This window comes from Salmo salar, chromosome 25, assembly GCF_965601325.2.
Source record: "Salmo salar chromosome 25, fSalSal1, whole genome shotgun sequence".
Classification (NCBI taxonomy): Eukaryota; Metazoa; Chordata; class Actinopteri; order Salmoniformes; family Salmonidae; genus Salmo; species Salmo salar.
The window spans coordinates 11067684-11181100 of record NC_138315.1 but is presented as its reverse complement, the minus strand read 5'-3'; the positions used below and the strand labels follow the sequence as shown (position 1 = coordinate 11181100).

Sequence of the window (113417 nt, the reverse complement as noted above, 5' to 3'; positions counted from 1 at the left end):
AACAGTCAGTATCTGGTGTGGCCACCAGCTGCATTAACTACTGCAGTGCATCTCCCCATGGACTACACCATATTTGCCTGTTCTTGCTGTGAGATGTTACCCCACTCTTCCACCAAGGTACCTGCAAGTTCCCGGACATTTCTGGGGGGAATGGCCCTAGCCCTCACCCTCCGATCCAACAGGTCCCAGGCGTGCTCAATGGGATTGAGATCCGGGCTCTTCACTGGCCATGGCAGAACACTGACATTCCTGTCTTGCAGGAAATCACACACAGAACGAGCAGTATGGCTGGTGGCATTGTCATGCTGGAGGGTCATGTCAGGATGAGCCTGCAGGAAGGATACCACATGAGGGAGGAGGATGTCTTCCCTGTAACGCACAGCGTTGAGAGTGCCTGCAAGGACAACAAGCTCAGTCCGATGATGCTGTGACACACCGCCCCAGACCATGTCGGACCCTCCACCTCCAAATCGATCCCGCACCCGAGTACAGGCCTTGGTGTAACGCTCATTCCTTCGATGATAAACGCGAATCTGACCATCACCCCTGGTGAGACAAAACCACGACTCGTCAGTGAAGAGCACTTTTGCCAGTCCTGTCTGGTCCAGCGATGGTGGGTTTGTGCCCATAGGCGACATTGTTGCTGGTAATGTCTGGTGAGGACCTGCCTTACAACAGGCCTACAAGGCCTCTGTCCAGCCTCTCTCAGCCTATTGCGGACAGTCTGAGCACTGATGGAGGGATTGTGCGTTCCTGGTGTAACTCGGGCAGTTGCTATTGCCATCCTGTGCCTTTTTTAAATTTATTTCAGCTTTGTTTAACCAGGTAGGCAAGTTGAGAACAAGTTCCCATTTACAACTGTGACCTGGCCAAGATAAAGCACAGCTGTTCGACACATACAACACAGAGTTACACATGGAATAAACAAATATACAGTCAATAATACAGTAGAGAAAACAAAGTCTATACAGTGAGTGCAAATGAGGTAAGATAAGGGAGGTAAGGCAATAAATAGGCCATGGTGGCGAACTAATTACAATATAGCAATTAAACACTGGAATGGTAGATGTGCAGAAGATGAATGTGCAAGTAGAGATACTGGGGTGCAAAGGAGCAAGATAAATACAGTATGGGAATGAGGTAGTTGGATGGGCTGTTTACAGATGGGCTATGTATGTCCCGCAGGTGTGATGTTCGGATGTCCCAATCCTGTGCAGGTGTTGTTACACGTGGTCTGCCACTGCGAGGACAATCCGTTGTCCGTCCTGTCTCCCTGTAGCGCTGTCTTAAGCGTCTCACAGTACGGACAATGCAATTTATTTCCCTGGCCACATCTGCAGTCCTCATGCCTCCTTGCAGCATGCCTAAGGCATGTTCACACAGATGAGCAGGGACCCTGGGCATCTTTCTTTTGGTGTTTTTCAGAGTCAGTAGAAAGGCCTCTTTAGTGTCCTAAGTTTTCATAACTGTGACCTTAATTGCCTACTGTCTGTAAGCTGTTAGTGTCTTAACGACCGTTCCAGAGGTGCATATTCATTGGTCACTGAACAAGCATGGGAAACCGCGTTTAAACCCTTTACAATGAAGATCTGTGAAGTTATTTGGATTTTTATGAATTATCTTTGAAAGACAGGGTCCTGAAAAAGGGACATTCTTTTTTTGTTGAGTTTACATTTGCCCATACTCAGCTGTGGGGCAAACAGCCTAACAGCGCAGAAGACAAATGAAACAGCCAGGTAGCCTACTACACACTGAGTGTAAAAAACATTAAGGACACCTTCCTTATATTGAGATGCCCCCCCTCCCCCCAACTTTTGCCCTTGAAACAGCCCCAATTCGTCGGGGCATGGACTCTACAAGGTGTTGAAAGTGTTCCATGTTGGCCCATGTTGACTCCAATGCTTCCCACATTTGTGTCAAGTTGGCTGGATATCCTTTGGGTGTTGGACCATTCTTGAGACACACGGGAAACTATTAAGTGTGAAAAACCCAGCAGCATTGTAGTTCTTGACACAAACCGGTGCTCCTGGCACCTACTACCATACCCCATTCAAAGGCCATTCTCTGAATGGCACACATACACAGTCCATGTATCAATTGTCTCCAGGTTTAAAAATCCTTCTTTAACCGGTCTCCTCCATTTCATTTACACTGATTGAAGTGGATTTAACAAGTGACATTAATATGGTCTCATAGTTTTTACCTGAATACACTCAGTACAATGGTACTAAAATGGACAGCGCTCTCCAAGGTGCTGATTAATTCCAAGCATTTTAGACGTCACTGCAGAACACTCACCATACGCATATGCCCACATACACAGCTCTGAGCTTTACATGCCCGAACTTCATATATAATTAAGCAATAAGGCCCAAGGGTGTGCGGTATATTATATACAATGCTACGAGGAGTGCCTGGATACAGTCCTTAGCCGTGGTATATTGTCCATATACCACAAACTCCTGAGGTGCCTTATTGCTATTAAAAACTAGTTACCAACGTAATAAGTGCAGTAAAAAAAATTATAATCATACCCGTGTTATACGGTTTGATATACCGTGGCTGTCAGTCAATTAGCATTTAGGGAACAAACCACTCAGTTTACAATTTCTAATAAAATATGTCAATGTAGAATACAGCAGAACACACATATCAAAATATATAGGTCTGCCGCTTGCCTATGTGATGATATGAAGCGCATATTCAGATTAACTTCACAGTACAGAACAAGTTTGTCAAAAACAACATATGTGCCATCCTTAGTTTTCCAAAACCTCCCACAAGACAGCCATTCACTCGTGTTTCTTCTCCCAGTTTTTTTGCCGGTGTTTCTGCCACATCTTTGTCCTTTAGCAATCCATGACCTCACATAAGGGGTTGAATTTGGTCAGGGGTAGGCCAACAAGGTTCAGAAAAAGTTGTCCTGATATGGTCAAATTCTAATTTATTGGTCACATACACGTGTTTAGCAGATGTTATTGTGGGTGTAGTGAAATGCTTGTGCTTCTAGCTCCAACAGTGCAGTAATATCTAACAAGTAATATCTAACAGTTTTACAACATACACCCAAAATACACGTAAATCTAAGTAAGGAATGGATTAAGAGTGTATATATACACATATGTCAGAGCGACATTGGACTAAGATACAGTGGCATAGTATACAATACACTATATACATATGAGATGGGTGACGCAATATGTAAACACAATTTAAAAGTGAGTAAGATACCGTAGAATAGTGTGGAGTGCAGTTTATACATATGAGATGAGTAATGCTAGATATGGAACATTTATTAAAGTGGCTAGTGATCCATTTCTAAAAGTGGCCAGTGATTCCTAATCTATGTCTATAGGCAGCAGCCTCTGATGTGCTAGTGATGGCTGATTAGCAGTCTGATGGCCTTGAAATAGAAGCTGATTTTCAGTCTCTCGGTCCCAGCTTTGATGCACCTGTACTGACCTTGCCTTCTGGATGATAGCGAGTGAACAGGGAGTGGCTCGGGTGGTTGATGTCCTTGATGATCTTTTTGGCCTTCCTATGGCATCGGGTGCTGTAGGTGTCCAGGAGGGCGGGAAGTTTGCCCCCGGTAATGCGTTGGGCAGACTGCACCACTTTCTGGAGAGCTTTGCGGTTGTGGGCGGTGCAGTTGCCGTACCAGGCGGTGATACAGCCTGACAGGGTGCTCTCAATTGTGCATCTGTAAAAGTTTGTGAGGGTTTTAGGTGTTAAGCCAACATTTTTTTGCCTCCTGAGGTTAAAGAGGCGCTGTTGCACCTTCATCACACTGTCTGTGTGGGTGGACCATTTCAGTTTGTCGGTGATGTGTACGCCGAGGAACTTGAAGCTTTCTACCTTCTCCACTGCGGTCCCATCAATGTGGAGGGGGGGCGGGGGTGCTCCCTCTGCTGTTTCCTGAAGTCCACGATCATCTCCTTTGTTTTGTTGATGAGTGAGAGGTTGTGTGGGGGGGGGGGGGGGGGGGGGGGGGGGGCTGAGCACACACCCTTGTGGGGCCCCAGTGTTGAGGAGCAGCAAAGAGGTGTTGTTTCCTACCTTCACCACCTGGGGGCAACCCGTCAGGAAGTCCAGGATCCAGTTGCACAGGGCGGGGTTCAGACCCAGGGCCTCAAGCTTGATGATGAGCTTGCAGGGTACTATGGTGTTGAATGCTGAGCTATAGTCAATCAACAGCATTCTTACATAAGTATGCCTCTTGTCCAGATGGGACAAGGAAGTGTGGTGGCGATTGCATTGCCTGTGGATCTGTTGGGGCGGTAAGCAAATTGAAGTGGGTCTAGGGTGACAGGTAAGGTGAAGGTGATATGATCCTTGACAAGTCTCTCAAAGCACTTCATGATGACAGAGGTGAGTGCTACGGGACGATAGTCATTTAGTTAAATTACCTTTGCTTTCTTAGGTACAGGGACAATGGTGGCCATCTTGAAGCATGTGGGGACAGCAGTATGTAATGGGGAGAGATTGAATATGTCCGTAAACACACCAGCCAGCTGGCCTGCGCATGCTCTGAGGACGCGGCTAGGGATGCCATCTGGGCCGGCAGCCTTGCGAGGGCGAACACGCTTAAATGTCTTACTCACGTCGGCCACAGAGAAGGAGAGCCTACAGTCCTTGATAGCGGGCCGCGTCGGTAGCACTGTATTATTCTCAAAGCGAGTAGGTGTTCAGCCTGTCCTGAAGCAAGATGTCGGTGTCTGTGATGTGGCTGGTTTTCCTTTTGTAATCCGTGATTGTCTGTAGACCCTACTACATACGTCTGGTGTCTGAGCCGTTGAACTGGGAATCAACTTTGTCCCTATACCGACGTTTAACCTGCTTGATTGCTTTGCGGAGGGAATAACTACACTGTTTGTATTCTCCATCTATCCACGGTTTCTGGTGGTGTACAGTGAGGTGCATATCAGGTTAATTTGAGAAAATCCCATCTTGCATTCTGCACTGGGGATGGTGCTAACTGTCACAAACCGCTCTTTCAATCCATCTGGAATGTCTCCTTTACCTTTGGTGTCCCTGTACTGTCTGTAGGCCCACTTGGAGTGTCAATTCCAAACCGCTGGCAGAGAGATTCTCTCTCTGTTTCCCTGTACAAAGTACCTTCAGCTCCTCGATGAACTGGCATTGTCCTGTATTGTTCACTGCCTGTCCTTGAGAGAACATTCTAGCCTCCAAGTTCCTCGCCAAGCTCTCAAAAAACTCCCTTTGATTAAGGACTCTTTTGCTGGGTCTTCCGCCATTCAGTTTGACGCCTTGGAAAGAGTTCTCCTGAGTTCCTGTCTGGCTGAGTTGTGTGTCAGCCTGGCTGCTGTGCCGTTGCACTGACCACCCTTTTTTCTCTGAAGACAGCCCTGTGTGCATTAATAATTGTGCGGTTTCTCTTTTGCAGCTCGAGTGACAACTCAGTTATTGAAGTACATTACACAAGGCCTAGATTGTTAACGCATGCGAGGATATGAGCATAGCAAGGCCACTATAGCTCTGACGAGTCACGCCGTCGCGGGAGGCATCCTCAGCTGCTGTGTTGAAATGCTTCCAAACAGTATCTACAGTTCTAAAACTGGATGCCACCCATCTAGTGTCCAGGATCCTGCCAAGTTGCACAGCTGAATGTCTAAACTATCTACGCACTGCCTCAGCTACATTTGGTTTTTGTTAGATACGCAATAAAGTGCATATAGTTTGTCCATCACTATTTTAAAATGATTGATAGCTCCCATCTCTTTTACCACATTGCCTGGAGCCTGGTTGCTACTTCACTCTTGCGTCCCAGCATGACAGGCACACCATCATACATTATTCCAATGAGCGTTTTGGATCGAAAGTTCTCAGTCAACTTCACACCCTCTAATGCAGATAACAGATTACGGACTAATCCCTCTGCAGATAAATCATCCAGTTCTACAAGGTCAAAACATTTTTTTGCAGGTATGTCCGTATTTGCCAGCTGAAGTCTGATATATACAATCAAGGCACTTTTCTTATTCAAACTAGTAGCCTCATCCAGCATTAAGCTGATTTTGGGAGCGCCCTGTACTATTCTTTCAAATAGTTTTCGCTTCATTTCGGATTAAATATGTTGCTGTGTGTTGCAGCCAGCGTTATTGGAATGGAGAATTCTCCCCATGTCAAGTCCATTTAACTCCTGACAGTTGATTTCTTGCTTAAAGTCATGAGCGGGCCTGTGACGTTTAGCCTCCTTTGTAAGCTGTTCGGAAAACTCTTGTAGTGCCAATTTTTTTTTTGAGTGTTAAGTATGACATCTGTTAAAGGGCAGCTCCACCACTTTTCAACCTCATTTTAATTATCTCCAGTACAATACCAGTGTCTGCATGCATTTCTGCATTTTGTAGAAAAAAAATAGTACGGTAAAATGATGGCTACCTTGTCCCGGACCTGCTGTTTTTTGACACTCTCTCCCTTTACCGCACCTGCTGTCTCTAACTCTGAATGCTCGGCTATGAAAAGCCAACTGACATTTACTCCTGAGGTGCTGACCTGTTGCACCTTCTACAACCACTGTGATTATTATTATTTGACCCTGCTGGTCATCTATGAACGTTTGAACATCTTGGCCATGTACTGTTATAATCTCCTCCTGGCACAGCCAGAAGAGGACTGGCCACCCTTAGAGCCTGGTTGGATGTCTAGGTTTCTTCCTAGGTTCCGGCCTTTCTAGGGAGTTTTTCCTAGCCATTGCTTGCTGTTTGGGGTTTTATGCTGGGTTACTGTACAGCACTTTGACATCGGCTGATGTAGAAAAGGGCCTGACGAGATCATCAAAAGTTTAAACATTTTAAAAACAGTGATATTCAAACATTATGAGATTCTCAGTGATGTGGGGAGCAAGAAAATACCCTCCCTCTGGCAAGAAAATCATTGCAGGTTTTGAAAATCACTGTTTTTTTCTTACTTTTAATCCTACCCTGTGATGTCACAGAGAAGTGTTTTTCTAGAAACGCGCAGTTTTCACATTTGTGACCCGTTTCAGGAAACTAGGCATATGTCGCGGGTCACTACTTCACAGGAGAGCCGTTTGAACATAACCTTTTTTTTTTTATCCAAAATGTATTTTTTGGCAGAAATGTCTTCTCGAACATGTGAACTTTCATGTGCCTTAATAACAAACTTGTATGCCATCTGTAAATACGAATACAATTGTTAAATCAAGAGCCTAGTTGGTTTAGCCACAGAAAATTTAAGCAACCTTCCCACTGGCCATGATTGGCTGAGATAATGAGTGGGCTGGACATGCCGAGAGATGAGTTTGAATTGGTCTGCCATATAGCACGCTTCTGTCTATTTGAGCTGGTCTGTATTTCTAGGTAAACCTGTCTAACGGGGCTTTTTTTAAAATGTATCGCGTAGCAAAACTGCATAAGCCTAATGTCAAGTTAAAGTGTACTGTTAGCTAGCTAACGTTACATGTATGCTCTCCACTTTCTGGAGGCCCGAGTTTTGAAATCAGTGGAATTCGAGTATGATAGCAAAGTAGATGGAGAAAACACCTGTCTCCGGATTATATCTTCAAACTAAGGGCAACCATGGCATCTGACAGGAGACCCATCCATCCATGATGTATACGGGTAAGATAGTCCAGCTAGCTACACGTTTCTAATTTTGACAGAAAGTGGTTTTATTTCAAGTTAGTGTTCTGTTAGCTAGCTAACGTTACGTGTATGACATGTCTTAACAAAGGACTCCACTATGTAAGTATCCATTTCAATAGAATATCACCAACAACTGTTGATAGGTGTACTAGCTGGTAAATTTGCTCTGGCTATCTACTCTGATTTCAGACCACGGGTAAGATATTCTAGCTAGCTACATTTTCAGATATTACATGTTTCTAATTTTGACATACACTTTAACTTGAAATTAAAAGACTATTGTTAGCGAGCTAGCTAATGTTAGCTGGCTGGCTTGCTAGCTAACGTTACGTGTATGATCTTATTATTCGTATCTCAGAGCCATTTGCTTGACTAGTTATAGCCTTATGTTAGCTAGCTAACATTGAACTTGGTTGGTTAGCTACCTGCAGATTCATGCAGGGTAGTAATGTCATGAGTTGGGATTGTGGTTCATTGTTTACCTAGCTAGCTAGCTACATATCTATTAAAAGTCTGTCTTGTTTGAGTGTGCCAGAGCGCAGAATAACTGATGAATATACGAACGCTCAACACCCGTTGAATATTGCCGTGTCAGTAAGCGTCGACAAAAAAAAAGTAATTCAATTGTTACCAGCAACACAGTTAGTCACCAACGCTCTGGATAACATGAAAACAGCCTAACCAGCTCTGCTAGGGCGAGGAAAATGCTCAGTGGGGTGTTCTCTCATTTGTGTCTGGAAGTAGCTAGCAAGCTAGCCAATGTTAGCCAGTTAGCTTGGGTGCTTGACTGCCGTTATGAGGTCAGACCGTTCGGATCAACCCTACTCATTGGCCAGTGTGCGCTCTGGCGAAACGCTCTGAATTTACGAATGGACAATCTGACAGCACAGTTGTAGTCACCAACGCTCTGGGTAACATAACAGCCTAACCAGCTCTGCTTGGACGAGTAATGTTCAGTGAGCCGTTCTCTCATTTGTGTCTGGAAGTTGCTAACAGGTTAGCTTGGGTGCTTGACTGCTGCTGTTAGTACAGAACGCTCAGATCAACCCTTAAATAGATGGGTGGGGCTAAAGCTTAAGAGGGTGTGAATGATGCTGAATGGGTGTCGACAAAGAACGGCTCTCCAGTAGTAGTACCAAAACATTCAAAGGCAATTTTCTAATAAGTTTATGAACTTTCAAAGCAATATTACTTTCCCTTTGTTCCTCAACTGTAGTGTGTGATATACCATGTTGTAGCTCTGGATAAAAGCAGAGACTCAATGTAAAAAAAAAAGCTTTAAATTTGACATAAGACCGATTTGAGCCAGTTGGTCACATATGTAGACCCTGCTTTGGTGCTGGAGATAATGAATATGCGGTTGAAAAGAAGGTGAATTGCCCTTTTAAGGTGTCCTCTTTAGCTTTGTACAATGCTTGCTGCCGCTAAATGGGCCTTGGTTTGGGCATGTTCAGCTTTCTTTCTGAGGGCTCTTTGTTTTCTTGTAATATTGGAGGTTACTGTACATTCCACCCACTCTGTTGCGAGTTTCATCCCTCCAGTCTTTTCCGGACCCAAGCTCCCTACCTTTTTGCATGTTGTACAGCCCAGCCTCGAATTTTGCATGACAGGCCAAGGGTTATAGTTTTGCTTGTTCTCGAACAGAGCCTCCATCCAAATTGAACCGGGTCCGGGGACTTCATTGGTGGATGCACTATCCTTCCTGTTTCCCGTTCCCGCGAAGTCGGACTCGCTAGTAGGCCTAATAGCAAGTGGAGGTGCCGTGGTGATACTGAACTGGCAGCATTAGAAGCGCTGTTAGCTAAGGCATCTCCATCAGGGGCAGCTTGCCTCTCACTCCTTTCCTCTGGATCTGGCAGTTCTTTGGCTTGATTCGGGTTAGATGTTTCATCTTTCTGTGGATTTTTGTTATTGAAAAAGGTCATTCAACTAGATTGCCTTTTCATATCAATTGTTAAAGGAGGCTATCTCACTTTTCAAATTCAGAATTAACAGTAGACTAGGGAGACTGCTAGCTACCCTAGGCTACATGACGTGATTGCGTAGGGACCTCTTCACTAGGGCTTTAATCAGCTTTTTGATATGCCACACCTGTTAAGTGGATGGATTATCTTGGAAAAGGAGAAATGCTCACTAACAGGGATGTAAACAAATTTGTGCACAACATTTGAGAAGCTTTTTGTACATATGGGACATTTCTGGGATTGTTACTTCAGCTCATGAAACATGGGACCAACTTTACATGTTGCCTTTTATATTTTTGTTCAGTGTAAATCATGCCATGAGAGGTCAAATCTGAGGGGTGCCTGATCCTATTCCAGCAGATTCCAATTCAAATAAACCACTGGTTTTAGCGTTTTTCATATGACGTCTGCACATTTTATCTGTACTGTAATGTGTATATTTGTAAAATTGTGTTTGTGTTTGTATAGAATAGTCTCAAATGCTGTGAATGCCTGCGAAAGCTCAGCCTACTCCCCTCCCCTTGTCCTTGTCTGACCTTATTTCGCCTTGCGGTTGAAAAGTGCACACAAGGCCTTCTCCAAATTCAAATCCTGGTTGTGTTGGTGCCTGTATGGGTCACCTCAGTTGACGTTGGCATTATGCCAGGCACTGTGCCCTCACAGTGGGTTTGTACCACAGTGTGCAGGTGAACAGAATGGCTGCCCTTTAGAGAGGGAAGAATTTCTGCCAATCCCAGCAGGTGGGTGTGAATGTTAGTTGAGGTAGCCAGGGTGTAGAGTGCCAACGGTAGCTATATCAGATAGATATATTCTGGAAAGAGTAATGTAATATTGCTTGCATGTTTGGCCATAGGAAAAGATGAAAACTGGTTTTATAATGACCATAGTGACCATGACCATGTTCCATCTTACAAAATTGCTGAGTGGTGACTTGTTGCTTGTTGACTCAAATTTGATCTCTTGCCAGTGCGGCCCCTATTACATTTGCTTTCCTTTGGCCATGTTTTTCCTCATTGTTGAGTGATTAACACTTAAAATCATGCAGTGCACAGACCTTTCAGGGGGCAGGTGCACAAAATGGAAAAAAATAGCCAAAGAGCTCTATTGTCATGTCATCCAACGAATGTAAATGCCTGGAGTTTGCTAAACATAATTGGCACTTGGATTGGAACCGATGCAATGGTCAGATGATATGAAAATATAGTTCTTTGGCCACGCACACCAGTGGTGTTTTTGTCGAAGTAAGGATGCATAAGCAGAAAAGAACCCCATACCAACTGAAAAATATAGTGGTGGATCTTTGATGTTACAGTGTGTTCTAAAATTTTGTTATGATACATCCTTATTCTAAAATTGAATAAATCGTTTTTTTTTCTTTTCTTCTCATCAATCTATAAACAAAAACCTAATAATAATGTTGGTGCATTGGGGGGTTCTTGGGGGTGGGGAATGGAATTCATTGTATTTTTCTTCCTGGGGGGGGGGGGGACTGTGGGAGGGGTCTAGAATGGTTGAGGGACAGCTATTGGGGAACTGTGGGGGGGATCTTGGAGGGTTCGGGTTCACGTTTTTTCGCCTGGTGGTAGATCGGTCAACATGCCCTTGAGCAGGGCATTGACCCTGGATGCTTCTGTGTGTCGCTCTGAATGGAAATCTGTTGGATCACTGGTATGATGTAGTTGTTGAGTGGCTTCACTGCAAGTATATTGTATGTTTCGTATATTCAATAAATAAAAAATACAAAAAATTAAAAGACAATGACGAGCAAAAACAGGTTTTTATAACATTTATAAAAACCTGTTTTTTGCTTCATCATTATGGGGTTTGTTTATAGATTGATGAGAAGGGGGGAAAACAATTTAATCAACAACAACAAAAACAGAACTATCACATTTACAAACAGTACCAGTCAAAAGTTTGGACACCTACTCATTCAAGTGTTTTTCTTTATTTTTACAATTTTTTACATTGTAGAATAATAGTGGACACATCAAAACCATGAAATAACACATATGGAATCATGTAGTAACCAAAAAAGTAGCCACCCTTTGCCTTGTTGACAGCTTTGCACACTTGGCATTCTCTCAACCAGCTTCACCTGGAATGCTTTTCCAACAGTCTTGAAGGAGTTACCAGTTATGCTGAGCACTTGTTGGCTGCTTTTCCTTCACTCTGCGGTCTAAAATCATCCCAAACCATCTCGATTGGGTTGAGGTCGGGTGATTGTGGAGGCCAGGTCATCTGATGCAGCACTCCATCACTCTCCTTCTTGATCAAGTAGCCATTACATATCCTGGAGGTGTGTTGGGTCATTGTCCTGTTGAAAAACAAATGATAGTCCCGCTAAGCTCAAACCAGATGTGATGCCGCATCACTGCAGAATGCTGTGGTGGCCATGCTGGTTAAGTGTGCCTTGAATTCTAAATAAATCACTGACAGTGTCACCAGCAAAGCACCATCACACCACCTCCATGCTTCACGGTGGGAACCACACATGCAGAGATCATCCATTCACCTACTCTGCATCTCACAAAGACACAGCGGTTGGAGCCCCAAATTTCTAATTTGGACTCTCCAAATACTACCGCTGCACCATTGAGGGTGTCCTGACTGGTTGCATCATGGCCTGGTGTGGGAATTGCTCCGTCCACGACCGCAAGGCAATCCAGCGGGAAGTGAAGATGGCCCAGTACATCACTGGGACCGTGCTCCCACCCATCCAGGACATCTTCTCGAAACGGTGCCTGAAGAAAGGCCCTCAGAATCATCAAGGACCCCACAAACCCCAGCCACAAGCTGTTTGCTCCCTTATCGTTGGGCAGACCATATTGGAGCATGAGGTCTGATACCAACAGGCTCAGAGAGTTTCAATCTACAAGCCATCAGACTTCTGAACAGTTGAACTGGACTGACCACCTGCTTTGATTCTCCGCATCTTAGCACAGATGCACTCATTCACGCAGGCAGATACAGACATACACATTCATGCTACACACACACTGCTACCAGACTCTTATTATGATTGCTAAATACTGCAAAATTTAAACACTTGTCACTTCCCCAAAACACGTTGAAATATTGGGAGTATAAATTGTGCCTTCCTGTATTATACTTCTGCTAAAATGTTTATTCTATTCTAATGAGACATGTACTTTATGTTTGTGGTCTTCTATTTTATTGTCTTATTGTTGTCTTACTGTCGAGAAGGAACCTGCAAGTAAGCATTTCATTGGACGGTGTATACCGTGTTTATCCGCAAATCCGACAAATAAAACATGAAACCTGAAACTACACTGAACAATAAATAAAATTATATATACAGTACATTCGGAAAGTATTCAGTGCCCTTGACTTTTTCCCCATTTTACGTTACAGCCTTATTCTAAAATTGATTAAATCGTTTTTTTCCCCCTCATCAATCAACACACAATACCCCACAATGACAAAGCAAAAACAGTTTTTTTTACATTTTTGCAAATTATTTTGAAAATAGAAAACTGATATCACATTTACATAAGTATTCAGACCCTTTACTCAGTACTTATTGAAGCACCTTTAGGAGCGATTACCACCTTGTGTCTTCTTGGCTATGACGCTACAAGCTTGGCACAACTGTACAGTGGCTTGCGAAGGTATTCACCCCCTTAGCATTTTTCCAATTTTTTTGCCTTACAACCTGGAATTATAATTTTTTTTGCGGGGGGGGGGGTTGTATCATTCGATTTACACAACATGCCTACCACTTTAAAAATGCAACAACAATTCACCCCCCCCTCCCCCAACTCAATACTTTGTAGAGCCACCTTTTGCAGGAATTACAGCTGCAAGTCTCTTGGGGTATGTCTCTATAAGCTTGGCACATCTAGCCACTGGGATTTTTGCCCATTCTTCAAGGCAAAACTGCTCCAGCTCCTTCAAGTTGGATAGGTTCCGCTGGTGTACTGCAATCATTAAGTCATACCACAGATTCTCAATTGGATTGAGGTCTGGGCATTGACTAGGCCATTCCAAGACATTTAAATGTTTCCCCTTAAATTACTCAAGTGTTGTTTTAGAAGTACGCTTAGGGTCATTGCCCTGCTGGAAGGTGAACCTCCGTCCCAGTCTCTAGTCTCTGGGAGACTGAAACAGGTTTCCCTCAAGAATTTCCCAGTATTTAGCGCCATCCATCATTCCGTTAAATTCTGACCAGTTTCCCAGTCCCTGCCGATGGAAAAACATCCCCCACAGCATGATGCTGCCACCACCATGCTTCACTTTGGTGTTCTCGGGGTGATGGGAGGGGTTGGGTTTGCGCCAGACATAGTGTTTTCCTTGATGGCCAAAAAGCTCAATTTTAGTCTCATCTGACCAGAGTACCTTCTTCCATATGATTGGGGAGTCTCCCACATGCCTTTTGGCGAACACCAAACGTATTTGCTTATTTTTTCTTTAAGCAATGGCGTTTTTCTGGCCACTCTTCCGTAAAGCCCAGCTCTGTGGAGTGTACGGCTTAAATTGGTCCTATGGACAGATACTCCGATCTCCGCTGTGGAGCTTTGCAGCTCCTTTCAGGGTTTTATTTGGTCTCTTTGTTGCCTCTCCGATTAATGCCCTCCTTGCCTGGTCCGTGAGTTTCGGTGGGCGGCCCTCTCTTGGCAGGTTTGTTGAGGTGCCATATTCTTTCAATTTTTTAATAATGGATTTAATGGTGCTCCGTGGGATGTTCAAAGTTTCAGTAATTATTTTATAACCCAACCCTGATCTGTACTTCTCCACAACTTTGTCCCTGACCTGTTTGGAGAGCTCCTTGGTCTTCATGGTGCCGCTTGCTTGGTGGTGTTGCAGACTCTGGGGCCTTTCAGAACAGGTGTGTGTATGTGTGTGTGTATATGTATGTATGTGTGTATGTATATATATACATATATATATATCAACTAGTACTGTGACTTCTGAAGTAGGTGGTTGCCCCAGATATATTTAGGGGCTTCATAGCAAAGGAGGTGAATACATATGCACGTGAATACTTTATGGCCACCCTACCATAAAGGCCTGATTGGTGGAGTGCTGCAGAAATGGTTGTCCTTCTGGAAGGTTCTCCAATCTCCATATAGGAACTGTGGAGCTCTGTCGGAGTGACCAACGGGTTCTTGTTCACCTCAGCCGGGCAGCCAGCTCTAGGAAGAGTCTTGGTGGTTCCAAACTTCTTAATTTAAGAATGATGGAGGCCACTGTGTGTTATTGGAAAGTTCAGGAAAACATAAAGGGAAGATCATCAGGCAATAATTGTGTGTGTAGAAAAAATATCTGCATTGCTTTCAACTGCAGTTTTGTCACAGTCCCTCTTCTAACATGGCTTGTGCGTCTTAGAGGGAAACAGAATACACATACATGTTCCTGAGAGTCTTAGCTTCAAGGAAGGGGGTTATTTAGCTCGAGCCAAAACCGTATGAAGAAAACAAAAACCACTCAGTTTGCCCCAACTGCTATTTGCAGATATCAAAGCTAACTCACGTAACTACGGTTCTATGAGCTAAGCAGCACATTGTTGACTACAGAACACTCAGTTTGTCTCCGCTGCTAATAGGAGAGATATTTCAGTTCCCAACATCAGCTTTTGTTTCCACATCGGACTGATGCCGATATAATATTTTTCATTTCTTATCAGGCGACTAAGGATGAATTGTGCATCCTTAGTCCAAACCTTTTTAAAATGTATTTTAACCTTTTAACTAGGCAAGCCAGTCAAGAACAAATTCTTATTTACAATGACGGCATACCCCAGCTAAACCCTAACCCGCCCTATGGGACTCCCAATCCCCACCGGTTGTGATACAGCCTGGAATCTAATCAGGGTCTGTAGTGACGCTTCTAGCACTGAGATGCAGTGTCTTAGACCGCTGTGCCACTCGGGAGCCCACAAGAGATCGTTAGGTGTTGTACTATGTTCGCGACAATACTCAGGAACGTATTAGTCTCAGCTCTGTAGAAAACACTTCGTTTATTGTGCTGAAAATAATGTATTCTAAAATGGACCTTAGCATATTTGTTATATTTTGTAATGTATTTCTCTATTTGTTTCTTACAGTGAGTGACAATTACTGATAAACATGGGATGTGATCATCCAGTATTTTAGTTGTGATGGTATTTTTGAACTCATTAAACAATGGGCTGTAAAAGAGCTTAATATTAGTGAGATGCTTACTATTCAGAGATACTCACTGAGTTAGACTTTAGATTTAAAAATACCGTTTTTACTATTGGCCTTGTTGACATATATAATTTAAAAATCAAAAACAGAAGAATCATTGACCCCACTGAAGATGCCATTGACCCATGAAATTGATGTGGTGTGTCTAAAAATTCTCCCACTCCTGCAAACTAGTGCCTTTTAATGCCATCACAGTGTGTACTTGATGCCCATAAAATGAAAGTAGTTGCTTCTCTGTGGTTGGCCCAAAAGTGCAGTCACAGCGAGACACCTCCAATTACCTTGCTGAAAATAAAGCTCAGATGCAGTAAGAATTTAACAGTTGGTGCCCTGTGGACATATGGTTCGTGGCTTTAAAATGTTTTGATCAACTCCACATGAGCAAGGTGGTGGTGGTTATCATGGGGTTTAGCACCGGAAACCTTAGGGTTATCTCTCCACACTTACTTAATATAGAACATTGTGTTACTATTTCCATTTACAACAATTTACCCACTTCTTTCTTATGTGTAGCAATGCTTAATATTTGTATTCCTGCAGTACTTTTCAATAGATTATTATTTTCTTGGGGATACTATTTAATAGCCCTGTTACCCATCAGTCATGGCGCCAAGTGGTGAGTTTATGAGAGAAGTGGAGCAAGAAGTAACTGACAGATCCACAGTGGAATAGATGTAGCCCTCTAATGCAATGTTTCCAAGTAGACTAAATCCTGATGGATCCTCACCTCTACACTTTGATGCCCCAAAGACATGTGCTCTGTGTTTGTCATTGGTGTGAAAACATGTTTGACTTTTATTTCATTTAGCTTTCTGAAGCTTTTAAAGCCAATCTTCATTCGTGAAAGGAAATTGAAGGGGGTGTTGAGTAGCTGAAAACCTTGTCTTGAGAGCATTACATTTTTCTACATGAAGTGTTGCGGAAAGCCTCTCAAATGCGGCCCTCCAAAACCACAGCAAATTGAGGGTTAACGTGTTGATTTGGCAAAATAAAGAAAATGTATCTTGAAGATGGCAAAGGACTTGGCGCCTGTTGGCAGTTGTCTCATGAGTATTTAAGAGCATTTTCAACTATACTGAACAAAAATATCAATGCAACATGTAAGGTGTTTGATGCTCTCAATTGTGCATCTGAAAAAGTTTGAGGGTTTTAGGTGACAAGCCAAATTTCTTTAGCCTACTGAGGTTGAAGAGGCGTTGTTGCGCCTTCTTCATCACACTGTCTGTGTGTGTGGACCATTTCAGTTTGTCTGTGATGTGTACACCAAGGAACTTAGAACTTTCCACCTTCTCCACTGCTGTCCTGTGGATGGAGGGGGGGGGGTGCTCCCTCTGCTGTTTCCTGAAGTCCACAATCATCTCCTTTGTTTTGTTGACGTTGAGTGAGAGGTTGTTTTCCTGACACCACACTCCAAGTGCCCTTACTTCCTCCCTGTAGGCTGTCGCGTCGTTGTTGGTAATCAAGCCTACTACTGTTGTCGTCTGCAAACTTGATGATTGAGTTGGAGGCGTGTATGGCCACGCAGTCATGGGTGAACAAGGGAGTAGGCTGAGCACGCACCCTTGTGGGGCCCCAGTGTTGAGGATCAGCGAAGTGGAGATTATGTTTTCTACCTTCACCACCTGGGGGCGGCCCGTCAAAGTCCAGGACCCAAATGCACAGGGCAAGGTTGAGACCCAGAACCCTGAGCTTAATGATGAGCTTGGAGGGTACTATGGTGATGAATCATTAGCTGTAGTCCATGAACAGCATTCTTACATAGGTATTCCTCTTGTCCAGATGGGATAGGGCAGTGTGCAGTGTGATGGCGATTGCATCGTCTGTGGACCTATTGGGGCGGTACGCAAATTGAAGTGCGTCTAGGGTGACAGGTAAGGTGGAGGTGATATGATCCTTGACTAGTCTCTCAAAGCACTTCATGAAGACAGAAGTGCGTGCTACGGGGCGATAGTCATTTAGTTCAATTACCTTTGCCTTCTTGGGTAAGGAACAATGGTGGCCATCTTGAAGCATGTGGGGACAGCAGACTGGGATCGGGAGAGATTGAATATGTCCGTAAACACACCAGCCAGCTGGTCTGCACATGCTCTGAGGACGCAGCTAGGGATGCCATCTGGGCCTGCAGCCTTGCGAGGGCTAACACGTTTAAATGTCTTACTCACTTCGGCCATAGAGAAGGAGAGCCCACAGTCTTTGTTAGCGGGCAGCGTCGGTGGCACTGTGTTATCCTCAAAGAGGGCAAAGAAGGTGTTTAGTTTGTCTGGAAGCAAGACGTCGGGGTCCGTGATGTGGCTGGTTTTCTTTTTGTAGTCTGTGATTGTCTGTAGACCCTGCCACATATGTCTTGTGTCTGAGCCGTTGAATTGTGACTCCACTTTATCTCTATACTGACATTTTGCTTGTTTGATTGCCTTGCGGAGGGAATAACTACACTGTTTGTATTCTTCCATATTCCCAGTTACCTTTCCATGGTTAAATGCGGTGGTTCGCGCTTTCAGTTTTGCGTGAATGCCGCCTTCTATCCACGGTTTCTGGTTAGGGTAGGTTTTGATAGTCACAGTTGGTACATCTCCTGTGCACTTCCTTATAAACTCACTCACCGAGTCAGCGTTTAAATCGATATTTATTCTCTGAGGCAACCCGGAACATGTTCCAGTCCGCATGATCAAAACAATCTTGCTGCTATGTATGAATTTCTCATTGACATTCTAAACATAGAGTGGGAAGGATGGTAAATATAGCACATCATTTATTTTGGATTGGATGACTTTGTTAAAGGAGTTAGGTTACCGTTCTGCAAAATAGGTGTACAGTTGCCCCAGTTTCCAAATACAACCTGAGAAGTAGAGGCCTTGCACATTGGCACAGTGATGTGAGATTATATAACTTGTGATAATGTTCCATCTGGACAGTCCACTGTGTATAATGAGGAGCTAGTTTGCTGTTTGCTGTAAACGCAACATATAAAGTGTTTGTCCCATGTTTCATGAGCTGAAATCAAAGATCCCCGAAATGTTCCATATGCACACAAAAAAAACGTATTTCTCAAATTTTGGGCACACATTTGTTTACATCCTTGTTAGTGAGCATTTCTCCTTTGCCAAGATAATCCATCCACCTGACAGGTGTGGCACATCAAGAAGCTGATTAAACAGCATGATCATTACACAGGTGCACAATAAAAGGCCACTCTAAAATGTGCAGTTCTGTAACACAACACAGTGCCAGAGATGTTTCAAGTTCAGAGGGAACGTGCAATTGGCATGCTGACTGCAGGAATGTCCACCAGAGCTGTTGCCAGATAATTGAATGTACATTTTTCTACCATAAGCCGCCTCTAACGTCGTTTTAGAGAATTTGGCAGTACATCCAACCGGCCTCACAACCGCAGACCACATGTATGGCATTGTGTGTGCGAGCGGTTTGCTGATGTCCATTTTGTGAAGAGAGTGCCCCATTATGGTGGTGGGGTGGTATAGGCAGGCATAATCTTTTGACAACGAACACAATTGCGTCGATGGCACTGTGAATGCACAGAGATACCGTGACGAGAGGCCCATTGTCGTGCCATTCATCTGCCGCCATCACCTCATTTTTCAGCATTATAATGCATGGCCCCATGTCGCAAGGATCTGTACACAATTCCTGTAAGCTGAAAATGTCCCAGTTCTTACATGGCCTGCATACTCATCAGACATTGAGCATGTTTGGGATGTTCTGGATCGACGTGTACGACAGCCCTGTTCCAGTTCCCGCCAATATCCATTTTATTTATTTCAATCTTTGAAATTGTTTCTTGTTTTGTTTATATTTTTGTTTAGTATAATGCATTATTGGCTGTCTGTGACTGCGCTATGATAATTACTGCACTAACTATTAGTAATAAACTATAGGCTCAGGAAAACAACACGCAACAACATGTCAGGTGGTTTGAATGACAGCTGGTAAAATAAATCATGACTGACCTTTTTAACTGACTGGTCAGGTTCAAAAGATGATCATTTAATCCCCAGTAATCAGCCTGATACGCCCCCCCATGTGCCAAAGGCAGCACATATGGGGCAGATTCTGCTGCTGCAGCAGTTCTGGAAACGAGCGCCTCAGCATACCCACGGCTCTAATCGAAGTTTCAAACAAGGGTAAGGCAGGGTCCAGAGCCAAGATGATGGCACCTTGGGAAGGCTGTCAGCCCTCCTCCTGCACCCCATAGGCTCTTAAGAGAATCTTTGCCCTGCAGCAATGCTGAAGCCATCTGTGGAGTCACAGCAGAGGCCATGAAAACTAACATGTGTGCTGCGGTTTGACCTTTCCCTGTGGCAATAATAATATTATCATAGGATAAGCTATTGGGTGGCACTCCCCCCCGTGTTTGTATTGAGCATCAAATCAAAATCTAATTTTATAAATCACATGCGCCGAATACAACAGGTGTGGACTTTACCGGGAAATGCTTGCTTACGAGTCTTCCCTTCCCTAAAAAATAAAATATGAAAAATAGATATGAATGGGGGTGTCTCCCCCCTCCCCCCAGACATTCATGTGTCCATAAGCATGTTTCTTAGTTTAGTGTAATCCGGTTCCTTAATTGTATTTTGATTATTGATTCAGACTCAGATAAGCAAGCATGAGAGCAGGGATGCAGTGTCAGATTTAGCACATTGTAGTGTGGCACGTGCTTACACAACTATTTCACTGGTGCATCCTGGGATATTTGTAAGCATATCTGGAAGTAGTACTAGACAGCCATATTCGTAGTAATCAATATATTATAAGTTATGGTCCCAGCATTGGGGCCGATCAATGACAGATAGGTAACTGCAGAAATAAAGGAAACACCAACATAGTGTCTTAATAGGGTGTTGGTGCACCATGAGCCAGAACAGCTTCACTGTGCCTTGGCATAGATTCTACAATGGTGTGGAACTCTGGGGTCGCATCTGGTGTCGCAATAGTCTTCCACAAGAAATTCCATCATTTGGTGTTGAAAAACGCTCACAGCCACTGCTTCAGAATCTCCCATAAGAGTTCAGTTGGGTTGAGATCTGGTGACTGAGACACACACACTCCCTTTAAACCCCCTATCCTACTTTTGAGACACCTTTTTCCAAGTCACTGAGATCTCTTCAAACCATGGTAGCCAAAATAATGGGCAACTGGGTATTTTTATACACGACCCTAAGCATGATAGAATGTTAATTGCTTAATGAACTCAGGAACTCCACATGTGTGGAAGCACCTGTTTTCAATATACTCTGTATCCCTAATTTTCCTTTATTTTGGCAGTTACCTGTCAGCGCAGTTACCAAATGTTATTTGTCACATGCGCTGAGTCCAACAGGTGTAGACCTTACAGTGAAATGCTTACTTACAAGCCCTAAACCAACAAAGCAGTTTGAAGAAAATACCAACAAAAAAAAGTAAGAGATAAGAATAACAAATAATTAAAGAGCAGTAGTAAATAACAATAGCGGGGCTATATACAGGGGGTACCGGTGTCGAGGTAATTGAGGTAATATGTACAGTTGAAGTTGGAAGTTTACATACACCTTAGCCAAATTCCCTGTCTTAGGTCAGTTAGGATCACCACTTTAAGAATGTGACATGTCAGAATAATAGTAGAGAGAATGATTTATTTCAGCTTTTATTTCTTTCATCACATTCCCAGTGGGGCAGAAGTTTACATACACTCAATTAGTATTTGGTAGCATTGGCTTTAACCTGTTGAGGACAGACGTTCCGCTAGCGGAACCCCTAGCCAACAGCCAATGGCATCGCACGGCGCGAAATACAAAACCAACTAAAATACCACAATTCAATTTTCTCAAACAATCAACTATTTTACACCATTTTAAAGATAAGACTCTCGTTAACCTAACCACATTGTCCGATTTTCAAAAAGGCTTTACAGCGAAAACAAAACATTAGATTATGTTAGGAGAGTACACAGACACAAATAATCACACAGCCATTTTCCAAGCAAGCATATATGTCACATAAACCCAAACCACAGCTAAATGCAGCACTAACCTTTGATGATCTTCATCAGATGACACTCCTAGGACATTATGTTATACAATACATGCATGTTTTGTTCAATCAAGTTCATATTTATATCAAAAACCAGCCTTTTACATTAGCATGTGATGTTCAGAACTAGCATACCCACCGAAAACTTCCGGTGAATTTACTAAATTACTCATGATAAACGTTGACAAAATACATAACAATTATTTTAAGAATTATAGATACAGAACTCCTTTATGCAATCGCGGTGTCAGATTTTAAAATAGCTTTTCGGCGAAAGCTCATTTTGCAATATTCTGAGTACATAGCTCGGCCATCACGGCTAGCTATTTTGACACCCACCAAGTTTGGGGCTCACTAAACTCAGAATTACTATTAGAAAAATGTGATTACCTTTGCTGTTCTTCGTCAGAATGCACTCCCAGGACTTCTACTTCAACAACAAATGTTGTTTTGGTTCCAAATAATCCATAGTTATGTTCAAATAGCTCCGTTTTGTTAGTGCGTTCAGGTCACTATCCGAAGTGTTATGCGCAAGCGCATTTCGTGACAAAACATTTCTAACTATTCCATTACCGTACTTAGAAGCATGTCAGATGCTGTTTAAAATCAATTTTTATGCAATTTTTCTCGTAAAATAGCGATAATATTCAAACCGGGCAACGTTGTATTCATTCAAAGGCTGAAAGAAAACAATTGAGTAGTCTCGTGACTGCGCATCTCAGTCTCACTGTCCCCAGGCTGACCACTTACAAATTCTGCTGCTGTTCTTTGCCCAGAGACAGCAGACACCCCATTCCACTGTCTGGCGGCTTTAGAGAGCCAATGGAAGCCTTAGAAAATGTCACGTTACAGCACAGATGCTGTATTTTCGATAGAGATGCAACAGAAGGACAACAAATTGTCACACAGGGCACTTCCTGTATGGAATCTTCTCAGGTTTTGGCCTGCCATATGAGTTCTGTTATACTCACAGACACCATTCAAACAGTTTTAGAAACTTTAGAGTGTTTTCTATCCAAATCTACTAATTATATGCATATTCTAGTTTCTGGGCAGGAGTAGTAACCAGATTAAATTGGGTACGTTTTTTATCCGGCCGTGAAAATACTGCCCCCTATCCCAAAGAAGTTCAATTGTTTAACTTGGGTCAAACATTTCGGGTAGCCTTCCACAAGCTTCCCACAATACGTTGGGTGAATTTTGGCCCATTCCTCCTGACAGAGCTGGTGTAACTGAGTCAGGTTTGTAGGCCTCCTTGCTCGCACACGTGTTTTCAGTTCTGGCCATAAGTTTTCTATGGGATTGTGGTCAGGGCTTTGTGATGGCCACTCCAATACCTTGACTTTGTTGTCCTTAAGCCATTTTGCCACAACTTTGTAAGTATGCTTGGGGTCATTGTCCATTTGGATGACCCATTTGCGACCAAGGTTTAACTTCCTGACTGATGTCTTGAGATGTTGCTTCAATATATCCACAATCGGCCACTCTGATTAATTGGTCGACTTCTAGTACGCAGGCAGTGATGCAACCCATCAGGTTGCTCTCGATGGTGCAGCTGTAAATCATTTTGAGGATCTGAGGACCAATGCCAAATCTTTTCAGTCTCCTGAGGGGAATAGGTTTTGTTGTGCCCTCTTCACGACTGTCTTGGTGTGCTTGGACCATGTTAGTTTGTTGATGTGGACGCCAAGGAACTTGAAGCTCTCAACCTGCTCCACTACAGCCCCGTTGATGAGAATGGGGGCACGCTCGGTCCTCCTTTTCCTGTAGTCCACAATCATCTCCTTTGTCTTGGTCAAGTTGAGGGAGAGGTTGTTGTCCTTGCACCACACGGTCAGGTCTCTGACCTCCCGATAGGCTGTCTCATCGTTGTCGGTGATCAGGCCTACCACTGTTGTGTAATCAGCAAACTTAATGATGGTGTTGGAGTCGTGCCTGGCCGTGCAGTCATGAGTGAAGAGGGAGTACAGGAGGGGACTGAGCACGCACCCCTGAGGGGCCCCCGTGTTGAGGATCAGCATGGCGGATGTGTTGTTACCTACCCTTAACACCTGGGGGTGGACCGTCAGGAAGTCCAGGATCCAGTTGCAGAGGGAGGTGATTAGCCCCAGGGTCCTTAGCTTAGTGATGAGCTTTGAGGGCAATATGGTGTTGAACGCTGAGCTGTAGTCAATGAATAGCATTTTCACATAGGTGTTCCGTTTGTCCAGGTGTGAAAGGGTAGTGTGGAGTGCAATAGAGATTGCATCATCTGTTGGTGCTGTATACAAATTGGAGTGGGTCAAGGGTTTCTGGGATAATGGTGTTGCGAGTGCTACGAGTCGGTAGTCATTTAGGCAGGTTACCTTAGTGTTCTTGGGCAACGGGACTATTGTGGTCTGATTGAAACATGTTGGTATTGTAGACTCAGACAGGGAGAGGTTTAAAATGTCAGTGAAGACACTTGCCAGTTGGTCAGTGCATGCTCAGAGTACACGTCCTTGTAATCTGTCTGGCCCTGCGACCTTGTGAATGTTGACCTGTTTAAAGGTCCTACTCACATCGGCTGTGGAGAGCGTGATCACACAGTCGTCCGGAACAGCTGATGCTCTCATGCATTTTTCAGTGTTACTTGCCTCAAAGCGAGCATAGAAGTTATTTAGCTCCTCTGGTAGGCATGTGTCACTGAGCAGCTCTCGGCTGTGCTTCCCTTGAAGTCTGTAATAGTTTGCAAGTCCTGCCACATCCGACGAGCATCGGAGCCTGTATAGTACGATTTGATCTTGGCCCTGTATTGGCACTTTGCCTGTTTGATGGTTCGTTGGAGGCATTGCCGGATTTCTTATAAACTTCCGGGCTAGAGTCCCGCTCCTTGAAAGTGGCAGCTCTACCCTTTAGCTCAGTACGAATGTTGCCTGTAATCCATGGCTTCTGGTTGGGATATGTACGTACAGTCAATGTGGGGATGACGTCCTCGATTCACTTATTGATAAAGCCAGTGACTGATGTGGTGTACTCCTCAATGCCATCGGAAGAATCAAAGAACATATTCCAGTCTGTGCTAGCAAAACAGTCCTGTAGTTTAGCATTTGCTTCATCTGACAACTTTTTTATTGACTGAGTCACTGGTGCTTCCTGCTTTAATTTTAGCTTGTAAGCAGGAATCAGGAGGATAGAATTATGGTCAGATTTGCCAAATGGAGGGTGAGGGAGAGCTTTGTACGCGTCTCTGTGTGTGGAGTAAAGGTGGTCTAGCATTTTTTTCCCCCTCTGGTTGCACATTTAACATGCTGATAGAAATGAGGTCAAACTGATTTAAGTTTCCCTGCATTAAAGTCTCTGGCCACTAGGCGTGCCACCTCTGGATGACCCTTTTCCTGTTTGCTTATGGCGGTATACAGCTCATTTAGTGCAGTTTTAGTGCCAGCATCGGTCTTTGGTGATATGTAGACAGCTACGACAAATACAGATGAAAACTCTCTAGGTAGGTAGTGTGGTCTACAGCTTATCATAAGATACTCTACCTCAGGTGAGCAAAACCTTGAGACTTTCTTAGATATAATGCACCAGCTGTTGTTTACATAAATGCATAGGCCCCACCCCCTGTCTTACCAGAGGCTGCTGTTCTGTCCTGCCGATAGAGTGTATAACCTGCCCAGCTGTATGTTCTTAATATCTTTGTTCAGCCACGACTCGTGAAACATAAGTTATTACAATTTTTAATGTCCCGTTGGTAGGATATACATGCTTTCAGTTCGTCCCATTTTGTTCCCAGCGATTGAACGTTAGCTAGCAGGATGGAAGGCAAAGGCAGATTAGCCCCTCGTCGCCTGATCCTCACAAGGCACCCTGATCTTTTTTTCGCGAAATCTCCGTTTCCTTCTCCAGCGAATGACGGGGATCTGGGCCTGGTTGGGTGTCCTGTATTATTTCCCTCCCGTCCGACTCATGGATGCAAAAGGTGTTAATACTGTACTGTCATTTTAGCCAGCGCTAATTTGTAGTGTTGGTTCTTTATTATAAAATCAGTTTTACCAAGCAGGTCATACTATTAATATAAATAGCCTAGTTCCTACTTTAACTCATTTTACATCTATGTTGAATTGCAGTGTTAAAAGTGCATAGCTATTCTGTGTCCACAGCAGATAGCAACACTAGAAGTGTCAAGGCTTTGCTAAACCTAACTTTGCGGTCACAATCACAGTGTGCAAATCTCTGAGCCATCTTGTGCATCCAGGGACTATATACAAGTATCTGTCATTAATAAAGATCCCAGCAGCTGTCACTAATTGAGGGAAGGGGATTGTGGGAGAAGCTGGCATACAGTGGGCCACTGCACGTCCGAGTGGAGAAGCTTGCCAAATAAGACCTATTCCAACAGTGCCACAATGAGGCTCAGGGGTGGCAAGCTTCTGGAGCTTCGGATGTGTCAGGAGTCAGACTGTGTGTCAGGTGATGCTCTCTGTTACTCAGAGACGCAAGAGTATTTCAAAGAACAGCATTGGTGGAAGAATCCAATTATGTTCATTGTACTCCAATGACTTCCTAACGTTTAACGTAGGTAGGCGCAGTGACCATTTAAAGATGACATTTTAAGAAATACATTGACAATATCAGAGACCACCTGTGGAAAAAAGGCCCATATTTAATGATTTTGTTTGGCTATGGGATACATTTTTATTTTGCTTTTTTTTTTAATTACAACTTAGACATAGTGTATAATTTCCAGACCCAGATAGATTCAGAGCCACATCAACTCAGAGGTTATTTGTCTCCACCAGTATTAAATAACTCGAGCAGATTACCAATGCCCTGTGTTGTTATTCATCTATTGCTTGCTACAGTAGTATGATAAGATGCAAAGGAGATCCAGTGGCACAGACTAAACCCTTAAGCTTGTCCAAATGTTCTCCAATGGGGATACAATACAGGCTAATAAATTAAGAGGTTGTATCCATTACTGAACAAAGCTGACTTAACAGGGCCTCATTCATTTAACATATCATTTTTGGAAAACGCTCCGTTGTTCCAAGTACAATCAGAGGGGTGTGTATCATCCTAGAAAGTAGGGTCAGCAGTGCCCCCCGGCAGATGTAATAAAGTGGAGACAGAGCCAAAGTTAACTCCTTCATATGCACTCCTCAGCAACTTTGTCCAACTCACTGAATTTGACCCTCACCCTTAGGGGGCCTGTGGAACTTGGCAGCTTCCCCTACATATACATTTACTTTGGCCCTCACACTTTCTTCATTAACTTCATTAGCCTAAAATGTATGTGTTAGGACAACGGTAATCTTTTCCCAAGCACAATAAATGAAACATATTGAATGTAACTACTACAGAACCTGACAGCTTAGCTCTTGAGAGGTTCGGTTCAAACACCCTCTTTCTTGGCCACTGGAGGGAAGGAGCAAAATGTTTCTATGTAATTTTTTTATTTTACATTTATTTCATTAGCAAGTCAGTTAAGAACAAATTCTTATTTTCAATGACGGCCTAGGAACAGTGGGTTAACTGCCTTGTTCAGGGGCAGAACGACAGATTTTTACCTTGTCAGCTCAGGTATTCGATCTAGCAACCTTTTGGTTACTAGTCCAACTCTCTAACCACTAGGCTACCTGCCACCCCATGTGATGGTCTCCCTGTGAGGAGCCTGTCAGTCTTTTGGCCTTGACTTCAGCATTGCAGATATCAATTGTGTGTACATAATTTATAGATCTGAGGTAGACAACTGCTTAATTTTGAATACTAAATAAATATACTGCTCAAAAAAATAAAGGGAACACTTAAACAACACAATGTAACTCCAAGTCAATCACACTTCTGTGAAATCAAACTGTCCACTTAGGAAGCAACACTGATTGACAATACATATATATATGTGTATGTGTGTATATATATATGTGTATGTGTGTATATATATATGTGTATGTGTGTGTGTATATATATATATATATATATATATATATATATATATATATATATATATATATATATACATACACACACATACGTATATATATATATATATATATATATATATATATATACACACACATATACGTATATATGTGTGTATGTATATATATATATATATATATGTATATGTGTGTTCCTGGCCTACACACAAGCTGGTTGTTGATCATTAACACCATTTTCAGGTCTTGCCATAGATTTAACCCCTTTATGGTGGTTGGGCACACACAGCTGTCGTTGCTGGTCATCCAGGTATTTCTCGCACTACCCAATCCATCGCTGAGAAGTAATGGTGGCCCACCTTGGCGCAGGACGTCACTTGTTACGTCAAGTCCTGTTCCATATGTGTCCAAACCAAATCCCCCCGGAAAGCTCCAGCAGGGAAACTTCTTCCCCTTCCCATGCCTCAGTGTCCCTGGTCCCATCTATCCATTGACTTTGTTACTGATCTCCCCTCCTCCACCATTTTGGTGGTTGTGGATAGATTTTTTAAATCCTGTCGTTTAATCCCTATTTCTGGTCTCCCTACTGCTCTCCAGGTCGCTGAGGCACTATTCCAGCAGGTATTATGGCATTCCGGAGGACATCGTCTCCAACCGTGACCCCCAATTCACATCACGGGTATGGAGAGCCTTTATGGAAAAGCTCGGGGTCACGGTCAGCCTCACTTCCAGGTATAGGCCTCAGTCCAATGGGCAGGTGGAGAGGATGAACCAGGAGCTGGGGAGGTTCCTGAGGAGTCACTGTCAGGACCGGCAGGGAGAGTGGGCTCGATTCCTTGAATGGGCGGAGTACGCCCAGAACTCGCTACGTCACTCCTCCGGTGTGTTCTGCCTTTTCAGCCGGCCCTGGCTCTGTGGACCCCAGGGCAGACCGAAGTGCCTGCGGTTCATGAGTGGTTCAGGTGCGCAGAAGAAGTGTGGAGCGACGCTCACGTGAGACTCCAGCGCGCCGTCCACCGTCAAAAGGAGCAGGCAGACCGCCACCGCAGTGAGACCCCCGTGTACCACCCTGGGTATTGTGTCTGGCTTTCTACCAGGAACCTCCCATTCCGTCTGCCCTGCAAGAAGCTAAGCCCCCGGTTTGTGGGGCCTTTCAAGGTTCTCCGGAGGGTCAATGAGGTGACATAGGTTGCAGCTTCCCAGTGACTACTGTATCTCACCTTCTTTTCATGTCTCCCTTCTCAGGCAGGTGGTTCCTGGCCCCCCTAGCTGATGCTGACCCCCATGCCGTCAGATCTCTACTGGACTCCCGGCGTCGTGGGGGTCGGCTCCAGTATCTGGTGGACTAGGAGGGGAATGGCCCAGAGGAGCGGTAATGAGTTCCGTTGGAGGACATTCTGGATCCCAACATCATCCGTGATTTCCACCTTCGCCGTCCAGCTCGGCCCGCTCCTCTGGTTGGTGTCGTCCTGCGGCTAGTGCCGCGCGTCTGGCATTCGACATCACCGGTATACTATCCACCGGTCCTGGGATCCATCATTACGCACACCTGGCATCAATCATTACGCGCACCTGCACGTCATCATTATTACTTCCCCTATATCTGGCACTCCCTTAGGTTCTTTCCCAGTCACTATTGTTTGTGTTTCATGTCTATACTCTATTCGTGTTTGTTATATTGTTTGATGTTCCGTTTAATATTAAACTCACCACCTGCACTTGCGTTCTGACTCCCAGCGTATACATTACAACAGGCTTTCTTCTTTTCACTCGATAAGGTTAGTATTGTGGAGTAACTACAATGTTGTTGATGAATCCTATGTTTTCTCCTATCACAGACATTCAACTCTGTAACTGTTTTAAAGTCACCATTGGCCTCATGGTGAAATGAGCAGTTTCCTTCCTCTCCGGCAACTGAGTTAGGAAGGATGCCTGTATCTTTGTAGTGACTGGGTGTATTGATACACCATCCAAAGTGTAATTAACTTCACAATTTTTATTGTATTTATTTATTTAACCTTTATTTAACTAAACAAGTCAGTTAAGAACAAATTCTTATTTACAATGACGGCCCACCAAAAGGCAAAAGGCCTCCTGCGGGGACAGGGGCTGGGACTAAAAATAAATGAAATACACAATTAGGACAAAACACACATCACGACAAGAGAGACAACACAACACTACATAGAGACCTACGACGACAACACAGCATGGCAGCAACACATGACAACACAGCATGGTAGCAACACAACACGGCAGCACAACATGGTAGCAGCGCAAAACCGGGTACAAACATTCTTGGGCACAGACAACAGCACAAAGGGCAAGAAAGTAGAGACAACAATACATCACGCAAAGCAGCCTCAACTGTCAGTAAGAGTGTCCATGATTGAGTCTTTGAATGAAGCGATTGAGATAAAACTGTCCACTTTGAGTGTTTGTTGCAGCTCGTTGCAGCTCGTTCCAGTCGCTTGCTGCAGCGAACTGAAAAGACGAATGACCCAGGGATGTGTGTGCTTTGGGGACCTTTAACAGAATGTGACAGGCAGAATGGGTGTTGTATGTGTAGGATGAGGGCTGCAGTAGATATCTCAGATAGGGGGGAGTGAGGCCTAAGAGGGTTTTATAAATAATCATCAACCAGTGCGACAGGTATACGGAGATGACCAGTTTACAGAAGAGTATAGAGTGCAGTGATGTGTCCTATAAGGAGCATTGGTGGCAAATCTGATGGCCGAATGGTAAAGAACATCTAGCCACTCGAGAGCACCCTTACCTGCCGATCTATAAATTACATCGCCGTAATCTAGCATGGGTAGGATGGTCATCTGAATCAGGGTTAGTTTGGCAGCTGGGGTGAAAGAGGAGTGATTAAGATAGATGAAACCAAGTCTAGATTTAACTTTAGCCTGCAGCTTTGATATGTGCTGAAAGGGATATTCAATGTCTGTTTTATTTTTATTTTTACCCATCTACCAATGGGTGCACTTCTTTGCGAGGGATTGGAAAACCTCCCTGGTCTTTGTGGTTGAATCTGTGTTTGAAACTCACTGCACGACTGAGGGACCTTACAGATAATTGTATGTGTGTGGTACAGAGATGAGGTAATCCGGTTAAACACTATTATTGCACACAGAGGGAGTCCAAGCTAATTTTTACTCCTGAACTTATTTATTCTTGCAATAACAAAGGGGTTGAATACTTATTGACGCAAGACATTTAATTCATTTTTAAAACATCATTCCACTGACATTATGGGGTACTGTGTGTAAGCCAGTGACACAAAATCTAAATTTAATCCATTTTAAATTCAAGCTGTAAAAATGTTGAAAAAGTCAAGGGGTGTGAATACTTTCTGAAAGCACTGTCAAGGGGTGTGAATCCTTTCTGAAGGCACTGTCAAAGGGTGTGAATACTTTCTGAAGGCACTGTAGGTGACATTCCTCTTCATCCATTGGAATGACGGTGGGAGACATTCAGTTTCCGTGAGCCAGACTTTTCCTTGTCACCTTAGAGGAACATCTATCCTTCATCATTGTCAGTCCACAGCCCCCTGAGAACACATGCTTAATTGCCTTGGACTTTGGCTGTCTTTAAGATGAATTTATGTTAGTCACTGTCCTCTTCATAAACCAAGATAGATATTTAGACGTTTTGTGAACACGATTGTTGCAGATGATGGAGCTCTGTGATATCAGAGAAATGACAAAACATTTGCAATTTAAATTTTTCTTGAATGGATACCAACAATATCCCATCTGCCAACTTCCAGTAGCTTTACAATGCCATTAATCATGTGATGGTTTCACAGAGGTCAGTATATTTTGGTATGGGAGCGCTGATTCTTCCGCTAAGTGAAAAAGCAAGCAGCAGTATGGACGGGAAGGATAAATCATTGCAGCCTGATGACAGGCAGCTTCACATCTGGCTCCCATTGTTCCAGACTGGCTCCTTTTATTGCATTTCATTGGTTTCTTTGGACCCAGAGAGACTTTAACAGACAACCTTTCAGCTGGCCCCTGATTCTCGTCCTCTCCTGGTTATTTTAGTGATTACTACGTATCTGCAGGTATCTGGATTCCAAGCAGTGTGAGGATTGAGAGGCTTTCCAGGATTAAGAAGCTTTCCCAGTCTTCTCTGTGGTTGATTGGCCCATCTCTTGCTGCAATTTTATGCCAGTGTCTAACCTATCTACGTTGATTCAATTCATTACTCACACTTGCGTAATGAGTAACCTTGAGACCTGAATACTTGCTGGTTTGTAGGAGACCCAGGTTTGAACCCCACTGTCACATTGGTGCTGTGACCTGGACGGGTCTCTGCATGAAATGAAGTGTAGGTGGTTGAGTGGTTCACTTGTGTGATGAGTAACCTTCCTGAGACCTGAGGACTTGCATTAGCTCCCCGAGTCGCATTAGCACAGGTCTTAGCTCCTTTGAATCTGTGTCTGATCAATGAAGTGCAAAGTTGACACTTTGGCCCCTGAGAACTGGAGCTGACGCCCCTGTTTTAAACCATCTCATGTGCCACTTAGGAATTAGACAATGGGCAGTCAAGATTTCCCATACATAGTCACGAGATAAATAGACAGAGGATAAAATCCACACCAGTTACCAAAGAGCCAGAACAAAGTGCTTGTCCCTCTAGTATGGCTGCCCAAAAGTCTCCTTCACACCTGAAATAGTAGTGATTAGCCATTGACGACAACTCAGCCATTAGACATTCTCCAATCAGTTAGAGAACACATGCGAAGACTCGCAACACGGAAGGGTTTTGTCAAGTGCGACAGCTTCATCCTCCCTATCAACCTATGTACCTAACAAGGGTGTCCTTCCATCCCACAGAGGTGCCTGCCAGAGTGTTCCACAGATGTTTATTTTAGCAGATTCCGTATGTCTTGCACGTCTGCCGAAGGCTCCAGATGTTGGATTGTTCGTGGCCCTCTGCCCCATCTGGGACTGGTAGGAGGTGGACCAGACGAAGGGGAATCCTGAGCTGTCTCCCTAGCCACCTCTGGGGTTCCCCCCACCTCCCTTCCTTCCACTTTTCTCACTGTCACTTCCTCACCTGTCAAGCACGGAATGTTGTTGACAGCATCACTTCTCTGGAAAAACTAGCAGTGACAGATGTAGGAATGATTAGTCAAAACATTTCACGGCTGCTGTTCACCCCTGTTTGACACTGCTAATAATCACTCAAATGAAAGCTAGACAATCAGGGAGCATTAAAAGATCCTAAAACGATGGATAGAGAAAAAAAAACATTCTGACAGCAAGGAAATTGTTGAAGACCGAATGCAGCCCCCAGGGCAAAATAAGTTTGACACCCCTGATTAAGCAGCAGACCAGGAAAACAATCCAACACGTGCAGTATTATTGCTAACGCGACAGAGCAGTCGTGGAAAGTACTTAAGTAAAAATACTTAAGTTGTTTCTTGGGGTATCTGTACTTTACTTTTTTATAACTTTTACTTTTACTTCACTACATTCCTAAAGAAAGTAATGTACGGTTTACTTTTTCCTGAAACCGAAAAGTGTTACATTTCAATGATTTTTATTTAACTAGACAAGTCAGTTAAGAACAAATTCCTATTTACAATGACGGCATACCCCGGACGACACTGGGCCAATTGTGCGCTGCCCTATGGGACTCCCAACCACGGCCGGTTCTGATACAGCCTGGAATCGAACCTGGGTCTGTAGTGACACCTCTAGCACTAAGATGCAATGCCTTAGACCGCTGCGCCACTCAGGAGCCCCAAATGCTTAGGATAAAAAATGGTCCAATTCACACACATCAAGAGAACATCCCTGGTCTTCCCTATAGCCTGTGATCTGGCAACTCAAAAAACACAAATGCTTCGTTTGGAAATGATGTCTGAGTGTTAGTGTGACCCTGGTTATCCGTACATTTAAAAACAAGAAAATCGTGGTGTCTGGTTTGCTTAATATAAGGAATGTGAAATGATTCTGACTTTTACTCAAGTAATATTTTACGGGGTGACTTTTCACTTTTACTGGAGTCATTTTCTATGAAGTTATCTTTACTTTTACTGAAGTATGACAATTGAGTATTTTTTCCACCACTGCGACAAAGCAAAGTGTTTTTTGGAGATTCTATAGAAGGGTGCTGTTTGGAGTAGAGGTCGACCGATTAATTGGAATGGCCGATTAATTAGGGCCGATTTCAAGTTTTCATAACAATCGGTATTTTTTAAAATATTTTTTAACTAGGCAAGTCAGTTAAGACCACATTCTTATTTTCAATGACGGCCTAGGAACGGTGGGTTAACTGCCTTGTTCAGGGGCAGAACGACAGATTTTTACCATGTCAGCTTGGGGATTCAATCTTGCAAGTTTACGGTTAACTAGTCCAACGCTCTAACCACCTGCTTTACATTGCACTCCATGAGGAGCCTGCCTGTTACGCGAATGCAGTAAGAAGCCAAGGTAAGTTGCTAGCTAACATTAAACTTATCTTATAAAAATCAATCAATCATAATCACTAGTTAACTACACATGGTTGATGATATTACTAGTTTATCTAGCCTGTCCTGCGTTGCATATAATCGATGCGGTGCGCATTCGCGAAAAAGGACTGTCGTTGCTCCAACGTGTACCTAAGCATAAACAACAATGTCTTTCTTAAAATCAATACACAAGTATATATTTTTAAACCTGCATATTTAGTTAATATTGCCTGCTAACATTAATTTCTTTTACCTAGGGAAAATGTGTCACCTCTGCAACAGAATCAGGGTATATGCAGCAGTTTGGGCCGCCTGGCTCGTTGCGAACTGTGTGAATACTATTTCTTCCTAACAAAGACAGCCGACTTTGCCAAACGGGGGATGATTTAACAAAAGCGCATTTGCGAAAAAAGCACAATCGTTGCACGACTGTACCTAACCATAAACATCAATGCCTTTCTTAAAATCAATACACAGAAGTATATAATTTTTAAACCTGCATATTTAGCTAAAAGAAATCCAGGTTAGCAGGCAATATTAACCAGGTCAAATTGTGTCACTTCTCTTGTGTTCATTGCACGCTTTTGCCAGTGCAGACAGTTTAGATATGGGACGATAGTTATCCAACTGGGACGGATCTCCACCCTTATGTAAAGGCGTGACATAGGCTGTTTTCCAGACTTTTGGAATGGTATTACTCGCCAATGAAAGATTTAATATATGAGTGAGTGGGGCAGCATTGATCTCTGCACCAATTTTTTTTAAATAATGGTTTAATTCATCCGGGCCAGCTGCTTTCTTAATATCAATAGATTTGAGTTCCTTTACAACTTCTGAAAGCTCAATCTCGGTAAAATGAAATAGATGAACCTGGTGGAAAATATGTGATGTTGGCATAAAGAATACTCAATGCTTTGTAACATAATTAATAATGTATTTGTGCTAACTACAGGATTCATTTGTGTTCATGAATCTCTTAGTCTATTTTGTAAAGTGTTACATCAGGTATTACATTGAACTAGATGTTATTTTTCGACAATCGTAAACATTGTGGAAAATCGCCATATATAATGTTGCCATTTTATTCCTAACTTTCAATGGGGTGTTATTTGTGTGAATGTCATTTTATTACATGTTTTAATTGAATTGATCACATCTACCTCTGAGAATGATTTGGATGTGGCAGGATTTCTTAAATATTCTACCTTCCTACTACTATTTGTGGTCTTTCCTAGAACTTCCTTGCATTGCTATGTAGCCTATATGCACACTATTACAGTATAGGGCCCATGTAATGTGTAGAACTTGCTTCCTTAGATCTTTCCTTCCTGGAAATGCACCTGTTACGTGTCCGTATGCGTGAGTATGGGTGGCAGTGGGCAAGGGAAAGCTTTTGAAAAACAGATTGACTCTCAAGGAAAGCTGTTCTGTGAATCCACTGCACCCTTCTGTTAGAGTCCCACCTGACTGTCATGGCAGGCCTCCAACTCACAGCAGGAAAGGAAGTCACTCTGGGCCATTGCTCAGTTCGCCCTCTGCTGGGCGGAAGTGAAGCCTCCATGAAGCCATCAGTCCAATAAGTCATGCTGACAGAATGCAAGAGTTCACATCCTCTCATTAGACCGCAATGCCTTCTGACCACAAACTCAAGAACACACAAACTCACACACCTCCTGTTGCTTATCCATCAGTAGAAGACATCTGTTGAAAGAATAAGGGTGGATAAACTCAACTGAATGAGACATCCAGTGGGGTCTGAAATTATTGATACGCTTGATAAAATTGACAAACATTTCTGTATAAAATAAATTATTAAAATACTGAGCTATATTTTATGCTAAACATTTTGGAGAAATTATATTTTATTCTAATACAATTGCTCAGAAAAATAGTAATATCAAGTAATAATCATTTTTCTTCAAAATTATTGACACCGTTTTCAATACCTCACCTTGCGAGGATAACGGCACTGAGCCTTTTTCTCAAATGTTTTATGAGATTGGAGAACATGTTGGGAGGGATCTTAGACCATTCCTCCAAACATAATACTTCCAGATCCTTTTCTATCCTTTGTCTTCGCTTCTGGACTTCCCTCTTCAATTCAAACCACGTTTTCAATGTGTTTCAAATCCAGAGACTGAGATGGACATAACAAAATGTTGATTTTGTGGTCAATTAAGCATTTCTTTGTTGATTTTGATGTGTGCTTGTGGTTATTGTGCTGGAAGATCCACCTGCGGCCAAGTTTCTAGTGTAAAATTGTACTAGTATAAAATATTTTTTGGGTGCTTACAATATAGCTCAATCTTTTAACTACTTATTTATATGGTACTTTTTGCTCATCTTTATCAAGGCTGTAAATAATTTCGGATCCCACTGTACGTTATCCAGACTACTCTGATTATTTTATGTTGTTTTGATGATGAAACGAAATGGTAACACCAGGTGTGGCTGGGTCTGTGTGATTGGTCAGCTGAAAAGCACCATGTTGTTCCAATCATTTGAAAGGGTATGGTAAGAGCCATGCTGTTCCTTAGCCTGGGCACACTCATTGGGACCATGGATGGGATGGTTTTGTGGCTTGCGCTCTTTGACTAAATTGTCTGTGTAGTGGATGAGAAACTTGACTGTAGCATGTTGGCCAGAGTGTATCGGTGATGTCCCCGTCCATGAGATCTAAAGCCAATTGTCACTCATGGAATGACAGACCTGTCTCTTGCTCTGATGGCTAAGACAGTTGGCTATAAGTTGTGCTGTGCAGAACATTGTAAGTTTGAGCCCTATTTGGGGCAGAAAATAATGAACTATATTGCTGTCTATAATGTACCATGTTTATTGTATGCGAATTGGAACCGTATGGATAAATTAGTCTTCATGTGTTTATCACGAGAACCTTCCTCTTATGATTAGATTTACATGACTGAGGCTTGTGACCAAATGCACATGGACAAGAATGTTATAAATGACCTCTATATGATTCCACATGTCACTTGTGTCAGTCAGTACACATTGCTGAAAGAGCACATTGTTTAGAATGCATTCACATCCCCTAGTATTCCTTGTGCATTGAAATACCATTACCAAGCTATTGTATGAAATAACTGAACTTAACATATAAGCAAGCACCTTTATTTGTTTAACAGGTATACAGTCGCTATTGTAAAGTTTTCTTGCTAGTTTGTGATCTTATACATTTACTAACAGTGGTTTAGAAAGGCAACTGCTAATGGAAAAAATGGCATATACAATACAAATTAGCAAACGTATCAAAATCAGTTTTTACAACTTTTGTAGCAACCAATTCTTTCTATTGGTTTGCCATAGTGCAAACTGTGTTATTTGTAAGACAGAGTTTAAACGTGGTTTTAACATTCAAAATATATTTCTCTGTCTTAAACACATCTCAATGTGTAGACTGCACTCATTGTGCTTCCGATTCAAGTCCTCCTGTCCAGTAATGTTGATTTACAATAAGAATAATTCAAGTGAGTAGGGCAGTTCAGGCAGTTGAATGGTGGTAAAGCTATGATTAAAAGTTGAATAAGAATGCACTGTTGCTGTGTGTGTATATGGTGTTTATGGCATTGTGCATGAAGGCCAGTTCAGACTGAGTCCTCAGCTATAGTTTTCCAAGCCCTTTCAAAAGTCCTTGAGGATTCCCGGTTTCACTCTCAAACATTGCTTATATGATTATCACACCGATAGTTAAGCGTACGCTGTAAAAGCTTGGGGGGGGATTAGTCTATGTGTGTCAGACCTGGGTTTAAATATGATTTGTTTTATTTCCAATACTTAAGCTGCACTTGATTGAGCTTGCCTGGTTCAATGGAACCAATGGATTATTCCCCAAAGTGCAAACCCCACCCTTCTCCATTAAACGTTAAAGTATTTGCAGAAAAAAAAAAATACTATTTGAACCTAGGTCTGGTGTGTGTCCATGTCAAGTCCAACAGGCATTGTGTTCCTACATCCTTCTGACTTTAGGCCATTGTGGCGCGAACATGTGATTGGAGGAGAGAAGAAAATGAAAATGAAAAAAACTAACGAGACATGTCCGTGGTTGAAGCCTGCTCAGCGAATGGACAGGCATTTCTTTAGCCGCTAGTGTGGCTCTATTGCACTGTGTTCTGCAGAAAGCACTGGTAGTGATGGATGGATCTGTCCCAAAGTCCAGGGTGGAGACCCTGGCTAAGCCCCTCCCCTTGCCCAGCAGAACTCTCGCTCACGAGCAGCCGCAGCGGTCCACCACCATGGAGGGGATCTTGCCGTAGATGATCTGCTCTTTGCGGTTGAAGTAGAGCATGTTGATGGGGGACATCTTGGTGGGGGTGCAGCAGGGCCCCGCGGTGCCGCGAGGGTTAGCCTTGTTCACCAGGTGGGTGTGGGGGTACTTCTGCAGGTGCATGTACTCGCACTCACCAGAGCAGTAGTTGGCCTTGTAGCGCTTGGGGGCAATAATCCAGTCCCAGCCAAAGTCTTCAAAGTCCACCGTGAGGGGGTACCGGCAGCAGCGGGACTCGGGGGAGTTCTCATCACAGTCCAGGCCCGAATCTCTCCTGGAGCGCTTCGGGCCCTCCGAAATCTTCACCTCCATGAAGGGTTGCTGTGAGGACACAATACAGAAACATGACACATTGGGAAACATATTGGAGTTTGTTACTCCAATCTAATATTGCTGATCCTTTACATCAAGGTTTCAAACTTGGGTGTTGTGATACTTTGTGCCACTGAAATTATTGCATTTTTAAACACTACTTTAATGCTTGGTTTGGTAAAAAGTATTCTAATTGCACCAGAATGTAGTGTGTGTGTGTGTGTGTGTGTGTGTGTGTGTGTGTGTGTGTGTGTGTGTGTGTGTGTGTGTGTGTGTGTGTGTGTGTGTGTGTGTGTGACGTGTGTGTGTGTGTACACGTGTGTGTGTGTGTGTACGTGTGTGTGTGTACATGTGTGGATGTGTTTAACTATACTTGTATAGAAGTCCAGAAGTCCCCACAAGAATAGTAAACAAACAAATATTTGACCAACTGGGGACATTTTTGTTGGTTCCCACAAGGTCAAATGCTATTTGTAGGGGGTTTAGGGTTAATGTCAGAATTAGGGTTAGAATTAGGTTTAGGGTTAGGGGCTAGGGTTAGTTTTAGGGTTAGGAGCTAGGTTCAGGGTTATGCTTAAGGTTTGGTTTTCAGGTTAAGGTCAGGGTTAGGCTTAAGGTTAGGGTTAGGTTTAAGGTTAGGGAAAATACGATTTTTAATGGGACTGAATTGTGTCCCCACACGGTTAGTTGTACAAGACTGTGTGTGTGCGTGTGTGTGTGATAACAGAGGCTGTAGGCAATTACTCTGATTAGCACAGTCACACAGAAGACTTCTGGAAGTTCTGGCCATGTGAACAATGTGAATTTTTATGTAATCAGGTGATAGGACATGAGATTATTGGTGGCAAGGGCAAATATTCTGTCACAGATGAACTCCTTAAATTAGGTATGTGTGTTTATATTAAAGCTTCTAAGATATTTTAAAATATGAGCACATGAGAGCAAATCCACAGAGTGCCAAAACCCCTCTGATCAGTAGGTATCTATAAACAACTGGTATTTGAAGCCCTGGTTCTAAATTAGTCTGGTTACACAATTTGACACAAACATGAATTTGCCCTCTTGCCAAGGGTGTTAAATGTTGATATTGCATTATTATGCATTAATAAATTGGTTATGGATTACGTCCCATAGATCCCACGAGGATAAACTACAAACCTATTTGTAAATTGCTTCGATGGGAGATAAATCTAAACTCACCAGTCCTTCTCCGGCTTCAGTTGAGGTAACCGCCAGATCATTTCCCTTTGAGTCCAACGCATTAATCTCGATCCCCCAATTCGTGTCCGGTTGCCGCAGCCACACCGACAACACTTGTTTCACGTCGATACTCTGCCAAGAGCTGACTCCTGCATTCACGTCGATCTTTAGAGACCGGATCTGTATGTTCCTGCCCCCGTCCGTGACAGGGATCAGGCGGGAGATTTGCAGCAACACCGTGGTGACTTCGTCAGCTGGCTGAAGGTGCACCCATAGCTGTGCCCGAAGTATGCGGTTCGCCTGAATCTTCGAACTGAAGGAGAAAAAGCAACACTTGGGTTTCCCATCGATTTGGACGATGGATTCGGCTGGAGGAGAGAAATTAGAACTTGAATTATAATATGCAAATGTCTTATCTATTTTCTCAATTAAACTACATTTCTAAACTAAATTAAATGACTGCTTTTTTTTTGCGGTTGTATGTAACACAATTCACAATTGTGTTTTCGTTACCGAAACCCCTTGGAAAACCACTTTCAAAATATATATTTAAAGTTACAATGTCATGACACATTGACACAGCCTATATAGTTTTAAGAACCGCCACACAACAACAGAGCCACTAGCACCTCGTAAGATGGAACTCGGCTCGTACGTCAAGTTATATATTTGTTTCAAGTCAACATGAAATGACAGATAAGCAAATCATTAATAATTCCTATGAAGTGTCAACCTATTTCCAACATAGTGGTGCAAGTAGCCTAATACGGGATCAGACATGAAGGTGCGCTCTGTGCCCCATGCGTAAAAAAAACCCAGCTGAGCTCTGTTGCCTTTTCAAAGTTATTAAATTGAGACATATAGTGTTGCATTGAATAATAGCATATACAACTTACGTTCAGTGGCCATTGTCATGATTGTTTCTGTGATGGCATGTTCATCATCATCTTCCATAACTCCATCCTTATTGTCATCTCCAAGTACATCATACTGGTCAAGAAGTTTCTGCAAAGGTGGTGCCTTAGGCAAGAGCTGCTTGACAACATCTCGGCTAATATTGGGCGCGTGCTTGAGTCGCAGTTTGCTAAGAATTTGTGACTTGATGGCGTGTAATCTCATGTTTTTGATCTGCTGTCGGACCTCGCAGGTTGAGCACTGCTCACCGTCATCCGTGGCCGGGGATTGGTGGTGCGCCGTTTGATCACCAAGACCCATTGAACCGAAAGCAACCATAAAACTCAGAGAAATTAGAACCTGCATCACATGCATTATCTAAGGTGCGGAGTTTGCTATTTAAAAAAAAAAAATCCCAAAGTGAATATGTATTTGCGTGAAGGCGGACTACAGAGTTGCCTGTGTTTAAAATCAGGCTCTACACTGATAGGTGGCATACTTTAATTCGTCAGCCCTTTTTATACTGCAATTTTGGCCTCTCTTTTGTGTCGTCAAAATCGATGATTGGTTGGGCTGGCAACAATGAGTTTAACGGACAGACATCAACTGTATTTTTCTGTCAAACCTTAAAAGAGGTATGGCAAGGTTCGGAATAGTTTTGAGACAACTACACTATCAATCAAAGACAAGACTGTTCTGCAAATGGTCAAATAAAATTACGGATGCGGTTATATTGATTAATTGCATAAACTTAAATCCGCAGCCTGTCACCATAGGAACGCCACTGAGGAAATGCGTTTATTCCGCTCATCCCATCAACGCGACAGGGTTAAAATTAATCGGTGTTATGACTTCCCTTCATTACGATCAGTTAGTTATATGACCAGTCTGCCTAACTCTCTAAATCTGGTTCTCTCGAAAATGTAAGGTATATTAATTTACAAATATGACAAGGACCACTCTTTAGCCTATCTTGATATAGGCTACATGGAGTAGACCTACTTCTTTCTAAACTTGTTTCCAAATGCTAAGTTATTTTATCAATTGGCTATAGGATAGATACTATTGCATTGAACATTTATGGCGAAATGGGTTCTTCTGTAGGCCTACGATACTGTATTAAACTATAGGCTACTGGATATTGTTGTCTTGAGGTGTGTTTGTGCTTACTATTTACGAAAGCTTTTTAGTCCAGACATTTAGTGCCATCGTGCGGTTTATCAACAACAGTTGCAAAATTACGCACAAGTTATGAGATATTACTTTCCTTCACAAATAAACAGTAACATATGGATTCAAATTTAGATCAATGCAACCGACATTTAGAATATGTGTATGGCTCACAAGAGTCAATCAAATCGCCCACGTTATGCACATGTTACGCAGCAATATGAATGTCATGGCACTATGTTAGGTCAATGAATGGTTTAATTATAGCCTATTATCGTTATCGAATTTGAGACTGGAACCCTTATGTGAAAGAAAATATACCATACTGTATTTACAAAAACATAAACGAATGTAACTAATGTACATTATACCGTTTTACGCACACTCGTCCAACGAGTTTTACAGTTTTACGAATTCGTCATATATATATTTTTTTTAAATGACACTAATTGGTTTTGAACATATCCGATAACTCATAACTGAAAATCTGACACAGTGCGACTGCAGTGGCTATTGGGAAAGCTCGCTAATATACCTCGTGCCATAATGGTCCAGACCTCTCGGCAGACGCATTGGTAGCCTTAGAAAGGTTTGATACAAGGAAGCTAAACGTGGGTACACTTCCATCAAAGGCAAGAGACAGGAATATAATCTATAGATAGATAGCATTATAGAAACAACTGACTATATTCCTTACTATAAACATTTCAATAGTCACTGAGGAGTCAAGCATGGAGCCACCATGCTCCACAAGAGGGTGATATTCTACAAGTAACAGTAGCCTGTGTGAACGCGCACAATTTATCTCCACAACCCGTTCTGCACTTTACTAACTGCTGTTTAATACATATAAGAAAATATGTCCTACAACTGCCTTCAGAACGTTGAGTCAAACAGGCAACACTTTCAACGATGATGTATGTAAAATCTCCAGCAGAATGATGGCAAGAAGAAGGTATAGTCCTCCATGTCCGACTATTCCAGGATTTAAGAGTTTAATTAAATCGATGTTTGTATTTAGTGGGATTACTGCACAATGTGGTATGGTGGAACATTGAATGCCCAGTTTGGTAACTTCGTGGAAATGTCGTGCTGAGAGAGAAACCTGACCAATGTGTTCGCTGCCTTGACAAGTTTCACGTTCAAGCCTTGGACGCATATTCGGCGGTTTGAGACGGAGTAGATACAGTCCGAGAGGCGGCACGTTTGGTGATTTCGGTTCACAAACCGTGTGGATGTATGACACTTCTTTATTGAAACGTGTCGTTCAAGAGAAAACGATGTGTTTTCCTACTGGATGAATTTGATATTCATGGAGGGAAACGCATCCGGTCCTACTTTTCCAAGAGTCTTCTTGAAGGTAGGCTCCCTATCCCACGCTTCAGCAATATTATATGTACCTATTTTTCTGGTAACTGTGTATGAAATGGACTAGACGCTACCTCTAAACATATGGTATATTGAACAGAAATACGCTCATGTAGGAATTCTCAGAAGCCTATTTCCAACGCTGACAACCATTTCGCCCTTCCTCCACCCGGGCTAGTATTTCTCCTGGACCTTTTATGTTCACATTTGAATAGTGACATTCTTCCATATATGCCTTTATTAATTCAATAAAGGTGGGTTATAGTTAAAGGTGGGGAGAGGGTTTCAAGGGTCGCTTCCCATGATATCAGGGCTAGAGTGACGTGCTTGAGATATATGTAACAGACAATATCCTATTTTCCCACAATGTGAAATGATGTGTACATGTAACAAAAATCTGGTTGACGTTTTATGGCTCAGCACTGTATTTAGGTAAGCAGTAGCCTCTGTCAAAAAGCACAAGCTACAATGGCATCATTTTTGCAGCTTCGGTAAAAAGCTCCTCCTATGTAAGAGATGAACAGGATGATATAATAGTGTGCTGCTCTGTCTAATATAAATAATCACACGCCCGCCGCTGTGAGTCTGGATCAGGAAGGACTGAGGCAACACACCAGGACAGATGGAGACTACAGCAAATAACATCAGTGTTTTGTGCGTTAAACCTAGAGTCACGTGGTCTATTTATGAAGACTGAAAAGACTTGAGGATACAAACAACAAGATCATGGGTAATACATACAAGTGATGTTCAAAATAACTACTGTAAGCCCAAATAGCAGCTGTCATAGACTCACCTTTTCCCCAAAGGTCACTACAACTGCCTAGTCTAGGCTTTGTGTGCTAGGTGATACAGGTAACTGCCATGGAAACACTTAAGTAAATTAGGGATACAAAGTGCATTGAAAGCAAGTGCTGCCACAAAGGTGTGGTTCCTGAGTTAATTAAGAAATTCACATCCCATAATGCTTAGGGTCAAGTATACCAATTCTAGGCAGGCCATTATTTTGGCTACTGTGGTTATGCCCCCATAGGATAACAATGCCCCCATCCACAGGGAACAAGTGATCACTGAATGGTTTGATGAGCATAAAATCTATGTAAGCCAAGGTGCATCAAAGTTGTTCTGACTCGTGGTGGCTTCATGTTAGTGTTTTCCTTTATTTTAGCAGTTACCTGTAGCTACTGCTGCTGTGTGGTAATAGGGGTAATGATGCTAAGTCACTGTCTAAATAGTAGGCCTCTCAATTCTTTCCTCTGCCATTTGGTAATTTTAGGCAGATTCTGATGGAAAATAAATCACTGAAATCCTTTCCCTCTTCTCTCTCCTTACAGCACAGGGGAAGATATAAGTAGGGCAGCATAGGAGCATGGCTGACTGTCTGGACTATTTCAGCGCAGCTCAGTTCAGACAAGAATCGGCTTCCTAGCCGTCGCTTCTTAACCAGGGGCCAAGCCCCCCTCCGACACATTCCTCCTTCACCACCTTCTCTCTCCCCTCCTCTCTGAGATCAATGCTCCATTATTTATATAATGGGATGCGTCAAATCCAAGAAGAGTGATCCGATCCAGTACGCCAACTCGGTGAAGGCGGACGGCAATCCTGGGAAGTGGCAGGGCGAGAACACACTGCTGGTCCACTATGAGACGGGGTCCGCGGTCGACTCTGCCCGGGTGGACCCCATCCTGCTGGAGTATGCCCAGCGGCTGTCGGAGGAGATAGTGGCCCGGGCCGTGCAGCAGTGGTTGGAGGTGGACAGCCGCTACATTGACATCCCCTACATTGAGTGTGATGTGCCATGAGGGGGGGAGGTGGGGGGGGGGGCGGCATCGGCCAACTGGAAAGGCATTGCCAGAGAGTGGTATTTCTGTTATGGGATTTACCTTGAACCTCTGGGGGAAAAGAGGACTACTGGATGCCAGACAGACAGACAGACAGACAGACAGACATCACTCTCATTCAGGTTGAAACAATACACTACGAAGATCTACTAACTGATGCAAGATGTTGATGCCATTCTATGGTCCAAAGCCATTTTTCTGTTTAATTCATACTTGGACAAAGACCTTGGTTAATCCTCTCATTTTCAATCCAGACCATGTGCTTGTCTCCATCGTTAGCTAGATGAGAGTTCCGAGCTGGGGTGTGTGATAGCTTTGTCTTGGGAGCCGATAAAGAAGAAGAGTATCATTGAATCCTGCTTTGAAAATGACCGGTTCTGCCTTTCAGTGAATATCTATCGTTTCCGCTTGACGCGTGCCATCCTGTGGCCAAATAGCAGGTCCGATGTAGGAAGTTATTTATTAGCACCTCAAATGGCCAATGTTTTTCACTTGAGATTTTTTGCTGGAGTCAGCAGGTACATGCCTCCCTCTCCATCTGTCTGCCCAGACAGAAGCTCCCAGTTCAGGGTTCTTGGATAATGGCATCCCAGGGGGCCTGTGGTCAACCAACAAAGGAGAGCTCATTATTCATCCTGCCCACCTACCCATTAAGCATGTCCGATGACGAGCTGCAGCAACCAAGGACCTGACAACGGTCACTTTGACGAAATGATGCTCTACGAACATGGCCGTGGGAAGATGTTTTGTGTTGGGGGTGCTGATGAGTATTTTTCTCCACTCATACAGGAGTAATAAAGGCCAAGTTCACTAATTATGTTTTTTCGATTTATCAGGGGGTGCTGCAGCACCCTCAGCACCCCTACTTCCTGCGGCTATGTTTAGGAATGTTTTACAGAGGTTCAGCACCCTCCCATTCTATGAATTTGAATGCCATTGACAATAGGACATCCCTGAGGGCTGGCTAAGTCCCCCATGCCTTGAGGAAATCAGGGCACTAGGATGGATTGACACACTTTTACTGGGACTTGGCTTTTGTACACAAAACGAGCTCCGGGTTCACAAATACATTTTGCTTTCGCCAAAATGTCTTGGGCCAAGCACCCTGGTTTTAACATACTGTATTCTACATAATGAGGAACTACTGCCATCAGCCCCATAGAATTTACAGCACAAATATGCAACTCTCAAAGGCCATGGTATTTTTATTGAGAGCAAATGGCTTCTCAAAAAAGTATGATGCTATTTTAACAGGCCATAGACACACATACGCACAATGGAGAGTGGAGTTGTTTGGAAAAGGAGAACAACTGTCAAAGTCCTTAATGAATGGTAATACAAGCACAATACGTTTGATGGGCTTTCCTATGGCATTTATAAGATAGAAGGTCATATCAGTGGGTTTTAGTCAGTCATGGCAGGTCAGTTCCTACCATACCACAACTGATGTTCAAGAAGCTTTAAATGGCGGTTTAGTCAAGGCTGGGCAACGTACACAGAGCATTAAATCAGGGTGCTATTGTATACACACCACAAAGAACAAGTAGACATTATTTCACTGGAAAAGGACATTTGACGTGTGTATCTCAAGTAAGATTCGGCTGCTAATCCATTAGGTATGCTCAGTAAAGAAAATGGTAGTGGTGTGCTTCAAATGCTACCCCCGAAAATCCGTTACAGTTAAAAGCTTGAACCCATTCAATTATGTAAACAAATTGAAAAGCTTAGCGGTGACAATTTTCTTTCCCATACTGTACTCCTAAATCTAAGAACTGGAAGGTGGAGAGTTTAGACCTGGGGTGTCAAACTCATTCCATGGAGGGCCTAATGTCTGCTGGTTTTAGTTTTTTTCCTTTCAGTTAAGACCCAGGCAACCAGGTGAGGGGAGTTCTTTACTAATTAGTGAAATTAATTCATCAATCAAGTACAAGGGAGGAGCGAAAACCTGCAGGGAATGAGTTTGACACGTGGCTTAGAAACAGAACACTTATCACTGCTTCAGCTAATGTTTTAAACAATTTACATATAACACTGCAAAAAACATAATGAATAAAAAAAAAAAAATCCAAGCTTGCTTTTCACTCGGATGAATTGGTTGATAACAAGTTATGTTTTACTATGCAGGAGACAGCTAGCACTGCATGCCATATATCAAGCCCCTATCATCATAATAAAACTGTGATAGCCGTCTATGGTAGTGGTGTTATCTCTGCCTTTGAAGCTATGTCAAACACAGAATTGAAATGCTTTGTATAATATGGTCAATGTTGCAGTTCACAATGCTTACAGCTTGAAAGAAACACAAAGGTATACCAACGCATGTACAAAATTAGGTATACCTGGATTCCTTCCTTCTAAATATTTCAATATCGGGAACAGTAACATCTTGTAACATCAGTCTTCCAGTCAAGCCTTTAGTTTGATTATGGGCAAAAAAAAAGTATGTTGGGAGATCCTAATGCTTCTTTTTCCCCAGCATCTAAGGACTCATCTATATTTATATCATATACATTTAACCTGCAGCACTGTACAGGTCTGTAAATAAATCAATGACAAAAATGTGATGACAATAAAGCTGAAATCTATGCCTTCTACCATTAATAAAGTGACTTCATCTCTTTTTTTGAGAAAGGGTATTGGCGAAAGGGGGGGGGAATCATTTTTGGGTAACAATTTAAGTACCTTACTGTAATAGATTTCCATTAAAATAAAATTTCTCAAGCACCACGCATCCCACTGTTGGCCTGCCTCTGAAGCTAAGCAGAGTCTGTCCCTGGATAGGAGACCAGATGCTGCTGGAAATGGCGTTGGAGGGCCAGTAGGAGGTACTCTTTCCTCTGGTGTAAGGAGATCCCAATGCCCCAGGGCAGTGATGGGGGGGACATTGCCCTGTGTAGGGTGCCGTCTTTTGGATGAGACTTATTGTAAGAGTAGGAGTGTTAACCCCGGTGTCCTTGCTAAATTTCCAATCTGGCCCTCATAACATCATCGCCAACTAATCATCCCGAGCTTCCTATTGGCTCATTCTTTCCCAATCCTCCCCCGTGTAACAATTCCCCAGGTCGTTGCTGTAAATGAGAATGTGTTCAGTCAACTTACCTGATAAAATAAAAGTGAGAATGTTACTAGGACTGTCTGGGAGTGGTCTGAGTGGGGAGGGGAAACTGATAACTTGCTGTTATGGGCAGAGAGGTTTGGACCAATTTACCGCATGGTGATGTCACCATGGAAAGCCAAAACTCCCACCCATGCAAATCTGCTGATTAGAAGGTCCTGTGTAGATTGTATTTTCAACTAGCAACTATCAAGAAATGACACTGATTTTAAAAAAAGCACACTTTTACAACGTTAGCTTCATTAGCACAATATGATATAAAACACAGGAAAACCTCATTTTGAATGCACTGTGCCTTTAATATATTATACAGTGCCTTCAGAAAGTATTCACCACACCCCTCGACTTTTTCAAAAAAAATTGTGTTACAGCTTGAATTTAAAATTGATTAAATTTAGATTTTGTGTCACTGGCCTACACACAGCACCCCATAATATCAAAGTGGAATCATGTTTAGCTAAATGAACGAAAATGTCTTGTGTCAATAAGTATTCAACCCCTTTGTTATGGCAAACCTAAATACATTTAGGAGTAAAAATGTGCTTAACAAGTTCCATAATAAGTTGCCTATACTCACTGTGTGCAATAATAGTGTTTAACATGATTTTTGAATGACTGCCTCCTCTGTACCCCACACATACAGATCATTTGTAAGGTCTCTCAGTCGAACAGTGAATTTCAAACACAGATTCAACTACAAAGACCAGGGAGGTTTTCCAATCCCTCACAAAGAAGTGCACTTATTGGTAGATGGGTAAAAATAAAAAAAAACTGACTTTAAATATCCCTTTGAGCAAGTTATTAATTACACTTTGGATGGTGTATCAATACACCCAGTCACTACAAAGATCCAGACGTCCTTAATTGAGTTGCCAGAGAGGAAGGAAACCACTCAGGGATTTCACCATGAGACCAATGGTGACTTTAAAACAGTTAGAGTTTAATGGCTGTGATAGGAAAGAACTGAGGAAGGATCAACAACACTATAGTTACTCCACAATACTAACCTAATTGACAGAGTGAAAAGAAGGAAGCCTGTACAGAATACAAATATTCCAAAACATGCACCATGTTTGCAACAAGGCACTATAGTAAAATGGCAAAGCAATTCACTTTGTTTGTCCTGAAATACAAAGTATTATGTTTGGGGCAAATCCAATACAACACATTACCACTCTCCATATTTTCAAGCATAGTGGTGGCTGCATCATGTTATAGGTATGCTTGTAATCGTTAAGGACAGGGGAGTTTTTCAGGATACAAAATAAAAGGAATGGAGCTAAGCACAGGAAAAATCCTAGAGGAAAACCTGGTTCAGTCTGTGTTCCACCAGACAGTGGGAGATGAATTCACCTTTCAGCAGGACAATAACCTAAAACCTGGAGTTGCTTACCAAGAAGACAGTTAATGTTCCTGAGTGGCTAAGTTACAGTTTTGACTTCAATCTGCTTAGAAATATGGCAAGACTTGAAAATGGTTGACTAGCAATGATCAACAACTAATTTGACAGAGTTTGAAGAATTTTGAAAATAATGGGCAAATATTGTACAATACATGTGTGCAAGTTCTTAGAGACTTACCCAGAAAGACTCACAGCTGTAATCACCGCCAATGCTGATTCTAACATGTATTGACTCAGGGTTGAGAATACTTATGTAAATGTGATATTTCTGTATTTCATTTTCCCCCCAAAAATCTAAAATATCTAACAACACATTTTCACTGTCATTATGGGGTATTATGTGTAGATGGGTGAGAGAAAAAAATCTATTTAATCCATCGAACCAATCAATTCATCCCGACTACTTCCGAAATGGTCAGGAAGACCTGATCAATTTCAGCTATTTTAATCATCTACACCTTTTTAAAGATGTGGGCACAATCAGAATGTGGGCAAGATCAGGACACAGGATGCCAGTTAGCACCCTGTATAAATGGGGCCATTGATCCAGAGCATCATCCAAGGTTATTATCCAATAATGATCCTAACCCTTACCCTAGTCTCTTTTTTACCAGATCTCAACACTGCAGAGGAGGCGGTGGGAGGAGCTATAGGAGGACGAGCTCATTCCATTACAATGAGCTCGTCCTCTTTTAGCTTCTCCCACCAGCCTCCTCTGCAACACTGTATTCGCATTTGAGAATGGCTTGACACACTTAGGGCGGCTGGAATCAAGGCTACCTTTACACTAACCTAAACCAATTTCCATATAGCTATTGCCTAACCTTAACCTTTGGATCTGCCGTCTGAATATCCACTACCTACGGTTTGAACTCAGATTTTATCATGTGGTCAACCCTTGCCTATGCAGATCCAACAGCTCCCTCTGCACCTGTATTATGTCCCTGTAACATTTATTTCATCATTAGATTAGCTGATAGACGGTCAGGTCCAGGAGATGTCTAAATGACTTAATGGAATTAATGGATCACACCAACTAGCTTTGATATAATGGTTCAGAAGCTTTAGGACAGGTTTCGTCAACTAGGTTTGGCCTCGGGCCAAATTTTGTCTGGGCTCATAGTCGGCAAGCCAGAACATAATTAACATATAATATTAGCACAATTAATAGGCCTACACTACAAATTGAACAGAACAACATTAACACGTCGTATTAGTACATCATTAATTCAGTGAAAATAACAATAATTTAGATTTGATTAAGCTCATAAAATCACCAATGTCTCTATTAAATTATTATTTTTAGTCCATTTCTCTGTGCGTTGATTGGTGGGGAAAAACAGGTCTGCTGTACGTAGCCTTGATGTTCTCCACCAACATCAAGGCGGTGACCCGATCCTGTAGGTTCATGCTCTACAACATTCGCAGAGTACGACCCTGCCTCACACAGGAAGCGGCGCAGGTCCTAATCCAGGCACTTGTCATCTCCCGTCTGGATTATTGCAACTCGCTGTTGGCTGGGCTCCCTGCCTGTGCCATTAAACCCCTACAACTCATCCAGAACGCCGCAGCCCGTCTGGTGTTCAACCTTCCCAAGTTCTCTCACGTCACCCCGCTCCTCCGCTCTCTCCACTGGCTTCCAGTCGAAGCTCGCATCCGCTACAAGACCATGGTGCTTGCCTACGGAGCTGTGAGGGGAACGGCACCTCCGTACCTTCAGGCTCTGATCAGGCCCTACACCCAAACAAGGGCACTCCGTTCATCCACCTCTGGCCTGCTCGCCTCCCTACCTCTGAGGAAGCACAGTTCCCGCTCAGCCCAGTCAAAACTGTTCGCTGCTCTGGCACCCCAATGGTGGAACAAGCTCCCTCACGACGCCAGGACAGCGGAGTCAATCACCACCTTCCAGAGACACCTGAAACCCCACCTCTTCAAGGAATACCTGGGATAGGATAAAGTAATCCTTCTAACCCCCCCCTTAAAAGATTTAGATGCACTATTGTAAAGTGGTTGTTCCACTGGATATTATAAGGTAAATGCACCAATTTGTAAGTCGCTCTGGATAAGAGCGTCTGCTAAATGACTTAAATGTAAATGTAAATGTAGTCCACAACTTTTTTTTTATGCCAACATTTTTAACCTCATTGAGCGTTCTGCACTGTGCTCTTGCAGTCATCTTTGCAGGACAGCCACTCCTAGGGAGAGTAGCAACAGTGCTGAACTTTCTCCATTTATAGACAATTTGTTTTACCGTGGACTGATGAACATCAAGGCTTTTAGAGATACTTTTGTAACCCTTTCCAGCTTTATGCAAGTCAACAATTCTTAATATTAGGTCTTCTGAGATCTCTTTTGTTTGAGGCATGGTTCACATCAGGCAATGCTTCTTGAAACAGCAAACTCACATTTTGTGAGTGTTTTTTATAGGGCAAGGCAGCTCTAACCAACGTCGCCAATCTCATCTCAATGATTGTATATATATATTTTTTCTTCTTCTAAAAACTCAACCTCAAAACACTTGTCTGCAACCCGCCTCACCAATAAAAAATCAAAAAAGTATTATTTACCTCAAATCTGAAATCCACAACAGAAGCTAGCCAGAGGTTGGCCAGTTCACTGGCTAACGTTGGAGTTCAACTATCCATTAGCTTGAAAATCTATCGCCAGTTTTGTACAGCGCGACTCAGACCAGAGCATACCGGAACTATTCTCTCTCCATATCCCCGGATTTCTACCGCAGGCTCTGGACATTTACACCTGGATCTTGCAGCTAGCTAGCTGCTACCTGAATGACTATTGGCAAACGTCGGTCCCGGAGCTAACATAAATTATTCCGGAGCTAGCCAGCTGAAGAGTTCCATCAGCCACTCCTGGGCTACAATCACCTATCCGGACCCGTTTTACTGCCGATGCGGAGCCCCATCGGGCCTTCACGACTGGACTACCGACGTTATCTGCCCGAGGGAGTTATCCAACTGGCCCCTCCGTCGCGACGTAACCTGAACGCCCATCTGCGGCCCGCTAATCGTTAGCTGTCTTATCGGCTGCTATCTGAATAGGTCTATCGGTCAATTTTCTTGGGCCACTATAATTATAACTATTTTGCCAATTTGACTGGTCCCCCCTACCACACGGAACCCCACTAATCTACAGACGGAAACGCACGAGGTGGCTAAAAACAGACCTCCCTCCATCTTCCACCAGCTTGCTACCTATGGCTCGGCTAGCTGTCTAATTCTCACTGGACCCTTTGATCACTCGGCTAAGCATGCCTCTCCTTAATGTCAATATGCCTTGTCCATTGCTGTTCTGGTTAGTGTTTATTGGCTTATTTCATTGTAGAGCCTCTAGCCCTGCTCATTATACCTTATCCAACCTCTCAGTTCCTCCACCCACACATGCTATGACATCTTCTGGTTTCAATGATGTTTCTAGAGACAATATCTCTCTCATCACTCAATGCCTAGGTTTACCTCCACTGTATTCACATCCTACCATACCTTTGTCTGTACATTATACCTTGAAGCTATTTTATCGCCCCCAGAAACCTGCTCCTTTTACTCTCTATTCCGGACGTCAAAGACGTCCAATCCTCATAGCTTTTAGCCGTACCCTTATCCTAGTCCTCCTCTGTTCCTCTGGTGATGTAGAGGTGAATCCAGGCCCTGCAGTGCCTAGCTCCACTCCTATTCCCCAGGCGCTCTCTTTTGATGACTTCTGGAACCGTAATAGCCTTGGTTTCATGCATGTTAACATTAGAAGCCTCCCTAAGTTTGTTTTATTCACTGCTTTGGCACACTCTGCCAACCCGGATGTCCTAGCCGTGTCTGAATCCTGGCTTAGGAAGTCCACCAAAAACTCTGAAATCTTCCTCCCTAACTACAACATTTTCAGACAAGATAGAACGGCCAAAAGGGGCGGTGTTGCAATCTACTGCAGAGATTGCCTGCAGAGTTCTTTCCTACTATCCAGGTCTGTACCCAAACAATTTGAACTTCTACTTTTAAAAATCCATCTCTCTAAAAACAAGTCTCTCACCGTTGCTGCCTGCTATAGACCACCCTCGGCCCCCAGCTGTGCTCTGGACACCATATGTGAACTGATATGTGAACTGATCTATCTTCAGAGCTCGTACTGCTAGGTGACCTAAACTGGGACATGCTTAACACCCCAGCCATCCTACAATCCAAGCTTGATGCCCTCAATCTCACACAAATTATTAATGAACCCACCAGGTACCACCCCAAAGCCGTAAACACGTGCACCCTCATAGATATCATCCTAACCAACTTGCCCTCTAAATACACCTCTGCTGTTTTCAACCAAGATCTCAGCGATCACTGCCTCATTGCCTGCATCCGTAATGGGTCAGCGGTCAAACGACCTCCACTCATCACTGTCAAACACTCCCTGAAACATTTCAGCGAGCAAGCCTTTCTAATTGACCTGGCCCGGGTATCCTGGAAGGATATTGACCTCATCCCGTCAGTAGAGGATGCCTGGTTATTTTTTTTAAATACCTTCCTCTCCATCTTAAATAAGCATGCCCCATTCAAGAAATTTAGAACCAGGAACAGATATAGCCCTTGGTTCTCTCCAGACCTGACTGCCCTTAACCAACACAAAAACATCCTGTGGTGTTCTGCATTAGCATCGAACAGCCCCCGTGATATGCAACTTTTCAGGGAAGTTAGAAACCAATATACACAGGCAGTTAGAAAAGCCAAGGCTAGTTTTTCAAGCAGAAATTTGCTTCCTGCAACACAAACTCAAAAAAGTTCTGGGACACTGTAAAGTCCATGGAGAATAAGAACACCTCCTCCCAGCTGCCCACAGCACTGAGGATAGGAAACTATCACCACCGATAAACCCACTATAATTGAGAATTTCAATAAGCATTTTTCTACGGCTGGCCATGCTTTCTACCTGGCTACCCCTACCGCAGTCAACAGCACTGCACCCCCCACAGCTACTCGCCCAAGCCTTCCCCATTTCTCCTTCTCCCAAATCCATTCAGCTGATGTTCTGAAAGAGCTGCAAAATCTGGACCGATTTTACCGACCATTTCGAATCCCACCGCACCTTCTCCGCTATGCAATCTGGTTTCAGAGCTGGTCATGGGTGCACCTCAGCCACGCTCAAGGTCCTAAACGATATCGTAACCGCCATCGATAAGAAACAATACTGTGCTGCCGTATTCATTGACCTGTCAATCACCACATCCTCATCGGCAGACTCAATAGCCTTGGTTTCTCAAATGACTGCCTCGCCTGGTTCACCAACTACTTCTCTGATAGGGTTCAGTGTGTCAAATCGGAGGGCCTGTTGTCCGGGCCTCTGGTAGTCTCTATGGGGGTGCCACAGGGTTCAATTCTTGGGCCAACTCTTTTCTCTGTATACATCAATGATGTCGCTCTTGCTGCTGGTGAGTCTCTGATCCACCTCTACGCAGACGACACCATTCTGTATACTTCTGGCCCTTCTTTAGACACAGTGTTAACAACCCTCCAGACGAGCTTCAATGCCATACAACTCTCCTTCCGTGGCCTCCAACTGCTCTTAAATACAAGTAAAACTAAATGCATGCTCTTCAAACGATCGCTGCCTGCACCTGTGCGCCTGTCCAGCATCAATACTCTGGACGGTTTTGAATATGTGGACAACTACAAATACCTAGGTGTCTGGTTAGACTGTAAACTATCCTTCCAGACTCACATCAAACATCTCCAATCCAAAGATAAATCTAGAATTGGCTTCCTATTTCACAACAAAGCATCCTTCACTCATGCTGTCAAACATACCCTCGTAAAACTGACCATCCTCCCGATCCTCGACGATGTCATTTACAAAATAGCCTCCAATACCCTACTCAAACTGGATGCAGTCTATCACAGTGCCATCCGTTTTGTCACCAAAGCCCCATATACTACCCACCACTGCGACCTGTACGCTCTCGTTGGCTGGCCCTCGCTTCATACTCATCGCCAAACCCACTGGCTCCAGGTCATCTACAAGACCCTGCTAGGTAAAGTCCCCCCTTATCTCCGCTCACTGGTCACCATAGCAGCACCCACTTGTAGCACGCGCTCCAGCAGGTATCTCTCTCTGGTCATCCCCAAAGCCAATTCCTCCTTTGGCCGTCTCTCCTTCCAGTTCTCTGCTGCCAATGACTGGAACGAACTACAAAAATCTCTGAAACTGGAAACACTTATCTCCCTCACTAGCTTTAAGCACCAGCTGTCAGAGCAGCTCACAGATCACTGCACCTGTACATAGCCCATCTATAATTTAGCCCAAACAACTACCTCTTCCCCTACTGTATTTAATTATTTATTTATTTAGCTCCTTTGCACCCCATTATTTCTATTTTGCACTTTCTTCTACTACCATTCCAGTGTTTTACTTGCTATATTGTATTTACTTTGCCACCATGGCCTTTTTGCCTTTACCTCTCTTATCTCACATTGTATATAGACTTATTTTTCTACTGTATTATTGACTGTATGTTTGTTTTACTCCATGTGTAACTCTGTGTTGTTGTATGTTGTCGAACTGCTTTGCTTTATCTTGGCCAGGTCGCAATTGTAAATGAGAACTTGTTCTCAACTTGCCTACCTGGTTAAATAAAGGTTAAATAAAAAAATACATTGTAGTCCAGGTTAGCTGACTCCTGACCCCAATTAGCTTTTGGAGAAGTCACTAGTCTAGGGGTCCACATACTTTTTCCAACCTACACTGTGAATGTTTAAATGATGTATTCAATATAGACAAGAAAAATTGTGTTATTAGTTTAAGCACACTGTTTATCTATTGTTGTGACTTAGATGAAGATCAGATCAAATTTGATGACCAATTTACGCAGAAATCCAGGTAATTCCAAAGGGTTCACATACTTTTTGTCTGTTATTTTCATGGAAATAACTTTAAAGAAGAGCTACTGGCACTGATTCCCCTCGAAGGACACGCCACCAGGGACATCCTATTCACAAAGCTGGAAGAATTGTTTACGCAGCATGGCCTGTCATTTCGAAAAAGTCAACTTTGTGTTCATTGATGGGGCTCCTGCTGTGGTGGTCAGACACAGAGGCCTGGTCAGCGGGTTGAAGGAAATCACCCCAAAAATGAATGGCTTGCATTGTCTCATCCATCAGAGTGTGCTGTGTGCCAGACTAAACACTGAGCTAAAAGATGTGATGGATAAAGTCATACGCATAATCAACTTTATCAGGGGGACATCAAGCACCTAACATTGATTCTGTCACAAAAAAAAAAAACACAAAAAAAGACAGAGGCCACCCATGATGATCAAATCAAACTTTATTTGCCACATGTGCCTAATACAACAAGTGGAGACTTTACCGTGAAATGCTTACTTACAAGCCCATAACCAACAGTGCAGTTCAAGAAGAGTTAAGAAAATATTTACCAAGTAGGCTAAAATAAAAAGTAATAATAAGTAACACAATAAGAATAACGAGGCTATATACAGGGGGCACCGGTACAGGCTAGTTGAGGTAATCTGTACATGTAGGTGGGGGCGAAGGTACTATGCATCTCCTGCTTCACAACAACGTGTGCTGGCTGAGTAAAGGAAAATGTCTAGAAAGATTCTATGAGCTACATGACCAGGTTGTGGGTTTTCTCAGAAAAAGCTAAATGAGGGAAGTGACCACCTTCGTATTCTGGAAATGAAAGGAATTCCTCTCTAATGTTGCTTTTTTTTGGGCTGACATATTCTGTCACTTAAACGGGTTAAATCTGCAATTACAAGGAAGAGGGACAACAATCGTGGACATGGTGGAAAAACTTAAGGCCTTTACTAGGAAGCTCGAGTTCATCTGGAAGGCTACTGCATTTCATCACACTGAAGAAACGACAGGCAGAGGGACCAGGCCACAGCATTTTCAGAGGTGATGGAAGATTTCATCAAGCACCTGAGGGACAATTTCTCCACCAGATTAATTACAACAGATTAATTTACAAGAGCATGCCCAAGGATATCATTGCGTTTGTATGTGATCCTTTCACAGCCCGCCCTGGTGGAGAATTCACCTCCCTTGCTAAGAAAACGATACCCTCGCTGGATGAGGCCGCAAATCAAACTGAGCTGATTGAATTCCAGACGTCGAGACAAATCGGATGCGCTCAGGAGTGCGGAGTCCTTGTGTGTGTTTTGGGTAGCATGCTCAGAGGAAAACACTAAGTAACCTAGTACTTAATAAATAGTCATATAGGCTACTAACATTATTGTGATTATTGTTAGTGCTTATCCATGGCTATTTTAGGTCTCATGCTGACAGTATTTTCTGTTCGTTTTGTAACAGGAGCAGGTTATGCCGAGACTCCCGATACAGACATTCAGACACAGACGTTGCCTTTTTTTCTTTAAATGATTGTTTTATGTAGAACGCTACCTTTTTGGCCAGTTGCAATTTTAAGTAGGCCTAATAAATAAAATAAACAGTCCTGTGAAAGATGCTTTTAAAAGTCACATAACTGGCTGAGGTAGGCTAAGTTATTTTATATAGACCTTGGCTCAGAAGAAATACTCCAATTAAGCCCTCTTGTTTTTTATTTATTTAACTAGGCAAGTCAGCTTGTTGTTTGTGAAGTCAAATTAAAATGAAGATTATTGTTGAAATGAATTACTCGACTGGTAGGTTTTCTCCATCTGTTGCTGTGCAACACTTGCATAACAAGTTAGCTATATTTTCAGCACCAGGCGGTGTTCACCTATTGATTGCGCTGCGGTTGCAGCTTTACATTTCGGAACAACAAAATGGTCTGCTGCCTGCTTTATTAGTTGACTGTCTCCTGCATTTGGCCTCCTCATTAATTAAGTTCAAATGTAACTTTTGCATTATTTAGGTAGTGCCACTTCTTTCTTGGGACATTGCATTTGAGACTTTTTGCATCTCTGGTCCAAGATTATAATATTTTTTTTAATGAAAAAAAATATTCATAATGCATTTGGGGGGCTTTGGCGGGCCAAATAATATTTGGGGAACCCTGCTTTAGGAGCTCAACGCTACAGGCTTTGTACTCAAAGCTGATGTTTAACATCCCACTTTAGAAATGGAATATCCAACTGGGTCTCATTTTACTGTAAATGTCCCTAGGTAATTCATACTCAAATATAAAACGCAACATGCAACAATTTCAAAGATTTTGCTGTTACAGTTCATATAAGGAAATCAGTCAATTGAAATAAATAAATATGGCCCTAATCTATGGATTTCACATGACTAGGCAGGGGTGCAGCCATGGGTGAGCCTGGGAGGTCATAGGCCCACCCATTGGGGAGCCAGGCCCAGCCAATCAGAAAGTGTTTTTCCCCACAAAAGGGCTTAATTACAGACAGAAATACTCATCATCCAGTTCTCCCCCTTTGATGATCCCGCAGGTGAAGAAGCCAGATGTGGAGGTCCTGGGCTGGAGTGGTTACAAGTGGTCTATGGGTGAGGCCGGTTGGACGTATTGCCAAATTCTCTAAAACGATAAAATTCTCTGGAAACAGCTCCGGCTTTTGTACCTTTTACACCGTTTTCGTTATATCCAAATTGGTAGTTAGTCTTCTCCCATCGCTGCAACTCCCATACGGACTCGGGAGAGGCGAAGTGCGAGAGCCATGCGTTCTCCGTAAAACCGTATAGCTGGCGACCAAAGTCAGTGTGCATGCACCCGGCCCGCCACAAGGAGTCGCTAGAGCACGATGGGACAAGGACATCCTGGCCAGCCATAACCCTCCCCTAACCCGGATGACGCTGGGCTAATTGTGCGCCACCTCATGGGTCTCCCAGTCGTGGCCGGCTGCGACACAGCCTGGGATCGAACACTGATCTGTAGTGACGCCTCTAGCACCTCGATGCAGTGCCTTAGACCGCTGCGCCACTTGGGAGGCCCTTCCGTTGGACATTCCTGCAGTCAGCATGCCAATTGCACGCTCCCTCAAAACTTGAGACACCTGTGGCATTGTGTTGCATGACAAAAGTGCACATTTTAGAGTGGCCTTTTATTGTCCCCAGCACAAGGTGCACCTGTGTAATGATCAGCTTGTTGATATGCCACACCTGTCAGGTAGATGGATTATCTTGACAAAGGACAAAATGCTCACCAACATGGATATAAACAAATGTGTACAGAACATTTTAGAGAAATAAGCTTTTTGTGCATATGGAACATTTGTGATCTTTTATTTCAGCTCATGAAATATGGGACCAGCACTTTGCTTTTATATTTTTCTTCAGTGTAGTTACATAGGCAGGGACAACGTAATTATGCTTTTATCAACGATGACGTCAAACAATTAAATCAAATGACAATTTTTACAATCGGGTTTTCATACACATCTTTATCAACATATGTCTTATAGAAGAGATTTTTTACAGCTATTAGTTGAGAAATTGTATCCAATGAATTGGACACTGAAGAGCGCACGATGAATTGAGAACTTCTGGCCTTTGCCATACAGTAATGCAATGAAAAATGCAACGCCGAGTGATCACTCCAGCTACATGACAAAGCTAAAAGGCATTAAGAATGACACCTGGCTGGTGCCTTTTGAAGGGCAAGTCCTAAACCATAAATGCTTATCTCTGAAGCCAAGATAATTTCTGAGCCTGTGTTCTCCAGGAGAGTGTTTATGCTGGTTCATTGTTTACTTAGCAAACTTTGTGGTGGGTCTTTTAGCTACTGACCTAATTTCTCTCTGGGAGCCTGCAAGAGCTCTTAACTGTGTGCTGAGGGTTTGAGTGCTGCAAATGGGATTTCATATAATCAATGATTTGAGCTGGGTAGAGAAACGCAAAAGGCCAGATTCAGTCGAAGACACACGGCAGAAAAATTACTAAGCACTGCAAAATCCCCCCTTTCATAAAAATCCAAATTAGTTAGAAATTAGTCTGTACATATTAACGTGGTGTTTTCCCAGTCCAGGCTTCCAGCAATGTGTATTTGATTGAATCCCTAGGAAATGTATTGGAGAGACAGACTGACTGAAAGACAGTCATAAACAGGACAGTATGACACTCAACAAGGGCCATAACAACCACCTGACAGTACTCTCCCAAGTTATATGACACTTCAAACAGGACTGAACCTCTTCCTTACCCAGCTACCCACCGAAACAAACATTTTGTTTCTTGGCACCACCAACTGTACCGAGAAATATTGTTTTTTGCAAATAATACTGTACATCAGCACAGCGGAGATACTGTACACATTGTCTGACTCAATGTCTATATAACTGGTCAGGTATCCATCCAACTTTAGCCTTTTAGCCTGATGCTAGCTTTTGAGAAGTCATACTTGAAGAGTCCATTCAATTTGTTTAAAAATGCATTGCAAAATGGGCACAGTACTGTGGTGTGGTCTTGCCAATGTCCTGCTGTTGTGATAGGCCACAGTGACTGGTGTACCATGTCTGACGGCTGTGACCAACTACTCTAGAGTAGCTTCCTTTCTTTGTCTCCTCTCCAACTGTATGACCACTGATGGGTGAAAGTGGTGGCTTATTTCAACGATAAAGCTCTCAGTGAGAACATGGATTCTGATGAGTGGCCATGAAGGAAAGGATACAAGGGAAGGAAACAAAATTTAGGCAACTAGGACGTTTCCTATGAGAAGGCCTCATGAGCGGCAAGTGGTGTCCCTTGACCCCTTGTTCTATTCTATGGAGGTGTCCTTACAGCTTGAGGTCACGGTCCCCCAGAGACGAGAAGCAGTCCTCCACACTCTGTTCTGAAACCTCCTTCAGTGTGGATGGACTCCACTTGGGGCTGTGGTCCTTGTCAACCAGCACTAGGCACACAAAACAAACAAAAAACTAATTGCATACTGACAGAAACATCCTAATAACACAGAAATCCAAAAGGGACGTGGAGCAGTTTTTGCCAATTAGTACTCAATATCATTGTACAGAAATAAGAGTTCAATCTGTAAAATCTCAAAAGGGATTTATTAATGTGTTTTGCAAGAGTCAAACACCTTACCTGCCCTCACACCCTCGTAGAAGTCACTGCCCTTCTGCAAAACAACAAGAATCAAAAATCCTGACACATATATGCTTTAAACTAATAATACCAGGAGACGGGTACATAGCTGTTGAGGGTCTATCCTATTCAAAACCCAGTAAATGAGTTGCATTACCTTCAGATGGAAAAACTTTTAAACTAAGATAAAGTAAATCAAATGTGACGGGGAAGAGGAGGTAGTATTAAAGGCCTGGGGCCTTTCGGCACGTACCACCATGCAGGCCTGACTGAGTCTGTACTCCATCACCAGAACCTCCTGCAAACTCATGGCGCCTCCGGCCTGAAGCTGCTTGAAGGTTATCTTCAGCGATGTGGGAGACATCTTGGCGAGGGTCTGTGAAATCCACAAATACAAAAAAACCTGCTTAGCTGTAGCCCAGGTGGTTATTAGCCAGCAGAACCTAATGTTCAATACACTAGCAATTCTTTCATGTGATATTGTGAGTAGCCTATATCATTGTGGTCACCCACAATTACTGCCATTGCATTGATTAGTGTAACTCTCGTACCATAATTGGCAGTGACGAAATAAGGGCAGAATTTCCCTCCAAAGCCTGCATAGATACTTTAACTATTTTTCTCTTATTAGTGCCCTTGAACCAATTGTGCTTATGGACAGGTCTATACCAATTGCTGCACTTTCCACTCAGCAGTTACAACATCCAGCTTCATAAGGAGAGTTGCTTCATTATCATCTCTCTCTTTCAAGAAGAGCGGGCCCATTTCCTGTTTTACATAACCAGTGTCTTCCACCCAACTCATACACCAGCTGGATTCAGGCATGTTTACGATCAAGCACATCCTCTCTCATTAACGACACCATCTGTGAATAAAACGTGTGTAGACACTGCACATTATGAGGCGATCGTATCAGTTTTCTCCACACTGAATCTGCACTTATGATCACGCGGCAACAGGGATGGCAACACCGTACAATGTCATTTCAGGCAACATGGAAATGCGTCGCAATCCTTGTGTACATCTCTCTCACATGGCATCCAGGTTTACAGAGCATTAGCTTCCAATCAAACAAGGACAGCTTGGCTTTTGCCACTATTAAAGAGGTATTTATCATTCAGGATAAGGTTGTGCCATGGTGTTTGCCCAACAGGGGACTTTGGACAGAGAGAGATTGGGCATTTGGGAGAGATTGGGCATTTCTGACCCGATGGGACAGTTCGGTCAAGTGATCATCCTTAATAAGGGTGTTTTTTAGAGCCTTTCATTGAGCCACTGTGGTAAGCTTAACCATATTAAGGGCTTACAGAGTGGCAATTACTACTGTTAGCAGAGCCCTGAATGCTGGACTAACGGCCTGGGTTATGTTCTCATACTCTCAGACTGGCTGGCTAGCTGGGTTTCATTCACATTGAGAAGGAGAAGATAAGAGGAAGTCATTTAGGAAAGGGAGATCCCTAGTCAGTTGTACAACTCTCTGAATCAAGGCAGTTAACTCCTCTGAATCAGAGAGGGGTGGGGGGCTGCCTTAATCGTCATCCACGTCTTCGGCGCACGGGGAACAGTGGGTTAAGTGCCTTGTTCAGGGGCACAACGACAGACGTTTACCTTGTCAGCTCGGGGATTCGATCCAGCAACCTTTCGGTTACTGGCCCAACGCTCTAATTTAGAACATAGTCCAAAGACATTTCTACATAGCGACAGATTTAGTTCCTCTATATCCCCTCTCTCTGCTAGCCAAAGCTCCCACCTTACCTCCAGTTAGCGTATGTGTGGGAGATGGGGGATGGAGGTCGCGGTGATGCTAACTAGCTTGAGGCTGGACCCACCTCAGCTTGTTTCTGGGCGAATGGAGAGCCGTCTGTCTTTAGGTTGTGTACAATCCCCTCCACGCTGTTGGACTGGAATAGCCTAAGGGCCGCAGGAGTACAGGGATGAGACATGGTCAGTTGAAGTACATGTGGCTGAATGCACATCCAGATAGACGCACACACAATGCAGCACTCACTTGGTGTTTGTGAGGGGCTGCACATGGAATTTACAGCCCTACCCCTCTATCTATAGCTCCCAAATGCTCCTTTCCCTAACTTCACTCACTCCACCATCTGAACTCATCACCTAGTGCAGTGTTTCCCGACTCCAGTTCTTGAGTACCCCCAACAGCATATAAGATGGCGCTGCAGTGGAGAGCAGCAGTCTTACGGGCTCCTGACAAATTCTGCTATTTTGTGTGTTCTTTTACTCTGATCGAACCTTTTTTGTACATAATGTCGCCGCCATCATTTTCTATGACCGAAAACAGATTATCAACACTGGGACCCTTCGGGGGGGCAGGGGGGGTGTAGTCCCCTCCTGTACTCCCTGTTCACCCATGACTGTGTGGCCTCGCACGACTTCAACACCCTCATCAAGTTTGCTGACAACACGACTGTGGTAGGACTGACAACGATGAGGCAGCCTATAAGGAGGTCAGAGACCTTGCAGTGTGGTGCCAGGACAACAACCTCAGCAAGACAAAAGGAGCTGATAGTGGACTACAGGAAATGGAGGGATGAGCACGCCCCCATACACGTCGATGGTGCTGTAGTGCAGCGAGTCGAAAGCTTCAAGTTCCTTGGTGTCCGCATCACTAAGGAACTAACATGGTCCACACACAGCCATACAGGTTGTGAAGAGGGAATGACAGAGCCTCTTCACCCTCAGGAGGCTGAACAGATGTGGCATGGGCCCTCAGATCCTCAAAACGTTTGATTTATTATAAAAAAATAAAAAAAATACCTTTATTTTACTAGGCAAGTCAGTTAAGAACAAATTCTTATTTACAATGACGGCCTACACCGGCCAAACCCAGACGACGCTGGGCCAATTGTGCACCGCCCTATGGGTCTCCCAATCCCGGCCGGTTGTGATACAGCCTGGATTCGAACCAGGGTGTCTGTAGTGACGCCTCAAGCACTGAGATGCAGTGCCTTAGACCGCTGCGCCACTCGGGAGCCCAAGTCGAGTTCTACAGCTGCACCATTGAGAGCATCTTGACTGGCTGCATCCAGGATCTCTATACCAGGTGGTGTCAGATGAAGTCCCCCAAAATTGTCAAAGACTCCAGCAACCCAAGCCAGACTGTACTCTATGCTACCACACGGCAAGTAGTACCAGTGCACCTGGAACCAACCGGACCCTGGCCTGAACAGCTTCTACCCACAAGCCATAAGACTGCTAAACAAGACTGCTAAATAGCTAATCAAATGGCTACATGGATTACCTGCATTGACCCATTTCTGCTCTAACACTTGCACTGACTCTATGCACACATACTGGACTGTACCCAAACACACACACAAACATTCACACTAACCACCTACGCTGCTGCTACTGTCTATTATCCATCCTGTTGCCTAGTCACTTTACCCCTACCTACACTCTATATACAAAAGTATATGGACACCCCTTGAAATTAGTGGATTCAGCCATTTCAGCAACACCCATTGCTGACAGCTGTATAAAATCAAGCACACAGCCATGCAATCTCCATCGACAAACATTGGCAGTGGAACGGCTTTACTGAACAGCTCAGCGACTTTCAACGTGGCACTGTCATAGGATGCCACCTTTCCAACAAGTCAGTTTGTCAAATTTGTACCCTGCTAGAGCTTCCCCGGTCAACTGTTAGTGCTGAAATTGTGAAGTGGAAAAGTCTAGGAGCAACAACGGCTCAGCCAGGAAGTAAAAATGTCCTCGGTTGCAACACTCACTACCGGGTTCCAAACGGCCTCTGGAAGCAACGTCGGCACAAAACCTTTTTGTTGGGAGCTTCATGAAATGGGTTTCCATGGCTGAGCAGCCGCACACTGTACCGCACACTAAGATCAGCATGAGCAATGCCAAACATCGGCTGAAGTGGTATAAAGCTCGCCGCCATTGAACTCTGGAGCAGTGGAAATAGTTCTCTGGAGTGATGAATCACGCTTCACCATCTGGCAGTCTGACAGACGAATATGGGTTTAGCGGATGCCAGGAGAACGCTACCTGCCTCAATGCATAGCGCCAACTGTAAAGTTTGGTGGAACAGGAATAAGGGTCTGGGGCTGTTTTTCATGGTTTGTGCTAGGCCCCTTCGTTCCAGTGAAGGGAAATCTTAACGCTACAGCATACAATGATATTCTAGACGATTCTGTACTTCCAACTTTGTGGAAACAGTTTGGGGAAGGCCTTTCCTGTTTCAGCATGACAATGCCCCCATGCACAAAGCAAGGTCCATACAGAAATGTGACTGACTGGCTCAAATCGTTCTTATGTAGCAAAATGTGAAATTGTGTTTTTTTCTTACATTGGATAAAAGTAGAGACTCAGAGCTACAAAATCGTATATCATACACTACAGTTGAGGAACAATGGGAAAGTAATTCTGCTTTGAAAGTTGATAACTTGTAAACTCACTTTTGAGAAAATGGCCTTTGAATGTTTTGGTACCACTACTGGAGAGCCCTTTGTCTGCACCCATTCAGCATCGTTCACACCCTCTTAACCTCTATGGGCTAGGTGGGACGCTTTCGTCCCACCTACTCAACAGCCAGTGTAATCCCGTGGCGCGATATTCAAATACCTCAAAAATGCAAAAACTTCAATTTTTCAAACATATGACCATTTTACACCATTTTAAAGACAAGACTCTCGTTAATCTAACCACACTGTCCGATTTCAAAAAGGCTTTACAACGAAAGCAAAACATTAGATTGTGTCAGCAGAGTACCCAGCCAGAAATAATCAGACACACATTTTTCAAGCTAGCATATAATGTCACATAAACCCAAACCACAGCTAAATGCAGCACTAACCTTTGATGATCTTCATCAGATGACAACCCTAGGACATTATGTTATACAATACATGCATGTTTTGTTCAATCAAGTTCATATTTATATAAAAAACCATCTTTTTACATTAGCATGTGACTAGCATTCCCACCGAACACTGCCGGTGAATTTACTAAATTACTCACGATAAACGTTCACAAGAAACATAACAATTATTTTAAGAATTATAGATACAGAACTCCTCTATGCACTCGATATGTCCGATTTTAAAATAGCTTTTCGGTGAAAGCACATTTTGCAATATTCTCAGTAGATCGCCCGGCATCACAGGGCTAGCTATTTAGACACCCAGCAAGTTTAGCACTCACCAAAGTCAGATTTACTATAAGAAAAATGTTATTACCTTTGCTGTTCTTCGTCAGAATGCACTCCCAGGACTTCTACTTCAATAACAAAATGTTGGTTTGGTCCCAAATAATCCATTGTTATATCCAAATAGCGGCGTTTTGTTCGTGCGTTCAAGACACTATCCGAAAGGGTAAATAAGGGTGACGAGCATGGCGCATTTCGTGACAAAAAATGTCTAAATATTCCATTACCGTACTTCGAAGCATGTCAACCGCTGTTTAAAATCAATTTTTATGCCATTTTTCTCGTAAAAAAGCGATAATATTCCGACCAGGAAATCGTTTTTTTTATTACAAAGAGAGTGAAAGTAAAAGCATGCTATCCCCTCATGCACGAGCCTCAGTCTAATGGCCCTCTGATAGAGCACTTGCCAAACGCGCTAATGTGTTTCAGCCTGGGGATGGAATTACATCGTTCAGCTTTTTCCCGCCTTCTGAGAGCCCATGGGAGCCGTAGGAAGTGTCACGTCATGCCAGAGATCCCCTGTATTTGTTAGAGATGATCAAGGAGGGCAAGAAATTGTCAGACAGGCCACTTCCTGTAAGGAATCTTCTCAGGTTTTGGCCTGCCAAATGAGTTCTGTTATACTCACAGACACCATTCAAACAGTTTTAGAAACTTTAGGGTGTTTTCTATCCAAAGCCAATAATTATATGCATATTCTAGTTACTGGGCAGGAGTAGTAACCAGATTAAATCGGGTACGTTTTTTTTATCCGGCCGTGCAAATACTGCCCCCTAGCCCCAACAGGTTAAACTTTATCCCCACCCACCTATTTAAGGGTTGATCCGAGCGTTCTATACTAACAACAGCAGTCAAGCACCCAGGCTAACATGCTAGCTACTTCTCCTGTCGGATGCCATGTTTGCCCTTAGTTTGAAGATGTAATCCGGAGTTTGCGCCATCTACTTAGCTATCATACTCGAATTCCACTGATTTCAAAATCCGGTCCTCCAGAAAGTGGAGAGAAACACTTTCTGTAGTTTTACTACAGAATTTTAAAAAATATGTAAAACCGCATTAGACAGGATTACCTAGACATACTGACCAGCTCAAATAGACAGAAGCGTGCTATATGGCAGACCAATCCAAACTCATCTCTCGGCATGTCATTATCTCAGCTAATCATGGCTAGTTGGAAGGTTGCGATCTTTTTCTGTGGCTAAACCAACTAAAATTTAACAATTTTATTCGTATTTACAGATGGCATACAAGTTTGTTATTAAGGCACATGAAAGTTCACATGTTCGAGAAGGCATTTCTGCAAAAAAACGCATTTTGATAAAAATGAAGAAGTTCACGTTCAAACGGCTCTCCTGTGAAGTAGTGACCCACGACATACGCCTAGTTTCCTGAAACGGGTCACAAATGGTTTATCGAGATCGGTGTGGAAGAGCTTGACTGGACGGCACAGAGCCCTGACCTCAACCCTATCAAACACCTTTGGGATGAATTGTAACGCTGACTGCGAGCCAAGCCTAAAATCGGCCAACATCAGTGCCCAACATCACTAATAATCGTGGTTGAATGGAAGCAAGTCCCCGCAGCAATGTTCCAGCATCTAGTTTAATGCCAATGATTTTGGAATGAGACGTTCGATGAGCAGGTGTCCACATACTTTTGGTCATGTAGTGTACATGGCTACCTCAATTACCTCGTATCCCTGCACATAGACTCAGTACTGGTACTACTTGTATATAGCCACGTTATTTTACTTGTTTTTGTTATTCACTGTGTATTTATTCATTTTTACATTTACATTTTAGTCATTTAGCAGACGCTCTTATCCAGAGCGACTTACAGTAGTGAATGAATACATTTCATTTCATGCATTTGTTTTTTGTACTGGCCCCCCCGTGGGAATCGAACCCACAACCCTGGCGTTGCACACACCATGCTGGCGTTGCAAACACCATGCTCTACCAACTGAGCCACAGGGAAGACATTCCTCGTGTCACTACTTATATTTTCTTTTTTATCTTCAACTCTGCATTTTTGGAAAAGGACCTGTATGTAATAATTTCACTGTTAGTCTACGCCTGTTGTTTACGAAGCATGTGACAAATACAATTTGATAGATTTTTGTGGTTGCCCCTGACAAACTCACCTGATTAGTTGACAAGTTTGTAATAATACTTGGAAGATAAATACACAACGCAGGGGACGAGAGGACTAGGATTAACGATCAATGGGATACTTGTTATTTGACCATTGGCCAAGTTGTCCTGCAAGGACTTCTGATTTGTTAAACCCAGGCTAGGGTGGGTGGGGGTATAAGTGGCATCCTGTCCTTTGTTCTGTGGAGAAAAAAAAAGTGAAGGACAGGGAAGACTGAACGTCTACTTTTCAGCACAGCACCTATCATTTGTCCTGCTCAAATACATCCATTTTCTCCCCCTGATTTGCTTTGGGGAAATGTGTTATTGAAGAATAACCTCAATTGCTAACAAATTGAATCAGGTGTGTTTGTCCAGGCCTACAACTCAAATGTGTGCTGTTAGGGGTACTCGAGGACTGGCACATTAAAGTGCCAGTCCTCGAGTACCCCCAACAGGGAAAACACTGACCTAGCGTATGTCGGCACCTGAATGTGTTGGGGTCACTCTTTCATTTCATTATGTGCAAAATGTTTAAAGCAATGCAACTACTCACTGAAAAAACAATTTTAATGAAATATGCACTTTCTTGGCACGAGACCAATGTTATAATACCTAGTGAGCAGGTGGGATTGACATCCATCGGGGCCTTAATTGTCTACAGTTAAACATCACATCAATCATCCTCTGAGAGACATTAGAAGGAGTATGTGTGTCAGTAAAACAGCAAACAGCCAAGGACAAATGTCAAAAATAGCCTACATTACACAACAGCATTTCATAACAAACACATACGGTAGACAGGGCCAGTGATGATGATAAGTGAAAATGAAGGGTGTACTCGATAAGAGGGCATATAAATAGCGACTACGGGCGATCTCTTTCTCAGCTCAAAAGGAAGCGCTCTCTCTCTCTCTGTGCTGCAGGCCCCCAACTGTGTTAGCAGTGCACCAATCAATGATGTATATAAACCCTGGATTGCTGATGCTATGTATTGGCCAATGAGAGGCTTTGAAGCCACCGGACAGCCATACTGGCACTCCTCAGATGAAACAGTCCTCCATAGGAATTAATGGAATTCTACAGTATTTAAGTATTTGTTGTTGATGTGGGGAAAGAAACATTAGTACTTAAAAAAAATCATGCTTTAAGAAAATGTTATATTTTTTCATTTTATATTTTTGACATTTAGCTCACATAATTTAAAAGTATGCATTAAGGGGTCTGTAATAGAATACATTTGGTAAAAACATTTTTTTTACATCAATAAATGCATTTCTCTAGCTTCCAAAATATATATTTTTTTTACAGCGGTGGAGGAGTGCCAAGATGGAGGTGCTGTGGTTTCAAAACAGCACCCCCTGTCTGTCATCTAGTGTATATATATAAATCATTGGCACCAATGCTCAATGTAACAGAACCGTTTGTTGTGCAGTGTGCTTTAATGCTGTTCCTGGAAACGCACATGGTGTGCTGGCTTTTGTTCTAGCCCAGTACTAAAACATCTGACACCAGTAATTATCGAGCCCTTGATTAGATGAATCATGTGTGACATCATTTAGAGCTGGGCTGGAACAAAAGCCTGCACACCCTGCAGGTACCTAGAACCATGATTAAAGAACACTGCCGTCAAGCTACCACAGGGCAACTAACAGAGAGAAGCGTTTAATGCTAATAACAGTTGGCCTACTATGACTCAGGCTTACGTCCTGCTCCAAGGGCTGTGGTTACACCACGGCCCAATGTCCTCTAGGCCAGAGTGTGCCTCTGTCACACATGGACACATATTGTAAATCACAGAGAAAAGTAATTAGTGCTAAGGAAATGTTCTGTAGCTGTTTGGTATGGGAGGGAACACAACCTGCCTTGCCAGTGTGTTATTACAATAAATAGGGCTACACTCTGTAACGGGGCCATGCTTTTGAAGAGCTGGGTTTCATCTCGGGGTGTATGTGAGCACACAAGCAGAGGTGCATAAGCCAGCGGTAAAACAAGGACAGCGTTGGCAGGAATCATTAATCAGCGTGAAGACACTAGAAACGTCGCACTCGTTTTTAATACAATCTGTTCCTGGAGTCTGCTCACAAAGGTTTACAAAGGGACTTTTGTTCTCCAACATACTGTATTATAACTAGCAAGTTAAAAGCTGTATACACTTCTCTGACCCTCACCCAACTGGTTTCTAAATTGTGTGGCTCATGGCTTCGTCAGTTAGACCACCTAGGAAAAAAAGAATGGAGGCTGTGGTATTCAGAGGACTTACTTATCAATCAAGTCTATGTGCTGCTCAAGGACAAATGGTTTCTCTGCATCCAGACTGCTCTGTGGACAGAATTCATGGATATTAGTTAAACACATACATACACTTTCTCATTTTCACATTCTTCCTCTTGGGAGTGTATTACAATGTTAAGGACTGGCAATGCAGATATTGATGGCATTTCCAATTAATTCCATTTACACTTTGGGAAATCTCAGGCCAGTTGGCACAACACTACGCCACACATACTGTTGTGTTCAACTCCACCGGCTTAATGCAGGTCCAAGTTTATATTACCCCTGTATAAACCCACATAGGGGGCTATAAAAACCCTAGCCCTGAACACACCAAACCAAGGCATAGACCAACGGTACGTGAACACACACACAGTAGATCCTACATATATATGACTAACAACCCGATTAGTATGAAGCAGAACATTTACACAAAACGGAAAAAAAAGCAATCAAATGAAATGTATTGGTCGTGAAATGCTTGTGTGCTTGGCTCCAACAGTGCAGTAATATCTAACAATAAACACAAATCTAAAGAAGGATGAGCAATGTCTGAGTGAGTGAGTGAGTGAGTGAGTGAGTGAGTGAGTGAGTGAGTGAGTGAGTGAGTGAGTGAGTGAGTGAGTGAGTGAGTGAGTGAGTGAGTGAGTGAGTGAGTATGTACACAGTATATATGGGATGTATAGAAATGATGGACGGTATACAGATGTAGAATATGTAGTATATCTGAAGTATACGTAGGATAGAATAGTATATGTACAGCATTAGTTAAATAGGATAGGCTATGACTAGAATACATTATTATACATATGAAGTGGGTAAAACAGTAAGTAAACATTATTAAAGTGACCAGTGTTCCAGTGGAGTGCGCTGCGATTGCTGACGGTGCAGTTGTCGTACCAGGCGGTGATACAGCCCGACAGGATGCTCTCAATGGTGCATCTGTAAAAATTTGTGAGGGTCACAGTTTTTTGGGCCGCCTGAGGTTGAAGAGGTGCTTTTGCGCCTTCTTCACCAAAGTCTGTGTGGGTGGATCATTTCAGATTGTCAGTGATGTGTACGCCGAGGAACTTGAAGCATTTCATCTTGTCCACTGTGGCGCCATTAATGTGGATGGGGGCGTGCTCCCTCTAATGTCTCCCGAAGACCACGATCAGCTCCTTCATTTTGTTGATGTTGAGGTTATTTTCCTGGCACCACTCCACCAGGGCCCTCATCTCCTCCCTGTAAGTTGTCTCATTGTTGGTAATCAGGCTTACCACTGTGGTGTCGTGTTGATGATCGAGTTGGAGACGTGCGTGGCCACGCAGTCATGGGTGAACAGGGAGTACAGGAGGGGGCTGATCACGCACCTTTGTGGGGCCCCTGTGTTGAAGATCAGCGTTGTGGTTGGCCCGTCAGGAAGTCCAGGACCCAGTTGCACAGGGCGGGGTTCAGACCCAGGACCCTGAGCTTAATGATGAGCTTGGAGGTTACTATGGTGTTGAATGCTGAGCTGTAGTCTATGAACAGCATTTTTACATAGGTATTCCTCTTGTTCAGATGGGATAGGGCAGTGTGCAGTGTGATGGTGATTGCGTCATCCATGGCTCTATAGGGGCGGTGTGCAAATTGCAGTGGGTATAGGGTGTCGGGTAAGGTGGAGGTGATATGATCCTTAACTAGCCTCTCAAAGCACTTCATGATGACAGACATGAGTGCTACGGCACAATAGTCATTTAGCTCAGTTACCTTCGCTTTCTTGGGTACAGGAACAATGGTGTATATCTTGAAGCAAGTGGGGACAGCAGACTGGGATAGGGAGAGATTGAATATGTCCGTAAACACTCCAGCCAGCTGGTCTGCGCATGCTCCGTGGACATTGCTAGGGATGTCGTCTGGGCCGGCAGCCTTGCGAGGGTTAACGTGCCTAAATGTCTTACTCACGTCTGCCAGGGAGAACGAGAGCTCATAGTCTTTGGAAGCAGTGATGGCCCGCGTCGGTGGCACTGTTTATTTTCCTTCGAAGCGGGCGAAGAAGGTGTCTGGTAGCAAGACGTCGGTGTCTGAGACGTGGCTGGTATTCCCTTTTTAATTCATGATTATCTGGAGTCCCTGCCACATACGTCTCGTGTCTGAGCCGTTAAATTGCAACTCCACTTTGTCTCTGTACTAACGCTTTGTCTGTTTGATTGCCTTATGGATGGCATAACTGGACTGTTTGTACTCAACCGTATTCCCAGTCACCTTGCCGTGGTTAAATGCAGTGGTTTACACTTTCAGTTTTGTGCGAATGCTGCAATCTATCCACGGTTTTTGGTTTGGATAGGTTTTAAATCGTCAAGGTGGGAACAACATCTCCTATACACTTCCTGATGAACTCAGTCACCGTGTCAGTGTATACCGTCAATGTTATTCTCAGAGGCAACCCGGAACATATCCCAGTCTACGTAAGCAAAAAATCTTGAAGCATGGATTCCGATTGGTCAGACCAGCGTTGAACAGACCTTACCACGGGTACTTCCGGTTTGAGTTTCTGCCTTTAGGAAGGGAGGAGCAGAATGGAGGTGTGATCTGATTTGCTGAAGGGAGGGCCTTGTAACCATCCCGGAAAGGAGAGTAGAAATGTTTGAGAGTTTTTGATGCGCGAGTATCGCAGGCAATGTGTTGGTAAAACTTTGGTAGTGTTTTTCTCAGATTTGCTTTATTATAGTCCCCAGCTAAAATAAATGCAGCCTCAGGATAAACAATATACTACAAAGTTGGTTAGGAGCCAGGAACCAGGCAACCTACCCGTTTCTGATAGGAGTCCAACACTCTGGAGACGTCTTCAATGGAGGGAGTTTTCAGGTCCACCAGCTCCTTCTCAAGGGCTGCAATCTGTGGAAAAAGAGGGAAGAGAATGATCCATCTTGATCACAAGAGTTTACTTTGACTCATGATTGAAGACTTATGATTGAAGACTTTCACCTCTCCAAAATGGAACCCTCTCAGGTCAATATGATTTTCCTCAGTCGGGGCTACAGCTATTTGTATTACACACAGGTAAAATGTTTTTGTATTCAGGAAATCTGACCCCTGCTGCTCTCCTGCATCCGTTCAAGGTTGTAGTCCTACATGAACTCTAGTCCCTACTGATAATAGCCTCACACCAACAGTGTCTTGGCAGCTATAAAAAGGAGAAGCCATTTTGTGCCAGGAGTTTGTTGGCACCTGCAGACGTTGGCCATGGACCCACTGACTCAGCACCCGGCACCCCACTGGAGCCCTGACCTCCCACCCTCCTCCCAGCCCCAGCCCTTAGCCCAGCAGTACCTTTTGAGACTCCACAAAGTGACTGGCAACTCCTGCTCTCTGGACATCGCGTCCTTTGAGGCGGAATCCCGTCAGGGCCAGGAAGAGGCCCAGCTGGCCCTGTAGCCTTGGCAGGAAGTAGCCACCGCCCACATCAGGGAACAGTCCTGGCAAATCAAGACAAATCAAGTCATGGTGCTGTAAATTAGATTTAAAAAAACAAAGCAGTGAAACATATCTAGTTGGGAGAGTGGTTGGCAACACGTTTCAGTCAATTATTGATTAGCTAATTAACCCAGTACAAATAGCAGGTGCAAATATGTTGCAATAAAAAATAATAAAAAAAAAAATTATATATATATATAAAATCGCAATAAAAATGAAATGTCATTGGTACACAATGTTGGAAGCTCTATCCCAATTTCTGGTAAATACAATAAGTTGAAAGGGCAGTGTGGAACCTGTCAATCTAGTCACAGATCCTACACCCACAAGTGACAAAAGGGCCAGAGATTTCCTCCTCAGCGAGGTCCTGGGTTGTTGCTGTGAGGCCCAGAAAGACTTCCGCTCAGTAATGAAAACACTAGCAGACAAACCTCCCTTGATACAGATGGTGTCTACAATAGCGTCTCTCAGTTGAGCCACTTCAATACATGGACAGCACCTGGAATCAAGCTGGTGCTAGTTGGCCACCAGAACAAGAGACTCAAACAGGCCCTTTATTAGACAGCTTTCCAAAAATCTGTAATGGAGGCTCAATTGTGGTGAGGGGTAAAGCGGGTGATGGGGAAGCGTCACTGTTCAGATCCTTGCCATAATCTGCATGTTATTTAGGAAACATTTCAAGGATGTCTCAAATTGTAAAGGATTTAAGTATTCCTGTCTTAAATTATGCAACGCGGCAATCGTTTTCAACAGCAGAGCAGATATAAAGAGAGCTTGGTTTCTCCAAGGCATGATGACGCTAGTGGGAGAGGAAGAGAGAGAGAGAGAGTAGGGTCAGGGATTAGAATCTCTGACCTGATTCTGGGCTGAAAATGTAATATCATAAATACCAGATTATAAATCCTGTTGAAGCCTAAAGCAAGGAGGGTTAAAGACAAACACAATCTCTTAATCCTATAGTGGAGGGGGTTAAGGTACTGGCGGTGGATGATGGGGGAGGGACGTCCAAGTGAAATCCCAGATCGACACCACATACAGTGATGATATCTTAATTGAGCTGGGAAAGTCTAAACCCGTGTTAAAAATTGGCTTCCGTTTCTGTTTGGCTCTTATTTCTGGTCAAAATGGAGAAAGACTGTTCCATTATAATGTTTCTCACAGGTTAAAACAAAATCACTGATTCATTTGTGCTTCTCTTAAATTCTGGTCAATGTGCAGAAAGACTAGTGAGACTACTTGCTCTATAGCACCCACTCTGCATGAAGCATTCAGAGAAGCATGTGTGGACATTGGAAGGTGTCTGAGATAAATCGTTGGTCTTTCCTTGTCACTGCTTTTTGGATAATTGGACAAGTGATTACGAAGACACCAGCCAAGTGGACTGCAATGGTGGGATAAGGGGCAGGGGGTGGTGGTGAGAAAAGAGGATATTACTAGGCCAATCATCTCAACTGAGTCATTGATTGAAAGGGCCTGGGCGCGGTTGCATAAAACATCTTAAGTGACATTTTCCCCTCATCCGTTCGCTTAAAGTTTCCTTAACTTCAAGTCAGTTGCACAAAAAATGAAGGTGAATTTACCCCCTTATGCGAAAAAGTTAAGGGTGCCCATGAGGTCCCTTAAGTGCTTCATTCAGCATTGATATAAATGTAAACAGCATTTTAGGAGGTGAATGTTGCTTTCCTCTGCCCTAACCAGCTAGCTAGATCTATAGCTATCTAGCTACTTAGCTAAATGATGGAAAGTGCACAATCCATGGCTAGCTGGCTAATTACTCTGTAAGTTAGCTTGACGTGCTAGAAAGCGGTGTTTTTCCAACCTACTTTTTCCAACCTACACTGTGAATGTTTAAATGATTTATTCAATATAGACAAAAAAATACAATAATGTGTGTGTTATTAGTTTAAGCAGACTGTGTGTCTGTTGTTATGAATTAGATGACGATCAGATCTAATTTTATGACCAATTTATGCAGAAATCCAGATAATTACAAAGGGTTCACATAGTTTTTCTCGCCACTGTACGCCAGTGGTTCCCAAACTGTGGGGTGCGCCCCGGGTCGGCAAGGGGGGGCACGGGGTTCCACCTCCCCAAAATAATGTCAGTCATTGCATACCTTAGAGAGCTATTTATAATTTGTCAGAATTATCCAGCTCAACCAGCCCATGTCAGCTAATGTTTTTAGCTAGGTTTTTTAGCCTATAGATTTTGTTGTAATGTTTGAGTCACTCAATTAGGCATGGCAAAATGTGTAGAATTGCAGGAAATAAGCTTTAATCCTGCCAAGTTGTCTCTCCGCCAACAAGATGTGAACAGTTTGTGTCCTGAACAGTGCTTCTGCCCATAGAAATAAACGTGTCGCACAGCAAGGGGGGTGCGGGATATTCCCCAATGCTGGAAGGGGGGCCCGAGTGAAAAAGTTGACACCCCTGATATAGGCTACACATTGCACAAGCGACTCTCTTGCTTCCCCGTAATCACTAGTCACCAGCCGACTATTTTTGCTTTGCCCGGTAAAGAAAAACTGCTTTTCAAAATTTAAAACAATAGTATTGAGTTAAAAAGTAAAATAACAGTCTAGCTATTGGTCTCTCTCCCATTTAGTGTAGAAAGGTAGCATGTCTGAATTTGTCATCTCGCTCTACCCTCCCATTTCCCCCCTCCATCCCATACCCAGGTTCTGACAAGTGTCCATTTAGTTTTCACTCTGCAATAAAAAACCTACACAAATAGGGCCTCCCAAGTGGCGCAGCGGTCTAAGACATCACTTCAGACCCGGGTTCAATCCCGGGTTGTGTCGCAGCCGACCGCAACCAGGAGAACCATGAGGCGGCACACAAATTGGCCAAGCATCGTCCGGGTTAGGCAAGGATTGGCCGGTCGAGATGTCCTTGTCTCATCACGCTCTAGCGAGCCCGGAGCATGCGGGTTGGGCGCATGCACGCTGACTTCGGTCGGCAGTTGTACAGTGTTTCCTCCGACACATTGGTGCGGCTGCCTTCCGGATTAATCGAGCAGTTTGTCAAGAAGCAGTGTGGCTTGGCAGGGTCGTGTTTCGGAGGATGCATGGCTCTCGACCTTCGCCTCTCCCGAGTACATACGGGAGTTGCAGCGATGGGACAAGAATGTAACTACCAATTGGGGAGAAAAAGTAGCTGAGAGCCTGTTACAATTATGCAAATAATCTTCTGGTCAATCCGACCATTGGGCAACAGAAGGGAAATCTTTGCGTTACTTCAATGCTCACATGAAAATCTTCCCGCAAGCCCCCCACTAGTTGTTGCTAGGCAGATCCGGCCAAAATCAATGCGCCGATGTAGCAACAGACGAGCCTCAAACAAGCAGTACGAACGAGCAAAAAAACAGCAGTAACCAAAATCCCAAATCATTTGTTTTCCTTTCCAAAGTTTTTCAGCAGATGCTGCAGAGTGTGGCACAAAATAGAAAACACCGGAACATTCCCGGGAACTCTCAGAATGTTGCGTCTCTGGGTTTAGAAACTCTGTGCCTTTACCTAAGGAAAACATTTGAGGGGCTCTATGCAACGCCCTTTGGTAAGGGAAAATGATTCCTTAAGGGAAATCCCTAAAGGCCTGTTCTTAAAGTTCCTTTTACTATAACATCAAAGAAGAACCTTCCAAGCGGATGGAAGCAGTGTTGGCCTACCATTGGTGTTAGCATTCAAATGCAAGAGAAAGTGTAAATAAAAATGAATTCAGTTCTGAGAATTTAAACTTGAGCTGTAGCTTTAAGCTTTGGCCCTTCCACTGTAGAGGTAGAGGGTGAGAGAGAAATGCACTGCAGCTTGTGGCTCTGGGCCAGAGAAGTGTGACCAAGCAGCAGGGTAGAAAGCCAGGCAGCCCAAAAGAGGATTATTCCCTCAGTTCTAGATAAAGTCTAACGCCGCCCGAGAAGCTGTCTCTGCTAATAGCTGGTCTGTACTGTCCAGTCACGCACGCACGGGTCTCAGTATGTGCAATTGAATGATTATCCTGATTGTTATTTTTCCTCTGCTGTCTTGCCAGTCCCGGGGCACATGCCATGTGTTCAAAAACGACAAAATATGTAGTGTTTTTCTTCTATGAAAAACTTACGGCTTTACTTCAGTGGTAGCCTATCCGGAAAACAATGGGACCCTTGGAAACACTCCATTACTTTCGAATTCAGAGTCGTAACTGACAATGACTGCTCCATCTCTAAGAAAAAGATAGACCTTGACGCGCGCGTGCACACACACACACACACACACAGCGAGAGATCAGAGAACTTCCAGAGACAGTCCCATCTCCAGTGGGAGACAGCCTCTCTGCAGTGAAGGACACCACGCAGCTCAGGTGGAGCACAGTCAGGAAGTAATCATTGAGACAGCTCAACCAGCACACGGACGTGTCCTTTTGTGTGTGTACATGTGCGTGCGCAAGAGAGAGACCGTTAACTTCGTGTGTGTGTGCGAAAGGGAGACAGGGACAGAGAGGGAGAAAGAGAGTGACTATATGTGCGTCTCAGGATGTGTATTTGTATGCAAGTGTCCGTGAAAAAGAGGATGTGTTTGGGTGTAGTAGAGTTGGGGCAATGTCAACCTTTGTCCTCCGCTAAAACGACAGTTGGGCTATAAAACGAAATTGAATGCAACTGGATGAATCATGACGAAAGATAATGTTGTTGAAAGCCTGGGCAGAGGCTAAGTGCAGGCAATGGCAAATCTTTTCTAATATTCCTTTCTGGTGGAGCAGTGACTGATGAGTAACGGGCTGTGTAACCATAGTGAGCTAGATGATAGGCCTACATTATGAGTTGGACAGTCTTCTAATCTCTCGTGGACTGATTCTCATGGACAGATGAAACGTTGAGAATCTGTCAAGGCTCAAGTAGAATTATGTGATTACGAATCACTGAGCTATAATAGGTTACGAGCAGCTGTAGTTCCTGGTTCTGGGCTTTCGTCGTTGATTATTTGGAGGAATCAGGATTGGGTGAAGGCAATGCTTAAAAATGGTGCAGTGATTTTGAAGCCCGTGTGTGGAGGATAAGCAGTTTCCACTACATTCCACAGCCACAAAATCTAAAAATTCCAGTTTTTTGTTGTTATTGTTGCTTTTTGGCCATGATAAACATAGGTGAAGGGAGGGGTTGGGACGAGAGATTCCGTTCGCGAGGGAGGAGACCTCGCTTCCTTCACAAAAGTTATTGGCCATTTTTGTTTCAACCTTGCATGGAGGGATTTTCCCGGCGCGCATGGATCATTTGTTGATTAAACTTGTCATTTGATTTTTCTATAGGCTATTGACATTGTCTGTTCTTTCTCATTAATTAGTCCTCTGGCTACCTTATGTTTCTAGGCTATTCAAATAAAATGACATTCATTGTTTGATCTGGAGAAAGCCATGAATAAAGTGTATCCTTAAGTCATATTCATACTGTAGCCTATCGAATGGCGAAATATACATTTACACACTATGAGGTTGGAATGATACGATGACAACGCCCTTTTGGTGTAACAGCCGTTTGAAAATAATTAATACAACAATAAGATAGTAAACCTCTGGCAATAAACAACACACTGACATCACGTACAGATGCATGCGACTCTTGGCGGCAGTAAGAAAACACTGACGTCCGCGACAGTAAGAAATCCATTGCCATCTGAAGCCCATTCAACATTCACGTTTTTATTACATTAAACTAAAATCACTTTTTTTGGGGTCCTCATACACTTACAATTATGTTCTGATTCTTGCTTCAACAGTCGCTGAGATATATTGGTTGTGATCTTAGCAAAAAAAATGGCTTTGCCTGTAGAAAAAGCTAGCCAAAGAGCCATTTTACTGGTGTAAAGTGCTCTTTAAGTATAACACAGTTGATTTTAGATAATGACACAAACATTATATTAAGCAGGATATTCATAAGAGACTTAAAATTCAATTATGATCCAAAAGTAATGTGAAATGCACTCCTAAGCAAAATGTAAATTGAGAAGAAAAAAAAATTGCTGGCGTTCTTTAAAAGAACTTGCTCGCATCGTCCTCGTGTGACAATGTTTGTAAACACAGAAAGGAGTCTATAATAGCTCATTTTCCATTTCCCCCTCCCCACTCAGACCACTCATAGACAGTCCAAGCAAATTTCTTGCTTGAGAAATTACTCTTTTAGACAATTTTAATTGAAAACAATCACATTAAGGTACTTAACTGTTAGCCAGAAATGATTTGATATTGAGATAAAAACGGCTGTATGGGCTATACCAAATGCCCATGCACTGACAGAGAGAGAAAAACAATATTTTCTGACTGGACATTTTGCGCTGCTTTGGTGGAATTCTCCACTCTGTCTGGTCTACATTCTCCTCTTGCGTTCTGTAGGCGATATGACATATTTATTGAAATAGGCTCTAGTAAATAGGAATAGGCAAATTACTCGGAATGACACTTGTGTGCTGCTCTCCTGTGCACTGCGAGACTCGAGTTCAAATAGGCTAAACCATCGTCTGTCACATCACAACGTTGTCACCATCGACGATGGCTGTCAATCATCGTTGACAGACAATGCTATTGTAATATCGCCCAAACTTAGTGCGTAGAGGTGATTGATACAGACCTAGCACACACCATCCTTCAGAAGAATTACTGACAATATACAAACTGTCACAGTCCAAAACATAAAGACATCTCAATTTGATTCAGAAACATGCACTGGGTTCAATATATGGCCCTCAAAGTTTGTGAAGATTATTTAGATTTTGGGACAAATGCCCTATAGCATGTGTACAGACTGTGCGGGTTCCAAAAGAAACAAACAATTCCAGCTTGCTTGCATGGAGTGGACAACCACCAGAACTAACTTAATTGCTGTGAGAAACCCTGAGATGAGACTAGCAAACGTAAGAGGGGAGGCTCATTAACCATAGAAGAAGAGTACCATTTCAGACATTATGCATCTCTATGGCCTATTACTACTGGGTCGATATACAAGATGACCCCTTTCACAGCAAACCACACTGATAATTACAGGCTAGTACAAAACCTGCCAAAAACACAGCAAAGCATCTGGATCGATTCAGAACATGCCCTCCGTCAATAACTATGCTGTTCATCTTTGTACAGTATAAGAGCGCCACTACGGCATCAGCCAGTATGGTGCGATTAGTAAAGACAATCATCAAAACATAACAGAGAAGCAAAGAAACTCCCGAAATTATCTGGGACACATTATCACGTGGTGCCATGAAAGCTTTCTATTGTTCATTACAATCGATCGTTTCAGGAAAAGTGGCCCATCTTCGACAATCGAGACGGTAAGGTAGAGTGTAAGGTGTCCATTATGCCTAGTGGAACCGTTTCTGGGCAACCTCACACCTGGCAACAAGGCACAAAGTGCAAGCGGGTATGAGTGACTGTCCGAGACCAATGATCGACACTGAGGCTCTGTGTGAGACTGGCCTCAAGCATTTTAATGACCGTTTGATTTGCGGTTGGCCACGTGGCGAGCATTCCTTCCTTCCATCGCAAGTAGTACCCACTAGGACCTAGTGACTAGGTGATCATTTCACACGGCATAACTTTATATTGTCAGTTTCCACATAAAACAGTATTGTCCTATGGTTCCCAAGGACCCCATAACCATAAACACTTAAAATAATAAGACTGATACAGCCAAATCAATTTGTGCACTTAGGTTTATATTCAGATTTTAGATACTTACTGTAGTTTGAACAAATAAGACAGATTTTGACCTCGGGGTTAAACAGGTAACAAGCTATTGCGTAATTAGCTAGGTGTTAAGATTTTTTTTTGCTACTAATTACTTTGTCACTTGATAAAGAAAAGCCACACACACTAGGAGCTTAGATGCAATAATTTAATAACCTAATAACCAACTAATTACTTTTTCACCTGAAGTGTGACCATATAACTGAGGAAATATGCTGCTTGGTGGTATGAGACGGTCAAATAACTTTTTCATGTTTACATAAAAACGGCAGAGAAACAGCTGCAGAACAGCCTGTTGGCCTGCTCATATCTGGCTGATGATGATGATGATGCTCTTCTTGCAATGCTTAAGTCTGCATGGCCCATTTATTATTAATGCACTGGAGCGACCGTGCAAAGCAAGGCAACACACTCGCAATAACATGAGACCAAACATGGACCTCGGGGGAAGAAAGGGGCGGATGCCAGTGCGTCCGGCTTACCGATTGCCGTCTCCGGCATAGCGAACAGAGTCTTCTCAGTGGCCACCCGAAACCGCCCATGGACCGAGAGGCCCACACCCTGAAAAGCAGAGACAGTGTTAGAGTGTGAGAAAGAGAGGGCAAATGAATTCATGATGACTAGAGACAGAGAGTGAGGCAAGAAAGAGGGAAAGCGAATAGATGAGAGAAGATGAGAAAGAGATGAGAGCAAGAGAAAGAAAGGTTAAGTGAGGGACATGCAACAATCCATCAATGGATATGAGTGATGTGATTGACGGAGACGTAGGTAACAGATTGGAAATGTAGACTGAGGTAAAGGCCAGGCTATGCCCTTTGACCTTCTGTGTGTGTGTGTGTGTAATGAGCCTCCTAGAGCACTAATGGATAGAATGGCGCTGGAGGGGATGGCTGCAGTTTAACGGGCTCCAAACCAACTGTGCTGTTTTGTGTGTTTGTAACTTATTTTGTACATAAATGTTGCTTGAAGTGGACAAAGATGTTTTTCTTTAATGAGTTTGACGCGAAGGATATACTGCTTCTCTGAGACCAGGCCCAAATCCCCGTCATTCGCGTTAAGACGGAAATACAGGGGGCGGCGATCAGGATGCCTTGTGAGAACTCGCTGGCGAATGGGTAACCCGCCCCTACCATCAGTTCTATTGGCCAACGTGCCATCACTGGAGAATAAACTCGATGATCTCCGTTCGAGACTATCCTACCAACGGAACATTAAAAACTGTAATATCTTATGTTTCACCGAGTCGTGGTGGAACGACGACACGGAAAATATACAGTTGGCTGGATTTTCCGCGCATCGGCAGGACAGAACAGCTACGTCTGGTAAGATGAGGGGTGGGGGTGTGTCTATTTGTCAATAAGAGCTGGCACGCAAGCTCTAATATTAAGGAAGTCTCAAGCTATTGCTCACCTGAGGTAGAGTAACTCATGATAAGCTGTAGACAATACTATCTATATTTTTCGTAGCCACCTATTTACCACCACAAACGATGCTGGCACTAAGACCGCACTCAACGAGCTGTATAAGGCCATAAGCAAACAAGAAAATGCTCATTCAGAAGTGGTGCTCCTAGTGGCCGGGGAATTTAATGCAGGCAAACTTAAATCCGTTTTACCTCTGTGCAGAGGGGGAAAAAAACTACCTCTAGACCACCTTTACTCCACACACAGAGACGCTGACCATAATGCTATCCTCCCGACTCCCGCTTACAAGCAAAAACTGAAGCAGGAAGTACCAGTGACTCGCTCAATACGGAAGTGGTCAGATGACGCGGATGCTACGCTACAGGACTGTTTTGCTAGCACAGACTGGAATATGTTCCGGGATTCATCCAATGGCATTGAGGAGTATACCATCTCAGTCATCGACTTCATCAATAAGTGCATCGACGACGTCGTCCCCACAGTGACCGTACGTTCATATCCCAACCAGAAGCCATGGATTACAGGCAACAGCCGCACCGAGCTAAAGGCTAGAGCTGCCGCTTTCAAGGATCGGGACACTAATACAAACACTTAAGAAATCCTGCTATGTCCTCAGACGAACCATCAAACAGGCAAAAAAATACAGGACTAAGATTGAATCCTACTACACCGGCTCTGACGCTCGTCGGATGTGGCAGGGCTTGCAAACTATTACAGACGACAAAGGGAAACCATGCCGCGAGCTGCCCAGTGAGCCTACCAGTCGAGCTAAATGCCTTTTATGCTCGCTTTGAGGCAAGCAACACTGAAGCATGTATGAGAGCACCAGCTGTTCCGGACGACTGTGTTCACACTCACCGTAGCCGATGTTAGCAAGACCTTGAAACAGGTCAACAATTACAAGGCCGCGGGGCCAGACGGATTACCAGGACGTGTACTCAGAGCATGCACGGACCAACTGGCAAGAGTCTTCACTGACATTTCCAACCTCTCCCTGACCGAGTCTGTAATACACACATTTCAAGGAGACCGTCATAGTCCCTGTACCCAAGAAAGGTAACCTGCCTAAATGACTACTGCCCCGTAGCACTCACATCGGTAGCCATGAAGTTGTTTGAAAGGCTGGTCATGGCTCAGATCAACACCATCATCCTGGAAACCCTAGACCCACTTTAATTCGCATACTGCCCCAACAAATCCACAGATGACGCAATCTCAATCGCACTCCACACTGTCCTTTCCCACCTGGAAAAGAAAGGAACATCTCATCACTAAGCTAAGGACCCTGGGACTAAACACCTCCCTCTGCAACTGGATCCTGGACTTCCTGACGGGCCGCCCCCAGGTGGTAAGGTTAGGCAACAACACATCTGCCACATTGATCCTCAACACAGGGGCTCCTCAGGGGTGCGTACTTTGTCCCCCTCCTGTACTCCCTGTTCACCCATGACTGCGTGGCCAAGCACAACTCCAACACCATCATTACGTTTTCTGATAACACAACAGTGGTACGCATGATCACCGACAACAATGAGACAGCCTTTTGGGAGGTCAGAGAACTGGCAGTGTGGTGCCAGGACAACAACCGCTCCCTCAACGTGAGCAAGACAAAGGAGATGATCGTGGACTACAGGAAAAGGAGGGCCGAACTCGCCCCCCATTCACATCGACGTGGCTGCAGTGGAGCAGGCCGAGAGTTTCAAGTTCCTTGGTGTCCACATCACCAACAAACTATCATGATCCAAACACACCAAGACAGTCATGAAGAAGGCACAACAACACCTTTTCCCCCTCAGGAGACTGAAAAGATTTGGCATGGATCCTCAAAAAGTTCTACAGCTGCACCATCGAGAGCATCACCGCCTGGTATGACAACTGCTCGGCGCTACAGATGGTAGTGCTTCCTGCCATCCAGGACCTATATAAGAATAATAGCGAAGACATAAAAACTATGAAATAATACATAAGGAAACATGTAGGAATTTTTTTTTAAAAGTGTTAAAAAAAACTGTTTGAGCCAATCAGTTGTGTCATGACAAGGTAGGGGTGGTATACAGACGATAGGCCTATTTGGTAAAAGACCAAGTCTTGGCAAATGGCAAAACAGCTCAAATAAGCAAAGAGAAACGACAGTTTGTCATTACTTCAATGGCCAGCAGCCCAGTATGTTGCACTGAAGGATGATTTATATACAAGGACCAAATTAGCTTGTAGTTAGGGACTTTTACAACATATTTGACCTCTAACTAGCATGAAATTGTGTATGAATCTATATTTCATGAAGTTCTGATTACATTTTTTTATAGAATGTGAAGGGTAAGGCTTATTTATGAAGTGTTGTGCGTGTAAACGGCCGTTGAAGGACATTCTCTTCTTGTTTGGTTCTCCGAGTCATTCCTATCGAATCAGGACACCAGAGATAGAGAAGCCATTAACAAATGGATGGAATAAGAGTTGTCTGTCTAGCCAGCTCTAACCAGGCTTTCCTCCGAAGTGGAAAATACCACCCATTGACATGGCTGTGCAGACTCTGGAGACGGGAGTGGAAAAGCAGATTCCCCCCACCAAGGTTCAAGGAGAATCCTTAACAGGATGGAATCTGAGGCTGTATATCTCTCGCCTTTTTATAACGACGGGAACTGCTGGTCGGAATGAAGAAGCATGAAAGGGAAGCGCTTCATTTAACATTCCATGAAATGAAATCATACCCATAAAAGTAAAGGAACAACATGATCTATCGGTACCACCAAATTACACATCCAGGGTACTCGGATTCCTGGGAACATAGGATTTGTCCCAAAAAAAAACGTGTCAAATACACAGTGTAGCCCAGGCCTAGCAAATTTCGTTCTTCACATTCTATGACTTCATCAGGAGTCACTGAGGTATTCTCATCTACAGTATATAGCTATTAATACTCTGCAGAAGTGTTTTTCCACACCTTTATAGGAAAAAACTTCTCCATAAAACACAATGAAATATCCATGTGGATGATAGAAGCGGACACTTCCCCAAAACAAATCACTGACTCTTTATTCCACTTTCACTCAGCTTTGCATCTTTACTTTAGTAGTTAAGTTGTAGTAGCCTACTGCTCACTAGAATGGCATCAGAGGCAAAGACAATTGCTAAGTCATCAAAAAGAAAGGAGGACCAAGGCACTCTTCATATAAAGAATTAAAATGCCTTTATTAGTATGGCATGTTCAATAGAAACAAGGTTTAAAAAAATCCAACGCGTTTCAGCTGCATGGCCTTCGTCAGGGAGTACAAAGAAATAATACAATGTCCTCTTTTTAACAGCTTTTCCAATTAGCCCTAATTTGAAGAGGGAGTGGTTACAAAATTGATTGGACACACCTAGTACGCAATACTATACACATAAAAAAGTGAAACACTGTAGCTGGTGCCATCACAAAAAAAGGAAGATAATACAACTCCAAGCTAGAGGCACTAGAACACCCAGCAAGGTAGTTCCAACCCTAAACATGTCTGGGAGAGATGTCAAGAACAAGAAAGCAATATATTCCCTAGTACACAACAAAACATGAACAACAACAACAGTCTAAACATAGCTGAGGGCAATTGAGAAAAAAGACCACTAGATGACAGCAAATGGACCTATCACAACCCTACAGGAATGGTGAGAAATCCAAATCTTCATTTAAACCAGGGTATTTAGTGGCCTGTAGTTTGTAAATCCCAAAACTTTCCCTTTGGTTTAACTGTTTAAGACGGTCCCCTTTTCTAATAGAGGCCGGGATATGATCAATACCCATAGCTTGTAGGGAGGCAGGGTTGCCATGGAGTAAGGACTTATAGTGCCTTGCCATGGGGTAGTCTTCATTGTATGGCGTACTTGTGTTCCGCTAGGCGGTCTTGAAGGCGTCTCTTTGTCCGTCCAATGTAGAACACCTTGCAAAGTGGACATTCCAATCTATAGATGACATGAGTGGTTTTGCAGTTAATGAAATGCTTGACGTAATACTCCATTTTGGAAGCTGTGTCTACAAAATACTTTTTCTGTGCAATATTTCTGCAGTGGTTGCACTGGTTACATTTAAAAGAGCCCTTGGGTTTGTGCTCAAGCCAAGTTTGAGAGTCACCCGGAAGATAACTGTGTACTAATTTGTCATTTAGGGTAGGACATCTTTTAAAGCTTATGACTGGTGGCTCAGGAAAGACTTGGTGTAGTAGAGTATCACTTTGGATGATTCCCCAATTATTTTTAATGATTCTTTTAATGTTCTCTGCTTCAGTACTGTATTTTGTAACAAAATACACTCTCTCTGATGTATCACGAGGCACTCCTCTTCGCAACAAGTTCTCTCTGTCAAGTAATCCAGCCCTTGTACCTGCATCTTTTAGGACCTGAACGCTGTAGCCCCGATTCAAGAAGCGATTCTCCAATTCAACAGCTTTGACACTGTAGTCTGTTTCCACTTTGCAAGGTGTTCTACATTGGACGGACAAAGAGACGCCTTCAAGACCGCCTAGCGGAACACAAGTACGCCATACGGGTAGGCAATGACGACTACCCCATGGCAAGGCACTATAAGTCCTTACACCATGGCAACCCTGCCTCCCTACAAGCTATGGGTATTGTTCATATTCCGGCCTCTATTAGAAAAGGGGACCGTCTTAAACAATTAAACCAAAGGGAAAGTTTTGGGATTTACAAACTACAGGCCACTAAATACCCTGGTTTAAATGAAGATATGGATTTCTCACCATTCCTGTAGGGTTGTGATAGGTCCATTTGCTGTCATCTAGTGGTCTTTTTTCTCAATTGCCCTCAGCTATGTTTAGACTGTTGTTGTTCATGTTTTGTTGTGTTCAAGTGTACTAGGGAATATATTGCTTTCTTGTTCTTGACATCTCTCCCAGACATGTTTAGGGTTGGAACTACCTTGCTGGGTGTTCTAGTGCCTCTAGCTTGGAGTTGTATTATCTTCCTTTTTTTGTGATGGCACAGCTACAGTGTTTCACTTTATGTGTATAGTATTGCTTACTAGGTGTGTCCAATCAATTTTGTAACCACTCCCTCTTCAAATTAGGGCTAATTGGAAAAGCTGTTAAAAAGAGGACATTGTATTATTTCTTTGTACTCCTTGACGAAGGCCATGCAGCCGAAACGCGCAGGATTTTTTTTTAAACCTTGTTTCTATTGAACATGCCATACTAATAAAGGCATTTTAATTCTTTATATGAAGAGTGCCTTGGTCCTCCTTTCTTTTTGATGACCAATTCACCCCCTTTACCAAAGAGCACCTTCTGTCTACCAAAATGTACTATTGTGTACCTCAGTAGCGCTTCCCTTCCTCCTTTTTCTACTAGACAATTGCTAAGTATTCCCTTTGAAGTCAACAAAAAGCTGCAGGATTTGACAATAGTTCATTACAATCCTCTGGTCTTTGTGTGGAATTATCTGACTATCCCCATTATCTGATGAATGCATGAGAGAGAGGCAGGCTAATCTAACTATGACTGAAACAAGGTTAAGGGATTTCCTTGTCTTTTCAACAGGAGTCTAAATGAAAATGAAAGGAAAACCCCCTAAGGAGAAACTAAGGGTCTCTGTTAGAGTCGACTCTCCCTAAATGAAACACACAGATAGTATTACAGAGACATTAACGAACAAGAAGGCTTTTCTCCGGGAGGTAGGTAAAGACTGCATACACACACAACTAACCAGGGCCAAATCTCAATCAATGAGCAGCCATTACTCCCAAGCTTTAGCCACAGAACAGTCCTCTCTGGTCTTCCCACAATATTAGAGCCTTTCAATAAATATGGAAATGTACCGCACTCTTGAGAAGGAGCTGAGTGCACTCTACCAGCCATTATTGTGGTGTAAGCACTTCTCACACAACCACTGTCTTGCTGTTTCAATGTAAGGCATAGATTTAATAGTGGCTTTCATAGTGTGACTGGTTTTGGATTCGGAGTTTGTGTGTGTGGTCTGACCTATCAGGATGATTCAATCCCCTATTTCACCCTTCAGACTATAAAAAGGCATACTTGCAGAGGGTTGTTAATAAGATTAGCAAAAGATCTGCGCTTGATTGCGCAGAGCAACTCAAATCGTTAGTGAAGCATTGTATTGCATCAGTATTTACCTGTAATATTCTATTCAAGGGAGACATTTGAGTACCGTTACATGATGCGTCATCATGACATCGTCAGCTTTTTTCTTACTAGCTCAGACTTTGCTGATATCTACTTTATTGAGGGAAATGCACTTACTATGACTGCGGCGTGGTTTTCCCACCTAGCCGTCTTAAGATGAACGCACTAGGTGTAAGTCGCTCTGGATAAGAGCGTCTGCTAAATGACTAAAACGTCAACCTGACGTCGTCTTTCCTGTAGCTGTACATCCTCCGTTTACATAATAGTTAGGAGACACAGGATAAGGAACAGGGATGATCTAGCTAGAACGTCACTAAGATATTACCCTCTGAACGGAGTTGGGCATTCATCATGCCATGGCATTAGATCATCTGGTATTCATCACCTTCGCACACGTGCCAGCAAGCCTTTACATCACAAGGAAAATTAGCCTGGTGCTAACACGGCATCAGTGCAAAGTAACTGAATACAGTAAAGGATCCCCTTGGACACGGAAAGCAACGAAAACGTCACACTTACGTAAGCCCCTCTACCTGCTACTTTACTAACGCTGATAGGAAGGTCCTGATAAAAGACTCCATCTCAGGTAGCAATAGAGGGGGGGACAGTTGTTAGCATGGAGCTTTATTTAGTCCCAATGGAAGGGCTTAGGTGTAGTCCTCATTCTGCAGCCTCACCCTAATCAGACACAGTCATATCACTACACGTGGGTTGTGTTCATTATGAAACACGGAGGGACTACATGGAGTTGTCCAATAAGAAATTCTCATTTACAGTTGAAGTCGGGAGTTTACATACACCTTAGCCAAATACATTTAAACTCAGTTTCACAATTACTGACATTTAATCCTAGTAAAAATCATGTCTTAGGTCAGTTAGGATCACTACTTTATTTTAAGAATGTGAAATGTCAGAATAATAGTAGAGAGAATGATTTATTTCAGCTTTTATTTATTTCATCACATTCCCAGTGGGTCAGAAGTTTACGTACACTCAATTAGTATTTGGTAGCATTGCCTTTAAATTGTTTAACTTGGGTCAAACGTGTCGGGTAGCCTTCCACAAGCTTCCCACAATAAGTTGGGTGAATTTTGGCCCATTCTTCCTGACAGAGCTGGTGTAACTGAGTCAGGTTTGTAGGTCTCCTTGTTCGCACACGCTTTTTCAGTTCTGCCCACACATTTTCTATAGGATTGAGGTCAGGGTTTTGTGATGGCCACTTCAATACCTTGACTTTGTTGTCCTTAAGCCATTTTGCCACAACTTTGGAAGTATGCTTGGGGTCATTGTCCATTCGGAAGACCCATTTGTGACCAAGCTTTAACTTCCTGACTGATGTCTTGAGATGTTGCTTCAATGTATCCACATAATTTTCCAGCCTCATGATGCCATCTATTTTGTGAAGTGCACCAGTCCCTCCTGCAGCAAAGCACCCCCACAACATGATGCTGCCACCCCCGTGCTTCACGGTTGGGATGGTTCTTCAGCTTGCAAGCCTCCCCCTTTTTCCTCCAAACATAACAATGGTCATTATGGCCAAACAGTTCTATTTTTGTTTCATCAGACCAGAGGACATTTCCCCCAAAAGTACAATCTTTGTCCCCATGTGCAGTTGCAAACCGTAGTATGGCTTTTTTATGGCAGTTTTGGAGCAGTGGCTTCTTCCTTGCGGAGCGGCCTTTCTTCCTTCCTGAGCGGTATGACGGCTGCGTGGTCCCATGGTGTTTATACCTGCGTATTATTGTTTGTACAGATGAACGTGGTACCTTCAGGCATTTGGAAATTGCTCCCAAGGATGAACCAGATTTGTGGAGGTCCACAAAAAAAATTCTGAGGTCTTGGCTGATTTATTTTGATTTTCCCATGATATCAAGCAAACAGGCACTGAGTTTGAAGGTAGGCCTTGAAATACAGGTACACCTCCAATTGACTCAAATGATGTCAATTAGCCTATCAGAAGCTTCTAAAGCCATGACATCAGTTTCTGAAATTTTCCAAGCAGTTTAAAAGGCCCAGTCAACTCAGTGTATGTAAACTTCCGACTTCAACTGTACATCTTCCGTAACGACTATGACCCAGTTTTGGGAACTGTTTTGACCTCACTAACAGATTAATCAAACATCCGAATGCGAACCATTCCAGAAAAAGCATCTGGAGGTTTGGGATGAACACGGTCTATGCCTGATTTGATAGACTACAACGTCTGGCAGCCACCAGCAGTCCCTCCACATCCTAATAAAAATTTCAATGAACAAATGTCCAGAGAACTGCTGAAAAATCATGCAGATGTAGTAAAACAAGCAGTTCAAGGCCAGAAATATGCCGTTTATCGATCCAATACAGAGTCAGCTAAGATCAATTGTCACATGCAGTAGCGAATCATCAACCTGACACTACATCAGTAAATTATCATCATCAGCAGAAGACAATGCATGTTGCTGCAACATCAAACGCTCAATACAATGTAAATGCAAACGGAAGTGTGTCCTCCTCTCCTTGACAGCCACCTTTTGTCAAGGATAGTAATGTGTATCTTTCCGGAGTCCTTTGCAGAAGAGTTTTGAAATCTGCCACACCCCCTTTGAATCAGATTTTGTTTTGTTCGGAGAAGAAAACCATGCACACGTTTTTTTTTTTATATGCTACTTAGCATTTTATCTATATAGTGTCTTGAACAACGAACTTAATTTATTTTGGGATACGCCCCTGTAAACGTAATTTGCCTGATGACAAGCGAGTGGAGAAGGAGAATCTAATTTCATACTCATTTCAAGCTCATTTTTCCATCCACGTCCCTCTCCGCCTCTTCTCGATAACCTTTGAAAAGTAGGCGAGAGAGGACACAGGAGTTGAACAAATCCAAATGAGAAAAAACCCTATGTAGATATTGCTGGGTGAACATTGCAGGCAAGCACATCAAACAAGGGGTAAAAGCAAGGGCTAAGGGCATGAAATGTAACAATAGGAATACACCTACAGAGTGATTCCTCACAAAACCAGGACAAAAGACAACCATGATTTTGGAGATTTCATGAAATGTTATCCATAGAATGTTATTTTGGAGGAAGGATTGTTGACATGTATATGTAAAAGCATAATTGAGAAATAATTTATCAAAGTTGGCATTCAGTGCCTTCAGAAAGTATTAATACCCCTTGACTTATTCCCCCCAAAATTGTTACAGCCTGAATTGAAAATGGATTCACATCATTTTTTTTCTCACCCATGTATATACAATACCCCATCATGACTGTGAAAACATGTTTTTAGAAGTTTTTGCAAATGTATTGAAAATTACATAAGTATTCAAACCCACCAGTCAATACGTTAGAATCACCTTTGTCAGCTGAGTCTTTCTGGGTAAGTCTGTAAGAGCTTTGCACACATGGATTGTACAATATTTGCACATTATTCTATTTTAAATTCTTCAAGCTCTGTCAAGTTGGTTGGTGTTCATTGCTAGGCAGCCATTTTCAAGCCTTGCTATAGATTTTCAAGACGATTTAAGTCAAAACTATAACTAGGCCACTCAGGAACATTCAATGTTGTCTTGGTAAACAACTTGAGTGTATATTTGGGCGTGTGTTTCGGGTTATTGTCCTACAGAAAGGTCAATTCATCTCACAGTGTCTGGTGGAAAGCAGAATGAACCAGGTTTTCCTCTACGAGTTTACCTGTGCTTAGCTCCATTCCGTTTCTTTTCATCCTGAAAAACTCCCCAGGCCTTAACGATTGCAAGCATGCATACCCTTAACATGATGCAGCCACCAATATGCTTGAAAATATGCAGAGTGGTACTCTGTAATGTGTTGTATTGGATTTACCCCAAACATAACCCTTTGTATTCAGGACAAAAAGTCAATTACTTTGCCACATTTTTTGCAGTATTACTTTAGTGCCCTGTTGCAAACAGGATCCATGTTTTGGAATACTTTTATTATGTACAGGCGTCCTTCTTTTCACTCTGTCAATTAGGTTAGTATTGTGGAGTAGGCCAACAATGTTGTTTATCCATCCTCAGTTTTATCCCCATCACAGCCATTAAACTTCCTTTCTGGCTTCATGGTGAAATCCCTGAGCGGTTTTCTTCCTCTCCAGCAACAGTTAGGAAGGACCCCTGTAAATTTGTAGTGACTGGGTGTATTGATACACCACCCAAAGTGTACTTAATAACTTCACCATGCTCAATGGGATCTTAATGTATGCTTTTTTTAATTGTCTACCAATAGGTGCCCTCCCTGGTCTTTGTGGTTGAATCCATGCTTGAAATTCACTGCTCAACTGAGTGACCTTTCACATAATTGTTTGTGTGGGGTACAGAGATGAGGAAGTGACTCAAACATCATGTTAAACACTATTATTGCACACAGAGTGCAACTTGCACATTTTTACTCCTGAACTTATTTAGGCTTGCCATAACAAAGGGGTTGAATACTTATTGACTGAAGACATTTCAGCTTTGCATTTTTTATTGATTTGTAAACAATTCTAAAAACATAATTCCACTCACATTATGGGGTATTGTGTGTAGGCCAGTGACAAAATATCTCAATTTAACCCATTTTAAATTCAAGTTGTGAAGTTGGTGTTACCCAGGCCTTCTTTAAAAGGTGCAATATGCAGAAATCGCTCCATCATTTCCCGGTTGCAAAAATTCTAATAGTTTGTCTAATTCCAGTTTATGTGACAAAACAAGCAAGTATAGTGTAGAGAATCATTGTACCATCAAAACCACTGAGAAATATTTTCAAAAACATGTATTTTCAGCTGGTGTACAAAACAAAGTAAAAGACGCAAAAACGAAACATAAGAACCGAAGCATAGAAATAGCGCACATTGAACAGATCTACATGTTCTTAAACTTGCTTTCAATGAGAAATCTATAAATCCATTTCTATGTCAATTTGGTCAGCTCACCCAAAAAGTTACATATTTTTTATGTTTTTATTTAACCAGGCAAGTCAGTTAAGAACAAATTCTTATTTACAATGACGGCCTACCCCGGCCAAACCCTAAACCAGGACGATGTTTAGTCAAATGTGCGCCGCCCTATGGGACTCCCAATCATGGCCGGTTGTGATACAGCCTGGAATCAAACCAGGGTCTGTAGTGACGCCTATAGCACTGAGATGCAGTGCCTTAGACCGCTGCGCCACTTGGGAGTCCCAAAATAATATTGCAGCTTTAAGACTCCATAATGTTTTATCTGTTAGTGCTACAAAGCAGACATTGGTGCCACATGAAGCTTTTCCGCTTGCTCTGTAATACGAGTATTGTTTTGATTCCCTTAACATTTTTTTTACATTGATTCATAAATATTGAAAAAAAAAAAAACAATTGGATTTGGCTAATGTTTCAATATATTGTTTAACATAACATACTGTATGGGCATATCAAAGTTCTAGAGTGGGATTTCTTCTACGTTTACAGTTATGATCCAATTTGTAAGCATTGCCAACAGAGTGAAGGTGAAAATGTATTAAAAAAAATGGTCCCCCTCTGCTGGTGATTTGCAGAATTTGCAATGATACAAGTAAAAAGGAGGGCTGCCTACTATCCCAATTTTTATGTATACAATGGGCCATAACTTTAAAACTAACACTCTGGAACTTTGATACGCCCGTAGAGTATATTATGTTCAATAATATATAGAATAATTTGTCAAAATGTGTCCAATATTTTCAATAATTTGTCCAATATTCATCTTTATATTTTTTCTATATTCATAAATTAATGTAAAACAAAGGGGGAAAAAAATACTGCTTGCTCTTCAATATGAGTAGTAACGCTTCATACGACACCAATTTATACTTTGTAGCACCTACAGATGAAACATTATGGAGTCTTAAAGGAGGCCTGGGTAAGGCCAAAATGTCACAAATATACTAACTTTTATTAATTATTTTTCAATTATGCTTTTAGATACAAATGCATGTCAACAATCCTTCATCCAAAAGGACCATTCAATGGATTGTATTTTGTGGAAAAGTGAGGAATCGCTCTACAATGTAAGACCGATACTGTCTTCCAAATGCAGGGATCGGGTGAAATTGTGAAAACACAATTTGAAAGTGTGTTTTGTGATAGGCAGGCAATGTTTAGTGAAAAGAGGTGTGTGAGGTGTGTGGATGGAGTGTCATCGGTTAACAGTGCTAATAAATTGTGTCAGTATAGCCTAGCCCAGTGGCTCTGTTGTGTTTGATTAGGCCAACAGGTAGTCCTTGTTTGCTGCGTTAGACCGGGATGTGGGAACACACTTAAAAATCTGAAAGGGCAATAAATCAAGCCCTCATTCAGGACAGATGGTTCTGATTGGACAGGGCTAAAAACTTCCATTAAACTACTGCTTTCCACCATCCAACCACTGAATTTATGCCTTTTCCCAGTCGTCTATCGCTAGACATCCACACCTTCACCCCCATGGAAATATGCAGAGAACAAAAGTGAAGCCCTAAAGTATAAACAATAGTGATAAAGATGATAAAGCGCCCCTTACTGGTGAGTAAGTCATAGACTGTTCTCTCTGCTACCGCACGGCAATCGGTACCGGAGCGCCAAGTCTAGGACCAAAAGGCTCCTCAACAGCTTCTACCCCCAAGCCATAAGACTGCTGAACAATTAATCAAAATGGCCACTGGATTATTCACATTGACCACCCCCCTCCATTTGTTTTTTTACACCGCTGCTACTCATTGTTTATCTGTGCATAGTCACTTTACCACTACCTACATGTACAAATGACCTTGACTAACCTTACCCACGACATTGACTCGGTACCGGTACCCCCAGTATATAGCCTCATTATTGTCATTTTATTGTGTTACTTTTTATAATTTTTTACTTTAGTTGATTTGGTAAATATTTTCTAAACTCTTTCTTGAACTGCACTGTTGGTAAGTAAGCATTTCACGGTAAGGTCTACACGTATTCGGCGCATGTGACAAATAGTTTGATTTGATTTGTTTTAAGTCTGACCCTGTACAAAAAGAGTTATCTGAATGAGTCCAACCCTTTCATATTCCACAAGAACATTGACATATCTGTGTGTGTGAGAGAGAGAGATTTCTCACAGCTTTCTGTGACTCCACCCTGCCAGAGGGATACCGAGAACAAACACAAGACACCATTCTACCCGATGGACACACGCATCTCGTCTGTGCTCAGAGACCTTGGTGGGCAGCCGTGAACATGCATGACACAAGAGGACGGGCAGGGACCAGGGAGGAAGCGACACACAGCTGACAGTCTGACAGCTGGGTGGGACTACTGTCACAGTGTCTCGTCCATCATACATCACTTAGAGTGACAGGCTGGGCAGAATAATGCACTACTGCTGTAGAATTACAGACGTGACTTGACAAGGATCTGTGTGGATCGAAATGTGTTGTTACAACAAGGTACGTATAAGTGAGACATTCTATAGTCCTATATTCCAAAACAATCTACTCATATAAAAAAAAAAGATGGTGTGGCTTGTACTCTAATATCAGAAAGACCTATAACGGTATGCTTTCATGGCTGTATTGACTGCCTTAGGCATCAGCTCAGGATATGACTACCATCTGTGTAATTCTAGCTAGTGTCTCTCCTCCTCTAGCAAACTGCAGGACAACAAGGTATTCATTCCCATTCCAAGCGAGTCTAACAGGAGGATGAAAGAAAGAAAAAAACAAGTGGCAGCAACATGCTCTGGTCTACGCCACTTCTCATCCTAACCAATGAGAGCCCAGCTAGGTATCAATTCACAATAAAAAAAGGAGCTGGTCAGGACTACAGGATGTAAAGCATATGACTGACACCTGCAGGGTGGTCTGTGTATTACCGCTCGCAATGAAAGATTAAGCTTCGGCCATGGCCCCTTTTCAGTACAGACACACTGACCTCAGGCACTGATGCTCTCAATTTTTGGATGCTGAAAGACCCCCATCGCTATCTGTGCCCATTCAACATACCTACGTAAATCTAGGCTATTACTTCTCATACACTTACGATTATTGCTTGAACAGTTGCTAAGATTATATTTGGTTGTGATCATTGCAAAATACCTATTTTGGATGCAGCAGTTGTTAGCTAGAATGCTGACTCTCATTGACCTAGCCAAAGAGCCATTTTACTGGTTGAAGTTTAAGTATAATGCAGTTAATTTGCGATGATGACACAAAGCTTATATTAAGTACAACATTCATACGAGCCTTAAAAGTCAATTATAATCCCAAAGTAGTGTGAAATGCACTCATAAGCAACATGTCAATAGAGGCTTTTTTGTTGCCGGTCTATGAGAACTCCCCCATCTTCTGCAACCAATATGGCTCACTTCGCTCTCGTGCAGCAATGTTTGCAAACACACGAGGGTGATGTGAATTTATAGGGACAAATTATACTCTAGAGCAACTGGCGGCCCATGGGTGATTTTACTTGGCCTCCCAAGTTCTCTGAGCAAAAAAAATAATAATTATGCAAATAATATCTATTATTTTGGGGGGAAATAAAAGACTAAAAACACCAGCAAATCAGCTCAAAGTGATTTTAATTTTGAAAATAGGTTCAAAATTATTCCCACGCATAATAGAGAGATGTATGTGATAGTATACAAACGTAAGCAAGGTTTGAAATTATTATGTTTTAGTCAAATATTATATTGGTTTGGTCTTCTTGCGGTCAATTTGCAGTCTGACTTGTAATTATGCGCTAAAAAGAAAATCGTCCCGTGGCTGAATCTAGTTTATGATCCCTGCTCTAGAGGGCTTCATGTAAATTAGTTGTATACAGTTTAGCTATGATCAAACCTGAAAGTACATTTTAATTTGAAGTGAATGAAATACAAGCACTTGTGAAATACACGAGTACTCCCTTGACAGATTGAGGGCCGCTGAATCAAAACAACAAAAATCTATCAGTATTTCTTCCACCTCAGTCCCAAAACTTAGCAAATTAAAGAACTGTAACACTGCTGTGGACGGTAATCTAATGCACACACAGTACAAGTGTTTTCCACCAAAGGAAAAATCAGTCCATGTTTGTGGTACATTGTCATTTCAAATAAACCTGAAACTGGGTCACTGGCAATGGCTCAAAGGCTTAGCATTCTCACTTTATTTCTGCACACAAAAAGGGACATGATATTCACGAAATGACAGCATATTCAAATACCCACTCTAGTTTGGGAACCAACCGGTTACCCATTTGCCATTTTGTTGGATTTTGCCAAACCACATTTGGGTTGAGAGGCCCTACCCTTCTACCCCTATGTTTTTATGTTGTTCCATCATTTTCCCCCCTCCAAGAGAGATTACAGAGACAAGCTGCCGTGACAGAATGACCACCAGGATCACAATACATCCCTGCCACTCTGATCCCAGCAAATCATGTTAATCATGCCCTCTCATGATGCCATCTTGTGGTGAAAATGTGCACCACAGCAATAACATGCAACGTCATCTGTCTGTATGATTAGAGATCTGGCCCAGAAATTGTAACCAAAATGGTTTGTTTTTTAAAGATACTCACCCCTCCCATTGTTATCCCATCAATAAGGGCCACATATGGTTTCTGATATGTTCCTTAAAAGATCAAAAAAAATATAAGTCAAAATAGAACAGATAGCCAAAGGAGGGAAACTGGTGCTCCCAAGATACTAAACATAACTGGTCCCATCAGAGAACATGGATGTACAGAATGGTCTGTCCTCGTCGTAGATTCATAATGAAAACCAAACGTTTTGTGATACACAGGCATATTGTTTGTTCTAAAAATGTTTCCCCTCTAGCAGAATCATGGAAGAGGCGAGATCGGGACACGTACCAATAGTATTGTTCAGGATGTATTCTTCACGGAAGAAGTTCTTAGCAAGGGCATCTCCTCTCTTCCCTGCTTCAGTCACAGCTAGGAGGAAATGTGATTACAAAATGCACTCAGTAGAGATAAGACCCTTTTGAAAACGAAGATGACATGCACAGTACAAATCAAGATGCTGTGTGAGTATGCGTGTGTACTCTGGACAATCTGTTATTTACCTATGATGTCTCCACCAGCACAGAAGGCTTTCCCACCGGCTCCTTTGACAATAACAATATCAGTCTCCTTGTCCGTCTCCCATTTCTACAATGAAACATGCAGTAGATTCAAAACAGTTTGAGTACATTATGTGGATCAAGTCAATTCTGACTGCTATCCAAGTTTACACGTGGTGTATTACATTGCCCATTGCAATGCCCATGTAACCCTGATCGCATTCATGCTATGTATGTGTGTTTAGACATTGAAGCATTTCCAAGTTCCACTTTCCATTGCCATTAGCCCTTTACAGTCGTACCCGTATACGGGTTAGAAATGGCAGATTTGGGCACTGATAAACACCTAAATTAAATTGGAACGTAGCGGCGGTACAGTAACATGCTATACATGACGTCAGAGCTCTGGGTTTTGACTGACAGCCGATCTGAACTTGAGCCCCCATCCCTCCAGGTAATTGGGCAACTTTTACACATTTTTTGTTTCCTAAGTGAGGAAAACGCTGTAAATTCAGATTACTATTTATTTTCAAAGATGAAACATTGAGGATTATAATAAATACCGTTGTACCTACCCCACATTTTTCAGAAATAGTCTTATGTTACTGAATCTATCCAGAGTTTTTTCAGATTTCGTTATCAACAAATGCAGCGAAAAGTACAGTAAATGTAAAATGCACATAAAATCAACAGTGTAATGTTTTGGATTCAGTCTTGTGAACTGTTGTGTACTCACCGTTGGCCTAATCATTTTCGCATCATCGCCAAACTGTTCCCTTTCAAATGCTACCATGGTTATGCATATGCTTTTCATATTTGTTCTGTAAGACACTCTTCAATGTATTCTTATCCATTTAGGCCAATTCCCACTAGTGTAAAGGGTTAAAACAGGTTCTGAAACATTTGAGATGTTGAACACAACCTTACCTCGCCCTGTGGCCAGAGGCCTTAACAGTAAGCCACATTTAACAATTTGCCACATTTAATGAACTACTCCTACAAATGGCTGCTGTTGTTCGCAGCAGGACTGATATGGTTGCCTGTCCTTGCCCCCTGTCCCAGTGACAGGTAGCCTAGTCAGTGTTAACTAACTATCGCTCACCTTGAGCTGGGGGTACATGAGTCGTATCATGTTCATGTTGAGGGCGTTCAGGGCTTTGGGGCGGTTCAGGGTGATCACCCCAGCATTCCCCACTTTCTCCACCAGTATCTCGGCTCCCGCCTGGCTCGTCATCTGCCACCAAACACACACACACACAGAGAAAAAAGGCAATGTAACACGAGCAAACACATGTAGGTATAGCAGTAGGACGAGCATGACAGGTTTGACTTAAACTCCTGAACCAAAGGAAGAGGATTTCTATTCTATACAATAAAGTGGTGCTGTTACCTACCGTAGCTATAGCTTAACGTGTGTGTCCATCTCTCTCCCCTTCACTTCTGTGGAGGGAGTATTACCACACATATAGCTGCATAGCTAGCTAACTGTCTTACAGAAGAATTTTAAGTGCTTACCATTTGCCCTCGAATTCTTTGCAATCTGCAGAGGGACCTAAATCTAAAGACAATACAAGAAAGATGTGAAAATGGTGACAGAGATTAAATGTGATTAAACCCTATGAACACTAAACTTGGACATACTGACCTCTGTTATTAGGCAGGGCAAACCTGATTTGGTGATTTCTGCTATATCGTCAAAATAAATCAAATCGCAACACGTTTTTTGGACTCATTCAGCAGTTTTTACCTGATTAAGTACAATACCATAATGTTGAAGGTAGGATGCGGCCATCATTACTTGTATTTTTTTAAAAGCATCTTATAAAAATGTACAAGCACCAAAAGCCCTATCGTTTTGACGAGTGGCAATAAATCACGAAATAGGTGGAAATCTGGTTATATACGCTGTTGAAACTAACACAAGAAAAACATGGAAACAGGAGATTTTTTTCTCTTCTCACAGGTTAGAGGACAACTGGCAGAAGACAGTCAACTATAGTTCAGAGTGTTAGATTTTGATTCGCAGCGCTGTTTTGTCAATTGCTCATATCAATTTCACATTGAAATCAATAGAGAGAGGGCGGAAAATGAGGATGGACATCCTATTAAAACTAGCACAGCTCAAAAACCACACGGAATCGGGGTATTTTATATCACTGGTAGTGGACAACTTGTAGAAGACAACCAGCCACACTTTGAAGTGTTGTATTTTGAATGAGGTGGGTCACCAACGGGGTAAGAGTAACTCAACACTTTTGTGTTAATCACTCATATGATTACATATTGAAATCAATAGAACGAGGGCAAAATGTTTTGGTTGTATGTTCTGTTTAAACGTACATTATACAAAGGTCACATGGAAATGTGGAATAACTTATATGTTACCCTTCCAATGAGCTTATCATATAAACTACAACGCGAAAAGTACGGTTTACTTCCCTTTTAATCATGTCAGCACAGGTAACAGCCGTTTAGTCTTTCTTTAGTTTTCATTCTTACTCTTCCCAATTCACTTAAACTATATTACTTTATTTCCCATGGGCTTCACCAGAGTACTCCCTAGTGGCTGGAATAGAACTGTATTAAGCCCCTTACATATACATTGGGTTTATCTAACAGGTTGGTTAGATAAACATTTGTTGAAGGCTGCTATCTATATTTTGGAATGGCAGATGTTGATTTCGGGAGTCTGCCAAAGGGAACAAACCACTTTTTCTGTTAGTTAACTCAAACGAATCACGACCCACCTTAGAATATCAACAGTGACTACGGTTGGCTGCTATTTTAATGACAGTTTGACTGTCAAATCCGTGTATTAGTATGTGGCCAGCGACATTTATGAGAGACCACCCCGAATTATTCGTGAAATAATAGAGTAATAGAATAATATAATTTTTTATAGAGTTCTAAGTCCTGCGACCCCCCCATCACTAGTTTAAGCATTCAGAGATTTAAAAAAATGCTCTGATGCACAATTTAACCAGGTGCTCTAGAAAGAGCTCCCATTGTGACTGTGCAGCAGCCAATTCATTCGCCTTCCCTACTGTTACATTGGCTCACAATGTAAGAGGTGAGGTAGATGACAAGGCTTGATTTATTTAAAAAGCTGTTTATTCTAACTTGCATTATAATAAGGACTAGCTAGAAAGTACAGTCTCTTTGGAGAAACACAATTTGCAATTGGAAGACTAAAGCCTTGTTCACACTGCAGAGCTTAATGCTCAAATCAGTTTGGTTTGCTTGCTAGGACACCAGCACACACTAACCTTCGCCGCCGCACCCACCGCCTGCCGAGTTCTGCTCTCCTGCAGTTATTTGAACGTTACCGCGTGGGTAATCACTACCCAGTAGTGCCACACGAGAGTGGAGTTGGCTAAACTGGCTAGCTACTTACCTCGCCCTAACGTTAGCAGAATTGCATGAAAGCGGTGCATGGCAGGCGGGGGTCGAAGGATACTGTGTACCGGTGTCCCCTAGCCCAGCCTCTTTCTTCTTCGGTGGTGGGTTTTCAGTGGCTGGCAGGGCTTTACATTAACTTTTTTAGCCACAAATTTTTTACTTGTCCAAATGCTGAAGTCACTTGTCCCAACGAAAAAAGGTATGTAACACCATCAGCCAAAGGGGTGACTGAAAATGAGTGAAGTATATAGTAGGGATCAAAAATTACTTTTTATTTTATTTAACTAGGAAAGTCGGCTAAGAAAAAATTCTGATTTACAATGACGGCCTACAGACCCATAGTCCACTTGTCAAACTTGTTCCACAGAGGGCTGAGTATTTGCGGGTTTTCGCTCCTCCCTTGTACTTGATGAATTAAGGTCACTAATTAGTAAGGAACTCCCCTCACCTGGTTGTCTAGGTCTTAATTGGCAGGGAAACAGAAAACCCAGCAGACACTAGGTCCTCTACGGAATGAGTTTGACAACCCAGCCATAGACGATGTTATCGCCCCTAGCGGCCATCCAAAATAAAGAAGAGGGCAGATTATTTTTCCTTTTTTTCACACTACAGACGGCAATATCGGTCACTAATACAGGACTAGTAAAGCCCCAATGCAGTACTTGTGAGAAGAAAAAAATATATTACTTTTTTATTAATAATAAAAAAAAATATATTCAGATTTTTCAGAGGGTGCTGCAGCACCCTCAGCACCCCTATTTTGCGCGGCTATGCCAATCTGGCTACCTGTGTGTGCAGAAGCACGCAGATGAGCCAGTGACACAGTCAACGAGTCTCGCTGGCTGTGCGTCTTGTGAAGGGTTGTACAATCATCATGGGTTGCAGAGCAACCCTGCTGTCCTCAGAACTGGATAATTAAAAACTGATTTCACATTTTTCCTGTCATCCTCCTCTCATATTAGGCCTAGGCTACTATATGTGTTGTAGGTAGGTTGCATAATGCTAAAATAATATGGAAATAGGCCTAGCCCAACTATACATTTCTTTCATAAGCATTCCTCAGCTGTAACCTAAATTCTTTTGACTCCTCATTTCATTTTTCCATCTTGGCATTGTTTGCTCAATTTCACTTCTTGTGGCCTAAAATATTTGTAATTCAAAATAAATATGCGAATGAGAATAGCATATACTCCGACTAATTATTCCCATTTAAAAGCTTCAACTTTAGGTCATTTAACACTATTAGTATAGTTTGGAAATTCCTCTTCATAACTTTAATTTCTCTTAATGCTTTAATGATATTTCAGTTAGTAGGATTAGGCTTTTGGTCGTTTGGTTTGCAATAACAAGGAAGGATTTATTTTCTGGACACGCATGCGTAATTTCTGTCTGAAGGTTTTTTTATTTTTTTATTTCTCATTCGATTTTTATATCTTGCTATTGCTTCTTTTGTCTCTCGTATTCACCTTAGGTCTCCCATATTTTGGAGTTATTAAAAAAAGCACTTAAAACTTTGAGGTAGAACTAGAACTCCGTTTGATTAATTCATTGTTTGATCATGAAGCAGCATGGCAGGAGAAATCTAGCATGTAATTAAACTGAAAGAGTTTCTTAATAGGCCAAGTCATATTCATTTCAAATTGAGAGGAAATAGAACATTTGGGCTTTTACAAAAATAAGACACCGGAGTGTCTGCTATAAAAATAGACTTTGGCTATTGGCCCAGATCATCCAACATTCGAGAGGAAGAAGAAGAAAACAAAACAATTCTGACCGGATATTTTGCGCTGCTTTGGTGAGACTCTTAGCTCTGTCTTTGTTCTCTTGCTTTGTGTAAATATAACATATTTATTGAAATAAGTTATAGCAAATAGGAATATAGGCAATTTACTCAGAATGTCAACCATACACTGCCCTGCGGCAGCACAGCTGCCTGATCAGAGTAACTGTTTGATATTGTGTTGTTTTTTTTTACTTGCTCCGGACCAGCCTTAATGTCGAGCCCTGGTTGGCATCCAAAGTTGGTGCATTTCCGCCACCGACTGTGCTGGAGTATGAGCCAGAGAGCGATAGCAGCCTCAATGGTAGTGGGCGCAGCATAGTAGGTGTGGCATGTAGTAACCGCAGTCAGCAGATAGACATTATTGGTCCAAACAGCAAGTTACTTTTGACCAAATAGGATGTGTGTGTGTGTTCAGACAGCAGTCATTTGCTGGCATGTCTACGCTAGTTATCATAGTAACAACAGGTGTGCGTGCAGTGGTGTAGACTGATTGGTGGTGGTGCTCATGCTTCCTATCACCCACAAGTTATGTAGCAAGCCAAGGTGACAACAATGCCTGCCATGAACGTTTCCCAGTTGCTTTGAATGTTAAAAATCATAGTGTAAGACCACTTTTAAAGCCTCAAAAGGATAAGATGATTGAACTTTCAAAACAAGTAATTTTTTGGCTAGCCACAGCAGTCAATTAGCTAGCTAGGTAGCAGTTTAGCTTTTTAGCCCATTCACTGATGTGTCTGTAAATAATTAAGCTAGTTAGCAACCACATGTTTTTTTCAAAACTGTCTGAGTAGCTAGCAAGTAACAAGATATGCCAAATAACAGTCTAAAAACCACTTGTGGGCAAAATAAAATCAGATTTTCGCATGGCCAGGAATCAGATTTGTATCGGATTTCAAACCTATGAAGGTGGTTTGAAATGTGGCTTGAAATATGATTCCATGTGCTTTTTGGCTGTTAACACAGCAGGAAAAATAACAGATTCAAATCAGATAAGCTCATTTTTTTTATTTGAGTCACTCCAATGTGAACAAGGCTTAATGGGTTGACGAATGCAATGTCAAGATATTAGCTACTGTAATCATGCATGGAGAGTTGAAGCACCATTGGGCAGCAACACAACAGTCTACTCACACAAACTATTATTTTTTTTAAAGTATCACTTTTTCTCCCCAATTTCATGGTATCCAATTGGTATTAAAATCTTGTCTCATCGCTGCAACTCCTGTATGGACTCGGGAGAGGCGAAGGTCGAGAGCCGTGCGTCCTCCGAAACACAACCCAACCGCAGTGATTCTTGACACAATGCCGACTTAACCCGGAAGCCAGCCACACCAATGGGTCGGAGGAAACACTGTACACCTGGTGACCGTGTCAGCTTGCACTGCGCCCGGCCCGTCACAGGAGTCACTAGTGTGCGATGGGACAAGGACATCCCTGTCGGCCAAACCCTCCCCTAACCCGGGCGACGCTGGGCCAATTGTGTGCCGCCCCATGGGTCGCGGCCGGCCCGAACCCAGAATCTCTAGTGGCACAGCTAGCACTGCCTTAGATCACTAGATCACTGCACCACTCGGGAGGCTAGACAAACTATTCTGACAGTGGATTTGTCAGAAGATACAGAACCTACTGTTATGCTTGTTTACACTGAGCTGCACTGGGGTCGGAACGCAATCATGGTTACATCTCACGCCGGCACCACGGCAATGATGAATATAAACCCTGGATTGCGGATGCTATGTATTGGCCATTGAGAGGCTTTGAAGCCACCGGTCGACCATATTGGCACTCCCAAATAGAACCAGTCCACCATTACAATGAATGGAATTCTATAGCAACTCTATGAAATGTTTCAGGGACAAAATTACATGTATTTAAGTATTTTTTTGTTGCAGTGGGGCCATAACATTTGTACTTAAAAAAAAGATACTTTAAGGAATATATATATATATATATATTAGGCTTACATAATTTAAAAAAAAGTATGCATTAAGGTATATAATAGAAAATGAATGTAGACAAATGCATTTCTATAGCTTAAAAAAAAAATACAATTGAGGAGTACCAAGATGGCTGTGTGGTAGCTTCAATACAGAGCCCCCTGTCAGTCATCCAGGGTTTATACACACTCTTTACATGGTGTCTCAATGTAACCATGATTGCGTTCAGACCCCAGTGCACCTCAGTGTTAACAAGCGTAACGGTATTGTCAGTATCTTCTGAAAACACCCCACATAAAGCTAGCCAGCTAACGTTCAACTCTAGCTACATGCACGGCGTCCTCATCGACTAAACATACATTTAAAATCAACGTTTGCAGACGTATGCCTACCTGTGCGTAGAATTCCAAATAGTTATTGACATTGTGTAGTTTTTCCTTCTCTGATTAGCTTGAAAAGCACACAGCTTGCTTCAAGAAATGGTTCAAGTTTACGAAATGTCCTTCCTGTACAGCAGGCAATAGACTATTCTTGATTGGTTACTTTCGTAAGCGTCATTGGGGGCGTATGCAGCATCAAATAAACGCTCGATGCATTTAAAAGCTGAGATTGACTACACTGCCATCTACTGAGACAATATATACATACACGCACCAAATTGGATTTTAGGTTACTACAAATCACTGTTTAGGCATGCTTGACTTTATGAGGATACTAGGCAGGGTTCAAATTATAGACCGGCTTGGATAAACAAATACCCATAAACAAATTAGCATTCCCCCAGGCCCACAATAACTGAAATATCAAAAACATAATTGGACAGCTATTTTATTAATTTTGGCATACAACAAGAAATGAGATGTTCTCCTATGGGAATCATTTAATTATTCTACATAAAACAAACCAGATACAATATTTTAAACAGACAATATTCACTATTCCCTGACATTACTATGATAGAAAAAAAAATCATATGAGCAAGGAGGGACATGGTTTTGTAGAGCGCATACAATGCCTTCCGAAAGTACTCAGAGCCCTTGACTTTTTCCACATTTTGTTACGCTTTGTTATTCAAAACTGGATTTTAAAAATCCTCAGCAATCTCCATTGATCATCCTTGAGATGTTTCTACAACTTGATTGGAGTCCACCTGTGGTCAATTCAATTGATTGGACATGATTTGAAAAGGCACACACCTGTTTATATAAGGTTCCAGAGTTGACAGTGCATGTCAGAGCAAAAACCAAGCCATGAGGTCAAAGGGATTGTCCGTAGAGCTCCGAGACAGGATTATGTTGAGGCACAGATCTGGGGAAGGGTACCAAAACCTTTCTGCAGCATTGAAGGTCCCCAAGAACATAGTGGCCTCCATCATTCTTAAATGGAAGAAGTTTGGAAACACAAAGACTCTTCCTAGAGCTGGCCACCCCGCCAAACTGAGCAATCTGGGGAAAAGGGCCTTGGTCAGGGAGGTGACCAAGAACCCGATGGTCACTCTGACAGTGCTCTAGAGTTCCTCTGTGGAGATGGTTGTCCTTCTGGAAGGTTCACCCATCTCTGCAGCACTCCAAAAATTAGGCTTTTATGGTTGAGTGGCCAGATGGAAGCCACTCCTCAGTAAAAGGCATATGACAGCCTGTTTGGAGTTTGCCAAAAGGCACTTAAAGACTCTCAAACCATGAGAAACAATATTCTCTGGTCTGATGAAACCAAGATTGAACTTTTTGGCCTGAATGGCAAGCGTCACGTCTGAAGGAAACCTGGCACCATTCCTACGGTGTAGCATGATGGTGGCAGCATCATGCTGTGAGGATGTTTTTCAGCAGAAGGGACTGGGAGACTAGTCCTTTATGAAAACCTGCTCAGGACCGCAGACCGGGGCGAAGGTTCACCTTCCAACAGGACAACGACCCTAAGCACACAGCCAAGACAACGCAGGGGTGGTTTCGGGACAAGTCTCTGAATGTCCTTGAGTGGCGCAGACAGTGCCCTGACATGTACCTGATCGAACATCTCTGGAGAGACCTGAAAATAGCTGTGCAGCAACACTCCCCCATCCAACCTGACAGAGCTTGCGAGGATCTGCAGAGAAAAATGGGAGAAACTCCCCAAATACAGGTGTGCCAAGATTGTAGCGTCCTACCCAAGAAGACTTGATGCTGTAATCGCTGCCAAAGGTGGTTCAACAAAGTACAGAGTAAAGGTCTGAATACTTATGTAAATGTGATATTTTTATTAAATTAGCAAACAATTCTAAAAACCTGTTCTTGCTTTGTCATTTATGGGGTATTGTGTGTAAATGAGGGGAAAAAACTATTTAATCAATTTTAGAATAAGGCTGTAACAAAAGTCAAGGGGTCAGAATACTTTCAGAAGACATTGTACGAGACAATTTGAACAAACACAATATTTTAAATTCACTCTTTTTACCTGCGTTTTCCTTGGGCCAATAATACTTTTTTTTAAGTCCGGTAACACTTTGTAAACAAAAGTACTCAACGTGATACATGTTAAACTACATAAATCAGGTCTTAACAGATCTCTTTTAAAACATTGAAGTTTCAAAATGAGGCATAGCATTTAGAAGTAGCGTAGTTACTGGGATGTAGTTCCAGGAAGCGTTGTCTGCTTGGCTTCCCAGAGGAATCCTTCTAATTTACTGTGCCATCAAAGTATTCATACCCCTTGACTGATCCAAAAGTTTGGACTGATCCCATATTTTCTTGTGATACTGCCTGAATTCAAAATAGATTATATTTTTTTTCTCACCCATCTAAACACAATCTATAACGACACACTGAAAATATGTTTTAAGAAATCCTAGAAAAAATGATTGAAAATGAAATACAGAAATATCTCCTTTACATAAGTATTCCACCAAGAAGAACCACCTGTAATGGAAGGACTACGAAATTAATGGACTTTTGCATTGAATGGATTTTGAAACTTGCACAGACGACTCCTTGATCATTAATTAACTGTCCATTTCCAAAAGTGATAGCCACGGACCATGTCAGCCCTTTTGTATTGTTGATGGACTAATACCTACGGAACTAGACAGACAACTCTATTTTCACAATCAAACTGCACTACTGACTGTGGACACTACTTATAACTCGACATTGATGACAATTAAAAAAAAAAATTCACATACATTTTTATTAAAATGCGCTCTAGGAAGAATCAAATACTGGAGCCTGAACAACTAAAAAGCTCTGCTAATCCACTTTGCTTTCCATATCAGACACTCACGTCAACGTGAAACCCGTTCAATCTCCTCACTTAATGCAAGCAGGAGACCAGAAAATAGCTAGCCAAACCCTAATCTTAGTAAAAGCATGTCTAAAAGATGTGAAAACTGGCCTTGTCAGATGGAGAAAAAAAAAAAATTGTGAGGAGACATCTGAGCTGGCAATTTTTAATTCTTTGCTAAAATATTCTTAAAAATAAACGCAACATGTAAAGTGTTGGTCTCATGTTTCATGAGCTGAAATAAAAAGAACCCAGAATTGTTCCATATTCACAAAAAGATTATTTAGCTCAAATGTTGTGCATAAATTTGTTAACATCTGTTAGTGAACATTTCTCATTTGCCAAGATAATCCATCCACCTGACTGGTGTGGCATATCAAGAAGCTGATTAAACAGCATGATCATTACACATGTGCACCTTGTGCTGGGGACAATAAAAGGCCACTAAAATGTGCAGTTGTGTTATACAACACAATGCCACAGAAGTTGAGGGAGTGTGCAATTGGCATGCTGACTGCAGGAATGTCCACCAGAGCTGTTGCCAGAGAATAGAATGTTCATTTCTCTACCATAAACTTCCTCCAATGTCGTTTTAGAGAATTTGGCAGTACATCCAACCGGCCTCACAATGTCATTTTAGAGAATTTGGCAGGATGTGAAACCAGCCTCACAATCGCAGACCACGTGTATCCACACCAGCCCAAGACCTTCACGTCCGGCTTCGTCTGAGACCAGCCACCCGGACAGCTGATGAAACAGGAGTATTTCTGTCTGTAATAAAGCCCTTTTGTGGAGAAAAACCTAATTCTGATTGGCTGGGCCTGGCTCCCCAGTGGGTGAGCCAATGCCCTCCCAGAACCACCCATGGCTGCGCTTCTGCCCAGTCACGCGAAATCTATTGATTAGGGTCTAATGAATAATTTTCAATTGACTGATTTCCTTATATGAACTGTAATTCAGTAACATAGTTAATTGTTGCATGATGCGTTTATTATTGTTCAGTATAAATAGTTAAATCTGTTATGCCGTCTTCAAAGCAAAGCATATTCGGGATAGCTTACACATGTAATACAGGAATCTGCATTGTTTTTCAGAGGTTTGAAGAACACATTCTAGACATCTTTCAAAGTAAAGCTCATTTGAAAAAATAAATACAGATGAAGTCAGAAGTTTATATACACTTAGCCTGGAGTTATTAAAACTCGTTTTTCAACCACTCCACAAATTTCTTGTTAACTATAGTTTTGTCAAGTCGGTTAGGACATTACTTTGTGTATGACACAAGTAATTTTTCCAACAATTGTTTACAGACAGATTATTTCACTTATAATTCACTGTATCACAATTCCAGTGGGTCAGAACTTTACATACACTAAGTTGACTGTGCCTTTAAACAGCTTGGAAAATTCCAGAAAATGATATCACGGCTTTAGAAGCTTCAGATAGGCTAATTGACATCATTTGAGTCAATTGGAGGTGTCGATGTATTTCAAGGCCTACCATCAAACTCAGTTCCTCTTTGCTTGACATCACGGGAAAATCAAAAGAAATCAGTCAAGACCGCAAAAAGTCTGGTTCATCCTTGGGAGCAATTTCCAAATGCCTTAAGGTACCACGTTCATCTGTACAAACAATAGCGCTCAGGAAGGAGACGCGTTCTGTCTCCTAGAGATTAACATACTTTGGTGCGAAAAGTGCAAATCAATCCCAGAACAACAGCAAAGGACCTTGTGAAGATGCTGGAGGAAACAGGTACAAAAGTATCTATATCCACAGTAAAACGAGTCCTATATCGACATAACCTGAAAGGCCGCTCAGCAAGGAAGAAGCTACTACTCCAAAACTGCCATAAAAAAGCCAGACTATGGTTTGCAACTGCACATGGGGACAAAGATCGTACTTTTTGGAGAAATGTCCTCTGGTCTGATGAAACAAAAATAGAACTGTTTGGCCATAATGACCATCGTTATGTTTTGCGGAAAAAGGGGGATGCTTGCAAGCCGAAGAACACCATCCCAACCATGAAGCACGGGGGTGGCAGCATCATGTTGTGGGGATGCTTTGCTGCAGGAGGGACTGGTGCACTTCACAAAATAGATGGCATCATGAGGAAGGAAAATTATGTAGATATATTAAAGCATCATTTCAAGACAGTCAGGAATTTAAAGCTTGGTTCCAAATGGGTCTTCCAAATGGACAATGACCCCAAGCATACTTCCAAAGTTGTGGCAAAATGGCTTAAGGACAACAAAGTCAAGGTATTGGAGAGGCCATCACAAAATCCTGACCTCAAGCCTATAGAAAATTGGTGGGCAGAAGTGAATAAGTGTGTGCGAGCAAGGAGGCCTACAAACCTGACTCAGTTACACCAGCTCTGTCAGGAGGAATGGGCCAAAATTCAAACAACTTATTGTGGGAAGCTTGTGGAAGGCTAACTGAAACGTTTGACCCAAGTTAAACAATTTAAAGGCAATGTTACCAAATCCTAATTGCGTGTATGTGAACTTCTGACCCACTGGGAATGTGATGAAAGAAATAAAAGCTAAAATAAATCATTCTCTCTACTATTATTCTGACATTTCACATTCTTAAAATAAAGTGGTGATCCTAACTGACCTAAGACAGGGAATTTTTACTAGGATTAAATGTGAGGAATTGTGAAAAACTGAGTTTAAATGTATTTGGCTACGGTGTATTTAATCTTCTGACTTCAACTGTACAAACTACCGGTTCTTCACTGGGAGGCATTAGGGCCGGGTATTTCAAACTTTTCTTGCCCAGGGACCAGCAACCCAGGGACCACCCCATCATGTTAGCCAAAAAAAAGTAACATCTTATCAGTTGAATGATAATGGCAAGTAGAAGTATTCAACTTTTTAAAATGTTGAGATTTGGTAAAAAAATTTCATTATTTTGACCTAAACACAGTTCATTGGAAGAGGAAGTGTAAACTCTAGTCTATTAGCTAGAAAAGGTAGTGTACCTTGGTGGCATTGAGAAAA

General features: G+C 42.7%; 3 protein-coding genes across 3 annotated transcripts; 1 reads left to right on the top strand and 2 right to left on the bottom strand.

Annotated features, from left to right (window-relative positions):
* Positions 1 to 37288: 37288 nt before the first annotated feature.
* On the bottom strand, positions 37289 to 41353 carry gdf-8 (myostatin 1b). The gene is given in 3 exon segments (NM_001123634.1): positions 37289 to 38776; positions 39968 to 40335; positions 40864 to 41353. Coding segments are annotated over 3 exon segments (1122 nt in total). The 5' UTR covers positions 41237 to 41353; the 3' UTR covers positions 37289 to 38395.
* A 1489-nt stretch (positions 41354 to 42842) lies between these two features.
* Positions 42843 to 47863, top strand: akap19 (A-kinase anchoring protein 19). The gene is made up of 2 exons (XM_045707703.2): positions 42843 to 43391; positions 44734 to 47863. Exon 2 carries the CDS (start codon positions 44932 to 44934, stop codon positions 45199 to 45201), a length of 270 nt encoding a protein of 89 aa, XP_045563659.1. The 5' UTR covers positions 42843 to 43391; positions 44734 to 44931; the 3' UTR covers positions 45202 to 47863.
* A 12070-nt stretch (positions 47864 to 59933) lies between these two features.
* hibch (3-hydroxyisobutyryl-CoA hydrolase) lies at positions 59934 to 107703 on the bottom strand. Its single transcript, XM_014173027.3, has 14 exons — positions 107556 to 107703; positions 101560 to 101602; positions 101147 to 101278; positions 100048 to 100132; positions 99836 to 99916; positions 99542 to 99594; positions 82965 to 83043; positions 74633 to 74778; positions 74111 to 74197; positions 71328 to 71386; positions 63577 to 63658; positions 62001 to 62123; positions 61748 to 61781; positions 59934 to 61556 (listed from the first exon to the last, which is right to left on the bottom strand). Exons 1-14 carry the CDS (start codon positions 107585 to 107587, stop codon positions 61441 to 61443), a joined length of 1152 nt encoding a protein of 383 aa, XP_014028502.1. The 5' UTR covers positions 107588 to 107703; the 3' UTR covers positions 59934 to 61440.
* Between the last annotated feature and the right edge of the window lie 5714 nt (positions 107704 to 113417).

Coding starts and splice junctions, on each gene's coding strand:
- akap19 (XM_045707703.2), top strand. CDS start 44,932: ATGGGATGCGTCAAATCCAAGAAGAGTGATCCGATCCAGTACGCCAAC.
- hibch (XM_014173027.3), bottom strand. CDS start 107,587: ATGTCAATAACTATTTGGAATTCTACGCACAG. Junction 101,279..101,559: donor AAAGAATTCGAGGGCAAATG/GTAAGCACTTAA, acceptor GTTTGGTGGCAG/ATGACGAGCCAGGCGGGAGC. Junction 71,387..74,110: donor TGGACTCCTATCAGAAACGG/GTAGGTTGCCTG, acceptor TTCTGTCCACAG/AGCAGTCTGGATGCAGAGAA.